This window comes from Malania oleifera, chromosome 1, assembly GCF_029873635.1.
Source record: "Malania oleifera isolate guangnan ecotype guangnan chromosome 1, ASM2987363v1, whole genome shotgun sequence".
Lineage (NCBI taxonomy): Eukaryota > Viridiplantae > Streptophyta > Magnoliopsida > Santalales > Ximeniaceae > Malania > Malania oleifera.
Genome location: NC_080417.1, coordinates 80,606,850 through 80,751,028, shown reverse-complemented (window position 1 = coordinate 80,751,028; position 144,179 = coordinate 80,606,850). Strand labels below are relative to the sequence as shown.

General features: G+C 37.1%; 1 protein-coding gene across 3 annotated transcripts; it reads left to right on the top strand.

The window, feature by feature from the left end:
• Positions 1-47,723: 47,723 nt before the first annotated feature.
• Positions 47,724-137,884, top strand: LOC131145019 (NADPH-dependent diflavin oxidoreductase 1). Of its 3 annotated transcripts, XM_058094056.1 has the most exons (13): positions 48,188-48,231; positions 55,266-55,420; positions 55,624-55,701; positions 55,790-55,894; positions 67,553-67,644; positions 99,161-99,345; positions 119,068-119,159; positions 123,622-123,696; positions 123,889-123,999; positions 127,098-127,229; positions 130,513-130,632; positions 136,365-136,587; positions 136,694-137,884. In XM_058094056.1, the coding sequence occupies exons 2-13, from the start codon at positions 55,418-55,420 to the stop codon at positions 137,218-137,220; spliced, it is 1,743 nt and encodes a 580-aa protein (XP_057950039.1). In that variant the 5' UTR covers positions 48,188-48,231; positions 55,266-55,417; the 3' UTR covers positions 137,221-137,884. The 3 variants fall into 3 exon arrangements, with proteins under 3 accessions (XP_057950033.1, XP_057950044.1, XP_057950039.1); XM_058094050.1 differs by lacking the exon at positions 55,266-55,420 and having other exon boundaries at positions 47,724-48,221; XM_058094061.1 differs by lacking the exon at positions 55,266-55,420 and having other exon boundaries at positions 48,128-48,221; positions 55,673-55,701.
• The last annotated feature ends 6,295 nt before the right edge of the window (positions 137,885-144,179 follow it).

Here is a 144,179-nt window from a genome sequence, read left to right as displayed (position 1 = left end):
GGGTTTTGCTCTCAAAATGACTTTTGCAAAATAAATAAGTAGGAGACTTTGATGTGAAGAGATGAATGCTCAAATGAATGCTTCTTCAACAAACCTCAAAAGCAAAAAATGATTTGCAAATAATGGGAGTGAATAAGAGTAAATGCTCTCTATCAAAAATATTTTTCAAAATGAATGAAAAGAAGATAGTGGATAAGCTCTTTGAGTTTTAGAGAATGAATGTAAAAATGCTTCAAATATGTTTGAGTATGAATATGTATAGACAAAAGTTGATTAATAACTTTTAAACTTGGTATTTATAGGCATTTTGGCATATGGCCATTGGAGAATTAGAAAATTAATATCTTTGAATTTTATGGTCGTTGGGGAATTGTTGCATCAATTCTGCCCATTAGACTCATCAACGGGTGGCTATCATTCGTCGATGAGTGAACTGCACTAGTTGACAAGGCATCTTCTTTCGTCGATGAGTCACCTGAGCTAAAAAATCATTTAAGCTACTGGATTTTCTCATTGACTAGTCAATAGCACTCATCGACGAGTCAGCCCCTTTCATCAACGTGTGACCTGGGCAAAAAACTCGTTAAGGCTACTAACCTTCATTAGTCAATGAATAGGTGCCATTAGTCGACAAGTCCCCTATTTTTCATACTTAGTGAGCCTTCTAATGAGCTAACCCAACCTAGGACCAAGTGCATATGAATTTTCATGAAAAGCTTGAGTCCCTAGGGCTAGTATATGGTCATTTTTTAGCTTTCCATCATATCAAGCAAACAATTGAAAATTTATGCGTCTTCATCCTTTTGCTCTTCTATCTTCTATGGAATGGGTTAAGCCATATGCGCTTTAAGTTCCTCATGGCCTCCATACTGCAATCACTATTTGTGCCTTCTGAGATATACATCTGCTCAAACACTCAATGCATAAATGAGATTCTTAAGATCTGTCATTATCAAAACATGGAACGAACTCAAAAAGTCAACAATCTTCCCCTTTTTGATGATGACCAATACGGGAGCAAAATAAGGTAAGCCTGACAAGGCTCCCCCTTACAATATGCATAATTTAAAAATTTATGGTGTAGTTTAGGAATATCTAAGAAAGAAGACATTTGCACATCAATATGTATTTAGTTTTGACAATGTAGCTCAGTCATACATTTCTGATACAATTAATGAGTATTAAATGGAGTAAGGCTATTACAAATACCATTGTTATTTTCTTATTCTACATTAACGCAATGAGTACCCATTGTGTCTATGCAGCCTCTTATTAATTTCAAGAACTATTGCCGCTGCTACCTAATCTGCCTTTATGATTATTTTTTGTTTTTCCTTCTCAAGATTGAGATGGGAGGATATAAGCAATGGATAAGTTAAAAGAATTTTGCTCCATAAATCTTCTCCCCCTTTTTTCATGAGCAAAAGGGCTAAGCATAAGCATGATATTATTAAAAATTCCTTTAGCTTGGAAAGCTCCTGCTCTCTTTAACAACCTAATCATTTGTATATTATGCTCTTTCTTAAATATTTTTAGGCAACTTCCCTAGAGTGCAATAAGCCTAATTCACGTCTAATTTGGATAAATATATCCTCTTGAAGTGGTTTTGTGAATACAGCGACCCATTGTTCATCGGTACTTATGAATTCAAGTACTACGTCTCCCTTTTGCACATGATCATGAATGAAGTGATGCCTAATCTCAATATGTTTGGTTCGTGAGTACGAAATGGGATTTTTAGATATGTTAATTATGCTAGTATTATGGCATTTTATTGGAATAGTGTCACAGTGCAATCTATAGTCCATTAGTTGTTGTTTCATATAAGCATTTGAGAACAATAACTCCCAACGATTATATATTCAGCCTCGGCTGTGGACAGAGCAACTGAATTATGTTTCTTGGAAAACCAAAAAACCAAAGATTGTCCTAGAAAATGACATATGCCGCTCATGCTCTTCCGATCAACTTTGCTACCAGCAAATTCTGTATCAGAATAGCTAACAATCTCAAATGATGAGTACTTAGGGTAACATAATCCCATCTCAGTGGTCCCAATAAGGTATCTAAGTATCCTTTTGACTTCTAATAGGTGTGACTATTTAGGTACTACCTGAAATCTTGCACACATACAGACATTAAACATGATATATGGTTTGTTAGCAGTTAGGTATAACAGGCTACCAATCATGCCTCAGTAGAGTTTAACATCTACGAGAATGCCTAGCTCATATTTATCTAATTTGGTGGAAGTGCTCATGGGTGTTCCTAAAATTTTGGCACCTTCCATATTGAATTTCTTGAGCAAGTCCCTTACATATTTTGATTGGCATACAAAAGTTCCATGTTTAGTCTATTTTATGTGAAGTCCTAAAAAGAAATTAAGTTCACCCATCATGCTCATTTCGAATTTAGCTTTTATGCATTTGGCAAACTCATTACACATATTTTGTTTGTTGCTCCAAATATGATGTCATCCACATATATTTGCGCCAGGAGCACGTGATCATTTTCAGATTTTATAAAGAGAGATGTGTCTATCTTTCCCTTAGTGAACCCCTAATTAAGTAGAAAACCACTTAACCTTTCATACTAAGCTCTAGGAACTTGCATTAATCCATACTAGGCTTTATAAATTTTAAATACATGATTTGGAAATTTGTGGTTTTTGAATCCTAGAGGTTGTTCTACATACACTTCCTCGGAATAGTTGTTGGATGGTTAGGTTACCCTATCTTTAGAGATAAAGAAAATGCTTTCATAAAAATTCTCGTAGAATTGAGAATGAAGTTTTCATTCTATACATGCTAGATCATGAATTAGTAATTGCATCTAATCTCCAAAAGAAAGAATCTCAATTGTTTCGAACTTTCTATTTTTGGAATGGAATATTTACGGAATTTCCATGAATAGGATCAAACCTTATTCTATGGTATTTACAATTTATATATCCATTCAAGAATGCACTCTTAACATCCATTTGATATAGTTTGAAGTCCTTAAAGGATGCATAGGCTAACAACATCTGAATGACTTCCATTCTAGCTACAAGAGAATAGGTTTCTTCAAAATCTATTCCTTCCTCTTGGTTATACCCTTGGGCAACTAATCTAGCTTTAGTTCTACTTACAACCCATTTTCAACTTTCTTGTTCCTATAGACCCATTTTGTTCCAATGATAGTATGATCATTAGGTCTAGGAACAAAGGTCCAAACTTTGTTTCTTTCAAATTGGTTTAGTTCATCCTGCATAGACAACATCCAAAACTCATCGTCAATTGCCTCATTCACATTCTTGGGCTCTTCTTGAGACAAGAATGCCATGCGGCTATACATGTTTCAAAGGGATAACCGGGTGGCTACAGCACGTAAGGGTTCACCGATGATTTGATCTTTTGGGTGATTTTTCAAAAATTTCCATTCTTTGGCCAGTTCTTTAACCTCACTATCTCCCTAATTATCCTCAATAGATGTTTCTTTAAGTTCAATGTTTTTTTCAGCATTATTTGCAATGGATGATGTTAGCCTTAGAGGCTACATGTTCTTAATTGTCTTGTTTTGATGATAACAATCCATTAGTGGTTCTAGGTGAACAAATCTTTGCATGTTAACCTATGGCAACTATAAACGTAAATGCAAAAATTAAGTAAAATAGTAATAGGTTAGACATAATCAAAAAAGGGGAGATTGTTAGACTTAGGAGCTACATAATCATGGTTTATATGTTTTGATTATATTAACCTATTTTGTTGTTCCTAGTATTTCCTATCTTTGCAAATCATATTTAGAACAGGTTCCAGTGACGAATACTGAAGTACTAAATCAAAGGCAAAGATTGAACCGAGTTAACGTTTGAATAGGGAGATCAAATGTACACGTACTCGGAAAGGACTCAAGCACACCAAAGGAAGTTTAATGTTGTATTTTATGTAATAGAGCGTGAGTGTGAAGTAGTTTATGTTGTAACACTTGCGTTTGTTTCTACATGATTTTTGAGCAAGAGTTAAGCAATTACACATGTATACTAGGACACATGAGCATTAGGATTTCACTTAATCACAAACTCAACATACATAGTTTTCAAATATAAAATCGAAGAGTTTGTCAAATAAATCCTAAACCCAAAATAAGTTTTCAAAGGGACAAGTTTTCAAACATTTTGGTTTAATAAATATTTTCATACTTGGTCCTGGTTTTATCAAAACGAGTCTTATGTCCAAAAGCTTCAAGAAGTCAAGCATATTTTCATTAAAGGACATATTGACATATAAGATATTTAAACAAGTTTCAAATGTATTTTTATAATCAAGATATCTTATATTCAAAGGAAAACTCACTTGGACAAGTTTTAATCTTCATTATACTTTATATATTTTATATATTTTGTCCAATAAATGTTTTAAGTCATTAAAAAGCTTTTTGACAAGCAGGGGAATGGTCAACCAGCTTAGCTAGTCCCTAATTTCTTCTCGCAGACTAGGTCACTAGTCAACCAATACAAGGGAATGGTCAACCAGTGGTCATGGGAAGCTGTAATAAATATGCAAGAAATGGCTAGTTTTTGTTTGGATTCACTCCCAACAATCCAATAATGGCTAGTTAGGTATTTTGGTTATAAATACAAGTCCATAGACTTGTTTAGTAAGGTTTTTTATCATCTTAGTCAATGATATCTTTGATTTACAAAACCTACCACTTTGCACTTTGCATCTTAGTCATTCATTCAAAAGTGCTCATTCTCTCTTGCTCACTAATTGTGTTTGATCAATCTTTGAGAGAATTGTGTGAGGATTGTGTTGTAATTCGTATTAGCTCATTTGAGGAGTAAACTCTTTGTATTCAACCATCTTCTTGTAAGGTTCTTTGTGAACCATTATGAAGGTTCTTGGTGAACCACTTGGTGAAGGCTCTTTGTGAGCGTGGTAGGGATTTGTTCCCGAGTGTAGGGTTTAGTACCCGAGTTGTAAGGCTTGCCCCACCAGTGAAGGAGTTTTATAGTGGATTATGGAATCCTTGGCTTGGTGCTAAGGTGAGGACATAGGCTTGGTGTTGAACCACGTTAAATCTCCAGTGTTAAGCTTTCTCTCCCTTCACTCTTTTATTTGTGTTTTGTGCTTGAATTTACTTTATATATTGTGATATAATCGCTTGCATTCTTGCCAAGTATTTTATTTTGTAGATAAAATTCAAATACATGAAAAGAGTCCATTCACCCACTCTCTTAGACTCTAGTGTATACTCCTGTCGCTAGGATGACTCAAGTGGCATTAGAGCGAGGCGCTTGAATTTATCAGAGTAAAATCCAGAGTGTAAATGATCAATGGAGTATTCAGTGAGCACCTCTTCACATGGACAATCTGTATATCAACCACTGATGTTCAACTGTTCCAACTACCCGGCATGGAAAAATTGTATGGCCATATTCATTCAAGCATGCAATTTGAAAATGTGGTAGGGTGTTTCAAAGGGAGACTATATCTTCAAAAATGAAGAAGGGGAACCAAAAGAAATAGAGGAACTATCACTAAGCAAAAAAAGGTTAGTAGAGTTTAATTTTCCCTCAGGTTTTAGTCTAGCCTTCGAGCAGCAAAACCCTGACCACAGGGGTTTATACATGTCGTTTATCTCCAAGGAGAGTCTTTTATGCATATCTATATATTTATGTAAATGAGGTAATTGTTTTTAGTACTGATTTATACCATAAGAAATGAGCAGTGAGTATACATACCATTTTTAGTTAAAAAAGAAATGTATGATTTTGTATACACGGAAATGCATGTTGACCATACACTGTTATTAACTTAATCTTCCTTACTAAGAGGTGTGTCACCCCGTTATACAACATATCTTTTCAGGGAATCCAAGAGATCGAGTTTAGCAGAACCAGGGGGTAGAGAATAGTATAGTTTTTGGGAGTGTCATCAAGAACTCAGGTGTGAGTAGTTTATGTTGTAAGCCTCTGGGCTTGTATTATGGTCGTAGGAACCGAGTTAGTTGACTTGTTAGTTTGAGATGTAATATGAGAATGGAAATACTGTGATGTGTATTGATGGCTAGACTCTGGTAATAGATTATGGATAATGTTTTTATTTATTCCATTGTATGTTGTATACAATGAGATGGTATGAGGTACTCAAACGTCACTAAAGTAGTACCCTAGGCCCGTGAGGGGGTTGGGGCACTACAGGTGGTATCAGAGCCTTGGTTTTCTAGGTTCTGCAGACTTTGATAGTTAAGGATTACCAGAGTAATACTACCAGAGTATAGGTTGAGATGAGATGAGGATAAGTGTTAGTAAGCTAGGCGGGTTTTAGTTTAAAGGCTTGGAGGCGAATTTTCCATCGACGGACTTCTGTGCTTTTCCTAGAATAACAATTTCAGGAAAACCATGGTGAATCCATCGATGGTTCCGTTTCGGGGTTGAGGGATTGAAACTCGGAATCTAAGTTGATATGCTAGAATGCACTGAGGAGCAGAAGGCTCAATTTGCCACCTTCAAACTAGTGGGGGAGGCAAAGAGGTGGTGGAGATCAACAAAGCTGGTGGAGGAGCAACGTCCAAGGTATGACTCCATTACCTGGAACTGTTTTAGGGAGATCTTCTTCGACATATACTTCCCCATTGCCACCCGGAAGGCGAAGTTTGAGGAGTTCTTACATCTGACCTAGGGGCTTATGACTATACTGCAGTATGCGGTCCAATTTGTGGAACTATCTCGATTCACTCCACACGTGGTCCCGGATGAGCCAAAAAAGGCTTGGGTGTTTGAGAGAGGGCCGAGGTGGGCAATACACATGCAAGTGGTGACGTTATTGCTCAGAGCTTTACTGAGCTAGTGGACAAAGCCATGGTAGTAGAGGTTAGTATTCAGGAGGGGGAAAGAGAGGAAAATTATAGCAAGAGACCGTTGCCTTAGAGTTTTCCATCCACACTAGACAGAGCTCATGGAAGCAACCTGGTATTTCGTCAGGCCAATGATAGGTGATGGGACCATGACCCCTTAGGGGAATTATCAGCACTTTACCTGTCCCAAATGCCATAGGAAGCATGCGGGCAAGTGCGAGATTGTTTTTATGAGCTGTGTCAGCTTTGGTGTATTCCCAATAGTGGGGGTGAATTGGAATTTTAGAATTTATCTCCTAGGTTAAATGAGATAGCCATATAATACAACCTAGGGTCCTTCTGTGCAATTCCAAATGCGCTGATAAATATAATATGCGAAAATTTAAATCATGCGCATTATTCACATTATAACATATATGTGCAGTAAATATAAAATGCGGAAATATAAACAGGCACGATATGTTATCGGGGTTCAGCCAACTGTGCCTACATCCCCGCCTCTTGCTCGTAAGCCCGAGAATCCACTAATGGCTCACTTAACGGGTGGAGCGGCATCGATTACAACTAGGTCAATTCAAGGGCTGGCCTTAACCAACACGCCTTACCAAGATGGCGCACCTAACTTTTGTAATACAATTTTTGAGTACAAGGAAATATGCTTCTCACACTAAGCAGATATGTACTACAATATGTGCAAGTAATAATCAATCCACACCAAACATGTAAGAACTGTAAGCTCAGTGGTGTATATGTGTAATTTGTACTCAATATAATGATTATATCCAGTCAAGCACAAGAGTGTTCAAGTAAACTAATCTTTGAAAGCAAAGTATATGAAATCTCAATATCATATTAGTGTTTCAAAGATGCTAACAATATTATTCAAATGAACTCAAAAATATTTTCTCAAATTGTATCAAGCACAAGAGTTGTTTGAAAACAAGCTTTGAAAAATATTTTGCACACAAAAATAATTACTAAAGGAATCTTGCAATGACAATGCAAAGATCCTCAAGCTAAAGAGTTTTCCCAACACAAGATTTATCAAGTTAAATCTATGGGAAGAACCCAAATCAAACTCTCAACAAAAATCAAATAATACAAATATCAATGAGAGTATTGGGCTATTTAGAATGGAGCACTAATAATCTAAACACTCTCCCTAGGCTTGGATGTTCAAAGAAAACGAAGTAGAGTATGAGGATTTTGGGCCAAAATATTTTCTAAGGATTTTTCTTAATCATAAATCCTAATCTCTTGTTAATCTTTGCAAATGATGGGCTATATATAGAAGTTGGAAAAATTATAGCCGTTAGGACATGTAGGGAATTATTATAAAAGTTTTAATACAAGTTAACCAAGTTAACTCTGTTTAAAAATATTAACTATGGTAAAAATAATGGGGCAACCCAAGAGCACCGGTCGACCGAAGGAAGTTCAGTTTACCGAGTTTGTGCAAATTCGATCGACCGGGCATCATTTGAACAACAAGTTCGATTAATTGGACATGGAGGTTCCAGGGTGATTTTTCTATTTAGCGCAGTTCGTTCGACTGAGAACCTTTTGAACTAACTAGTTCGGTCGACCAAACCGTTGAGTTCCACACGTGGGAACTTGATCGACTAGGGTGTTGGCATGCAATTTTGGCACGGTCAACCGTAAGGTCAATTTGTTGACTCCTAGGGAGTTCGGTTGATTGAGTGAGAATGAACTGGCAAGTTAGGTCGACCAGGTTGTGGTCAAAGTGTTGACCAGGCACCGGTTTAGTCAATTATGAGGAATTTGTACTTGAGAGTACGGTCAACCAAATGTGCAACTTAAGTGCATTTCAGTTCTATTCCCTATGCATATTAACCCTATTCATATGATGATTAAATTTAAGAAGATAGGGCATATTTTCATGTAGTATGGGGAGTCCTAAGGTCAATCTACGTCATTTGAGGACACCAAAAAAATTTGGTGCCGGTCGACCTTCCCTAAGGTCTTACAAAGGTCATGATTTTTTGTAGGGACCTAGAGTCGTTATAAGGTCTTTAAGCTTTGTAGTTCTACATGCATGATATGCACCAATTATTATAGACAATTCCTACTTAAATATTACAGACTCGAATTAAAATTAATATAAATTACAACAATGAATATTCAACTAGGATCTTCATTTTCCTCCGGGTCTCTGAGTTTCATCATATGATATTGCCAAGATAAACCTACACATCAACTTGGTAGACATTAAATACCTGAGTATTTTTCATAATCAAAACAGGGTATGACCCATAGGGTCAATAATCTCCCCCTTTTTGATGATGACCAATACTTGTCTACTTCTCCACCTTTTGGCAATAGCAAAAAGGGCCTAGATAAACGTTTAAGTATATGTAGGCAAATAAGAGGAAAATATCATTTATATATAAGATATGGTTTGGGAAAATTTTAAGAAAATTCGGCAGCATGCCGTTTGAAAAACATATAGTTTCCTAAAAATATTTGTATAGAAATGACCTGGCTGGGTTCAAATTTTCAACTATCCACAACAATAAACTCAAACGGTTCAGTATGATCAAAAACAGTAAATAGGAGTATAACTATCAACATGCAAGAGATATGATAGTCATGCATTTCAAAGCATAAACAAATTCACAAAGCATGAAATATAGCAATGAGGCACGCAACTTGTATAACTGGTCATTAAAAAGTTCAAATGACATAACAAACATGATTAGACTAGAAATATACACAAACCATTACAATTGAAACACATCACAAGACCCGTGAAAGATTTAAGTTAAAAAGCACACGGCATATGATACCAAATAGTAGGTTTGAGCATAAAAACGATCTAGTTAGTTCACATGCATTTTCATGTAAGATCCATGAACCAGTTATGCAACATCCTTTAGATTTTTTTTTAAACAAACAAAACAAAAAAAAAATTAACTTCATGACTTAAAATGTTAAAGCATAGATAGCACAAGTCATAAAAGCCTTTAGCACACAAGCAAGAACTAAAACATGTTTAATTTAAAAGCATTTCTTGCTATAATACAGTAAATATATATATATAGGTATTAAAAATATATCCCCTTTGATATTTGCAAAAAGTACTGGGAGTTGCTTGTTAGAAAAATAAGATTTTAATTGAAAGCAAGCAAGTATAAGTTTTTTGGTTTGTCCATTAAGCACATACTAAAATATAACCAAAAAATTACAACCATAATAATCCTAAAGATGTCAAACAATTTAAAGCAAGGATCACATGGCAAACACAAACAACATATGGCAAAGAAATATATATATCAACGTAAGGTTTTCACCAACATCATTTTAGTTAAGCACATGCCACACTCTTTTCAAAAACAAATCTAAGCTAAACATATTTGTGAGCAAAACAAAATAGGATTTTATGTTTAGATGCTCCCCCTATCAATTTGAGTATGTGCTTAGATTATTTAACTACTTATACTAACCAAAGATTAATTTCATTATGCTTAGTAGTATAAGCCATCAATCCAAATCTTTAAAATCAACTATACTAAGTATTTGTCAATTACATTTGTCACTTGATTAGTATAGTTGTCCCTATAGACCATAGATGCATCAGAGAGTATATATTAAGGCATGCAACAATGTTCATGACCCAAGAACATTCCATATCAAATCATAGAACCTCAAGTGCAGGATATAATGTTCAGGGATTTCATAAAAGCCTCAATAATTCAGTAGATGAAAGTGATGCATATGGATAATTTATGCGCTTCCTATAGTGATGGATCTGAGCCCTTCTAAACGATTGATGATTATGCTAGGATGAAGTTTAATTATCTATTTGGTTTCACTCATCCTTTCAAAAATGTTTTAACATTAATTTTATCATAATCATCTTTAGCACAAGGTTTTATTTTGGGAAAATTCCAATCAAAATTTTGGCAGCATTCCGTCTGTAAATCGGACATTTCCCTATGAAACCTGTACCTCATAGGTTCAACAAGCATATTATAATTCAGTTCAAGGCACACGAGAACCTATATCTGCTACCAGCATGCAATACAAAACATATGACATCAGCCATGCTGTTGGCATTCCATAAAAGCATGCAAGTAAATAAGTTTCTGCAACAGCCTTGCAGATGGCGTTCCATGCAATCCAGTATTATCAAACAACATATTCAATAATAGTTCTCAATACTTAGATAATCACAAATAACTATCCATCAAGATATAATGTGAACAATAAACAACAGTGGATAGTTATGAGTTTAGTATAGTATTGTTATTCATTAAGGCATATGGACATAAATGTTACGAGATAAGGAGAACATTATAATTTATATAGATATGAAGGATAAAAGCTCCCCCTGAGTTATGCACTCAACTCATTTTATGCCTTTTTCAATTTTTCAACTTCTTAAGCCAAGTACCTTAAGATTTTCAATGAATTAATCTTGGCATGAATGCTTTAGGCTTATTTGACCAAAAAGTCACAACATATATTAGTTTGAGTGTGATAAGCCTATGTTTGCCCCTTTTCTTATAATATTTCAATACGTGAGAGAGGCACAAGTTCGAATGGTTTCCAATTTAAAATGCTTATACATAGGTCTGCTTGAATTTTATATATTCATCTAGATTAAGACCTCGTGCAACCAACTTAGCCATTCAACTCATTTCAAAGGATATAAAGCTCTAAAGGATACGACTTAGCGTTTTGAGAGCTGGTGAAGATTATTTAAATACTCTTACCAATAAAATTATTATTGAGTTCATAAGAGTATGTATTTTGAGTGGACATTATTCAAAATATTTTCATGGAAGTGGATATGTCCAAACAGACTAGTCATAAAGCACTTAATATATATTAGTCATTTATGATCAATAGTGCTATAAGCCTAGAATGATGACTGCTACTTGTTCAAGGCTTTTAAGTTCAAGGATGGGTTTAGGATTAAATGATATATAGTGATATATGGGTTCCCTAAACCACAAGCTTGTGCAATGGACAATGTATGCTTAACTTAAGATGTTTACATTTAAGTATGAATTAAGCATTTTGAATTATTTACCACGCAAAAATGCTTTGTCCGTTTTGAAAGTGGATTTTATTCAATTTGTATATTGGCTTAGTTATCTTATGATTCTTAGTATGGCAATATTGTATAGTGACTACATATACTAAGATTTGGAATTTTAAGCATGCGCTACTTCCCAAGTCTATAGTCATCACTGCCCTTTAAACCTAGGAACTAAGGAAGATTGAAAATATTTATGCAAAGTTGATTTAGATCCATTTAACTTTAGGTCCTACGTGGTTTGATTTCAGGATGAGCCATGTCATTTTCTTATCCAAGCCATGGGCATCTCCAGATGAACAATTATGTTTAGTGTGCCCCTTTCTTTTGCAACGTAAGCAAGTTATGTATGTGTGTGACAGAGTATGCTTTCTGATTTTATGTTTGCACGAAGAAGCATAATTGTGGGATTTATAATATGAACCCTTTTTGAAAAACTTATTTCTTTTGAATCCTAAGGGTTTATTATGATTATTCTTTCCATATTTTACTTTAGGTGAAACTCTAGAATAATCACTTACTTCGTTCCTTAAGCAGATAATTTTCAATATCTTTTAATTTTTTCTCTTCTCAGTAGTAGCATAATAATCTTTTAATTCTCTCAAGTGTATAGCTATCCTTTTGTTTTGAATTTTTAGAAAAGTTTTATGATACAATATTCTAACTAGAGACTTATGAATTTTAAATGAATCCTTTTATAGTTGTCTATTCAATGATATGCTTTCATCATAAAACTCATTGCATGATTCAATACAAGATTTATCTCTATAACTATCATATGAATCCATACATACAGTATCATTATCAGAAATAATTGATGATTCATCATAAGATATATTACAATTATTACATGAATCATTGCATGCTATATCAATAGTAATATCACAACATTCAACACATGATTCATCAAGTGACACAACATAGCATTCAGCATAAGAATCATCACACGCATCATCAACAAAATTATCATTGTATTCAACAGATGATTCAGAACGTGTAGCAACACAGCATTCAATACATGAATCCTCAAATGACCTAGAGTGTGAATCATATACCTCATGTTCTATTGATGCACTATCCCTACACTTACCACTCCCTGATCATCCGAACATGACATCTCTAGAGTGATGTTTACCTTTTCCTGGGTCTCTCCATATCTCTTTTCCAGCTCAACTTAGATCTCCCTCACATTTGTACATGCCATAATCTCAAGAAAAATATTAACATCTAAAGCACAATATAGCATGTCCATGGCATGTGAATTTGCATGCAACAAATTAATATCATTTTCAACTGGCATACAAATTCCTTATCAATCACCTGCCAGGCCCTCCAATTCATAGATTTTACAAATATGCACATTCGAATTTTTCAGGCGGTGTAATCAACACCTCAAAATAACAGCGGAGTGGAAGGTGACTATCCCTCTCCGAATGGGGATACACCAAATTGAGCCATTGCTATCTTTTTCCAAAAATATTTAAGTCTAGTGCAACAAGGCTCTAATACCAATTGTTAGCTTTGGTGTATTCCCAAGAGGGGGTGAATTGAAATTTTAGAATTTATCTCCTAGGTTAAACGAGATAGTCATATAATACAACCTAGGGTCTTTCTATGCAATCCAAATGTGCCGATAAATATAATATGCGAAAATTTAAATCATGCGCATCATAACATACATATGCAGTAAATATAAAGTGTGAAAATATAAACAGACACACAATATGTTATCAGGGTTCAACCAACTGTGCCTACATCGCTGCCTCTAGCTTGCAAGCCCGAGGATTCTACTAATGGCTCACTTAACGGGTGGAGTGGCACCGATTACAACCAGGTCAATTCAAGGGGCTGACCTCAACCAACACGCCTTACCAGGATTACGCACCTAACTTTCTAAACTAGATCTAAGCTAGTCCAGGACTATTCAATAGGGCTAGTCTCCCTCTTTAAGCCCGTGCCTGGAATACAACAAATGTGTAATACAATTTTTGAGTACACAGAAATATGCTTCTCACACTAAGTAGATATGTACTACAATATGTGCAAGTAATAATCAATCCACACCAAACATGTAAGAATTGTAAGCTCAATGGTGTATATATGCAATTTACACTCAATATAATTATTATACTCAGTCAAGCACAAGAGTGTTCAAGCAAATTAATCTTTGAAAGCAAAGTATATGAAATCTCAATATCATATTAGTGTTTCAAAGACACTAGCAATATTATTCAAATGAACTCAAAAATATTTTCTCAAATTGTATCAAGCACAAGAGTTGTTTGAAAACAAACTTTGAAAAATATTTTGCACACAAAAATAATTACTTAAGGAATCTTGCAATGACAATGCAAAGATCCTCAAGTTAAAGAGTTTTCCCAGCACAAGATTTATCAAGTTAAATTTTTGGGAAGAACCCTAACCAAACTCTCAACAAAAATCAAACAATACAAATATCAATAAGATTATAGAGCTATTTAGAATGGAGCACTTATAATCTAAACACTCTCTCTAGGCTTGGATGTTCAAAGAAAACGAAGTAGAGGAGTATGAGGATTTTGGGCCAAAATATTTTCTAAGGATTTTTCTTAATCATAAATCCAAATCTCTTATTAATCTTTGCAAATGATGGGCTATATATAGAAATTGGAAAAATTATAGTCGTTAGGACATGTAGGGAATTATTATAAAAGTTTTAATACAATATAACAAATTTAATCGCGTTTAAAAATATTAACCACCGTAAAAATAATGGGGCAACCCGAGAGCACCAGTCAATCGAAGGAAGTTCGGTTGACCGAGTTTGTGCAAGTTCGGTCGACTGGGCATCATATGAACTACAAGTTCAATCGACCGGACATGGAGGTTCTAGGGCAAATTTTCTAAGAGCGCAGTTTGGTCGACCGGGAACCTTTTGAACTAACTAGTTTGGTCAACCAGACCATTGAGTTCCACACGTGGGAACTCAGTCAACCAGGGCGCTGGCATGCAATTTGGGCACAATCGATTGTAAGGTCAATTTGTTGACTCCTAGGGAGTTTGGTCGACCAAGTGAGAATGAACTAGCAAGTTCGGTTGATTGAGTTGTGGTCAAAGTGTTGACCCGGCACTAGTTCAGTCGATCGGGAGGAATTTGTACTTGAGAGTATGGTCGACCAAACATGCAACTTAAGTGCATTTTAGTTCTATTCCCTATGTATATTAACCATATTCATATGATGATTAAATTTAAGAAGATAAGGCATATTTTCATGTAGTATGGGGAGTCCTAAGGTCAGTCTAGGTCATTTGAGGACACCAAAAAAATCCGGTGTCGGTCAACCTTCCTTAAGGTCTCTCAAAGGTCATGATTTTGTGTAGAGACCTAGAAACGTTCTAAGTTATTTGAGCTTTGTAGTTCTACATGCATGATATGCCCCAATTATTACAAACCATTCCTACTTAAATATTACAGACCCAAATTAAAATTAATATAAATTACAACAATGAATATTCAACTAGGGTCTTCATTTTCCTCCGGGTTTCCAAGTGCCATCATATGATATTGCCAAGATAAACCTGCACATCAACTAGGTAGACATTAAATACCTGAGTATTTGTCATAATCAAAATAGGGTATGACCCACAGGGTCAACAAGCTGCTACCAATGCGGTAGTTCGAGACATCAGGTGTGGGATTGTCGCATGATATTAAACTATGTGCCTCCATAGCAACAATATAATGGTGGTAGTTAGGCAACCAGAGGTGGTCAATAGAGGGCACCGTATAGGCGTAGGTGTACTTTTTAAAACCGAGTGATGTAGAGAACACCGGCAATGTGGCGACAGGTACAATTTCAATTATGTCACATAATTTCATTGTGTTATTTAGCTCAGGTGTGACCCACTCGTTTGTATCTCAAGGGTTTTCTAGAGTGTGCGGAGTTGAGACTCAGTTTTTAGCGGTCAAGTTAGGTGTGGTCACGTCGACAAGGTCGGTAATTATATGCGGTAAGGTGGTTAGAGACCACCCAGTGGAGATTCAGGAGAGGAGGTTGTCTGCTAGTCTAATTGCTCTTGAGATGCAGGGATTTGATATTATTTTGGGGATAGATTGGTTAGCATCCAGCTATGCAAGCATAGATTACCGAAAGAAGGAAGTAGTGTTTAAACCTCTTAGGGAGCAGGAGTTTAAATTCGTCAGGTCGTGTGTGTGTGCTCTGCACTACAAATCCTCTCAGCAATGCAGGTAAGAAGGTTACTCCTGGATAGATGCCTGGGGTACTTGGCGTGTGTGAAAGTGGTACCAAAGGAAGCTAGAGAATATTCTAGTGATACGGGAGTTCTCGGACGTGTTTCCCAAGGACCTACCAGGATTGCCTCTAGATCATGGGGTGGAGTTCGCTATTGAGTTAGCACTAGGGATGACACCAATCTCCAAGGCACTTTACAGAATGGCTCCAGCAGAACTAAAGAGCTAAAGGAACAGTTGCATGAACTTCTTGATAAGGGGTTCATCAGACCGAGCGTATCACCCTGGGGAGCACCGATGTTGTTCATAAAGAAGAGAGATAAGTCGATGAGGATGTGCATCGACTACAGGGAGATTAAGAAGGTGACGATGAAGAATAAATACCCGTTACGCCATATTGATGACATGTTTGACCAACTGCAGGGCACCCAAGTTTTCTCTAAAATCGATCTGTGATCTGGGTATGATTAGCTAAAGGTGAAATCAGAGGATGTATCAAAGATAGCATTTCGAACCCGGTATGGCCATTACGAATTCTTGGTTATGCCATTTGGATTGACGAATGCACCTGCATCATTTATTGACCTGATGAACAGGGAGTTCCATGAGTTCTTAGATAGGTTCGTGGTGGTGTTCATTGATGACATCCTAATTTATTCGAGTAATTCTGCAGACCAGGAGACTCATTTGAGGCTGGTACTTTAGGTACTCAAAGAGAAGAGATTGTTTGCTAAATTCAAGAAATGCAAATTTTGGCTAGATCATGTTGCATTTCTAGGACATATAGTATCCAAAGAAAGAATATCAGTGGACCCGAGCAAGGTAAAGGCAATAGTTGATTGGGTGAGATCGAAGAACTTCTTGGGTCTGGCAGGGTATTATCGCTGATTCATTGAGGAATTTTCTAGGCAGTTAGGTCCTTTGACACAGCTTATGAAAAAGAATAGTAGGTTTGACTGGACTAGTGAGTGTGAGCAGAGCTTCCAGGAGTTGAAGCAATGTCTAATCACAGCCCCAGTGCTGACCATTCTGTCAAAGGATGGTGGTTTCGTGATCTACAGTGACGCATCCCAAAAAGGGATCAGGTGTGTTTTGATGTAACAAGGAAAGGTTATCGCTTATGCTTCTCGCCAACTCAAGGAGTACAAGAAGAACTACCCTATGCATGACTTGGAGCTAGTAGCGGTTGTTTTTGCATTAAAGATCTGGCGGCACTACCTATACGGTGAAAGGTGCAAGATCTTTACAGATCATAAGAGTGTCAAATACTTCTTCACCCAGAAGGAGTTGAATATGAGGCATCGCAGATGGCTTAAGCTGATTAAGGACTACGACTACACCATTAGTTGTCACCTAGGAAAACCTAATGTGGTAGTTGATGCATTGAGTCGGAAGTCAATGGGTGCATCGATTTCAGCAGTTGTTGTACAACATCAGATCATGATGGATCTAGAGAGGTTGGAAGTAGAGTTTGTGGACAAGGAGCCACAACCATTCATAGCCAGTTAAGTTATTCAGCCAACCTTACAGGAGAGAATCAAAGTTGCTCAAATAAGAGATGCAGAGTTAATGAAAATCGTGGAGAAGGTGCAAAGTGAGCCGCATACGGACTTTAATGTTTCTGAGGATGGACTTCTCAAATTTCACACTCGACTATGTGTGCCTGATGATGCAAAGATTAAAAGGACAATTTTGGAGGAAGCTCATAGCTCTCTCTGTACTGTTCATCCAGGGAGTACAAAGATGTATAAATATTTGCAAAAATCGCTCTGATGAGGTAACATCAAGAGGGAAATTGCTTGATTTGTGGACCAATGTCTAACATGTCAGCAGGACCACTTTAGCCACTTGACATCCCAAAGTAGAAATGGGAGCATATCTCGATGGACTTTGTGTCGAGATTGCCTTCGGCGGTACATGGGCAAAATGCTATCTAGGTTATAGTGGATCGACTGACGAAGACTACACACTTCGTTCCCATCAGAGTTAGTTATTCCATGAATAGGCTGGTAGAGCTATATGTGCAGGAGATTGTATGACTCCACAACATTTTGGTTTCTATCATTTCAAATTGAGACCCACAATTTACCTCTCGTTTCTAGAAAAGTTTGCAAGATCCCATGGTATCGTAGCTCACATTTTGTACCTTATTTCACCCGCAAACGAATGGGCAATCCGAGAGGACTATTCAGACTTTAGAAGATATGATGCGGGCGTGTGTGTTGGATTTTGGGAACAGCTGGATTCGGTATTTACCGCTCGTGGAGTTTGCATATAATAACAGTTACTAGACTAGTATAGAGATGGCACCATATGAGGCTTTATATGGTCGCCGGTGTCGATGTCCGTAGTACTGGGATGAGGTAGGTGAGCTGCAAATTTTAGGGCCAAAATTAATTCAGTAGACCTCTGCAAAGGTCAATCTTATAAGGGAGAGGATCAGAGCAGCACAGAATCAGCAGAAAAGTTATGGGGATACTCACCAACAGGAGTTAAAGTTTGAGGTTGGGGATATGATATTCCTGAAGGTCGCCCCAATGAAAGGGGTGATGAGGTTTGGGCAGAAAGGGAAGTTAAACCCTTGGTACATTGGGCCATGTGAGATCCTAGAAAGGATAGACCCTTTCATGACGTGTTTCACGTATTAGTGTTAAGGAAGTATGTGCTAGACCCTTCACACGTTCTAAATTATGAACCTCTAGAGATCGGGGATGCATCGGCATACAAGGAGGTACCGATTCAGATATGGATAATAAGTATAGAAGCTACATTCTAAGGAAATACCATTAGTGAAAGTGTTGAGGTGGAACCACGCAGTAGAGGAGGCTTCATGGGAGTTAAAGTCAGAGATACATCAGAAGTATACTCAATTATTCAGAGATGCTTAGAACTGAATCGGTAAGCAGAATGGTAAGTAAGTAGGTTATATGTATGTTTGGTAGAGTAGGTTTGTTCATGTTTAGAGTATGTATGGTCTCTGGGGGAGTTTGTATGGATATTATAATCTCCCGAGACATTATATGTAACCACAGTATTCCTCTACCATAAGTAAGGGTAGGTAATAAATTTGGGATGGGGCTGCTATGTGGGTGGCCGCCGGCTCTTTCTAGAGTCAAAGCGAGGATAGTTCCAATGACAGAATAGGAAACAGTTAGAAAATTTCGAGGACAAAACTTTTATAAGGAGGGGAGATTGTAGGACCCGAACCCAAAAATTTAATAAGAAAAAAGGAAAGAAAAATTTTAAAAGGAACAGCAGGCTTCATTGACGAAGTCCCAATTCTCGTCGACGAAGGCCCTTCTAAGGTTGTTGACGAAGAGATCCAGAACATCTAAAAATATCAAGTTTAGGGTTCGTCGACGAAGCCCTTCTTTCGTCGACGAATGGCGTATGTGGTTCGTCAATGAAGGTGCCATTTCATTGACGAATTTGACCGGGTCAAGGGGTCTATAAATAGATTTTAAATTGCTTCATTGTTAAGAAATCATAATATCTCTCTCTCTCTATAGAACTTGTGCCCACTCTCTCTCTCTTTTTCGATCTTTTGTTGATCGTTGCCCGTTTCGACGATCAGAAGTTACCACGAGGATCAAGGAGCGAATCTCTACAAGTCTAGTGGAGGGGATTCTTGAACTAGGGAAAAGGCTAGGGTTATGTTTTCGAGTTTTTCGTTCATTTTTGTTTCTATTTTGAAAATAGGTAAGGGGATTAAGTTGATGTAGCAGTTTAATGATTTTGAACCGTTTGGAATATGATTTGAGTATGTATATTATGTTTTTAGTTATCCTTTTGAAAATCGACCATTCAAAATGAGTTTTTCCAAACCTAGGATATATGATATGATATTTTGAGTAGAAATGAATGGTGGAAAGCTCAGTTTGATCCTACAGACCTTTTATACAGTGTTCTTCTTGTTTGCCTATGCACAATGTTTTAAATATGGAAAACTATGTAGCAGGTGAATACTATTTTGAGAGTTATGGTAATACCAGAAATGAGAAGTTTTGTGAAATACGGAACTATTTGAGAAATGTATTGGAATTTTTTTAGAAATGCAGGGATTTTTATGAGAGAGCCAAGGGCCGGAGTTTTATTCAGTGGTCGAGAGTTGATTTGTAACAGAGGGTTAAGGCCCGAATTTGTATTAAACAGCGCGAGGTCGGGGTTTATAAAACAACAAACTTTATGTGAAATGAGTTTAAAGTGCAATTTTTAATTACCCAAATTGCATGATATGCTCTAGGAACCTTGAGGATCCAGTTGTTATGAGCATGGTACCATTTCTAGAGAGAGTTTCACCAATTGTCCATGTGCGCCCACACTGTACTTGAGAGTAGTGTTCAGTGGTCCAGCCGATTGACCCAAGTAGATATGTTACCTTCCCTAGAAGTACGTACCAGGAAGTGGTAAGGCATTCGGACATGCAAGTGAGCTTGCATAAGCATGCAAACGTAGATAGCAGGGAGTGACTTGGTCTGGGTTGATCTCCTAGGTTTTAGTCCAGCCTTCGGGCAACACACCCTGGCCACGGGGGTTTATACATGGCGTTTAGTTCCAGGGAGAGTTTTTTATCATATATGTATATTTCTATAAATGAGGTACTTGTTTTCAGTACTGATTTGTACCATGAGAAAATGAGCAGTGAGTACACATACTATTTTCGGTTAATATAAAGATTTATGATTTTGTATATAGGGAAATGCATGTTGACGACACATTGTTATTAACTTAATCTTCCTTACTAAGAGGTCTCCCACCCTGTTATACAACATATCTTTTCAAGGAATCCAAGAGATCAAGTTTTGAAGAGCTAGAGGGTGGAGACTAGTATTGTTTTTAGGAGTGTCTTCAACAACTCAGATGTGAGTAGTTTATGTTGTAAGCCTTTGGGCTTGTATTATAGTCGTATGGACCGAGTTAGTTGACTTGTTAGTTTGAGATGTAATATAAGAATGGAAAAAGCTTGATGTATGTTGATGGTTAGACTCTAGTAATAGATTATGGAGAATGTTTTTATTTATCCACTACATGTTTTATACCATGAGATGGTATCAGGTACTCAAGCGTCACTATAGTAGCACCTCGGGCCCATGAGGGGTTCGAGGCGTTACATTACCCCACTTAAGTTTTTGGGCACCGTCAGCTCCAACATGTCCAAGCCAATGTGACAGACATGTCAAGACTGACCTCGTTCAGTTTGGACCTCGTATGCCCAAGTTGGACTCATGGGTGCTTAAAATGAACTAAGTTTACTAAGTTTTCCTCTAAGCGCATAATTTTCAATCGGGGAGAAGTTTTTGGGCACCATCAACTCCAGTGCGTGGCAGGCTCACCAAGGCTTGGGTCCTTAACTACCAAAAATAATATTTATGACCTAACTAATCCCAAGTTTAGTAGAACGAGGAGTGAGTCGGGTGTCGATCTTAAGGACTCTAATGTAGCAATGCACCAATTTTAATATAGTCAACTACACTTGAACAAGAATGAAAAGATGGAATGTTGGTTTGTTTACAAAACTACGAAAGCAATTAAAATGAATTAAGTACTTTATGGAAAGGCAATTCCTTGGTTATGAATCCACCCTAATATTTACTAAGTTATAACAAGGTTCGGTCAATTATCTCATAATAGGGTGTCAAATATAAGTCATTCACTTGTGTGGCATAGGGTAGCAAGGTTTGCATCAATCATCAGGAGCACGATCAGGAGAACAGAGTATACACTATCCAGCAAACATGAATTCCTTTTTAGTATAATCCACTCGAGTGGCATAGGGTAGTCGGGTCGTACCAATCATCCGGAGCACGATCGGGAGACGGGGTATACACTAGCCATCGAACATGGATTACTTTGTAACGCCAACCCTATTATGCACAACTTCCTGAATCCTAGCTATGTTGTTCTTAGCCTAGGGCTTCAGTACAACCAGAGAATCAAACTAAATTAGCTACTTATAGTGCATGAAAATAAAGACGATGTATTAAAAGATGGAATAGAAAACATGACTTTTATTGAAATTGCAATTGAGTGTAAACAAAGTAGTAAATTGACAAAGGTATTGAAATCTAATCTAATCACATCCAATGACACTCAAGGTCTCTCACTAACCAAAGATAAATCAAAGAAGAACCAATCTAATCTACAACTACTCTAGTAGCGACCCAGCAGCACTAGGGTTTGTCACGAACCAAAGAAGAATTACAAGTGACCACTATTGTAGATTACAACTTGAAATTGAATAAAGCAATAAAACTTTTCTAAATGACTCCAATCGGCACTCAAGGCCTGTCACTAACCAAGGAGTAGCCAAAAGAGAATTCAAATATCCTATTCGAAGTTTGATATTATACCCAAAAGGGTTTACAAGCGATTGAATTCAAGTCAAGAAAGTTTCGCCAAAAATATCGTGCAGCAACTTCTAAATTCGAGCTTAGTCGACTTGGTCGCACCCTGGATTTCTCCTGGCCATGCCCTAGTCAAGCTATTCTAGAAAATCTATTTAGTTGTTGGCTACCTCGACCTGGTTGCACCTTCAAGATCTCTTGGTCATGCTTTAGTTCAGATATTCTATGATTCTTCAATTAATCAACACTTTGGAGTCTTAATTTCGTGACTTGGTCGCCCCTTGTGATTTCTTGGTTGCACCACATGGTTGAATAGGGTCATGTTGCTTTGGATGGAACAAAGCCTTGGAGACCTAGTTGAGCACTTGGTTGAGTCTTGTGCTTCCCAATTGCTTCCTCGGCTTTTTGCATTGCTTAACTCCTCAGTTTAATCTCCAATTTATTGAAACATGAAACAAACCATATGTAACTCCAAACTAGGATAAAAAATAATAATTACCAAGAAAATGAGAACAAAGCATAGGCAAATGGGGTCTTAAAATAACAAATTTTAGAAACACATCACATGTCAATATGACAGACATGTCAGGATTGACCCCACTCAATCTGGACCTCATATGCTCGGATTGAACATCTTGGTGCTTAAAATGAACTAAGTTTACTAAGTTCGCCTTGAAACACATAATTTTTAATCAGGGAGGATTTTTTGGGCACTATCAGCTACGATAGGTCTAGGTCAATGTGACAGATGTGTCGAAACTGATCTCACTCAGTTTGGACCTCATATGCCCGAATTGGACATCTGGGTGCTTAAAATGAATTAAGTTTATTAAGTTTTCCTCAAAGCACATATTTTTTAATCCGGAAGGAGTTTTTGGGCACCGTCAGTTCTGGCATATCCAAGTCAATGTTACAGACATGTCAGAACTAACCCTACTTAGTTTGGACCTCGTATGCCTAAATTGGACTCCTAAGTGCTTAAAATGAACTAAGTTTACTAAGTTCACCTCTAAGTGCATGATTTTCAAATGGGGAGGAGTTTTTGGGCACCATCAACTTTGACACATCCAGCTCAATGTCACAGGTGTGTCTGAACAAACCCCACTCGGTTTGGACCTCATATGCATGAATTGGACACTTGAGTGCTAAAATACACTAAATTTGCTAAGTTTGTTTGTATTCCAACTTTGCATCTAAGTGGGTGAAAAATTCCAGAGGGGGAGTTTTCGCGCACCGTTAGCTCCAGCATGTCGAGCTTAAGGTCACAGACGTGTTAGGACTAACGTCACTCCATTTGGACCTCATCCAGGTGTTGACTCTGTGAGTCCGATCTTTGTTTTGATGCTGACGAAACACCAGGAACTTATGTCTGTATTAAGCATGTGCAGGTCTATGATTGAGATCACACATAACGGTCAGAGAGCACAGAGGCCAAGACAGATTATATACATTCACATAGCGTATCTTATTCAGTGAAGAGCATGAAGACTGAAGACTTTTCTATTTTTCATTGTAATTGCATTTTAGATTTCGGGTCTATAATAATGGATTGTGTCATTTGCATAACATGCATGATAGGGTTTAAGCTCAAAGGACTTAGACTGACCTTAGGACCCTCTTGTTTGCATAAAAATGTGCCCTATTACTTTAAAATTAATCATCATATGTATAGGGACAACATTATAAATGGAATAGAATCGAAATGCTCTAAAAGAGCATGTTCGGTTGACCAAACTATAATGAATAGGGACCTTTGGTTAACCGAACCTCCACCGGGTCAACATTTTGACCTTTCGATCGACCGACTAGAAATGTACTCCAATGTCATGGTCGATCAAACCTCCCTAGGGTCAATAAGTTGACTTTTCGGTCAACTAACTAGAAATGAGCTGCAATGCTCTGGTTGACCGAACCACCTCGAGGGATGTCCCAACGCTCTAGTCTACCGAACCTTCAAGTTCAAAGGACCTTGGTTGACCGAACCTCAGAGATCAAAAATCACCTCAAGTCTGGTCGGCCGAACTCGTAGTTCAAATTATCCGTGGTCGACCGAACTGGGCACCACGGTTGACCGAACCATCAAAATGGTCAACTGACCCTCTTGGGTTGCCCAATTTTTACTGAGTTTAATCTGGGTTAATTTTAATTAAACTCACTTAATCTTTTTCTAAAATACCCAGCGTGTCCCCAATGACTATAATTTTTCTCAATTCTATATATAGCCCTTCATTTGCAAAATTAAGAAATAATTACGGTTTGAGATTAGCAAAAATTCTCTGAAAATCTATTTGGCCAAAATCATCCATATTTTTCATATCTCTTCAATCCTATTGCAAAAGTCTACCTCCCATACTCATCTAGTCACTTATTTTGAAAGAAGGTAGTGTTTTCATATTCTTTGTATAAGCTAAACTCTCCCTTGGTCTTATTTGATTGTGTGTTGATTTTTAGGAGTTAGCTAAGGTTTTTCCCATAATATTTCATTAAATATTTGATTGGGAAAAACTCTTGTGTGGCTTAAGATCTTGCATCCTCATTGCAAGTTTCGTAAGCTTGATTTGTGTTTTGATGAAAACATCTTTAGCAAGCTTAAAACCTTATTATCTACTGTGCTTTATATTTGAGAAATATTTATGTGATATTTGTTTAGGGTTGTAGAGACTATTTGATTGTTTCCACAAGAAGCATATATGTTTAAGATCATAGGTCTTACTCTTACACATACATTGATATACATTTAGCTGAGAGTTAACACGTGAGTTAACAAAATCTTACTTGAAATTAATATCCTATCTTACATGGTGCATTATTCAGTTGAACTTATTGGTACATATCTGCTTAGGGTAAGAAGCATTTTACGTGTATGCAAATTATCGGTTAAATTTTTTGTATCCCTGGCATGGGCCTAAAGAGGGAGACTATTCCTATTGAAAAGTCCCGGATTGGCTTAGATCTGGTTAGGAAAGTTAGGTGCACCATCTTGGTAAGGTACGAATGTAGGTTGAGGTCAACCCTATGGAATGACTTGGTTGTATACGGTGCCGCTCCACCCATTAAGTGAGACCTTAGTGGAATCCTCTTACTTGTGAGCTTGAGGCAGGGACGTAGGCAAAATTGGCCGAACCCCGATAACATTTCTTGTGCATGCTTTTAATTTTCGCATTTTAAATTCCAAGTACTTGAATGTTTATGTTTTATTATTGAGATTAATTGGGTTTATGAATATATAGAAAGACCCTAGGTTTTTGTAATACTGGTTGTGATTTTTGGACCAAACCTAGGAGTAATTTTTAAATACCATATTCACCCCCCCCCCCTCTTGGGAATACACCAATTCCAACACCAGGTCACTAGTACATGAATATATTGATTTTTTTTCCCACGCAATATGCATGTACTTAGGTTTGGGTGAAAGTGAGTAAAGGTAACTCTCAAGTTGCATACTCTTGAAATAAATCTACTCGAGTCATTTGATGAGTCCTACTAGTTTGAGTTTTATAATACTCCTTACATACCTAATTGACCTTAAATGAGTTTCCATAATTTTTTTAGTTACTATATTATATATTTTATGCACATATTTAATGTATTATACATATATTTATTATTTTATAGTTACATCGAGGTTAATCAAGTTAAGTTTTAGTTTTAAGAACTTCTACCAAGATAACATGCTCAATCATATTTTCCATTTAATTGAACTTCAATTTATAGTGAAAAATATATAAAATCAAAATAAAAAATAAAAATAAGTGTCATTACCATTTACATGCATTCTAATGAGAGGAGGAGCCACCTGCAGCATCTCCACGAGTTTGGTGCAGCAATTGTTCCATCTCCGCTTTCCAGTTCAATATGGCTTCTAGTTTCGGTCCCTAGCTAGACACCTTTTGTTTTAACTCTTGGTTCTCTATTTCCACCATCTCTAGCCTGGTAATCATCTCCTCTGCTCGAGACTTGGTGGCTCGATGCTTTCGGTCAATATCAACATGAGAAATCGTAGTTGCACTTGAAGATGATGTTGGGGCTACGTATCCACTCCCAAGACCGTTCAAGTAACCCCCCACTCAATACCCAAACACTTGATCGCAAATCTCATCGTCTGTGGATGGCTAACTACCCTCGGGAATGGGTGCATCCCTCATCTGGACCATCTTCTCCTATTTTCAGTCATAAAAATTTAGAAAATGAATAAATAACAATACAACTTTGACGTTTTAAATTCAATAATGAACTCAATACTATAACTGACTTACATGTTTCCTCTGAGCCTCCTCGCACCACTCCCCCAATGGCCTTTGATGTGTTCTCTAATATAGGGAAGACCACAGCTCCACTTCTCTAGTGACGGGATCACACTACATTATCATATGAAACATCATATTAACAACTTCGAAAGTGTAAACATAAATAACACTTGTAATGTAATGCTCAGATAGTTTTATAGAAATTACCTTTCCGTGATTCACAAATAACTTGGACCCATCATAATGTGTCGCATCTTATTTGTTGTGGTTCTCAGCATTTTTTCAGCAAATAGCCTACAGAAAAGATGTAATGAGATAATAATATACATCGATACCAAAAAGTAGTTATAGTATGATGAACACATCACCTGATAGTGAGGGTCACAGAAATGGCGATATACCACCTCTCAATCCTCGTGGGAGATCTTATCATAGGGGTGTCCTTCGGCCTCATCTCCCATTGCCTTAAAATTCCCATCCATTTTGCTACAATAGCTCTTAAAAAGAGCGCATAACTGCACATTCACCGCCTTTTTGACATGATCTTCGGTGAAAATATCAATATCCATATGAAATACATATAGAATGTTAGACAATTAATAGTGTAGTATATTAAAATTATAAGAAATGGTTTAGGGTTAAGTACCAAGATGTGCTCGTAAAGAACCAAGCGCTGATCCTCAGTCACCTTTGGCCAAGCGAAGCACATGACTGGAGCAAATTGTCGGCATATAAAGTCGAGCTCCCATGTCCACACTGCGCACCAATCATCTGACGGTGTCATGTAGCCTGGAGGGATGTTGATTCTGATTCATTGTTGCATCCTCTTCAGGTGCTTGTGGAGCATCGTGTTCTTCACCGCACCACATCCTAACCTCGTCACCTATATCATTGAGGTCGATGTTGAAAGAAGAGTTAAAGTATTCATTATAAATACACGCGTAACACAATCAATATATTAATATCAATGAAATACTTATAATCTTATCAACATTGCTCATAATGGTGGGAAACTTACCCTAGGCCTTCCTAACTGATGGATGCATGTCGAGATGGATTCTCAAGGGCTTAGAGGTGACGCATCATCACCGATGTGCTTCGTATCTTTCGAGGGTGCTGCATCTTGGTGGGATGTTGTAGTGAAGAGCCTAGCCTGAACTAATCAACGACCTCCTGGTGCCATGTCTACAAAATAATACACAAGTAACTATAAGAAGATTGCATAGTAAATGGACGCATAGTAAATATATTTTCAGTTATTTACACATATCAAATACATGGTGACAGCATAACATGTTTACCCCCTATACATCCTCAATATCAGTATCATCCTCACTTTCTAGTATGTCTTCCTCCTTACTACAATACTCGACCATAGTTTCATCTTCCCCATTAGTTTCATCATTATCAATGAAGTGAACATGTACAAAAGGTTCAATTCCAATGTCAGCAGTCCTTACGTGTTCTTCCACAGCACCGATCCTATTCAATGGTATAGGATCGACTCCTTCCTCAGCAACATTGAAAGCAAATTGCATTGTTGCACTAACATATGGCTTATCTTCTTGGAAAGCATCCTTGTTGACATTCTTCTCCTCATCTACGACTTCTATAATATCATACAAACTTAGAAGAGGAATTTTTTGGGCCACATGTCATTCACCCTTCAATTTTGTATCGTTAAGGTAGAACACTTGTTCTGCCTACATCGCTAGCACAAAAGGGTCATTTTGATACCTTGGCATACTAAAATTGATACTGGTAAAGTAGGCATCTGTGCTTATCCCACTCTTTTTATTACTAATGTCCCACTAGACACACTTGAATAAGTGGACGAGTCTATTGGCTCTATAGTCAAGCTCAATAATGTCATCCAAGACACCAAAGTAGTCCATTTCCTCATCTCCTTCTATGCCTAGCACCACAACCCCACAATTTTGGATTCTTCTATGCTATTTTAGAGACTTCGTATGAAATCTTAAGTCGTTGACAATGCAACCACTATAGCAGTTAACTCATTGATCGAGGTCACATGCTAACGCGTACAAATCTTTACTTGTCGTTGGTTACATAACTTTAATCTATTAATTAAAAGAAGTTTAGATGAGTAAACTGTCAATATTGAAACTGTACATAGCTTCAAACTTACATCAAATTTATTACTTACATGGCTCCCAAACCAATTGACAAATTCCTTCTTATGTCTTTCATCAACATTTCTTTCATTTTAGGCTAGAAGTTCAACTCTATGTTCACTATATACGACAATAGTACATGTTAATGTCAACTAAGTATATAGTACACATTATGGAGCTCGAAACCACGTACTCAATATATGGAATAGTTTCATCACAATTATTAAGGACGTAAAAATGTGTCTTTCGTAGGTCTTTCATATCAATGAAATCATACACCCATCCACCGAATGACCGAACATTTTCTTGAAATATAGAGCTCATAGGTTCTTCATCTTTGAAATTACCATGAACGTCTACATTTCAATCCTCATAAGTGAACCTTGTGTCAATATCATGTAGATACATTGATAAAAAAATGTAAGACATTCACAATAAATGTATGTCTCGATGATTGAACCTTTCATATGTGTCTTATTGTGCACATAACCCTTCAAAGTTGGCAAGAACCAGTACATTTTACATAGCATTAGTGACTTCTACGTACAAATAAAGTGAGGAAATCACGTGAACATTGTAAAAAGACTTTATAATTTACCTCTCAATAGGATACATCCAATGATGTTGCACCGGTCTAGCAATTACGGCCTCCCTTGGTAAATGAACGACTAGGTGGACTATCACATCAAAGAATGTTGATGGAAATATTTTCTCTAGCTTGCATAGTATGATTACGATGTCCTCCTCTAACCGTTCAAGTATGTTTATGCTCAATTTCTTGGAGAACAATTGTCAAAAAAAGATCCCCAGCTCAATCACCATCAAGCGAACATCTTTAGTCAAGTTTCCACAAAGGACAACTAGTAGAACCCATTGCAGAAGGACGTGACAGTTATGATTTTCATTCCTAATATCTTCTATTCCTTCGTGCTTATGCATCGAGATATGTTGGATGCATATCCATCAAGGAACTTCACTAATTTCAGCCATTCGAAGAAATTATTCTTTTCATGATTTGAAAATGTGTAACATGCTGATGGCATAAGAAGCTTGTCCACATCACGAATCAAATGCAACTTAGGTCATATTCTCATATCTTCCATATCCCGGCGAACATTTGCATTGTCATTTGTCTTCTCATTTATATCCAGCAATGTGCAAATGACATTCTCACAAATGCTCTTCTCTATGTACATAACATCCAAGTTGTGGCATAGTGGAAGATCTTTCCAGTATGACAACTCGAAGAAGATGCTTCCCTTTGTCCAATTTAACTCATTCTCAGTGTCACACCCAGAACCCCAAAATGGGACCCGTAGGTGAGAATGTAACCTAACCTGTCCCTGTATCATACAAATCACCACAGATACAGTACAAAGGATAAGGGTCCGACCCCGTGGGGTTCCTAGGCACCCTAAACACATCCAAACACAATCATATATGTAACGAAAAAAGGTCATCTATATACATATGCAGTACCATACCAGAGTCTATACAAGAGCGAAACATGGCACTAACAAAACGTACAAACTCAGTACCCAAATACAACTCAAAATGACAACCTAACAAAACTACAATCCTAACACTTACCCAAGTGCTAACGCAGTATACCGGCCATTACGCTCCCTACACCAAGACGCTAGTTCCGGTTACTCGAAGGACCTGTAAAAATATACGTACAATAGGGGTGAGACACCTCTCAGTAAGGAAGAACACAAGTTATATCGGTGTGGCATTTGAGTGTTATCATGACAAAACATTCATGCAGTTAAATGCATTCCAGTACTAATTTACACAGTGCATATACGCACACACACGGTGGCCATTTATATGCAGCGCCATCACGATACATATACATGATCAGTAATCCTCAGTGTCATCACACTCTTCGGCCCGAAGCTGACTCGCGACATACGGCGTTGGCCCGTAGCCAACTCGTGAACACGGCGCCACCGGCACATGGCTAGTCCCCGACTCCCATGGCATCGTACCGGCGCTAAACAGGTGGATCCACACCCTTCGGCCTGATCTGCCGGAATAGGCTCACGCCCTCAGATATAGAGCTGGACACTCTTGCCTACATGGCAGGCGATAACACGCCCTCAGATATAGAGCCGCACACTCTTAGTACCTGGGACAATTTCGGAACTGCGTTCCTACTAGCATTTCAACATATCACACACACATGCATGCTCATATAACCAAACAAAGTACACTCATTTGGTAATCTAAATCATGGTTTTCCAAGAAAATACGATTTAAATAAAGTCAAGGTACGACCATCCTAATATCACAGTATAAATCACACATATACTCGGTTTTCAACAAAACCTAGGATTCAGCCCGTCGCCCCCTTTTTCCCAAAACTGTAATAATGAAAAACCCATAGTTTTCCCCGTTAGATCCCCCCAAATAAGTAACCAAAACATACACAGGACCGTGGACCACAGTTCCACCGAGTCCGATTTCAAAAATAACCAATATAAACATAGTTCCCCTTACCTTAACCCCGTAAGCAAATCCCAAACTCCAAGGTCCCTAAACAGCGAACCGAGCTCCAAAACCTATAAATAACAGTACAGAATATGTTCACAAAACAGTTACCTACAAATCTACCAAATCAGAATTGAACACCGAGCCTTACCTCGATTTTACGCCGAAACCCAAAAATCTCCGAAATGAGATTCCGATCCGTAGAAGTTATTGAGAATCCTTCCACGATCCTCGTGGTAGCTTCCGTTTTCTCATTCTATTAACAATCGGCAAAGAATTCTAGAAAGAAGGAGTAGGGAGAGGTTTAGAGAGAGAGAGAGAGAGAGAGAGAGAGAGAGAGAGAGAGAGAGATATTTGAGATTTCTTAATGAGGAAGCAAAGGAAATTTCTTTTTATAGCCCTTTGACCCAGAAATTTCCAATTTTGCCCCTCTCTTAATATTTAAACCCATTTTTCATATTTTGGGTTCTTACAATCTCCTCTCCTTACAAAAATTTCATCCTCGAATTTTGTCATCTCTCATTCCCAGACTCATACATACAATCAAATACATAGACACAACTCAATAGTGAACTGGCGATCATCACATCGTAGTCCCATCATACACATACACATAGACACAACTCAAGAGCAAACTAGCAATCACCACAGCACAGTCCCATCATACACATACACGTACACATACATACCCTCACTTATGGCAGAGGAATACCGTGGTTACATATACAACAGTCTCAGGAGTTCACAATATTCGCACTCCTGACGACTAACCACCTATCCCAACCCGTAATAAGATCATGTACAAGTGCTCAAAATAACTGTGGATACTTCCGACGTATTTCCGTTTCTAGTTCCCAAGAAGCTTCCTCAACCTCATGGTTTGCCACAATACCTTCACTAACGGTATCTCTCTGGTACGAAGCTTTTGAACTTTACGGTCCAGAACCTGAACACGTATCTCCTCATACGCTAAAGTATCCCCAATTTCCAACTCATCATAACTAATCACATGTGAAGCATCCAACATCTACCTCCTCAACATGGAGACATGAAACACATCATGGACCCTCGAAAGTGCTGGAGGTAATGCAACTCTGTAGGCTACTGGACCCACTCGCTGAAGTACCTCGAATGGTCTGATATACCTCGGGCTCAGCTTGCCCTTCCTGCCAAATCTCATCACTCCCTTCATCAGAGCAATACGCAGAAATACCTTACCTCCCACTTCAAACTCTAACTCACAGCGGCTAACATCTGCATAACTCTTCTGCCAGCTCTGAGCCGATTTAATCCTCTCCCAAATCAAACCTACCTTCTTAGACGCCTGCTGCACAAGTTCAGGTCCTAACACGTGACGTTCACCAACCTCGTCCCAACACAAAGGGAGATCGACATCTCCGACCATACAAAGCCTCGAACGGTGCCATCCAGATACTAGACTGGAAGCTGTTGTTATAAGTGAACTCCACAAGTGGCATAAATTGTATCAAACTACCACTAAAGTCTAACACACAAGCTCGCAACATATCCTCCAATATTTGTATCATCCTCTCCGACTGCCCATCAGTCTGGGGGTGGAACGCTGTACTAAAAGTAAGCTTCGTCCCCAATGCCTCTTGCAAACTCGTCTAGAATCGAGAAGTAAACCTCGGATCTCGATCTGACACAATGGACACCGGTACCCCGTGCATTCTCATAATCTCATGCACATACAAATTTGCTAGCCTACTCAAAGGATAGCTAGCTTTCATCGGTATGAAATGAGCAAATTTCGTCAATCTATCCTCAATCACCCAAATAGCATTCTGCCCATGAAGCGTTGGCGGCAATCCAGTAACAAAATCCATGGAAATATGCTCCCATTTCCACACCAGAATAGGCAAAGGCTGCAACAGCCCTGCCGGCTTCTGATGTTCAACTTTCACCTGCTGAGATGTCAGACACTGCTCCACGAACTGAGCAATCTGCCTCTTCATACTAGACCACTAGAAGGTCTCGTGCAAGTTCTCATATATCTTTGTACTACCAGGATGTACCGTATACATAGAATGATGCACCTCCTCTAAAATCGTCCTTCTGATCTCATTATCGTTCGGAACACACAGTCTAATCCCAAACCTCAACACACCTCCTTCAGAGATGTTAAACTCTGTAGCCAATCCCTGTTGTACCTTTTCCATAGCCTTTGCCAACTCTGCATCACTAGCTTGCGCGGCTTTTATACGCTCAAATAGGGTCGGTTGGACCACCAAACCAGCAACATAAGCTTGATGATCACCAACCACCAACTCTATACCTAAGCTCTCCAAATCCCGTCTGATGTGACACTGAGTTACAACTGCAGATATAGCTGTAGGTCCTGACTTCCGACTCAACGCATCAACCACCACATTTGCCTTTCCCGGGTGATAACTGATCGTGCAATCGTAGTCCTTAATCAACTCTAGCCACCGCCTCTGCCTCATATTCAACTCCTTCTGCGTGAAGAAATACTTGAGGCTCTTATGGTCAGTGAAGATCTCACGCTGCACCTCATACAAATAGTGTTGCCAGATCTTCAGTGCATACACAACAGCAGCCAACTCCAGATCATGTGTAGGGTAATTCTTATCATACCCTTTCAGTTGCCGAGAAGCATACGCCACAACCTTACCCTGCTGCATAAGCACACATCCTAAGCCCTTAAGAGACACGTTGCTATAAATCACAAATCCATCATCCCCCGAAGGAATGGTCAACACTGGAGCAGTAATCAGCCGATGCTTCAACTCCTGAAAGCACTGCTCGCAATCATTGGTCCACTCAAACTAGACTCCCTTCCTAGTCAATTGAGTCAGAGGTCCAGACAGTTTAGAGAAACCCTCTACAAACCGACGATAGTATCCCGCCAGTCCTAAAAAACTCCGAACCTCCTGCGCATTCTTTGGCCTTACCCAGTCGACCATAACTTCAATCTTACTAGGATCAACTGATATTCCATCCCCAGTAACCACATAGCCTAAGAACCCAATCTGATTCAACCAAAATTCACATTTCTTCAACTTAGCATACAGCTTCTTCTCTCGCAGAATCTGTAACACTAACCTCAAATGTTCCACATGTTCTTCTGTACTCCTCGAGTATACCAGAATGTCATCAATGAATATCACCATGAACCGATCTAGGTACTCATGGAAAACCCTGTTCATCAGATCGATGAACACCGTCGGAGCATTCGTCAACCCAAAGGGCATGACTAAAAACTCATAGTGGCCATATCTAGTTCAGAAAGTCGTCTTCGCTACATCCTCCGCTCTAACCCTCACATGATGATATATTGACCGCAAATCGATCTTTGAAAAGACCCGCGTCCCCTGCAACTGGTCAAAGAGATCATCTATACGAGGTAAAGGATAACGATTCTTCACAGTTACCTTGTTAATCTCACTGTAATCAATGCATATCCGCATCGACCCATCCTTCTTCTTCACAAATAGTACTGGAGCTCCCCAGGGCGAAACACTAGGTCGAATGAATCCGCTATCTAGTAATTCCTACAGCTACTCCTTCAAATCCCGAAGTTCTACTGGAGTTATCCGGTACAGAGCTTTAAAGATCGGCGCCTTACCAGGCAACAACTCTATCGCAAACTCCACCTCACGATCTGGACGTAAACCGGGTAAATCATCTGGGAACACATCCGAGAATTTGCTGACTACCCGAACATCCTCGAGTCTCAACTCATCCCGCGGCGGTTCCTGCACACAAGCTAAGTACCCCTGACATCCGTCCAAGAGTAGCCTCCTCGCTTGTAGTGCCGACAGAATCTATGGTGTTGAACGCACACACGATCCCACGAACTCATACTCCTGCTCCCCAGGAGGTCTGAAAACTACCACCTTTCTACGACAGTCGATCACGGCATAACTGGAGAACAACCAGTTCATCCCCAGAAAGACGTCGAACCCTGACATGTCGTATACCACAAGATTCACCGGTAACAGCTTTCCCTGAATTTCCACTGGGCAGTCTATCAACATCTTCTTACAGAAAGATACATTCCCAGATGGCATAGTAACAGCTAATACCTCATTTATGTCTCGAGTCTCAATCCCACACCGTCCCATAAAATTTACAGATACAAAAGAATGGGTTGCACCCGAATCAAACAGAACAGAAGCTTTATTCGAAAGACATAATAAGGTACCTGTCACCACATTACCTGCATGCTCAGCATCCGCTGGAGTAAGAGAGTATACTCTGGCCAGAGCTGTATTCGTCCGAGCGGTTCCCCGAGATATCTGATTACTCCCTCGGTCCCCACTAACTGCAGGCACGTCTCGCCTCGGTGCTCGACAATCACAAGACATGTGGCCTGGCTTGCCACAGTTGTAGCAACTACCCCCAAATGACCGGCACTCTCCCTCGTGCCACGTGTGACATCTGGTACAACGACCACCGGTCTGGCTCATCTGAAAGTCCTGGCGCTCGGTATTCTAGTGGTAACCCGAGCCCTTGCTCCTCTTCTTCCATGATCCCTGATGAGATCCTGTCTGAGAACCAGAAGGTACTGTCCTCTTCCTCGATTCCTGATCCGCCTCATCCTCCCGAATACCAGTCTCGATCACCGTGGCCTTATCCACCAATACCGAGAACTCGCGAAACTGAAGCATACCCACCAGTCTACGGATATCCTTCTTTAAACCCTTCTCGAATATCCGAGTCTTCTCATACTCACTTGAGATCATACATGGTGCAAAGCGGGATAGCTCTATGTACCGCGCCGCATATCCCTGCACCGTCATACTACCCTGAGTCAGCGCAGAAAACTCATCTGCCTTCGCATCACGTACGGAAGTCAGGAAGTATCTGTCAAAGGACACCACCTTGAAATGGCTCCACGTCATCTCCTCAAAATCGGTTCTCTGTTTCACCAACATTTTCACCACAGTCCACCATCAACCCGCTTCCCCAGATAGCTGGAAGGTAGCATAAAGAACTCGCTGACAATCCGTGCAGTGCAGGACCTCCAAGATCCTCTCAATCTTTTCCATCCATTCCTCTGCTATCATCGGGTTAGGTCCTTTAGAGAACGTTGGAGGATGCATGCGTGTGAACCTTTCAATGGTGCACCCCGCAGCAGTAGGAGAGCGCTCGCGTCTCCTCACACTCCGCCCGATCTCCCGCAATAACTGCCTCGTCAAACCCCGAGGCACAGAAGAAGACTCACCACTCGCAGTCTCCTCGAAGCCACTTCCCAGGTTATTATCCTTGGGCTCCATTCTGCAACACAATAGGAATCTATTAGTATCCTTACAACACATACAGTTAACACAATGATCTACACTAATCATGTTAACTACTTCCCGCAAGGTCTAGGTCTATCCTATCACAATGACACGAAAATCATAAATGATTAGCCCTACTTTTACTGGAATTGTCATCCCAGGAAAAACACAGAATACCATTGACAATTCTCGGTCTAGCAACCGAACAACCCTCAACCAACTCTACCCATATCCATATCCTATAATATGGTATGTACTCATAACTAAGCCTAACCAAGTCTACAAGACCTAGTAACCTGGTTAGCTCTGATACTAGGTTGTCAGGCCCCGAACCTCGAAATGGGACCCGAAGGTGAGAATGTAACCGAACCTGTCCCTGTATCATACAAATCACCACAGATACAGTACAAAGGATGAGGGTCTGACCCCGTGGGGTTCCTAGGCACCCTAAACACATCCAAACACAATCATATATGCAGCGGAAAAAGGTCATCTATATACATATGCAGTACCATACCAGAGTCTATACAAGAGCAGAACATGGCTCTAACAAAAGTAACCAATATAAACATAGTTCCCCTTACCTTAACCCCGTAAGCAAATCCCAAACTCCAAGGTCCCTAAACAGCGAACCGAGTTCCAAAACCTATAAATCACAGTACAGAATATGTTCACAAAACAGTTACCTACAAATCTACTGGATCAGAATTGAAAACCGAGCCTTACCTCAATTTTACGCCGAAATCCAAAAATCTCCGTAACGAGATTCTGATCCGTAGAAGTTGTAGAGAATCCTTCCACAATCCTCGTGGTAGCTTCCGTTTTCCGATTCCTTCAACAATCGGCAAAGAATTCTAGAGAGAAGGAGTAGGGAGAGGTTTAGAGAGAGAGAGAGAAAGAGAGAGAGAGATATTTGAGATTTCTTAATGAGGAAGCAAAGGAAATTTTCTTTTATAGCCCTTTGACTTGGAAATTTCCAATTTTTCCCCTCTCTTAATATTTAAACCCATTTTTCATATTTTGGGTTCTTACACTCAGCACGTTTCCTTTTTCTACTGCTTGGTACTTTCCCAAATTTCACATCTCTTACCAACTTTAGCTGATTTAATATCTCTTCCCCACTTAGTTAATTTGACTGCAACCTTTATTCAAGTTTTCCATTAAAGCTTATGACACCAAAATTCCTCCAAGGATATCCAAGTCATAGAAAACAACGATAACACATAAAGCATAACTTGCGTCCATGCTTCAAGGATAAGGACCCAACATCTTTATTACACACAGGACATGCTAAGTAACATTTTGTGCTCCAACTCAATAGATTGTCATAAGCAAGGAAGTCAATAATTGTCCACAACAGTGTAGCATGCATCCAAAATGTTATCTAGTTTCCACACCAATGTCGCCACTCCTTTTTCCCATAGTTCTTCAACTCATCAATTAACAGCCTCAGATAAACATCAATATCATTACCAGGTGCCCTCGGTCCAGGAATAAGAGGAGACATGTAAATGAAGGGTTCTTTCATACATTGTCATGGCAGCATATTGTATAACATCATCATAACTGGTCACATGCTATACGGGTTGTTTATGTTGTTAAAAGGATTGAAACCATCTAAAACAAGGCCAAGTTTGATGTTGCGAGGATCACTACCAAACCACAGATGCATTTTATCAAACTCAACCTAAGCTTCTGAGTCTACATGATGGTTAAGGGTGTTTTCCTCTTGAAGACGTTTCGCTTTATATCATCTCATATCTACAGCAGTATTTCTACACATGTATAATCTTTGCAACCACAGTATTAATGGATAATATCACAAAACTTTTTAGGGAATCCTTTTACCCTTCTTTTGTTTAGTTTTACACCTCGATTCACCACATTCAGGACACTAGTTTGCATTTTTGAGTTCACCATAAAAAAGTGCACAATCATATCTACACACATGTATTAGAGTGTAACTGAGACCCAATTCAAGCATGTATGTCTTCGTCTCATAAAAATATTTTGGAAGTGTTTCACCATCAGGCAGTGCCACCTTAATGAAGTTTAAATGCATATTGAATGCGCTCTGAGATAACCTATGCATTGTCATTGCATGAAGGAACTTTATCAAGAGCTCTAATTTTGAGAATTTTTTACAGTTTGAATATAGGGGCACTCGTGCATCCCTCGAAAGATTAGGAAATGGTTTACCAAGTTATTTAACTGACTAGGATTGCAAGGTATGGTACATACCGAAATAGATTCAGCACTAGTAGGTGACATAGTGACATCATCCGTGTCCACTGTAATCCCCTTTTGCAAGTCACCTAACGTTTTAATTAACCCTTCCGAACGAGTATTACTACCTACTATATTTGCCCCCTCATCGTCATATTCATCATCATCGCTCTAAAGTCAGTAATTTTCACTGTGGAACACCCATGTTGTGTAGTTTTTCTCCATTTCATAGTCTAATAAATGTCTTTCAACAAACCAATGTGTCAAAATGTTATATTTTGGAATTTCTTGCAAGGACACGTTATGCTACGAGATTTGTGTACACGAGGACGCACAAACTCTATGAAATCATGTACACCTTTCACATATTCTGGCAAAAACCTACCTCGAGCCTTCATCCAACTCTTATCCATGTTCATTAATTATCATATAACATGTTCAAGTAAATGGTGTTGATTATATTCTCATAATGTTCATGAGGCATGCATCGTGAATCCTAAAATCAACCACCTTTAGTCTAAAGGGTACAGATCCTGCCCCACTCAAGAATGTTGCATTTGCATTACAATCAATTATTCAAATTCCTTCATCATAGTCATTCTAAATTTTGGCAGCATCTCTCCATGGCTCTCCAAGTACATGAGATGGAGGAAGTGAACATGTTGCTAGTTTTTCATCACTAACAAATTATCACAACACTTCACTATGCACCCAGAAAACATAGGTAGAGATGCGCTCAAAATATGTAATGGCAATGAACAAAGAGTGAACGATGACAACAATGTAAATACAACATCCTAAATTATCCACATCGGACAATTTAAGAATGGTTGAAGTACGAACATCACTAATCATAAATGAAACAAACAATTAACATGTTCAATTGATTATTAGTCTAGATACAATGACTAATAATCAATTGAATATTAATTGATTTTTCTCACATGTACGATAAGACATGAATGTGTAGTAACCATTCTTGAATGGGTCTAACTTCAATGAACACATATACTTTCTCTCTCTCTCTCTCTCTCTCTCTCTCTCTCATCATGACAGTGCTGCAGTGAAATAATTATTTAGATTATGATCGCACACATTTATGTGGCTATACAACCATTGCTTCTTATCTAATTATGAAAATGGTTTCGGTCCTTGCTATCATATTTTAATGTGTTGTTAGTCTATGCATGGTAACTATCATAACATCTCAAAGGACTCAATAATTTCATGAATCGAGTGGTGATGAAGTTCAAATCAATGTAAAATGTGGAGGTGATAAATGGGTTTAAATATAGGTTAATGAATTAAGTTGCCACTAACCTATTATTTATCTGAGGTGAGGTTAGATAAATTAATTTAGTTACTACTATTTGGTCTCTAAGCTACCACTAAGAACAAGTAATCATGGTCTTCACAACCATGAATGTTACATTTTATTTAAATATAAACAAACTAATATAGTTGGTAAGTTCATAATGAATACTTATAATTGCAGTTATTGTATTGTCAAAAAATTAGTGCCTTTAATTCATAATGAAAGCTACACATAGTTTCTAATTTCTTTCCAATCAAGAGTGCTTAAGTGATTTTATTCTGTTTGTTTTAAGCATTAGATGTCATCTTGGAACATTTTATTTTTTGAGTGTTCCCTGATCTTAAGTTGATTTAGGTTTCCAAGGGTCATCGTGAGGGTATTTACCAAGTAGTACTTTTGTGCTTCTATCTTAAGGAATTGGAAACGAAATCGTAAGATTAAGATTATCAATGTGCAAGATTAATGCATCACTAGATCAGTTAAGTGATCTAATTTCAAATTGTACATTTATATATATCGCTAGTTTAATATGCAACTTAAGTTCCTCATTCTTAACTACAAAAAGGTGCTTTTTTTCCTTTTTTCTTTCGTAAAAGATAGAGTTAGTTAATAAATCAATATTTGGATTATGGTGTATGATTTATCATGAATATTTTTTTAGCTCCTAAAATTCACTTCACCGATCAACCAAATACGCAGATTTTACTTTTAATTGATTTAATTTTTCGTTTATATTTCAATTTGGGCAATAAAGTCGTGAAGAGGGAACTCGGGGAAGAGGATAAGCAGATTGGGTTGGGAATTGGGAAGAGGGGCTTAGGCAAAGCCACAAAGAGGCGATTCATGAAGAGGGAGAAGTGGAGAAGGACTAAAGGAGAACCCAAAGGCTGGGGCATAGAGGACATGAACAGTCGGAACAAAACAACTCTAGCCCTAGCTGGCCTATGCCTTTCCCCAATTCAGCCTTTAACATATAATATATATATATATATATATATATATATATATATATATCACTAATTTGTATCCACAGCTAATGGGTCTAAAAGTAGTCAACATCACTAGTGAGTTTTAGAAAAATTATTCTAAAGGAAAGTTGGGGAGTCTTGGTTTATTTGACTAAGTGAATTTAGCTCTATTTAGTGGTGAATGCTTGCGCCTGTAACTTGGAAAATTCAAGCGACAGATTATATGAATGTAATATTTCCAGGAGCACAAGGATGCTAAATTAATTAGCTGATGTGTAGCATATACAACAACCATAAGTCATGCAGACATTATTTTTTTTTTCTTTTTCATTGTCTTATTTTTTTAAAAGTTTTGCATTGTTCGGTGAAGGCTTCAAGGATTTACTGTAAATCCATCAGTCTATCAAATTTTCTTTCCCTCTCAGCGAAAACTAAATTGTAGTAAAATGATTGGACAGAACATCATTTTGAATGCTTGTAAACTTTCAAATGTACCATTCTATACATGATGTAAAGACCCGAAAAATTAAAATAATTAGAAAAAATAATAAATATAATTAATTAATTAATTAATTAAAATTATTAATCAATGAATTAGTTAAACATTATTAAATTGATGTATTAAATAAATAAATAAAAAGAAATAGTATAAGAGAAATAAAAAAAAAACTAATTGAAATAAGAGAAATATATATATATATATATATATATGTTTTAAGTTAATTTCTTCCTGAAGCAAAGAAGAAGGAAGAAGTTTGTTTTTTTTTAACAGAGAGCTATGCCCCCCCCCCCCCCAACACTCACCTTCATCTCCATCTCCGTCTCTCTCTCTCTCCCAATTTCTCGACAGATTTGCGGCGAATCGGGAAACAGAAGGTGCCGTTGGATTCCTAACTCTGCTACCGACATTTCTACTAGAACGGATTTGTCATGGGAGCGGCGTAGATACCATTCTTAGGGTAAGATAACTTTTTCCTAATTTTTCAATTTCTCTTTAAATCTATCGCTAAATTGACGAACGGGCACCACCACGTGGTCCTAGTCACGATTCTCGTCATTTTCGCGTGAGTAAATTTTCAATTTGGGTTTTCTAAGCCCCACTCCAAAGCGAGAGTGGGATTTGGGGAATTAGGTAAATTGGTTATATTTGCGAGTATAACTTTTTATTTGAAAATTATGGCCCTAGAAAATATTAAAATAATATTTTATCTAGGGTTAATTTAATGGAACTAGGGTTTTTGAATCAGGGTCTGAATGAGTGCCACAGACATCTATGTGGGATTCTTGTCGGTGTAGTTCAAGGATTCAGGTGAGGGGAAATTATATATTAAATCAAGTTTTCCTGAATTAAAATGGATTATGTTTTATTTAAGTTTTTATATATATATATATATATATATATATGTATATATATATGTTTCCATGTGGGTATAAAACGTCAACTATGTAAATTATGTTTTCTGAGCCTAGGACCATTTATTTAGCTATGTATATGTGAAAATGAACTGATGAAAGTGAAAGATATTTTCTAGGAAATTATGTAAGAAATGAAAAGTATTTTCAATTTATAAACGTTAAATGTTGGTTGGCTTATTTTACAAGCAATATATGAATTCTACTGCTAAATTGTGTAGCATGAGTAATGTAAGTTTTGTGCAAATATATGTTACATGTATGAGAAGCATGCTAAGTAAGAAAAGCATTAAGAATAAAATATTATATGAACCATGTTGCTTGTGTATGCTAAATGCAACCATGTAAATGTAAGACAGCTGAAAAGAGCCATGTTAGCAGATTCTAGCACATTTCTATGTAGACTAACTAACACTAGGAGGAAAAAAGAACGGTGGGGGGTGGCTGGAGACGACGCGTGCAAGGAGGAGGAGGAGGGAAGGAGGGAGGAGGAAATGAGGTAGAGGAGGAAGAGTTTAGGGGAAAATTGGGGTAAATTCGCGCGGGGTTAGGTATTTAACATTTTAGAGTATTAGTGACGGTTCTTATAAACTGTTACTAAAATTCTTGACCTTTTTAACCTAGTCAACAAATACATTATTCATGACGATTCTATAAACCATTAGTGATACAAGACTATTAGTGACAATTTTTCTAAACTGTCACTAATAATAGATTATTAGTGATGGTCTATAAGAATCATCACTAATATCGTTGACATTTTTTCTAGTCAAGAAATGCATTATTAGTGACAGTTCTATAAACCGCCACTAATACAAGGCTATTAGTGACAATTTTTGGGAACCATGACTAATAATAGACTATTAGTGACGGTTTATAAGAACCGTCACTATTATTTTTGACCTATTTTTGAGTCAACAAATGCATCATTAGCGAGAGTTTTCAGAAACCGTGACTAATAATAGACTATTAGTGATGGTTTATGAGAACCACCACTAATATTATTGACCTATTTCCTAGTCAACAAATGCGTTATTAGTGATGCTTCAAAGTCGTCACTAATACCCTAAGAAATGTCGCTAATATTTTCCCGTAACAGTTTGACCGTGAAAAGTAGTTTTCCACAGTAGGTTTGAGCGGGAAACTGATTTTTAGTGATGAAAGTATTAGCGATGCTTTCAATTTCGTCACAAAAAGTGCAGTATTAGTGACAGTTTGTACAAAATTTTTTTTTTTTTAGTGTGGGTTTGGAATAGGAGCTTCATTCTTCTTCACATGACTTAGTCTAGTCTTTGTATGGTTTTTCTCACATCTTGCATTCATTTTAGGCCTATGCATTACTTTGCCAAAAGTTTGAATTAGACCCAAATCACCCCACAGACAACTCAGTAGTGGTATACAATGAACAAGAAATAAAGGTTAATAATATTTTGGAGTCTAACAAAGTCATTAGAAAAATAGTTGAATTGAAGGAATTGGGGTGATTAAAGAAGGAACCGAGGAGCAATCTAGTGAAGTTGGCGCATCAATCAAATTAATCCTCACATATTTTCAACCATTGTGTCCTCAGGTAGTTCCCACTCTTTAGATAGGACTTTTAGTTGCCAAGTTTCACCTCAATTTCAGATAGGAATGGAAGTTCAAAGAAACAATATGACTATAGGAAAATGTAGGGTTGCATAAAAGATTTCTTAGCTAAGGAAAGATCTATCAGGAGCCGAATTGAATGCTCAGTAGATGCGATAATTCTTAGGAGTCAATAGAGGAAAGAAATGTATATGCAAGTCAAGGAGTATAGTTTAAATCTAAAACCGTATGATGTGCATCAAAAGCTAAGTTGGTTTGGGCATTTCATTAGGTGATAGAGGTTTTTAATAATTTTGGTAAAGTGATTGTTTTAGGTTGCATTGCATAAGCATTTATGTATTTCATGTATAGTCATATGTGCATAAGAATTGTCCATGGGTCCTTGCTCACGTTCCAATTGCCTACAAAATTAGTGTGCCATAATGGAAGAGCCAAAAATATAAAAAAAATTTGGGGTTCCAACATTAAGCAAAACTAGGCAATATCCTTGCATCCTTATAGCACTAGACGGAAGGTCAGAATCATGGGAGAGTAGTTGGGAAATCGCATAAGGGGACTTGAACACAGCCATAAGGAGATCAGTTTGGATGTTTGTGAGATTAAGGATCAAATGAATAAGTTGATGGAGATACTTTCTACTATGAGCAAGGGGAAAGCTATGCAATCTCAAGAACCTACAATTGAAGAGGATCCTTTATTCCCGCCAGGATTCACACCAGCTAATGGACATCCTTCATCATAATCGGCAAATGTAAGCTCAAGGCCAAGCTCATACATATTCATTCCAACAACATCAGCTCTCCGGGGTTCCAACCAATCAGAAATACTCAAGTCCCACCAATTATAATTCATGATGTCTAAGAAAGGGGAATAGCCAGGGAAATAATTAAAGAACAAACCCCTAGCTTAGAGGTGAACCGTAGGTATGAGGTATTGGAAGAGCGCTTATGAGCCGTGGAGGGTATGAACGTGTTTGGAATGGTAGATGTGTTTGACCTATGTTTAGTAATCTGATTCTACCCCCCCCCCGAAGTTCAAAGTCCTGGATTTTGAGAAGTTTAGCGGGTCCAAGTGTCTAGTAACTTATCTAAAGATTTATTGCTAGAAAATGGTTGTGTATTATAATAATGATAAGATGTTAATCCATTGTTTTCAAGATAGCTTGACTGAAGCAATCATGAGATGGTACATCCAACAAGATCGTACAAAGATCTGCACCTGAAAGGATCTAGCTCATGCTTTTTTAACTAGTATAGGCATGTGATTGAGATGGCTCCCGACAGGTTGACTTTGTAGAATATGGAGAAGAATATGAGTGAACCACTTAAATAATATGCACACCAATTGAAAGAAATGGCAACATAGGTTCATCTTCTGGTTGAGGATAAGGAAGCAATTTCTTTATTTGTCAACACCCTTAAAGATCTGTATTTTGATCATCTTATTAGAAGTACTCCCCAAAATTTTGTAGGTTTGGTAACCATCAAATAAATAATTGAATGAGCATTTACGATGGGAAGGATGAGCAACTCAAGTATTAGGAAAGGAACTGTGAAGGAAGAAATGGACTAAAACAAAGATGGGGAGGTGCAAGCAATACAAGGTCATCCTTATGGAGGAGGCAATGCCAAATAGGAAAGGATGTTTATTTAATAGAATTCCATACTGAGTTAGAAGATTGACTGTTGTCACCTTCGGTAGTGGATCAATCTGATAAAGAAGTGATTGTGGTAAACTAGAATAAATGAGCGACATGTGCTTAAGTACCCAATGGTGATGAAATCAATGAAATTCTATGGATGTTTATGAATTCCTTCACCCTTGTAAATAAAGAGGAATACACCCCATAAATTCTTTTTATTCATATTATTTTGAATTTAAATAATATAAAATGCATTTCAATCTCATCTCATTATATCATCCTTTGACTATCACTTTTGTACCAAATTTTATCTAGTTTTGCTTGTGTTTTATGTAGGGATATAGGACATGATTTTACCATTACGGAAGACTTAGAGTCAATAATTGGTTTTGAGAATCCATTCAATGAGACAGGAAAAAAAAGTAGAAAAAACCAATAACAATAAAAAAGGCAAAAAGAAAAAAAAAATGAAAAAAAAAACCCTCATGATTGATGCTTAGTAGAAATCCCACTCCAACAATGTGTCCTTGATAGTTTTAAAGAGATAAACTACTATGGAAAATAATGTTGACAATCCATAAGGATCCCTGTGGGAAATGAATTTCAAATTATAAAGGGTCTAATGAGGAGAAGCATTGATGTTAGTTAATATAGATGGAGACGACCTATCACACTCTATCATATTTCGTTTGGTGACATGTGCGCCTTTTTCATGAGATCGATGAGTAAGGTTCTTTCATATTTTATTCTAAATTGTAGTTAGTGTCATATGGGTGTAATGACTGTTTTCTTATCAAATGATGGGTAGTATACCTAAAAGAACCAAGCAATGTATTGACTTACCACTTGGTAATCCATACTAGGGAAAACCTAGAAGAAGATGCAACTTGAGGAGAAGCCTTGGCCAACTTAGTTAGGGCTACTAATGTGTTGAATCATAACAGGAGAAATTGATCATTGAGGGGGATGCCCTTAAAAATAATCATAGTACTCACAATATTAAGGAAGGCAAACTAGAAGGAGTCTTCAAGTATAGGGAATTCCCCCATGTGCTTTCTAAGATCCAAGATGTTTCCTTCTCAACAGTCCCAAGATTTGCGAATACTCTTGCCCATTCTATCGCATGAGAGACTCGTTTTTTAGGAATAGAAAAAAAAAAAAAAAACAACAACAACAACAATATGCGAAACCAAGATTAGATTAAACTCTTTAATAATGTCAAATTTCAGACAATTAATCAAATTTTTATGTCTTGAGTACTTTCTAACAATTTAATTAAAAAAATAACAATCACTTAAAAATTAATTCAAGGATATGCTCAATTATTTAAATAATAGCTATATTTGCTACAATACTGCTCGCCCAAGTGATAGCCTAAGAGGAGAGTAAGTTGGGTTTAATTAAAATTAAAGTGTCTGATACCAAAGTTAAAACAAAAAGCAAATTGAGCAAATGTACAAATATTAAGTAATTAAACTAAAATAGTAGAGAAAAGAAAAAAGTAAACTCCTTTATAGTGGTTTGACTGTCCTTGCCTGCATCTACTCATTCAAGGGCAATCGCCTCGAGGTTTCACTATTTCATTTACTTTACTAGCAAAAACAAGGACACCAATATACTCTTTGTTTTATATGGAGACAAGACAATCAATTACAACCCATTGCTTTAATAGAGTTAAGGAAACCAAAATACAAGTAATTTGAGTATAAAGAAATTTTTTTCACAAGGAATGATTTACAATTTGTAACACAATGATAACTCTTAAAAAATAAACTAGTGATGACACACGAGTTTTGTATGTAATCTCTCAAAATGAGTAGGTCAAGGCACAAAGAGATTAAATGAGAAAGCAGAGTCTGAGTACTTGGAAATTTAATATAGATACGTTCTCTAATGTATCTTAGACTTAAAGGGCGTATATATAGAGTTTGAAGTCTATTGGGTACTAGTAATTAGACTGCAAAATTGACAATTGGTGTGACTAAAAAGTAGGATCAATAGACCGCTTACTTGAGTTGGTCAATCGCTTGAACTTTCTACCTAAACCGATCAATTGCTCCTTCCGAGTTCTAGTTGCGCCGCCTGTTCAATCAATTTTATTTTCTCACCTCTGGGATTTTGCCCCCCTAAGCACAATTTGGGACTTCCCCACCTTCCGAGATCCCCTCTCTCCTCTTCTTCCTGTTTCTCCAGCAAGCCACCAACTCTAAAGCCGAGAGCTCTCTCTCTCTCTCTCTCTCTCTCTCTCTCTCTCTCTCTCTCTCTCTCTCTCTCTCTCTCTCTCTATTCAGTTCGAATTTCCTTTCAGTGATGGAGGAGAAGGACGAGCTTCTGATTCTGTATGCATCCCAAACCGGCAATGCCATGGATGCGGCAGAGCGTATTGGCCGTGAAGCTGAGCGCAGGGGCTGCGGCGCCATCGTTCTCTCCACGGATGAGTTCGATGTTGTAAGCCAACGTATTTGATTTGACAATCCATTTTTGTTTTCTTGTCAGTTAAATTTTGTTGGTAGTCTGCAGTAGCGGGACCAGGATAACGACTTTGCGGTGGTCGAACTAAGAGAAGAAAACTATAATGCTTAAACATTTTCGTTTTGTGCGTATATATATAGTTAAATGCTATCATAGTAAATGAGAAAATAATTTACCACAACTGAAAATATAAGAGCTAATTGTTTCATAACCAAAAGAATTGATAATGGTAAGTTTTAGAATTTGGCCCAAAATGCAAAAATATGGAGTTCTATATACACAAAGTTGTTGGGTTTTTCTTTTTGACAAGAAAAGGAAAGAATTATATTAACAACGAATAAAAGAGTACAGTACAATAAGGAGAGAACTAGGTGTCCCACGAACAAAGTTGCAATGCAAATAAGTTTGATAATCTTAGCAGCTTCTTTGCCTTAGTGCCAATTGATGCATCATTGCCAATGGGTTAAAGTTGTCCCAATTGATCCTTTTGTTTGCTTCTCATTGTTTCTTGAGCATAAATGAATTCTTATCATGTTCTATATGCTAACTACAAGGTCTTGTTTGAGAGTATGAGAGATATTTTGGGAGGGTGACTATGACGCTTTCATTAAAGAAAGACAAATTTTAGGCGCAGTATTGTTAGCTAATGGGGTGGCTTGAGGATGTGCAAAGGAGGGGTAGGGGGGGGGGGGTAGTACTAAAGTTGGATTTCGAGAAAGCTTACGACATGATGAGTTTGGGTTATTTTGGAAAAAAAATTTTGGCTATGAAAGGCTTTGGGTTTGAATGGAGGAAGTGAACAAGAGGTTGTTTAAGGTCAAAAAATATGTCTAAGATTGTAAATGGTCGACCAAGAGAGTGGTTTAGGGCATATTGAGGGTTAAGGTGAGGGGATCCTCTATCACCATTTTTGTTTACCCAAGTGGTTGATATTTTAAGTAGATTAATCTTGCATGCTTAAGGTTTCTGGGTGATTAAAGGAGGTGGACGTATTGTATCTTTAGTTTTTTTCCCCTTGAGGATAATGTTGGGAAATTTGAAAAGATCATTTCTTTGTTGAGAGTCTAGGAAAAGGTTTCCGGATTAAAGATCATTCTGTCCAAGGAGCAAGGTGGTTGGAATCAATCTAGGTTGTAGTGATTCATGAGGGGTTTAAGGCTTTAGCTAGTTGTGTTTCTTTAATATAGTTGTTGTCCCACTTAGGTCGTCGTCTAGGGGACAACCATACTTCTTAGTCTTTTTGGGATCTAGTGGTTGAGTGGGTGGTAAGAGGTTGGAGGGGTGGAAGAAGGCATGCTTATGTCTTGGGAGTTGTATATTAGTGCTTCCGTTTCTAATATGCCCATTTATATCTTATCTCTTTTTAGAGTTCCCACAAGTTGTAGTTAGGGTTCTAATAAGGTTGATGTGAGATTTTCTTTGGTCTGATACTAGGGAGAATAAAAAGACTATCTTGTTAGTCGGGATGTGGTTAGAAGACTTAAGTTTCAAGGTGACCGGGGCTTGGTAATGTGGTATCCAAAATTATCTATTAAATTGGAAAGCGGTTGTGGAGATTCCCCTTAGAGGTTAATTTCCTATGTCACAAGTTTATTAGAAGTATGGCATGGAGTTCACCAAAATGGGAGGGATACTAGACAAAGTGGTATGCTTCTCATTTGAGTCTTTGAAATTTTGTTTCTTAGGTTGCTTCCCCCCCCCCCCCCTCTTTTTGTTTTACCCAATTTGGAGTGGGCAATGGTAACAAGGTTTGATCTTGGGAGGATATCCAGGCGGAAGAGGTTTTGTTGGCGAGGTTGTTATGCCATCTTTTTAGGTTTTCTTTAGTTCTATTAAGTTCTTTCTTTTCATCCAAGTGGGGTTGTCTCTTGGGGTTTCCATTTCTTTAGGAATCTCAATAAAAGGGAGGTTGACGAGCTCACTACTTTATGAAGTGTTTTGGATTATTTTTCCCCTTACAATAGGAGTGATGTGGGTGTCTGGGTGGGGGATTCTTTAGGTTCTTTTTTTTCCAAGTCTTTTTTCTTCATTTGTTTTTTAAAATCCTAAAAAATCCTTTGGCCAATCATTTCCATTGCACCATATCATTTGGCTTTTAAGATTCAGAATTCTGTTTGGATTGCAACTCTAAATGGGATTAATGCACATTATTTGTTATAGTATATAAGGCCCTCAGCCTAGATATTTGCATGATGTACTTTTTTTTGTGCTATAATGAAGCATGGGTGGTGCCTCAGAATGCAATTATTTTTTTGTTTGAAAGATATCAAGGCTTTGGAAAGACTGAAAGAGTATAGAAGGAAAAGCTTTATAGGTAAATGCAGTCTTTGCTATATCGTGCACCTTTCAGTTTGAGAGGAATGCAAGAATTTTTGACACACGAACAACTTCTTATCCGTTTTGGGACTTGTTAGTTTTTTAGCTTCACTTTGTTTTGGGACTCAAGGTAAGGTTGCTCCTTTGTGACTAGTTGTTCATAGATTTGAGTCCACGTCTCTGCATAAAAAGCAGGGGTAAGGTTGCGTACACTATGATGACCCTCCCCCTACCCTCACAAAGCGGGGAGCCTTGTGGTCCAGGACATCTTTTTACTTTGGCCTCATTCTTTTATGTTTTCAAAGGGGTGTCGCTGGTCGACCTTTAAAGGGATTGAAGGCCAGCTCAATTGTAATTGTTTAATTGTGTTTTGGTGGATGTCTTGTCCTCCACATACTACGCTTTTGTCTCATCTTATTTAAGGAGTTTTTCTTATTTAAAAAAACAAATAAAAAATCATAAACATTGCTTTTTATCAAGATTGATTTGTATGCACGTGATCAAAATTTTGATGTATGAGAAAATTAAACAAAAAGTAGAATGTATTAAGTGAATAATAAAAATAATAAATGAATGTAAAATAGACAAAAACTTAGCCTTTGTCATCTCCATGCTCCATAAGCCCATATAGAAACGAGAGTTTGAACCTTCAAGAGAGAATGGGGTTTCAAGAGGATCTAGGATGGTTTCCATATAGGTGCTGTTGTGAAGGCCATGACACCTAAATTAGAATAATATAAATAAATAAATCAGTATACAAAATAATTACAATGCAAAGTAAATGGACACTTTCAATAGAAAAAAAAAAAAAAACTAAATTATGTGTTTAGAATAATTAAACTAAATTATGTTTTTGATAAAGTCCTTAAGAGGAAGAGCTTTGGTGAGCGTTGGTGTTGGTGGATTAGGGGTTGCTTGTTTAATGTGTGGTCCTCGGTGATCGTTAACAGTGAACTCTTGGTTTTGAGCTTCTAGGTGAATTAGACATGGTGACTCTGGATCTCCTTTTCTATTTGTCCTTGTAGTTGATGTGTTGAGCAGGAGGGTGGATAGGGATGTGGAGAGGGGGTTGGTTAAAGGTAGGGAAAGGGGAAATGGTGGTTTCTTATCTTTAGTTTGTTGATGACACCGTTTTCTTCCTTGATGATCATAGCCCGTCCTTTAGGAGAATCTTTGGCATTCTTCAAAATTTTAAGAGGGTGTCGGGCCTTAAAATTAATATGGGGAAGAGTGGATTAGCAGCTTTGAGTGTGCCCATGGGGTGAGTGAGGGAAAGGGCCACTGAAGTGGGGTGTGGCATTTTGGATTGGCCTATGACCTACTTAGGGATCCTCTAAGGGGGTAGCCCTAGAGCAATGGATTTTTGGAATTCGTGAGTTGAAAGGGTGACTAAGATGTTAGACTATTGGCAAGGGGCTCTTTTCTCTTTAGGGGATAGAATTACCTTGATCTAGGTTTATCTTTCCAGCGTTCTGTTATATTTCCTGTTTGTTTTTAGGATTCCGATGGGGATTGTTAGCAAGCTCGAGAGAATCATGAGGGATAGTCTGTGGTTTGGTGGGGAGGATCACATGGACCACTTAGTCAATTGGGATGAGGTTTGTAGGTCAAAAAAGGAGGGAGGGTTGTGTCTAAGGAAGTTGGCGTCTAAAAACATGGCTCTTTTAGCTAAAAATGGCTATGGCATTTCCTTCTAGAAGAATCATCCCTTTGGCATAGGGTAATAAGAAGTAAGCTTGGATTGGATGATAATGAGTGGAATACCAATGTTAGTTTAAGATGTTCTTTGAATAGTCCGTGGAGGTCCATTTCTTAGTTGTATCCTTCTTTCATTCCTCACCCTAAACTTGAGGTGTGGAGGGGCTCTCGGATCCGTTTTTCTAAAGACCCTTGGTTGGGTAATGCATTCTTATCCAATTCATTCCCTTGCCTTTTTCGATTAAGCTCTGAGAAAAATAGAGCTATATCTTTCTTTGTTGGGGGACTTGAGTAGTCAATTGGTTTCCTGGAATCTCCATTTAGGAGATCTCTTAATGATAGGGAGATGGTAAAGCTGCCTTTTTGTTATCTTTATTGAATGGCAGTAATCTTTCATCAGGGAGGGATGTTTGGTCCTAGTCTTATCAATCGGCTGTGTTTTCTTGTAAATTTTTTTTTTTTCAAAATCTTGATTCACTCCAAATCTTCTTTCCCACTCTATTGTTTCATTTGGAAGGCTAAGGCTTCTCCAAAAATTCAGGCTTTCACTTTGTTGGTTGTGCTCAATAAAATTAATACTAATAGCTTGCTGCAAAATAGGAGACCTCTGAAGGTTCTCTCTTTCAATGTATGTGTGCTCTGTTACAAAAATTCAGAGACGGCTTCTCATATTCTTTTGCATTGTGAATTTTCTTGGAGGATTTGGAGTATGCTTTTTGGTATTTCGGTGAGAGCTGGGTTTGCCCTTCTTCGGTTGGTGAATTGTTTGTTAGCTATTTCTTTTAGAGGCTTTGGTAGTTGAAAGGACAAGGCAGTCCTATGGATGTGTGTAATATTTGCAGTATTATGGGGGTTTTGGTTGGAGCATAATGCAAGTATATTCAATGAGAAGAAATTAAATGGAGTGCTGGTTTGGGAAAAAATTCAGTATTTGGCCTCACTGTGCTGCCCTGGTTTGGAATTTTTCAGAGGAATTAGTTTCCATGAGTTACATAGAGATTGGAGGAACATTTTGGAATGCTGATTTATTATTTTTTGGTATTTTTAGCTGTTTTCACTGGATAATTCCATGCCTTTTTTGGGGAGATGTCCCATTCTCCCTCATGTAAATTCTCATTGTTTGAATAAAATTTTCTTTTGCTATAAAAAAAAAAAACTCGTAAATGAATGGGTATATCGTGATAAGAATTTCTTTGATATCGAATTTATTTTATTGTATAGTGCGATATATAATAGGTGAAATTTAATAACTGACTAGGGAAAAAGACAATGGCCTCCCATGAGGTTTGACAAAAGGATGGAGACGAGGTTTCGAAAATTCCATGAATGTCTTGGACATTTGACTTCTGGGACACTTATTCCCCCTCCCTAAACTTGATGGTAAATTAATTATTATCTGAAAAGTCAAATGTCAAAGGAAGTACATGAGATTTTTAAAAAGAAAGTCTGTGTCTTTTTGCCAAGTCTTAGGGGAGATTTGTGGGATTTTTGGAATCCTAGAAGAGATCCACGTTTTTTTGCCAAACCTTATGAAGGCTAGTGTTTGTTGCTCCTAATTAGTATATATAAAATAAAAAGACAATCATTTTAGTCTATGGTAAAGTATTGTATATGAATCTCTTTAGCATGGGGAATCAAACTATTTGAAGACTATGAGTGTGGTAAGGGTTTATTTGGGATCAAATTACAAATTACATATGTTTTCCCGTAGGTTGGATGTATATTAGTATAATTCAAGGGTTGTTAGATCTATTATAGAAGTCACATTGTTTAGGATAAGTCATAGTCCTTCCATATGAAAAGATTTAATATTAATAATCCATTTGAAAATCTATTGATGTGAATTTAATATTAGAAATCAAATTAACCAACATTAGAAACATGATAAGAGTTTATTTATCATTAAATTACTTCAATTTTATCCTAGGTTGGGGGTGGATTAGATAAAAAATAAATTTTATTGAGTTTACTTATAAAACAAGGGATTTGCCATTTAGAATAAAATTAAGGGTACTGTGATCCAACAATGATTTGCACTTCTCATACTTTATACGTAGTATAGATAGATTTATTTGTTTTGGTTAGGTCCTTGGTTATAGGAGCCTTCTAAATTGATTATCTTGCATTGAAATCTCAATTCAGCGGTTTCCTTGATACTTGATAGAATTTGACCCCAAACACTCCCACCATGATGGAGTTTGATTCCCCATCATTATTGATCTTAAAGCACTTGGATTAAATATAGATGGAATTATAGTATAAAATTTGCAACTTTTTAGGCATTGTTATTTGAAAATACCGCCATTTACATAATTGCAAGTTTCTCTGTTAGACAGATCCGTGAAATAGAACGTGCTCATGCATTTTGTAGTTTTACACATGCTTCCACTATGACTCTATTTATGCTTTACCCATAAGTCATTTGCATTTTGTAGTTTTACACATGCTTCCACCATGACTCTATATATGCTTTACCCATAAGTTTTATGGATGGTTCTAATCTTTGACATATTTACATCTCCTCACTTCTTCACACCTTTTGTAACCACTCCTGCCACAGCTCCTACAGTCCTACTTGTTCAAATTTGGTTAGTTCTGCCAAATCAATCATCAGAACCAATCCAACATCCCAACCTGGAGTCAGGATAAGACTACAGAAAGGTAAAGTCAGGGTGCTGCAACTATAAGGTGTAATTGTGCAAATTGCAGTGTAGAAAGTAGAGTGCAGCTATTAGTCTCTGTTAGGTCTTTAGCTTTTCCCTGGATTCAAAGGGTTATTGGGGGCTGGGGCACATCAAACTGTGGTGTTATGGATGTTGGCTTGGAGTGTATTTGTATGCTATCCTTCCAGATGCCTTGTACTTACGATGGCCTACTATGTTTACTCTCATAGTCCTTCAGGTTTTATATTATTCATTTTGCCTAAAAATTTCAGCTACATGTGTGAGATTCCAAAAAAAGGCTGAATGTTCTTCTGCTTCCTCTCTTTTTTTTTTTTTTTCCTAGGGAGCTAAGGTTATCATAAGATGATTATTGCAATCATTTATGAGCATTGAGAATTATGGTCCTCCTTTACTGTAGAGGTTTTCTTGCAACATATGGGCTAGCATCTGGCATGCTGGGGTTGTCTTAAGCTTGGTCATTTCCATGACTAGTACATGGTAACCGCATATTATATTTATGTTCTTACATCTTGGAAGCAATTTTTCCCCTTACATTTTAATTTTGACTAGATTTATTTGAACTGTGTTACACAAAACACTTTTTAAGTAATACAAACTTACTGTAAGTAGACTAACAATGATGACTTATTTTGTGGTGGCTTGTACACTATGCTTATCCACTTGTTTGTTGATTGTTCCAGAATTCTTTACCTTACAAGAATATTGTCATTTTTGTTGTATCTACTACAGGACAGGGGGATACCCCAGATTCCATGAAGGTTTGTTGGCTCCATCATGAATTTCAGTTTTATGGGGAAACATGAATTTCTGTGTTATTTTTCTAATTCCCTGGCTTTATGTTTCTAGGAATTCTGGAGGTTTCTTTTGCAGAAAAATTTAGGTCAGCACTGGCTGGAAAGAGTTAACTATGCTATATTTGGATTGGGTGATTCTGGCTATCAGAAATATAATGTATGATTCAAACTTTATTTCATATGATTCAAACTTTATTTCAGTTTTTCCGCTTATTTGATATCAAATTTAAGATGTAATACATATGGTGCTTAATATTTTAAGGCTATGTACCTACTGCTGTCCCTTCTCACTTGTATGATGTGGTAATGATATGGATACTGCTCTGACTGAATCAAAGAACAAAAACATAAGGGTTCTAAATTCTCAAAATGGTATTCTATTCTACCCATTCCTAATATGCTGGAAATTTCTGATAATAATTTATGCCAAAGGGAGGATTCTAATAAGGGGGATATCTTGACCATTAACTTGTCGGGGAGGCAGAGCAACAACTATGACCTGTATGATTCAAACTTTATTTTAGTTTTTCTGCTTATTTGATATCAAATTTAAGATGAAATACATATGGTGCTTAATATTTTAAGGCCATGTACCTATTGCTGTCCCTTCTCACTTGTATGATGTGGTAAGATATGGATACTGTTCTGACTGAATCAAAGAATGAAAACATAAGGGTTCTAAATTCTCAAAATGGTATTCTATTCTACCCATTCCTAATATGCTGGAAATTTCTGATAATAATTTGTGCCAAAGGGAGGATTCTAATAAGGGGGATATCTTGACCATTAACTTGTCGGGGAGGCAGAGCAACAACTGTGACCTGTAAGAACTCCTTCTGGGGATGGGTGTTAAGGTAGTGGATCCTTTAGGAAGGAAGTGAAGGTGGTGGTTTCTCTTAGGACCCATCAGAGGCTGACCTAGCTCTACCAGTTATGGGGGAGATAAGGGTATTGTTGGTGGTGGTGGTTTTGGGGTGGGGTCTAGTTTTTTTTTTTTGATCGGTAAAGAGAAATTTATATTAGCGGTGCTTCATGGGGGTGCCACCCTGTGCTACAAAACATCAACCACTCTATAGAGTGTCACAAACATCAAGGATTACATGAAGATCATTAAAAATTTGCTCACTATGCCAGCTGGAAACAATAGAATCCATACTCTCTGCAAATCTGAAGTGGAGTGGCTGTATCTTTGAAGGCTCTCTTATTTCGTTTTTTCCAAGCACTCCAAAATGGTGAGAGGGAAGAGATTCAAAGCCATTTGATTCTCTTTGGTAAACTAGTTAAATCATGACAATAATTGGCTGGAATGTAAGTGGATTTGGGATGTTGTGAGAAAGAGAGGGCTTATTAAGGAAGTTTTGGTAGAAGTGCTCCTAGTATTGTTTTAATTCAGGAAACTAAACTTGGAAAGGTGGATGGGGGGATGATTAGGTTTATTTTCAAGGGGAGTTTTAAAGAGTGTGAGTTTCTTCTTCCCAAGGGGCTGTCTAGGGGATTTTGATTATTTGGGACACTCGTTCCATTTGTAAGCTTGATAGTCTAGTGGGTTTCTGTTCCTTGTTGAACTTGTTAGATATTAAGTGTAGGGGTCAGTGGTGGGTTTCATCTCTGTATGGTCCTTCTAGGCTAGGGCTTAGATAATTTTTTTTGGGAGTAACTTTATGTGGTTTTTGGGCTTTGTTTGCCTAGAAGGTTTGCAGGGGGGATTTTAACGTTGTTAGGTTCCTTTGGAAGAAGAAAAGAGGACGGATAAATACTCCTAGCATGAGTAATTTTAATAGGTTTATAAGGGAGTGTAGGTTAAGGGACTTTCAAATGGATAATGCTTTATTTTCTTGGTTAGTGAGGAGGGAGAGGGCTCTTGCTAGTTGTTTTAATAGATTCTTATTTTGTGGGGGTGGGAAGATGAATTCCCAAATCTTTTTGAATTGGTTTTGCTTAGCCCCGTGTTTCATCATTTTCCTATTGTATTAGAGTCTAGAAAGGTTAGGGGGGGTCCTACACCATTTAGTTTTGAAAATATGTGGTTGGATCATAGGTCTTTTGTCAATTTAGCTTGGGATTCCTGGAATTAGGAGGTTGATAGGGGCTGATAGGGTTTAGGTCTATTACAAAGTTTAAAAGGCTTCAGGTTGTGTTGAAGAGGTAGAATATGGAAAAATAATATTTTGAGGATATTGTATTTGTTGGATAGGAAAGAGGAGGAAGGGATGTTTTGGTGGATGAGGAGGTAAAGAGGATAGGTTTTATAAATGAGTTAGCGGAGGTTATTTTTAGGGAAGTGAGGAGTTGGAGGCAAAAGTCTGAGTGCAGATGGGTTAGGGATTGTCATTCTAAACTCTTTCATTATTTGGCTAATAATAAGAGAAGGACTTCCATTGGGGAGTTGTAGGTGAGGGAGGAAGAGGCTATTTTTGAACCTGGGGTTATAGCAAGTGAGCTTACATGTTCTTTTGTAGATCTTTTTTCTGAGGAGGATAGAGGAAGGCCAATGGTTGAGGGCTTGTAGTGGAATCCCATTTCTTTGGATCAGGAGTCTTGGTTGGAGAGACCTTTTGAGGAAAGTGATGTTAGGCAGGTTGTGTTTGAGAAGGAGAGGGATAGGCTCCATGTTCGGATGGGTTTAATATGTCTTTTTCAGCATTGTTGGGATGTGTCTAGAGTGGATTTAATGAAGATTGTCAAGGAGTTCTCCTTTAATGGTGTTTTGAGCAAGGTTAGTATTTCTACTTTCATCATTTTGGTGCCTAAGAAGAGTAAATCTATTCATGTTGCTGATTTTTGGACTATTAGTTTGGTTGCTAGTGTGTACAAGATTATTGCTAAGGTACATGTAAATCGGCTGAGTATAATAATAGGAAGTACGTCTCTCAGGTTCAGAGGGATTTTGTGGGGGATAGGCTGATTTTGGATGCTATTTTAGTGGCTAATGAGGTTGTGGAGGATGTGGAAGAATAAAGGAAGGATAGTTGTTTTTTAGTTGGATTTTGAAATGGCTTATGATAGAGTCAGTTGGAAATTCCTAGATAGGGTTTTGGAAAGGAAAGGTTTTTGGTGTTTTTTGGGGAAATTGGATAAGGGGTTGTTCATCTTATGCTTTCTTTTTATTTATTATCAATGGGGAGCCTAAATCATGGTTTATAGCTTTGAGGGGTGTTAGGCAAGAGACCATTTGTTCTTGTTTTTGTTTATCTTGGTTGTTGATTGTGTGAGTTGGTTTATAGATAGGGCAATTGATGGAGGGTCTGTTGGAGGTATTGGCCTGGGTGGTGAGAGGGTCATAGTGTCTCATCTTTAGCTTACCAATGACACTATCTTATTTGAAGATCCAGCTTTTGAACCTTTTAGTATAAAGGAGGGAAACCTTTCATTCATCTCATCACTGTCACCTGAAACACTTTGTATGGATTCCTTCCCTTTGCTTTTTGTTAAAGCTTGAGATTGCATTTGAATTTTTAGGAGTTTCTGTCGAACTCTAACCTTTTGCCATTTGAGACTTGTTAGAAAGTTCAATAGATTGCCTTTTGCTTCTTCGACAATCCTTCACCAAAAGATTTTCTTCTCAATCCATAGATTCCCCCCCCCCCTCCCCCCCCCCAACTTTTGGAGGCCTTTTAAACTCAAATTTGGAATAGAAGTTTCGAATGATTAGGGTTGGGAACGAGAAAGACATAATATGAGACTTCTTTAGGAAATAATTTCCTCGATAATTGCTTATAATCTCCTTTCTCAAATACATAATTCCTAAAAATTTCCTTGAATTAATGCATATTCCAACTTCCAAGATCCTTGTAGATTTTTGTAAATTTTTCTTCTTATAAAGCTTTAGTGAAAATATCAACCAACTGATTTTTAGTACTTACATATTCTAAAATGATATTTCCATTGGAAAGAAATTCACTCAAAAATGCTCAAATTCCCTGTGATAACTCTAGTGGTATTTGCTTATCCAAAAAATCCTAGTAATCATTCCAGAATGATGTCTAATATCAATATGCTTTATATTGGAATGACTACTAGGATTTTGGATAAGCAAACAACACTAGAGTTATCAAAGAGAATTGGAACATTTTTGATCTTAAGACCATAATCTTTTAATTGATTCATCATCCATAAAATCTGAGCACAACAACTTTCAACAACTACATGTTCAATATCTCTAGTGCTCAACGCTGCTAAATTTTGTTTTTACTTGTCCAACTAACTAAACCCAAACGAGGAATTGACATTTTCCACTTGTACTTTTTCTTTCAATCTTAGAGCCATCAAAATTTGCATTTGCATATCCTGGAAGTTTAATTTAGTATATTTTAGATAACAAGGCCCGAGATACTGTTCCTAGATATCTAAAGATCCTTTTTACAGTGCTCTAGGATTAGGTTGATATCTAGCATATAGACGCACACTGTATACAATGTGAGGTCTACTGGCAGTGAGATACAACAAGGATCCTATCATTCCTCTATATAAATTATGATCAGCCTCTTTTCCCTTTTCATTATGATCCATTTTCAAAATGTGCTCATTGGAGCACTATAAGTTTTACTTTTATCAATTCCATACTTATTCATTAGTTCCGTTGCATTTTAAGATTGGCTCATGAAAATTTTGTCATTACATTGCTTAATTTGCAATCCAAGAAAATAATTCAACTCTCCCATTAAGTTCATTTCAAATTCATTTTTCGTTAAAATAGAGAATTCTTCACACAACACAACATTTGTAGCACCAAATATTATATCATCAACATAGATTTGTACTACTAAGATATGAACATTTTTAGTTTGTACGCAATGTCCTATCAACATTTCCTCTAATTGATTTTTCATCAAGAAATTTTTGAATCTTTCATACCATGTTCTAGGAGCTTGTTTCAAAGCATTGTCTAATTTTTAAACATGATTAAGATAAATTTTCATTCAAATCCTGGGGTTTGCAAGACATATGCTTCATTTTCAATATAAATATTTAAAAAAATACTTTTCACATTTTCTAACCAAGCTATGGGTGCTAAAGTTTCATCAAAATTTATTACTTCTTGTGAATATCCTTAAGCAACCAGCCTAGCCTTATTTCTTATAATGTTTGCAGTATAATCTATTTTATTCTTAAATACCCATTTGGTTCCAAAAATAGAATGGTTCTATGGTCCAGCACGTTGATTCCATTCATTATTTCTTCTAAATTTGTTTAGCTCTTCTTGCGTAGGTAACACCCAAAATTTATCATGTTCGACTTTGAAAGTTCTTTGGTTCAATTTGAGATATAAAGCACAATTTGCACATACATTTCTCAATTTTGATCTAGTATTAACACCAAAATTTATATCGCCTAAAAATTGATTTAAAGAATGATGAGAATTAATTCTTACAGATTGATGTGTATGAACTTTTTATTAAAAGTCTGTTCCTAGTGTTTGCTTCTGCATCTTTTGTTGCTTTTACTCACGCTCCTGCTCATGATTCTGGTCATGCATTTGTTATTGCTTCTCCTCTTGCTTCTGCTCAATTCGCAATCTTCTTCATTTGTAATTTCTTTACATTCTATAGTATGAAGTTCATCAAATTTAACATTTTTGTTTTCCTCTACATCAAGAGTTCTTTTATTGAAAACTCTATATGCCTTACTTGAAGTAGACTAACCTAGTAAAATGCCTTCGTCACTCCTAGCATCAAATTTATGTTTCTATCCTTTTCATAATGAAACACCTACATCCAAATACCCAAAAATATGTAATATTGGATTTCTTTTCAAAGATAAGTTCATAATGAGTCTTTTCAGGACGGGGTCTCACAAGTATTCAATTAATAGTATAATTGCAGTATTCACAGCTTCAGCCTATAGATATTTTAGCAAATTTTTGTCATTCAACATAGTTCTAGCTATCTTAATTAGGGTTCTAATTCTTCCTTTCTAGAACACCATTTTGCTGTGCAATTCTAGGAGTAGAAAAATTGTGAGTTATGCCAAAAATGTTGCAAAAACATTTGAAGTTTTATTTTCAATTTTTTTTTATTATCACTTAAAGCTATTATATAAAAACTTAATTTGTTTTGGACCTTTTTGCCAAAGATATAGAATTTAGAAAATATTTCATCTTTTGATTTCAGAAAGATTGTCCAAGTATATCTTGAGAAGCCATCAACAGTTACCAAAGTGAATCTTTTTCCTCCTGTACTCATAATTTGCATTGGCCCAAATAAATCAAGTTGAAGTAGTTCAAGTGGCCTTTTAGTAGAAAGCATGTTCTTAGATTTGAAAGATTGCTTTGTTTGTTTCCCTCTTAAACATGCATCACACACAGTAGTCATATTTGAATTAAAGTAAGGTAATCCCTTAACGAGTCCATATTTAGAAGCATTGATTAGATCTAAAATTCAAGCTTCCTAATCTCTTATGCGAAAGATATAAGTCATTATGAATAGAAACTAAGCATTTATATTTGCATGATATTTTGACATTTACAATTTAAAAATTACCTTCTCTTGGGGCATCAAACATTATACTTCCATCAGAGTTTCTCACAACACATCTGGATTTTGTAAAAGAAATTGTCTTACCTTTGTCGCATAGCTGATTAATACTCGAGGGGTTATGTTTTAACCCTTCAACCAATAAATCATTTTCGATTAATGTGCTATAACTCTTACGAATAATACATTCTCCTAGTACTCTTACTATTATTGTTGTTACCAAATATTACAAATCCAAAATCTCTTGGTTGAATAGAGACAATTTGGATTAGTCACCAGTCATATGTTGTGCATATGTACTGTCCAAGCATCACTTTTGTTCCTTATTTCCATGTTCTTACAAAAATGTGATTGTTTTTTTTTATTTTTTTTGATTTTGGTACTAGAGGCAAACTGGTCCAGAAAACATTAGCAGTCTTTCTTAGGAATCCATTTTTGTTTCCCTTTTGCTACTATTATCTTCTATTTTTAAACACAATCTCTTTCATGATCTCCCATTTTCTTGCATAAATTGCACTGAAAAGTTGGAGGATTTATTTGAACTAATTTTTCAATTGTATTTTTATTTGAAGAAGATCCAACTTAATTCCTCTCTTGTCAAAGTACGTTTTCTGATTTCCCAGAAGTATTTTCAAACTTTCTTGTCCTATTGATCGCCAAGGGGATTTATCTTATGTGCCACCTCCTCCTTTAGAAGGCTTAGAGGGAATTAATATGTTTGATGATGAGGTTACTAAAGTTGAACATAAGGTTAAGGATGGAATTCTACCTACTGCTGTCCAAGAAATCTCTTGGAAAGACAATGAAACTCAGTGTTTGTTGGATGAATTGGGCCTTAAGTTGTCTGATCAAGGAGGAAATGAAGTTAGGCTTGATGGGGGGAGGGGGGGGGGGGGAATCAAAGGTGAAGAAGGGTCAAAGGGAACTAGTTAATTTGAAGTGTTAAGTGAACTATGATGGGAAGGGATTAAAAGGGGATTCCTGAGCTGATATTAGCAGTTTCTTTTGTTTTGCTTTTATTTCTTATTTTTCTTTTTCTGAGTTTTATTGTTGTTTTTTCTATTTTTTTTTTGAGGATTTAGTATCTTTGTTATGATTGTACATTCTCTTTCTTAATATTTTTTTCTTGCTATAAAAAAAAAACTTTCTTGTCCTATTGAAAATTTTCCAAAAAGCCTCATTTAAATCTATATGATTATGCAACCCATCATTTCCATCATCAAGAATCTCTATTTTCTTTTTCAAGGTTTCTCTTTCATTTTCAAATTCTTGCATCTGTAACTCAAATTCTTTTCTTAAAACATCCATCTTTTTCAAAAGCTTTTGTTTTTTTAAAAAATAAGTAGAGGGAACTTTATTGAAAAGGCATCAAGGGGATGCTAGCCCATGGTACAATAAATCAAGCGCCCTAAAGGTTGTCGCACAAATCAAAGATTATGTCATAATCATTAACAGCAGTCCCACTAAACACTCAACTATATACCTTTCTTTCCAAATGCATCAGAAAATTGAAAGGTGAATGTGGGACATAGCCTCTCTCTTTTCCTTTGTTTCCCGAAGCCCTTTCAAGGCCCAGAGTTCCCCTCCTACAGAGTTAACGATAGCCAACCTTTGTCCGATCAGAGTCAGTGCCATATTCCAGAGATTCCTTGTCCAAGTGCAGTGAAGGAGGATGTGCTCTGCAGATTCTGCATCAGCCATGCAAAGGGACATCTGTTGGCTACTGACGGACCCGTTCTTTGCAAATTATCTGTAGTCAAATTTGTTGGGGCTGCTGTTGTCCTAATCTGAGTCTAAGGGAAATTAAAGTTGTTTTGACTCCAACAGGAAGAGCTTCCTGTAGAAGGATCTAACAGCGAAGGCGCCTTTCTCATTGAAGGCCCAAATAGGAAGATCAGTACTATGATGGTGTTGAAGCTGTAAAAGAAAGCTGTAAAAGGAGCCGGTTGAGTTCCCAATCTTCCACATTTCCAAGAAACGGTTTGTTCCAAAAGAGCCCTATATGTGTTGATTGATGTAGGCATCTTTATCACATGCCAAGTTATGGATGGCTGGAAATAAGACACTAAATTTTTCTTGATCGTGCCACAAGTCATATGCCAAAAATAAATGTTGTCCCCCCTCCCCACTTGAAATCTTATTCAATAGGCAAAATCATTCCAGCCTTTCCTGATGAAATTCCACACCCCTACACCGTATGGTCCTCTTTTAGCCTGGGAGATCCAATTGTTATGTTCAAGCCCATATCTCACAGCAATGATTCCTTGTTTTTCAAAAGCATCTTGTTTTCATTTCCAAGCTAGTTCTTTAGAAGAACTTCCAACTTATTTTTCAAATCTTAATTTTCAGTTCCAAATACTGCTTTTTGATTTTCAAAATCCTCAAATTCTTCTTTAATTCAAGATTCTCTAAGTTCAATTCTTTAACTTTTTCTTTTAGTCTAGTAAATCTTACACGGACTTTCAATGTTGTCAAGTGTGTCATCAATTGACAAAAAGGACCATGCATTACTTCTAGATCTTCTTTAATATCTGCCGTTAGGTACAGGTTAGCAGTTTCCTGTCCATTAGGTTCACTATCAGCTTCTAATGAATCTAAGTTGCTCCAGGTTGCAACCGTTGCCTTTTTTCTTTCCCTTTTAGAATTTCTTTTCTTATACAAAGGGCAATCAGTCATAAAATGTCCTTGTTTCCTGCACTCAAAGCAAGTTATTTCATCTTTCATTTTCATATAATTTTTCTTTAAAGATTTTCTTTTAGTAAATCCCTTTTTCTTTAAAAATCTAGCTACATTAGCTACAATTTCATCATCATCTTCTTCTTTTGAACTATTCTTTTGTGTAGATTCTTCAGCTTTAAAATATTCTTTTTAGCCTGCATAGAGGAAGAATTAGTAGCATTCATGAGTAATAAGATGGCCTATTAACTCATCCTTTGATAATATCTTCAAATTCTTAGCTTCTGTAATGATTGGTATCTTAGCCTCCCATTTCTTGGGTAATGATTTCTAGATTTTCTTCACCAATTCACCAGTAGGAAAAGTCTTACCAAATACTTCCATGGGATGAACAATATTCGTGAAAAATGAGTATACATTTCAGTAATAGACTCGTCTTCCTTCATGTGAAACATGTCAAATTCACTCATCACTAGATTTATCTTCGATTCCTTAAATCGACCTGTTCCTTCATGCTTCACTTCAAATCTATTCGATATTTCCTTTGCTGATGCACAACCTGAGACTTTATTTGAATTCATTAGGAGTTAAAATACAATACTAAAAATTTACAGGCTTAACATTGAATTGAACATTTTATCAACTTCTTCAGTCCCCCCCTTTTTTTTTTTGATTATGTTTTTGGAACCTGTTCACCATTAATAGTTTTGAAAGGAATAAGAGGTCTATTCAGATTGTTTTTCCAAACACCAACATCAATAGATTGAATACTTGTTTTCAAGTGAGCCTTCTAATTGGTATAATTAGTTCCATCAAACAGGGGAGGTCTATTAGTGGATTGTCCTTCAACAAGACTCAAGCTTGCTATGGATGCCATGGATCCTACTCTATTGTACAGTAAAAAGAAGTACGAGAACACCTGTTTTGATACCAAATGTTGGTATGGTAATCGCGCCCAAGAGGGGGAGGACGGGTGGTCTTCATGCAGTACTTAAAACTTTTAAATTTTTTAGAAAATAAGATGATAATAATAATCAAAGAAAGCTTAAACACACCACAAGAGATAAAGATAATCAATCCACAACCAAGAGAGAGGCATGCACAATTTTTATAGTGGTCCAGTCGACCGTGACCTACATCCACTCCTTAGCCAATCTTGCTTGAGAATTTTCACTAAGCTTGAATAAACCAAATACATTTAGTATCTCTCAGTTAGGACACCTATCTTGTACAGATTTCTCTCCATCTCTCTCTTGCTAACCTACTAACAATAGTGCAAACCTGCAGTCAGGGTGACCTGCCCTTGAATTCACAAATACAGAGAAATCTCTTTGATCCTCAGGTTCTTTTCTACCTTGCCCAAAAATATTCTTGATTAGAATCAACTATGCTAGAGAGACTAATGAAAGTCTCAACCTATTGGATGATTTACAATGAGTTCAAGCAATCAGAAATACAATAAGATATGAAGTTCTTGCAGTATGTGATTCTTCAGATATTGATTTACACAAATGTATGTATAAACTCTTCATGCGGACAAGACCTTGTATTTATAAATGAAGCACAAACTCGATCAGGCATCCGGTTGCTTCTAATTAATGTGCAACCAGAAGAAATAATGGGAGAAAAAACCATCAACACAATCTGTTTTCGAGAATATTGAATATCCAAGAATATCTACGTTCCAAGACTAAATCAGTAGTCAAACACTTTGGTTGAGTTGTGTTCAGTTCTAATTCAAATATAACAAACTGTTTAATATTGCTTAAATTGCGTAAAAGATTTAATCTTTGAAAAAATCACGATTAACTATGATCATAAGTTCAACAATCATCTCTCAAATAGATAATGATAGCCAAGTCAGAAGAGATTCATTCAGATCATCATTCAAGATCACTTGATAGTATCATTCATATGACTTCTTATTGAGCTTCTTGTGAAGCTTCTTTTGTTTCTTCTTTTGAGTCTTCTTATACTGCTTCTTATTAAGATTTTTATCATGCTTCTTGCGAAGCTTCTTGTAAAGCTTCTCATGAAGCTTCTTACACTGCTTCTCATTAAGCTTCTTATGAATATTCTTATAAACACATCTTCAAAATATTTCATCATATGAAACAGTAATACATAAAATACTTGTTCTATCAATCATGAAAATCTATTTCCAACAGGTGCTTCTTAGTTTAAGACCATATTTTCTGCAATTGGAAATGAGGCTGTTGTCCTTCGATTGCAAAAGACCTCACAAAAATGCATTGCTTTGGAGTGTTTAATGTTTGTAGTGCTTGGCAATTGTCTGAAATCTTCTATTTTCTTTCTTTGCTAGTTACCTATTGTATTATTAAGAAGGAAAGAATGTGGCATTTTTTGGCCTAAAGATTGCCTCAGCTTTTGTTATATATTGCCTGCTTATTGTAATATTGTAACTAAGCCTTCCTTGCTAACATAAGTAACTTCTTTTAAGACTTTTTAATGCTGCCAATATGAATAACTGAAAAGGTCTTGCATTAGTTTAAGCTCTCTAATACAACATGTGGGTGCAAGAAATATGGCTACTTAGTTATTATTATTATTATAAGTTTCACCTGCCTCATGTTATATATTTATACAATTTTGTCTTCCTATGCCTTCACATGGAATAACTTAATTTCTCATTTACATGGCTGTAGTTTGTTGCAAAGAAACTTGACAATAGGCTTTCTGGTCTTGGGGCAACAGCAATAATTGAGAGAGGTCTGGGAGATGATCAGCACCCTTCAGGGTACGATTGAATCTTAAATTACTAGATGACTAATGTTGCATGATCTATCAGAAGGATCTACAACTGTGGCTGTTCAAGTTTTACTTGCTTTCGGTATTGTTAATAATGGTTTGTGGTGTCTATGGATTTAATGTATAATAGCAAGCACCCACTTAAACTGATGATCACTGTGTAAAAACATAATTGTGTGGTTGTGTCATTGACTATTCAACTGAAAACAATCAAGCAAAACTTTAGGCATTGGATCCCAAATTTTTTGGGTTGGCAGCTCCAGTTCCTTGCCATTTTTGCATATCAGAAGTTAGATGCTGAAGCATATTGATGCAAGACAAGCATCCAACACAATTTGTGGTTAAGAAAAGGAAATAGGGTAGAATGTTTTTTCATAGATTACGGCTTATGCTCACAGAAGACACATTTTTTTCTTCTAACAAGGTTGTTTGAAGAGACAGGAGAGATGAGGAATGCTATTTGTAACTACTATAGAAAGCATTACACAGAACCGGATAGATGTAAACCTCTGGTCTTGGATATGGGGTTTGATACCCTAGATGCCAAGTGGCCCTCCTGGCTTTAGAAGACTGTTTAGTGAGGAGGAGGTGGTGATAGCTCTCACTGTGTCAAGCAGAATGGATCAGTCAATATAAATGATTCCCCCCTATTACCCATGTGAGGAGTGTGCTCAAAATTATCCCAAAAGTGTTGGCTTCTGGATTTAAAAAAAAAAAAAAAAAGATACTTGAGAGAGTGGCAGGGCCGTTGCAAAATCCTTTTGTGGAAGGAAGATAGATCCTAGATGCAAGATGATAATCAACTAAAAACTGGGAGTTGGTGTGAGGTGTAAGGTTGGTATGGAAATGGCATATGATAATGTTTGTTGGAACTTCCTATATGTGATGAAGAAGATGGGTTTTGTACTTAGTGGAGCTAATTGATTAAGAAATGTATTTTGATTCCAAGCTTCTCTTATTCTTATTAATTCTCTCTGGCTTTTTTTTGGTTTTCATTCTTTAGGGGTTTAAGACGAGTTGATCTGCCATTACTTTTGCTTTTCCTTTTAGCCATGGAGGCATTTAGTAACTTGTCTTGAATGCAAATGGGACTAGCTATTAAAAGTTTTGACAGTTGGTGGGGTGATGGAGGTGTTTCATTTTGTTTTTCGCAGATGACACTTGTGTTTTATGGGGACTGAAGAAGAGCAAATTCTCTCTCTGTTTTTTTTTTTTTTGATAGCAAAATAAAATATCATTGATAAGAGAAGAATTTACAATGGGGAGAATGAGACATTTCCGGAAGAAAATCTGGAACAATTAGAGAGAACAACTAAAAACTACAAAAAAGAGGAAAAAAAAGAATTTACAATGGGGAGATGAGACATTTCCGGAAGAAAATCTGGAACAATTAGAGAGAACAACTAAAAACTACAAAAAGAGGAAAAAAAAAACAAGGCAGCACATTCCTCCAGTCTCCTTGAATTTCCTGGAAACTATTCCCTTTGAAAATATCCAAAACCAACGCACCACAGTAATTTTTTCCAAAAGAATATTCATGCATTATGCTCAACGCATATTCCCCATAAAGCTGCAAATATGCTGCACCTTCTTAAAACTGCCCTGCCCTTCCTTCTACCAAAACCTGTGATAGAAATGGATAATAAGTCTTCCATCGATGAAGGGCATACAAGCTCTCTTCCACAATGCCAAAAAGCTTATTCCAAATCCTCAAAGCAAAATCACAGTGTAAAAGGAGATGAGAAGCTATCTCGAAGTTCTTGAAACAGAGCACACATACATAAGAAGAGAGCTTTCAAAGGTCTTCTGATTTGCAGCAAGTTATTAGTGTTTATGATGTAGGACGGGAAAAGGTGGCCTAGTCCTACGGTTTCAACCATCACACAAGCACATACACTCAATACACTTTAAATTAAGAATTCAATTATCCGAACATAAACATCATAAATCATGCTATAGCTCACATGTTGTTGAATTTTTAAATGGTGTAATGATGCTGTCCAGAAAATAAGTCCCATGAGTTCTTTCACAAAGGAATCAAGTTAAATGCAGAAAGATGCTATTTCAATATTTCAAGAATAAAAGTCCTATGATTAGTACAACAATATTCCCAGAATTGATTTAAAACTAGCAAGTATCAATATTGCAATCTATGGATTCAAAGAGCTTATCAAATATGGAACTTCAGATTTCCAGCAATGGCTTACAATATAAAATAAGGGTTCAAATAAGTGCTGATATTACCAAGAGAGTTGTTTGGATGATTTGACGTTGTTCAACACAAGTCTTAGACCACACTAGAAAATTCCTTTAAACAAGCTTTGAAACACCGAGACGAACGCAGCAATGTAATGGAGGGGAAGTGACCGTGTGGGGGGGTATTTTGGTGTGGCCATGTGGATGCGTTGGAGGATAGTTAGAATTCGTTTGAAGTTCTTTGTGCACACTCTGAAATATGGATATGTATGCAGCAAATGAAATGATGGATTGGTGGCCTTGGGGTGTAACTTGGTGATGACCATGTGGGTGATGGATGGAAGTAGTGAAGGTGGGATAGGGATGGAGTCGCTGGATAGAATAGTAGTTTCTCACCACCTGATCTCCGAGGAGAACAACGTAGCCTCTCACTACACAATCACAAGGATTGGACAGAGCTTAACAAGCTTCAACAAAGGAATTTCCTTTCAATATCAATACTTTTCTCTCTACATAGTTCTTACAATGAAGGGGTATATATATAGCTAGCATGGGGGAACAAAGCATTAATAAACTTAGCTAGCATGGGGGGACAAAGACATTAAACAACTAACAATTCCCACACAAGCATGGGAGACACAAATAATAAAAACACCAACTTGCTAGACACATTAATTACTCTTACAAGTTACTAACAAAATAAATGCTCCAACTTTCTAGACACAATTAATATACTAATACAACTTACTAAGACACAACTTACTAAGGACAAGCACGTGCAAGCAAGTTATCTTGCATGTTTACAAATTAAATACAAAACAAAAGTCAAAAGGAGGCCCAAATTCCAAGTGGGGCCCAATGGAGCCATGTGTGGGGCCCATAAGACCGTGTGGGGCCTTTATTGGTCTTGAACTCAAACTTGCTTCGGCATCTCTACTTGGTCTTTCTCACACTGAAAAGTCTTCAAAACAAGTATTCAAATAATCCATTCAAAATCTACAAACAATTATGAACCAATGTGGATATCGGGAGATTGTCCACTTGTTATCATGTTGGCAAAGGAAATGTGGACATCAGGGGGTCGTCCATGTGTTAGCATATCAACAAAGGAAATGTGGACATTGGGAGGCTGTCAACGTGTCACAACATCTGATAATGACGTAGGTAGGGCATGCTGATCCCCATCAGTTTATTTTATTAAGCACAACCAACCAAGTTAAAGCCTTAATTTTTGGAGGAGCCTTGGCCTTCCATATGATAGGATGGAGTGGAAATGAAGAATTAGAATGGATCAAGAATTCAAAAGAAGATTTGCTAGAATACACTCCTGACTGATCCAAGGACCAAGACTGAATATCACCCCCACCCCCCTCCTCTGATGAAAGATTACTTTCGTTCAATAAAGATAATAAAGAAGACAACTCCATCTCCCTATCGTTAAGCAGTCTCCTAAAATGGAGATTCCAGGAAACCAAAGGACTGCTCAGATCTTCAACAAAGAAAGAAATGACTCTATTTTGCTCAGCACTTAATGAAAGAAACAAGGGAAAGAGGTGGAAAAAAATAACGTCCCTAGCCAAGGGTCTTTGCATAATCGGACATGTGAACCCCTCACTAGTACAAGTTTAGTGTGAGGGGTGAAGGAAATATAAATATGAGAAATGGACCTCCACAAACTGCCCACCATATTGGGAATATTTTTCAAATGACGACAGAGATGACATTAGTTAGTTGCTATGATGGTGGTTTTCTGTTGGATGAGATTCATGAACAATATGGATATGTTTCTGACTCCTTTGATGTTCTCGAGGGCCTATGACATGCACATCCTGCCTTGTTGGTAGGATTGGAGGGGCTTCCTATTCTTGAGAACAATGGGTTGGATAATAAATTGCAGTGCAATGATGGAATTTTACCTACACCAGTGGAGGTGAATTCTAGGATGGACTTAAAAGGCCAAGATATAATTTGAAAATGTGTGATGCTGGTGGATTTCAATGCACGTTGATGGTGGTGAGCACAAAGTGAAGAAGGGTCAGAGGGAGCTAGCAAATTTAAAGTGCTTCATGAATTATGACGAAAAGGGATTGAAAAGGGGTTTTCTTGGTAAGATATATATATATATATATATATATATATTTTTTTTTTTTAAATTTTATTTAATTTTTGTTTATTATTATTTTTTGTTTGTTTGTTTTTTTTAAAATATTTTTGAGTGGACCTCTTGTCTCCTTAGGTTGTAACTTCTCTTTCTCAATCTAATATACCTTCTTTTATTATCTAAAAATATTGGTATTCCACCCATTCTCATCCGACCCAAAGTTACTTCCTATTACTTTATGCCAAAGGGAAGAATCTTCACCAGAAAATCTCTCATGACTCTCTTAAGGTAACTAGTAATCCTAGTTGGAATATTAAAAACAGACAAAAAATAAAGCACAGTGCTAGAAAGACAAGCCTGAATCAGGGTAATTCATCACCCAAAAGAGAAGAGGGCCCCTTTCCACCCATCTAACATCTTCGTTACCCTTTCTGCAATTGGATTCCAAAACTATGTTGCTCTAGGGTTGCCACCCAAATGAACCCCTAAGCAAGCCAAAGGCCAATCTAGAATGCTACACCCAACTTCATTGGCCCACTACCTGACAAGCTCCTCGAGTACATTCAAAGCTGCTAAATCGCGTTTCCCCATACTAATTTTGAGACCAAAAGCCCTCTTAAAGATTTGGAGAATGCCAAAAATTCTCCTAAAAGAGTGGCTATGATCATCAAGGAAGAAAATAGTATCATTAGCAAACTAGAAGTGGGATACCACCATTCTCCCTACTTCTAAGCCTTTAACAAGCCCCCTCTACAGAGCCTGATCCACCATTATACTTAATACATCAACTACAAGGGCGAATAAAAGTGGGGATAAATGGTTTTTTTGTTTAATGGCCCTAGAAGCACTAAACTAGGATTTGGATTCACCATTTATGATCATCGAGAACCACGGGTTAGAAAGGAAACCCCCAACGATGTTTACAATCACCAATACCTTTTCTTGCAAAGACTTGATCCAAGATGCTCCAATTAACTCCATTGTTGGCTTTCTAAAAATCTAATTTAAAAACAAACCTCTTTTTATTTCTATGACTATCCTCTACCACCTCATTGGCCACAAGAATGGCATCCACTATTTGCCTCCCCCCTACAAATGTAGTTTGGGCACTAGAAATAGTGTTAGTAAGCACCACACTTAACCTATTAGCTAAGGCTTTAGTAATAATCTTGTACACAAACAAGGCTAATAGGTCTAAATTCCTCAACCTTAATAGATCTAGATTTTTTAGGCACCAAGGCTCTAAAAGAGGAGTTGATACTTTTGGTTAAAGTCCCATTCCCCAAGGATTTAGTAAAACTTTCAACAAATCGCCTTTTACAACCTCCCAACAATCTGGGAAGAAAAGCAGTATTGAAACCGTCTGGACTTGAGGCCTTATCCTTTTCCATCCCAAATACCACTTCTACCACTTCCTCATCCTCAAATGGTCTCTCTAATCAACTCTTTTGATCAATGGTTATAGGATTCCAAACTAGCCCCTCTAGCATTAATCTACGAGGGTTGTCCTCAGAGTACAAATTCTTAAAAAAGTTAGTAATAATGGAAGCGATTTGATGTTGGTCATTAGTGACTCTCCTGTTTGCCCACGTTTAACTCCCTAATCAAATTCTTACTCCTCTTACCATTGGCTAGCTTATGAAAGAAAGAAGAGTTACAATCATTGTCTTTTACCCATTTAAATTTGGTCTTTTGCCTCCAACTCCTCAATTCTTAGAAGATGACCTCTTTTTTCACATTCTTTAGTTAGATTTTCCTTCTCTCTTCACTGACCAAGAGACTAATTTCTCCTTCCTTCTTGTCCAAAGAAGCTATCTCATCCATAAGTTTAGATTTTCTAATTTTAACACCCTCGAAATCCTCCTTATTCCAAACTTTCAACTTCTTCTTCAAGCATTTCAATTTTTTTCATGAACTTAAAACATTCCTAGGTTCTTTGCATTTCCTTTCCCAAGACTCCCTCACTAGATGTTTGAAATTTGCAAGCTCGAAAGGAGTAGGGCTCCATGCTACCGTACTAGATTCCAACAAAATAGGAAAATGGTCAGATGTGGTCCTAGGGAGAGCACTTTGACTAAGGTTTAGAAACTTGTCCTTTCTTACCTGCAAAATACGAATCTATACAATCTACCAGCCACCGCCCTAGCCCACCCAACCCAAACCCCCCCCCCCCGCAAAACAAAAAAACCCAACATGGACCAAGTTAGAGAGGCATTCCCTAAGGGGATGTCTTAAACCACAATTCCTAATCAAAGAGTCAAACTTCTGCATACTAGTGGAAGCTTTACCCCCCCCCCCTTTCTTTTCCCTAGGAAATCTCACCACATTAAATCCACCTCCCACTATCCACCTAGGAGACCATAAACCATGAATAGAGTACAATTCTTCCTAAAAAGAGCTTCTACGAGTTGATCAAGAAGGTCTATATATTGAGGAAACCGACCATTGTCCTCTCCCTCGCTTCAAAAAGCATAGAAAGGGAAAAAAGCCCCCCCATCGTGTCCACTCTAGATACATATTGAGAGTTACACATGACTAGGATGCCACTAGAGGCACCATGCAAGGGCTAAAACTCCTAACCCCTATTATGGTGCCCCCAAATGCTTCTTGCAACCCCCTCATCTACCAATTCCATTTTATTTTCTTGAATAACGACTATGTGCAGGGAGAACTTAACCAATGCATCCTTAATCAAGTTCCTTCTCCTAGCCCCCCCCTAAACCTCTAACATTCCAACTTACTATTCCCCCCCCCCCTTTTTTCCCTACCCCTTTATAACCCTCGTAATTTATTAATGACACCAAATTTTAAGCTATTTTTAAACTTTCCTTTTTTTTCCTCTTCTATGTCATGGGGGTTAATCCCACGCGCACGAGATCCTTGGTAGGGTCTAATAATTTTAGGACTAGGTACCTAAGAAGTTTTTGTGGGTCTATGTTGTCTTTCTCACCACCCTTAAAGCTAAATCCACAACCCTCCTTTCTATTAGAGCCTTCCCCTTGCATACAATTTTCGATGAAAAAATGTGTTGAGTAGGAAGGAAAGAATGCCTTCACTAATGAAAGTTGGATAAGGATCCTTTGAGAAAATCACCCTTCCTAGATTCACCCCCCCAACACCAAAAGTAGGAATATCTAGATTACTCACTGGAGAGATATTAAGCCCAAGGCTATGGTCGGCTCTAATTTGATCAACTAATAATTCCTTTTCAAATTCAAGTGTGTTGCCCATATCTTCTTCAAGTCATAATCCAAACAATCTTCTTCGTCCCCCTCTTGTCCCATGATCATCTCCCCTCATGGCATTGAGAACAAGGAGAGAATTGGTTGCTAATTTCAATTTGATCCCTACTGTTGGTGGGGATATCAAGTCCATTGCATATACCTTCTAGACCTTCGCTAGCTATACTATCTCCTGAACTCTACCCAATTGAACTACCCGAGCTTGCAAATTTTATTGTTCCTCTTCCCACATCATTTTCTGGCTCATCATGCCGAGATCTTTGGGTTGAACTCTTTTTGGCAGTCTTGATTGGGCTAGTGCTTTGTTTTTTGATTACCCATATTGACTTTGTTTTTTGTTTTTTTTGTTTTTTAAGCCCATCTGCATTGGGTCTTTGAATGACTGGCCAAACCTTGTCCAGTTTAAAATATTTCCTTGCTTCCCTACCACCTTCTCTCATGGGATTGGAATTCCTATAAGGAAAAAAACCTCCCTAATTCTTGTGATTATGTGCGGTTACCTTTTCTGTTTTCATCCTCATTGCCAAAGATCTTCTAGTAACATTGGCAAAGGAGATATCTGGTGTAACTCTCTGAAAAACACTTATCCTCTCTCTATTCTCCTTTTACCAAACATTCAAAGAGTCACAGTTGGAGCATCTCCAGCTGCCAAGGTTAGTTTTACATGGTTTGTTCACGGGTGACAAAAGTTCCAACAAAGTAGTGAGAAAGGCCCACCACCCATTTTTTTGAGCTCCTTTGGGAATTCTTGCTTGGATTTTGCCTTTGTTCTCCTTTCTTAAACAAAATAATCTGCCTTTGACGTTTCCTAAAATCTTGAGACAAACTGTGTCAGTTGTTTTTTTGAAATTAAGTCTACTACGACGTTAATTAGTCCCATCGTGGCTTCATAAATTACCCCCATTACACTTAAAGCCCACAAAGTTCCTCTTTCTCCATCTCTACAAAAAATCATGTTTCCTTGCAAATTCCGCGATGCGGTATGTTAAGGAGTCCAATTGTTTATAGAGATTACTTTCCTTTCAACTTTAAATGTCACAAGCCTCCCCCTTCTTGCTGTGAGAGTGAGTCAGGCAGCCAATGTTTCAACTAGGAGTGAACTCAAGGAAGAAAGAGGTGGCAAGTGTTATGAGAGCCTAAACTAGAGACATTGGTGTTGCACAACACCCTTCATAGGGACAAAGGTGTAAAGAACTTAGGCTACGAGGCATAATTCTTGGAGTACGACGAGGTTATGGTGATTTGCAAGGGTTCCAAAGGTTCTTGATGTATGAGGTGGTGTATGATAGTTGACAACATGGTTTATGAGGCTTCGAAGGTTAGAATTGGAAGGATGATGAAATTCTTATGTTTGACGAAGGATATGATAGTTGAAGAGTATTTTATGAGGCTCCAAAGGCCAGAATTAGAAGAACGATGAAGTTTTAATAGTCGATAAATGATTCCCGATGGAGAGTGATGGACGACATGGTGTGCGATGGTAGACGATAGTAGAAAGGTTATTGCGAGATTGTTCAATCAGTTTCTAAAGATGTGTTGTGACAGGGAGGCTTCTGAAGGGGATGGTTTAGAAGAAGGGGAGAGGGTGGAGTCATCATGCTTGCAAACTCGCAGAGGGGAGGCAGCGGAGAGAGCTCATCAACCTCTTATATGAATGTTCTTCTTGGAAAAAGTTACAAATTCAAGGTGCTTAATTTTATGATTTGAGGTTTCCTCCCGTTTTAAGCCCAATCTTTGTAAAAGTGAGCTTGTCCCCTTAGGGAAAGAGATTGATGGAGGGCTTTTGCTAGTGGTCTTGGGATGCAAATTGACTCTATTCCATTGACTTACTTGGAACCCAATTGGACAACTGTGGAGAATGTTAGGTAGAAACTTGTGGAGTGGAAGAGCAAGCTCCTTTCCAAAGGACAGAGGTTTACCTTATTTAAAAATGTCTTTTTTTTTTTATAGAAAAAGAAATTCATTAGATAAAGAAAGAATGTACAATTAGGAGAGAAGACATCTCCTTAACTAAATATGGGAGTCCCCAGAAAAATAAAAAAATAAAAAAGAAAACACAAATAAAATACAGCAAACTCAAATCAGCATGCCCTTCGAAGGGACTTCCAATCCCACTGAACATTTGTCAAACGCATCCTTTCCATTGCTTACACACCACAAGGAAGCCACCAAAGTCATCTTTTCCCACACCAACCAATATGGAATCTTCTTCCCTAAAAGAATACACAAGTTACGGTCCTTCCACAAGCCCCTACAAAATAAATCCCAATTCCATAAAGCAATACCTTCCTTCCTCCTCCCATTCCCCACAAAAGATATTACCAAGAACTCCTCCACTGTTCTTGGAGGAGCCCAACTTTCTCCAAAATTGAATAGCTTATTCTTAACCTTCCATGCAAAATCACAATGCAAGAAAAGAAGTGAAATTGATTTTGAACAATCAAAACAAAGCATACATATGTTAGGGGATAGAGCCTTTAAGGTCTCCGGCAGGTCATTAGTATTTATCCTATTAAGCACAACCAACCAAAGAAACACTTTGATTTTATGGGGGATTTTGACCTTCTAGATTGCTTTGTAGAGAGGAAAGGAGTGATTTGTACCAACCAAGAAATCAAAGAAAGATTTACAAGAAAAAAACACACGAAGAATCCAACAACCATGACCGACTATCATCCTCGAAAGGCACCCTACAATTATTCAACATAACCAACAAAGTAGATAATTCAATAGTTTCCCTATCATTCAAGGGTCTCCTAAAATGAAAATCCCAAGGTAGAGGACTGCTTGAACCTAAAACAAAAGAAGAAATGGGATCATTTTGCCCTAAGCTAAAATGAAATAAACAAGGAAAAGAGGTGGCCAAAACAACATTCCCCAGCCAAATATCTTTTAGAAAACAAATGTTGCAACCATTACCCATCACAAATTTAGTATGGGGAATAAAAAGAGGATAAATTTGGGAAATAGCTTTGCACGGGCTTTCCGAAGAACATCTAGAACCCAAATTAGTATCCCACCCATTCCCATCAAATCCAAATTTACTTTGGATAACTTTATGCCACAAGGAGGAAACCTCTAGTGGGAACTGCCAAAACCATTTAACCAAAAGAGCCGTGTTCTTGGGCACCAAATTTCCAAGACCCAAAACCACCCTCTCTCTTAATCCTACACACCACTTCCCAATTCACTAAGTGATCCTTAAAACTCCCTACCCCTGACCACAAAAGATCTCTCATAATTCTCTCAATCTTACTAGAAAATACCATTGGAATTTTAAAAATAAACAGAAAATACAATGGAATAGTAGAAAGACAAGCCTGAATTAAAGTAATCCTCCTTCCCAAAGAAAAATGGGCTCCCTTCCACCCATCTAAACTTTTGGACGCTCTCTTTACCACTGGATCCCAAAAACTAGCTACTCGAGGATTGCAAATCTACTTTATATCTCTTGTCCCCATTCTGTGCTCAAAGATTGGACGATTTGCATGAAGATTTCTTTGGGGAAATATGGGGGAAGGGTTCTAGTATCATTTGGTTAAATGGTGAGCGATGACAGTATTCGTGGAGACGGGATTTTTTGTGTTGATTTTATAGTAGTGGAGAAAGATAATATATGGAGGAGAGTTGTGGAGACCAAATATGGGCTGGATGGAAATGAATGGACTGCTAAAGAAGGAAAGGAAATCTATGGTGTGGGAGTTTGGGAATGATTAGACAATGGTTTTATGTTAATTTTATTGTAGGAAATAGGGAGTTGGTCGCTTTTTGTTATGATAACAGGGCTGGGAATGGCCTTTCTTTAGACTGCCTGGGCATAAAGATGCTCTGTTTAGTTCTTGCATTACGAACCCTGATGATGATTCAGTGAGGAAAGTGTACGCATTTTCAAACTTCTTTCAGTTTTTGTGTGAAAGATAGTGAATATTCCAAGGGAGGATGGGTTAGGTGGAGGCTTAAATCAGGAGGAATATTTAAGTTGAATTTTTACCATCCAGAGATTAGAAGTAAGGATGCAGGGCCAAAGACGTCTAATTCAAGTAGAAACTGTTTGGAAAGCTGCAAGCCCGTAACATTAATTTTTTCACTTGGGAAGTACCTTGGGGAAGTATTTAACTATGGACTGTCTCCAAAAGGGAGAAGATCGTGGTAAACAGGTGCTACCTTTGTAAGAAAGAGGCAGAGTCACTTCACCATATTCTACTTAACGGTGTAATGAGATGTGGCTTTTGTGATGATGCTTTTGTCTTGGGCAGTCATAGATTAAATTATTCATGATTTGTGGGTGTGGACAAGGGTGCTTGTCCACATTGGAAGGAGGATATTAGATTCATTTGTTGGACAATTTTTTTGGATGGTATGGAGGAAAAAATATAGAAGAGCCTATGAAGAAATAGAAGCTTTGCTCATCACAGTCAAATGTAGATGGTTAATGTGCCTTTTGTTTTGGTGTGCACACAGCATGAGATATCATTGTATACCGCTAACCTGTTTCAGATTTTGTCAATTTTTTGGCTTGTAATCAATTTTTTTTACTTGGGTTGGCAACCCCCTGATACCCTTGAACTAGTTGAAAAAGTTATTCTTGTTGGATGACATTCATGCTCATTATGGTTGTAATTTGGACTCTTCCTTGAATGTTGACTCCCATGGCTTCTAAAGTTGATTTGGAAGTGTACATATTTTGAAGGATGAAGCGAATAATTTATATGTGGATGATGGTCAAGAACAGAAGGAATGTCAGCGTTTTCTCAAAGGGGATTGTATTGTACTCACACCTATATCTCATGAGGAGGAGGTGAATGAGAAGAATAATGGAGATCAATTTCTTTTTGGTAAGCTGGACTGGTCCTAACGGACAGGAAATTAGGTTGGACTGTCGACAAACTGATGACAAAAAGGTTCAAAGAGAGTTTGAAATCTTAGGATCATGTTCCCTTGTGGTAAGCTATTTTATTTTCCAAAAAAAATTACAAAGATGGCACATTGTTTTCCAGTTTTCTAACATTTTTATAGAAAGGCTGGAAAATAAAAAATGTTGGAAAACTGGAAAATAAGATGGCTTTTTTGTAATTTTTGTAAAGCTGAAACTGGAAAATCAAAACTATTTTCACTACTGAAGGTTTCGAAGAAAAGGCTTTTTGAATAAGTTATTTTATTTTTCTCCTTTTTTTTTTGTTTTGTTTTTTTTTTATTCTTCTTAAGTCTTGAGGATGCTTTTTTTTTTTTCTTTTTACCATGTATTTTTATTCCTTTATAAATTTTCTTTTGATATCCAGAAACGTCATAATGAAATTTGACCTTCAGTGAGAATTTACAGCTCTTGGAAAAACCTTGATGCAAACTTTTGCCACCAAGAAATTAACAATCTCCCCAGTTCTCCTTTGAGACTATCCTGAAGATTATTCTCCCCAAAAGGAATGCTGGCATCTGCTTTTAAGTTCTGCTTCTCCATTGAGACTGTCAAACTCTTTTAACAAATTTGAATTTTTTTTCTAGACTGCACGCTGCACCTAGGATAACCCTCCACACATAGCTATTCCACCAATTGTTAATAAGCTTCTTCAAACCCCCTTCTTCAAGCCACATGTTTTCAAACCAAAAGGGCACTTAATTCTAGTCGCACTGCCCAAATCAGGTAACAGAGGCAAATGATCAGACACTGTTTTTGGAATACGTTGCAAAATGTGGGGGAAAATTTCCTTCCGTTTTGCAGAGACCAGAAATCTATCAGTTCTGTAAAGAGATGCTTTTTTCTTGTCATCAGACTATGTGAAGTATCAGCAGCATGTTATCAATATATAACTTCAGACAATTCTTTCATGGCTGCTGTAACCCTGATACAGCCCCTTCTCTCTTCCTGAAACCTTATCTCATTGGTATCACCTTCAATGCATCACGGGTCTTCATTTATTTCTACTCCCATAACTTCCCTCTGGTTCTGTCATCAATAGGGCCACAGGCACCCATAAATGCCCACCTAGAACTTTCTTTGGGCGGCTCTAGCAGGCAGGAAACAGAATGCTTACTTCCCAGACTTCCAATCTGTTAATGCATCTGTGTCCCACAACAATAGTACCACCTGCTTTGTCCACAGCCTGCAGAGATACCAAACCAACTTTTCTGTCACTCCATTAGGATTGAGCAGCTTAGGAACGTTTTCCACAAACCATCTCTGGTTTCCATCTCTTCATAAATCCTTTCACTACCTTCATTTTATCAGGGCCATTCAGGCTGAAACATTCCATAAATAATTCAGCACGTCATCCAATGTTTCGAATTTAAATTTTCCCTCACCATTTTCAATCCCTTCCTCCTGTGAATTTCTCCATTCATAATGAAGATACCAAATGAGGCTCCTAATCACCGTATCCCTGTGCTCCTATTATCACTGCTACTTCCTCTGCATCTCCTTTCAAGGTGGTAATAACTACATAATTTCATCTTCATAGCCAGCAATTAATAGAAGGGGTGCCTTGTATACATGGGAGCTTTGTGCATTGGGCTGCCCTTTAGCCAGAAATTGATACACCCAAACTCTTACCAGAACCCTCCAAACTGTTCCAGGCCCGTCTAGATGCCTCTTCTTGTTGCTTCTCACCAGCCCTCACCCCATTCCCCTCCATCAAAGCCTTACATCCACATCGGGCAGTGTTGTACAAAGATCTCCTTCCACTCTATTTGATTCAACAATTGAATTCAAGATTGTGGTGTTTAACACTTCAACATGGCAACGTTGGAATGTGGAAAACATTGAAAAATATAAGGGTCCATTTAGTTGTGTTAATATTTTTTTTTCCAAACAATTACAAAAATTTTAGCTTATTTTTATATTTTCAAGATTTGTATTAAAAAGACAAAAAATAAAGAGTTTGTTTAAATGCATAATTTTTCTTTTCATTTTTTATTTGTAGATTTCAAAATAATCACAAAAAAGTCAACTTGTTTTCTAGTTTTCCAAAATTTATATAAGGTGATATTTGGAATCATTGATTTTGGGTTTTGGATTTGAATTTATGTGAATTTTGAAGAAACTCTGTATATAATCCACACAAATTAAAGTCTAAGATCCAAATTTCATACTTCCATACATAAAGTAAGAGTTAGAAGTCTAGAAAAATAACGAAAGGATGTTTTTCAACTTTTTTTTTTTTATAAATTTGGAAAATTGGAAAATAGGGTGGTATTTTTGTAATTATTTAGAAAATTAGAAACGAAAAATAAAACTATTTCCATAAGCAAATTGTGTCAAAACTGTTTATTGTTGTTCATTCATTTTATAAAAATATTGTGAAAATGAAAAATTAGCTTACTTTTTTTTTTGTTATTTTTTGAAAAACTAAAAAGGAAAATGAAAACTGTTTCACAACTAAACGGGCCCAAGGGTTTTTGACATAATTGCTCCTTGCACTTTGGACTTTGCCTCAATTTGCATCATATACATTTAGTTGCATCAATTTCATTTTGTACATTGTTCAGTTTTTGTGTCTCAATTTAGTAGGAGGACTTCTAATGCAGGTTTTGATTCTTAACTTAGGAGAAACTCTCACAAGATCATCTCACACTGGCTGCAACTTCTGGTTCCATGCTATTCACCCCATAATCATATTATTCTCCTTCATCCATTCCTCATAATCTTCAATCAAGAGGTGTGTGAACCAAATATTTAGTGTTTCTGTTTGCACAAGTATACACCTTCCTAGAAACCGTAGAGCCTAATTGGCGGAACCAGCCAATGTTGTGGCTGTAATCTGCACGACACATTAATAGTATCAGTTGAACCTGAAACTGGAGAAGTTGTAAAACAGCCTTCTAGATGGCATAGAGCACAAGGAATATGGTTTAGTGAGAAAAAAGTTAACGTAGGTGGTGTGCGATGCTCTCCTCTCAATGATCCTGCCCCTCAACTCCTTGAGCATGTCGCCACTCTCCCCGACACACTTCCCTCTCCCTAATAAGGCCATGGTAATGCGGCTCCTGTTCTTGAAGCCTAACCCTAGCCAACTAACCTCTTCTCGAAGCCGAACCTTCCTTGACATCCATACTTCTTCCAATTCTCCTTTCTTGAAGCTGAAACCTAGTCGACTGACCTTTTCTCGAAGCCGACTCTTCCTTGACAGTCATCCTTCTTCAAATTCTTTTGCTTGACCATAGGGAGAGTCTTTCTCCTAAAAATCGATCATAGAGGCTTCTACTACAGTTGTTGCATGCGAGAATCCACTTAACCCTTAGAATTTACAGCATCATGATCCCTCCTTAGACTCGATTTCCTTCCCTTTTAACTAGAGAGGCTGCAAGCTTTTCTATTGCTTTTCTTTTTGCCTCAACTTCTTAATCCAATGCTCTTTCGAATTTTTGGCTAGACACATCTGTCTTGCTCACACTTGATACAAGGATGCAAGAGTTTTCTATTTTCTAACCTAAAAGAAAAGTAATCTTAGTCATATGTTTGGACTCAATGACTCAATGACCGACCGCACCACGAAATATGCAGGAAGACACGTCTCATACATTGTTTTCAATAAGGAGGAACTTGTGTGGGTCTTGAAGATTCTAGGTGTGTTCTGTAAGGCTAACGAAGGGATTGCTGCTAGTTGCTGTGGCGCTAGATTTAGAAAGGAAGGAAACAAGTTGAGTTTGATGATTTTTGAAAATGGCAAAGGCAAGTTTATTTGCATACAGAAGGACAACAAGAAGTGCCTCCTTGATATTCGTATTCTTGAGGGTGATTAAAAAACAAGGGTGGAGGGCCTCACTTACTGGGCTATTATAATTTTCATTGCCAACGAACAAGTCCTCCAAAGCCTACAATGGAAGTTTGAGATGCTTACACTGTGGCTCTTTGAATGTTAGGCCAGAGAAGAGCAAGAGTGTGTTTTAGAGACTTTCCCTGCTACCAAAGGAGTTTCAGTGACAAGGTCTGATTCGAAAATGGCAATCATTTGTAGCCAAAGAGATTGGGGGGGGGGGGGGGGGATTTCCTAATATGAATCCCATCACCAGACGAGAAACTAGTTGGGTCGTAGGGGAAGCTTCTAAATTTAGCAGGAGGTTCTTCATGAGGAAGAAAGGATTTGATAATGTTGAGCTGGACATTCGAAAGCCCAATACATTTGGGAATAAGAAATCAAAGTTAGTGTGGTTATCAAAGACAAAACCAACCAACAAGGGATGGCGAAAAGAGTCTAGTCCAAGAGACAACAATCTAGAATTGTGGAAGAAATGGGATGGGGTAGAGCAAATTGCATAGGTTCGACATGTGGGCGGAGTGTGGAAGTTTCTAGGGAAGGTGAACATCCAAAGACTGTATGCAGTGGAGTAGTGATCCTCATGATTAGTAGGGAGCAAGCGGAAACCAACAATATTTTCCCTCTTTATCAGTTCCAAGGGAGGAAAATGAAGAAGAAGAGCTGTACTATTATTTGGAAGAAGAGATGGGCAGCATAGCTGAGTCTAAAAGGGAATTATTGGTCGATCACATGAGAGCTTATCTCAATCGCGCAGAAGAGGAGTGGTTAAGTCAGATTTTTGCTGAAAACAGTGGAGATTTTAAAGGAGAGGAGATTCTTAATAGTAAAAGTACAGTTACAACCCCACAGAAATTGGAGAGAGATTGTCTTCAACTAAAACCCAAGAGCGCTCAAGCAAGTATTAATTTTTTTAATCATAATTCTGATAACTTGTTAGCTTTAAATAATGAGGAGCCTTTATCTTCCGATTCTAGCCTTGGGCCCAATATTTCTCTTGTGGTTAAGTTGGTTATTCCTTCTAGTGGTGTTTGGGGGCTGAGTTTAGGAAGGATGAACTTCTTATGGAGGATCTTGGTCCATATAGAATATAAAGTTATCCTCCCTCTTCCTACTCAACACTTTATTTCTTTAAATGCTTTATGCCAAAGGGAGGTTGTGGGGTTTGCTTTGAGGGCGGTGAGAGAAACAACCTAGGCCCACAAAAACTCCTCCGGGACTTCAGTTTGGAACTATTAGACCATTTTATTGAGGGTGATTTAAGCCCTAGGATTTATGGGAGGAGGGAAAAGAAAGTCCATAAAGAGCTGAAAAACCTTGTTTCTTCGATTAATTGTGAGGGAGGTAAAAGGATAGGGAAAGGAAGGGGGGGGGGGGGGGTAATCGTGTTAAGTTAGGACGATTATTAGTTGGAATGTTAGAGGGCTAGCGGGGGATTGAAAATTTTTTTTTTATGAGGGATTGTAGAGAATGAGAATGAATCAATTGTATATTCAATTGTTTATTCTTTACATACTTGGGTCTCTATTTAACATGTACACAAAGAGTAAAATATGGAAAAACAGAAGAGGACACAACTTGCAATTGATATGTGTAGTTTAGCTTCGGTTGGGGGGGGGGGGGGGGTCTCAATTTATAGCCTCTGGCTTGTGGCAAGATCTCATGATAGGTGGTGGTGGCTCACCAACCATGGTAGGTGGCCATCATTCACCCATCGTGGCCGTCGTTCACACTGCTGGCCGTCATTCCACACTTCCCTTCAAGTTGGATCATAGATATTGATCATTTCAAACTTGCAAATAAACTCTTCAAAGCTAGATCTCTGTAATCCCTTAGTGAAAATGTCTGCTAATTGTTCTCTTGTAGGGATATAGGTCATGCAATTTGTCCCCTTCTCAATTTTCTCCTTTATAAAATGCCTGTCCACTTTTATATGTTTAGTTCTATTGTGTTGAACAAGATTATGAGAAATACTAATGGCGGATTTGTTGTCGCAATAGAGTTTGATGGGGAGCTCTATTGTGATGTGTAGTTCTTCCAAAAGTTTTTGTAGCCATAGCCCTTCACACATCCCTTGTGCAACAGCTCTGAATTCAGCCTTGGCACTGCATCTGGCTACCACACTCTGCCTCTTACTCCATGTTACTAGATTTCTCCAAAAATAGGTATAGTAGCAGGTAGTAGACCTTTTGTCTTTTGCTGATCTTGCTTAATCCGCATCTGTGTAGATCTTTACCTTCTTACCGTCACCTTTCTTGAAGAATAGTCCTTGCCCTGGAGAGCCTCTTAAATATCTGAGAATCTTTTATACTGCTTCTAGGCGACTCTCCTTTGGTGAGTTCATGTGCTGACTGACCACACTTATAGCGAAAGCAATGTCAGGTCTAGTGTGAGAGAGGTAGATCAATCTACCTACTAGTCTCTGATATCTCTCTCTATCCACAGGCTTTCCTACATCTTTCGTTTTTTTTCCTGCCTCGGTAGGAGTATCACTTGGTTTACAACCAAGCATGCCAGTCTCGGTCAAAAAGTCAAGTAAATACTTTCTCTGGGAGACACTAATTCCCTTTCTTGATTTGGCGACCTCCATTCCCAAGAAATATCGCATTTGACCCAGGTCTTTTACCTCAAACTTTGCGGCTAAGACCTTCTTCAATCTCTCCACCTCTCCTGTGTCATCTCTAGTGAGAATGATGTCATTGATGTACACAATCAAGATGATCCTTCTTTCCTCATTGGACTGTTTGAAGAACATAGTGTGATCTGACTACCCTTGTCGGTATCCTCGATTCTTTATTACCTTTTCAAATCTATCAAACCACGCTCTCGGTGATTGCTTGAGTCCATATAGGTATTTCTTCAATTTACACACTCTGGTTTCTTCTCCCTCCTTGCAAAATCCTGGTGGTAGCGTCATGAACACTTCTTCTTCTAACTTACCATTTAGAAAAAGCATTCTTAATGTCAAATTGATAGAGTGGCTAGTCCAGGTTTGCTGGTAGGGACAAGAGACCCCGTATAGTGTTCAGCTTTGCTACTTGTGCAAACGTCTCGGTGTAGTCAATGCTGTATGTCTGAGTGAACCCCTTTGCCACAAGGCGAGCTTTGTATTGTTCTACTATGCCATCAGCCTTGTACTTTACTATGAACACCCACTTATAGCCCACTGGTTTTTTCCCCCTTGGCAAATTCATCACCTCCCAAGTTCCATTCTTTTCTAGTGCCCTTATCTCTGCCATGACTGCCTCTCTCCACTTTGGAATCTCCAAGGCTTCTTGAATGTTTTTAGGAATCTGGATTTTGTTCTAGATTCTATCAAGGTTAGAAGTAAAAATACGACACTTGGCAAAAAGAGCATTGTAAGATACAAATTTTGAGATAGGGTGGAGAGTACATGAACGAGGTTGTTTTCTCAGAGCAATGGGTAAGTCATCTTTTACTTGGTCAGGATTGGAGTTGGACTCATGAGGAGTTGGAACTATCACCGGTTTTGACTTTTTGGTGCTTCGGAAGTGAGTGTCTCATTGGACTTCGATTTTGGCCTCCTTGAGTAGACAAGTGTTTCCCTATTTGTTTGTATTCCCACATCTCCCCTTGAGTTCAAGTTTCTTTCTGTACTAGGCAAAGGAGCTAATATAGGGTATGGAGTGGTATCGAAAATAGCAATATTGAAGTAGTCTGAGTTTGAGGGTCGACCTTTACTCAAGGACTCCCCTTGAAGCGAGTAGTGGGGGGTATGTTCGAAGAAGGTGACATCCAGGCTAACATAGAGTTTCTGGGAGATCGGGTCATAGCATTTGTAACCTTTCTGTGTGGGAGAGTAACCAAGAAAACACATATAAGTGCTTTGGGATCCAATTTGTTTCGCTTGGGTGCGTGAGTGTGGACAAATACAGTGCGCCCAAAGACACGAAGCGGAAGATGTGAGTTGAGCCTAGATATGGGAAAAGTCTCTTAAAGTTTTTGGAGCGGAGTTGCAAATGATAGGACTCTACTAGGCATTCGGTTAATGAGGTATGTGCTGTCAAAATTGAGCCACCCCCAAATTTTGTTGGCATGTGAGGGGTGAACAACAGGGCACGAGCAACTTCAAGGATATGTCGATTTTTTCGTTCAGCAACCCCATTTGTTGAGGGTTGTCAATGCAAGAGCTTTGATGGATACTACCATTCTCTTGAAGATACGTGCCCAAGGAGTGATTGAAATATTTAGTACCATTGTTAGTACGAATGATTTGGATTTTGGTGTGAAACTAGGTTTGTATCATAGAGTGAAAATTCATGAAGACTGATCGAACCTTAGCTTTATCAGTCAATAAATATACCCAACATAGACGAGTGTGATCATCAATAAAAGTAAAACCATTTTGTATGGGTCCTATTAGGAGTACGAGAAGGACCCCATAGATCACTGTGAATCAAACTAAATGGCATGGATGATTTATACTGAGATCTAGGAAAAGTGGTATGATGGTGTTTGGCAAGTTCACACACTTGACACTGAAAATCCAAGGCAGTTTTATTCGAACATATTGAAGGAAATAAGTGCTCTAAATACTGAAAACTAGGATGTCCCATCCTTTTGTGCCATAGCAAAAGTTCACTTTCCCTAGGACTAGATGTAGAATCGCAAATAGTTGGAGGACACGGTCCATTCACATTAGCTTTGTCGAAGTAGTAGAGCCCGTCACATTCCTTAGCACTGCCAATCGTCTTCCCCAATTATGGGTCTTGAAGGACACATTGAGAGGGTAGGAATTTAGCTGAGCAATTATACTGTTTGGTTAATTGACTAATAGATAGAAAATTGCACGATAAATTAGGAACGTGGAGGATAGATTCAATAGTAATAGATTCAGAAATACGAATAATCCCTTTGCCAACGACAAGGGATAGAGTCACATCTGCAATTTTGACTTCTAAACTACCGGCACAAGGTGACTATGTTGAAAATAAATGATAGGCATCGGTCATATGGTTAGATGCATCAGAGTCAATTATCCAAGGGGTAAAATGCGGACTGGTACTATGGGCTGTCAAAAAAGTACCTTTGTGGGCTAAAGAGCCAGATGACATATTATTAGTGGACTGGCTTGAGGCTTGGAAATTGGAAAATAGCTCATATATTTTCGCAAGTTGGTCGGAATTAAATCCCCCACTAGAAGTTGTCGGTCCATGGGCTTTTGTGGGTATTTTTTTTGCCTGGGTTTCGGTGGAGGACTGATGACCATGGGCTTTCTCAGACCACCATTTCTGGGATGCCATTGCATCGGTAGGAGGTGGTCGCCGAGTCTCGCTGGTAAGAAAGTTGAGCTTTCCCTTACCGTCGATAACGAGCTTGATTGACTGTGCCCATTCTCTGTAATTCGTACCATTGAATTTTTCAACAGTAAGATGGAGTGGGGAATTCTCGAATACGCCGGTTGAGCCCATGGAGGAGGTTATCTCCGGCTCTCCTTCTTGGGTTGCCAACTAGTTGGACTCATGGCTGTCTCCTTTTTGGACAGCCATGGATTGCTTAGGGTTTTAGAGTGACCCGAGCTTTGATACCATATAGAGAATGAGAATGAATCAATTGTATATTCAATTGTGTATTCTTTACATACTTGGGTCCCTATTTAACATGTACACAGAGAATAAAATATGGAAAAACAGAAGAGGACACAACTTGCAGTTGAGATGTGTAGTTTAGCTTCGGTGGGGGGTCTCAATTTATTGCCTCTGGCTTGTGGCAAGATCTCATGGTAGGTGGTCGTCATTCACCAACTGTGGCCGTCATTCACACTGCTGGCCGTTATTCACCAACCGTGGCCGTCGTTCACACTGCTGGCTGTCATTCCACAGGGACATATTGGTCGAGTACTCCCCGGAGATTGCCCTCAACCAGGAAACCGATTTGGAAACTATAAATTGTGGGGGGGGGGGGTAGTTAGAAGTATCTAGGGTGGTCGTTGTAGGGATTAGGATATCTACCCTTGCTTGGTGCCTCCGGTGGTATCCTTGTTATGTGGGATTCTAGGAAGGTATTCAGAGTGGGCAAATTAGTTGGGTTTTTTTTTTTTCCATTTCGGTGCTGTTTGAAGTAAGAGAGAGGGGTTAGTTTTGGGTTTCATTAGTGTATGGGCCTTCTAGACCAATTCTTAGGAGTGCTTTTTGGGATGAACTTTACTTTGTTTATGGTTTTTGCGCTCCTAGGTGGATAGTGGGAGGGTACTTTAATATGGCACAATTTCCCTTGGAGAAGAAGTGGTGGGGCAAGGTTTTTGTAAGTATGTAGAATTTTGATTCTTTGATTAAGGATTGTGCTTTGAGAGATCTCCCCTTGGGAAATGCTTCTTTTATATGGTCAATTAGGGGGTTAGAGTAGTTGCTAGTAGATTGGATAGATTCCTATTTAGCAGGGAAGGGGAGGACGAGTTTCAAAATTTCACTCAACATACTCTCCCTAGGATCACTCAACATACTCTCCAGTAGGGTGGCACGTCCTTTTAGGTTTGAGAACAAGTGGCTGGACCATATGACATTCAAGCCTTTGGTTAGGGAGTCTTGGGGGCAGGATATGGAAAGGGGAAGGGAAGGGTTTAGATTCATGAAAAAATTGAAATGTTTGAAGGAGAAGTTAAAAATTTGGAATACGGAGGTCTTTGGTGACGTTAGAATTAGAAAATCTAGACTTTTGGGAGAGTTGGCTTTCTTGCATAGGAATGAGGAGACTATTGTCTTGAATAGCGAGGAAACTAAAAGAGTTTCTTTGAAGAATGAGTTGGAAGAGGTGATATTTTAGGAATTGAGGAGTTGGAGGCAAAAGACTAAACTCAAATGGGTTAAAGAAGGTGACTGTAACTCTTCTTTCTTTCATTGGTTAGCTAATGGCAAAACGAGTAAAAAATTTGATTAAGGAGTTAGATTTTTTTTTTTTTTTAGGGGGGGGGGGGTGGGTGGTGGGTGGTTGGGTGTGGGTAAGCCAATAGTGATCAAGGTCAGATTGTCTCCGTTATTATCAACTTATTTTCAAACTTGTATTTTGGAGGAGGAACATTGTAGATTGAAGTTAGAGGTTTGGATTGGAACCCTATTTCTGTTGATCAAAAGAGTTGGTCAGAGAGGCCCTTTGAAGAGAAGGAAGTGAGGGGGTGGTTTTTGGTATGGAAAGGGATAAGGCGCGAGGCACAAATGGGTTTAACATAGCTTTTCTCCAAGATTGTTGGGAGATTGTAAAGAGCTATATGCTGAAAGATTTTATTGAATTCTTTGCCAATGGAATTTTGAGTGAAAAAATCAACTCCTCTTTTATTGCCCTGGTGCTTAAAAAGTTTAGTTCTATTAAGGTTGAGGATTTTAGACCTATTAGCCTTGTTTATAGTGTATTAAATTATTACTGAAGTCTTTGCTAGTAGGATGAGTGAGGTGCTTGTTGATACCATTTCTATTGCCCATAGTGCGTTTTGGGGGGTGGGGGAGGCAAAGAGTGGATGTCGTACTAGTGGCTAATAAGGTGGTGGAAGACGTTCATAGCAATAAGAAGTGGGGTTTTGTATTTAAATTAGATTTCAAGAAGGCCTATGATAGAGTGAGTTGGAGCTTCTTGGATAAAGTCCTTGAGAAATAGGGTTTTGGCAAGCATCGGCACCAGTGGATTGGGGGCTGCTTGTCTAATGTGTGGTTCTCAGTGATTATTAATGGTGAGCCAAAATCTTGGTTTAGTGCTTCTAGGGGCATTAGACAAGGTGACCCTTTATCCCTCTTTTTATTTGTCCTTGCAGCTAATGTGTTGAGTAGGATGGTGGATAAGGCTATGGAGAGGGGGTTGGTTAAAGGTCTAGAAATATGGAGAAAGGGAGTGGTGATTTCCCATCTTCTGTTTGCTAATGATACGATTTTCTTCCTTGACTATAATAGCCCTTCTTTTAAAAGAATTTGGGTCTTTTTCAAATTTTTGAGTGGATTTATAGCCTTAAAATTAATATTGGGAAGAGTGGTTAGCCACTTTGAGTGTGCTTGTGGAGCAACAAATGGAAAGGGCTACTAAAGTGTGGTGTGGCATTTTGGATTGGCCTATGACTTACTTAGGGGTTCCTTTGTGGAGTAATCCTAGAGGAACGAATTTTTGGAATCTAGTAGTGGAAAGGGTGACAAAGAGGTTAGACGGCTGGAAGGAGGCTCTTTTCTCTTTAGAGGGTAGAATAACCCTGATTTAAGCTTGTCTTTCTAGCATTCCGTTATATTTCCTATTTGTTTTTAGGATTCCAATGGGGGTTGCTAGCAAGCTTCAGAGAATTATGAGAGACTTTCTATGTTTGGTAGGGGTGACTATAGGGATCACTTAGTTAGTTGGGGTGAGGTTTGTAGGTCAGAAAAGGAGGGAGGGTTGGTTCTAGGGAAGTTGGTCTCTGAAAGCACGACTCTTTTAGCTAAATGGATATGACACTTCCCTCTAGATTAATTGTCCCTTTGGCATAGAGTAATAAGAGGCAAGTTCAAGTTGGATGAGAATGGGTGGGATACCAATGTTAGGAGGCATTTGACAAAATTAAGCATTAAGCACTGATCAATGAATTAACCTTTGAATTTTATGAGCCGATTTAAAGGTTTATTGAACCCTTAAATGCTGAAAAAGCAAAATTTGTTTGGTGAAAGTTTGAATGTAATTATTTTTTAAAAATAAAATAATAAAAAATGCATGAGCAAAAATACCCAAATTGAATAGTAAATTGATTGCTTTCTTCAAATTAAAGAAAATTTTTAATAAGAATAATCAAATCTCAACACACAACAATTCAACTTCTAGAAAAGGTAAAAATAAAACAATATCAAACACAAATTTGATACTTGAAATGAAAATAAGCTGAAAATGTTCAAGAAAAATAAAACGAGAAGTCAAATTGACGGGATCATTTGCAGCTCCATCAATTTCATCATCAAGCAACAGCAGCAAGGCATGTGATATTTATTGCTGTCAAAGCATTGTGTGAATGGCTGAACTGATTGGTCTTGAGTTCTGTATATTATATATAGACTTTACAAGAATTCTATACATGGAAAGGAAATAAGTTCCCGCATGATTCTAGCCCTATACATGTAAACTATAATCTGTCAATGGAAAGCAAATAATGTATGCTTACTGTACAGAATAATGAATGGAGAAATAAGGAAATAATTGTGGGCTGAAATAAGGAAAGAAGTGTGGACAGCAAAGCTTTTGCTGTCCGTTGATAGTCCCTCTAAAATTGATGCGGGTTGAGCAACAAGCATCAATTTGCTACTTAGGAAGTAATGCCGATGACGAGTGAGAGCCTTGGTGAAGATATCAACCATTTGTAATTCAGTGGAAATATGTGGAAGAGTGATAACAGGAGCTTCAAATGCTTCACGGATAGAGTGACAATCGACTTCAATATGCTTCATGCGCTCATGATAGACAGGATTGGCCGTGATCTGAATAACACTTGTATTATCGGCATGTAGAGGTGTAGGATCGGTCTCAGAATAATCTAGCTCATCATGCAAACCTCGAAGCCAAATAATTTTAGAACAAGCAAGAGACATTGCCTGGTATTTAGATTCCGTAGATGACTTAGAAACTCTGTCTTGCTTCTCACTCTTCCAAGAGATCAATGCATCACCTAAGAACACACACCAACCAGGGATGGAGCGATGTGTATGCACACAACCTGCCCAATCAACATCGCTATAAGCAATAGGGTGAGTAGAATTTCCAGCAAGGAAGAATAAACCACGGGTAGAAGTGCCCTGCACATAGAGTATGATCCTATGGACAACAGCCAAATGAAGATGATGAGGAGTCTGAAGAAATTGGCTGACTTGCTGTACAAAAAAATAAATGTTTGCTCTAGTAGTGATGAGATAGACAAGACTACCCACCGACTTTTAGTATAAATTGGGATCAGCAAGTAAATCACCCTCCTTTTTGCGAAGCTTGACATTTAATTCCATGAGAGTATCAACAAAAGTACCCTTCTAAAGGCTAGCTATGGCCACCAAGTCACTAGCATACTTATGTTGATTGAGTGAAATATCCGAGGGACTACGATTCACCTCAAGACCAAGAAAATATATGAGAGACCCAAGATCTTTCATATGAAAGGACTGAGAGATGAGTCTTGAGCTGAGCAAGTAAAGCAGAATCGGAACCAGTAATCACAATATCATCAACATAAACCAAAAGAACAACAATACCCATGTATGATTTCTGAAGAAACAATGAAGTGTCATACTTGCTCTGCTTGAATGAAAACTGTAATAAAGTGGTGCGGAATTTATCAAACCAGGCCCTCGAAGCTTGTTTGAGACCATAAAGAGAACGACGAAGCTTACACACATATGAAGTTGGAGAGGGAAACAAGCCCGGAGGTGGCTTCATATAAATATACTCTTTAAGATCCTCGTGAAGAAAAGCATTCTTAACATCCATCTGATGTAGTGGCCACTCACTGGAAGCAGCAATGGCCAGAATTGTACAAACAGTAGTCATCTTAGCCACAGAAGCAAAGGTCTCTTCATAATTGACACCATATTCCTGATTATTCCCAAGTGCAACAAGGTGAGCTTCGTAACGATCCAAACTTTCATCAGATTGGACCTTGACTGAGTAAACCCATTTGCAACCCAAAGGAACAATGGTGGGAAGACAAGGCTCAATGTCCTATGTGTGATTGGCCTCTAGAGCGGCAATTGCTTCCTGCATAGCTTGTCGCCAACAATCATCTTTGGCAGTATGTGAGTAGGATGTGGGAATATCAAAATTAGACAGTGCAGCAGTAAGAGCTGAAATAGAATTGCCAGAACTGGAAGAGGGAAACCCATTCCTATCCGTGGGTACAGACACTCGAGGAGAGCAATGTACCAAAGGCTCTGGAGGTGTTGCAACTAACTAAATCTGGAGCGTGGTAGGATCAGATATCGGGTGAGCCTCTAGAAGAGACTGTGGGCCGGAGCGTCTCGTATACACAATACCTGGTTTAAAGCGAGAACTGACTTGATGAGGATCCAAGAACTGCTGCTCAAAGGAGGGGAGAACCACAGTAGAAGAGGAGGGCGCAGAGGACACAGAAAGGAAATGTTGATTTTCAGAGAAAATAACATTCCTAGAATTGCGTGTACGATGTAATGTAGGATCATAGCACACAAATCCCTTTTGACACACATTATATCATAAGAATGCACATCGAACATATTGAGCAAATAATTTATGTTGCTCATGAGGTGGTAAATGAACAAGACATACACAACCAAAGGTACGGAGGTTATCGTAACTAGGTACCTTAGCAAATAAGCAGAAATAGGGAGACTCCATGAGTAGGACTTGAGAAGGTAAACGATTAATCAAGTAAGTAGCAGTTTTTAGAGCCTCAACCCATAACATGGATGGAACAAAAGATTCTAGCAAAAGAGTACGTACCACATCTAGGAGATGACGATTTTTTTGTTCGGCTACTCCATTCTGTTGGGGAGTAGCGGGACATGAATGTTGATGAATAATACCTTTAGAAGTCAAAAATTCCTGAAACTTAGTAGACAAATATTCACACTGGAATATGTGCATAATGTTTTAATAGAAGCAGGAAATTGATTGTCAGCATACACTAAAAACTCGGTGAAAGTACGAAAAACCTCAGATTTAGAGTGAAGAAAGTAGACCCAAGTAAATCTTCTATGATCATTCAATGAAAGTCACGTAGTATTTAAATTTTTCATGTGAACTAACTGGGGAAGGTCCCCAAACATCACTATGGATCAAAGCACTGAGAGACTCTACTAGCATGCAAAGGGAAGGGAAGAGTTTTGCTTTTACCAAGTTTGCAAGAAGCACACTCAAGAGATAAAGAAGAATGTTCTTTATGACCAAGTAAACCAATTTAAGTATTGGGATGGCCTAAATGACGATGTCACACCATACTAAGATTTGAAACATTATTACAAGCAAAAGACTTAATAGAAGAAACTGAAAAAGGTGCTGGAACAGGAAAAAGTAGTGGAAACAGAAACAAACTATGCCGAAAGACAAACAGTACTAGAAAATTGAGAAGCCCAAAAATAAATCAACACAGGTGCAAAGAAAACCGAGATCGACCTGCCTGCGCTAAAAAAATAAATTGTGAACCAAGAAAAATGCAGAGGGACGTCGCACAACACCTCCAATACCCTCAGACTATTGTTTTGAGAATCACAAGGACAGAGTCACTAGAAACAACAACAGAAGGCTGTTCCGACAGCCACTTAGTCACAGACTTGCCGAGAAATCAAGATTAAGGCTGTGCCGACAGCCACCGAGCCTTAGAAATACCAAAAATCAGAGATCCAAAAAAAAAAAAAAAATCCTAGAAGAGAACAGACCCATGACAGCCACAGAATTACTGAAAAATAATTGTTGGGTGCAGCACTGATCAACACAGACCTGACCAAAAGGCACGAGAGACACTTCCAAAACCGAGAAGACAAAAAAATTTGTGGGAAAAGGAAAAAATTAGCAGTTGGCTCTGATACCATGTCAAAGTATTGCGTTAATGGCTAAATTGTCTGGCCTTGAGTTCTGTATATTATATATAGACTTTACAAGAATTCTATACATGGAAAGCAAATAAGTTCCTGCATGATTCTAGCCCTATACATGTAAACTATAATCTGTCAATGGAAAGCAAATAATGTATGCTAACCGTACAGAATAACGAACGGAGAAATAAGGAAATAATTGTGGGCTGAAATAAGGAAAGAAGTGTGGACAGCAAAGCTTTTGCTGTCTGTTGACAATTGCCAGTTTGTTTTTCTTTTCCTGGGTGTTCTGGTCTGGCTGTTCTCCCTTGGAGGTGATCTTGTTGCTGGTTTGTGTTTTTCATTGGAGTCTTCTTGCCTAGCCCAAAAAGTAAAAAAAAAAAAAAATCTGCAGCTGGTCACGGAGATATGCTGGAAATACATACTCAATAACAGCAGCAACAGCAGGGACCCAACCCCAAATTTTGACACCCTAACTGATTTCTTCATCAATTTTGTTACTCTTCATTGATTTTGCATCAATTTTGGGGGAGACTTCAATTAGCTAGAAACTCGGAGGCCAGCATGAGGAAGAAGAGGGCCACCATGATTCTGGTTTTCCTGCACTCTTTCACGCTTCCAAGGAGTATAACCGCCTCGATTCTGGATTTATCCAGAATCGGTGCTTGCCAAGAGAACGCTGATCTGTCGCTGGGAGAGGAGAGGGAGAGGGACATGACCACACGAGCATCGGAATGACGTTCAACAATGATTTTGTTGCTAACCGAATTAGAGGTGTTCAAAGGATATTCAGAGAAGTAAACAAACAGCACCGGTCTTTTAATTTGGACTCCATTCAGTGAACCGGATCTACATAGATCCTGTTAAGTGTAAACAAACGCACCCTTAGTTTAAGATGTTCTTTGGACTGTCCGTGGAGGTTCATATCTTAGATTTATCCTTCTTTCATACCTCAAACTAAACTTGAGAAGGGGAGGGGCTCTCGGATCTGTTTTTGGAAAGACCCTTGGCTGGGTAATGCATGCTTATCCACTTCATTCTCGCATCTATTTCTACTGAGCTCTGAGAAAAATAGAGCCATATCCTTCTTTGTTGGGGATTTGAGTAGCCCATTGGTTTCCTGGAATCTCCATTTTAGGAGACCTCTTAATGATAGGGAGTTGGTAGAGTTGTTTTCTTTGTTATCTCTAATGAATGGGAGTAATGTTTCTTTGGGGAGGGATGTTCAGTTATGGTGTTTGGATCAGTCGGGACTGTTTCTTGTAAATCTACTTTTGAATTCTATACTCCAATTCTTTCCCACTTTATCATTCCATCTAGAAGGCCAAGGCTTTTCAAAAATTAAGGCTTTCGCTTGGTGTTGTGCTCAACTGCAAGTTAGGAGACCTTTGAAGGGTCTTTCTCCCGATGTATCTGTGCTCTGTTACAAAAATTCTGAGACGGATTCTCATCTTCTTTTGCACTGAATTTCACAGGCTTTGGTAGGAGGAGGGATAAGGCAGTCCTATGGAAGTGTATGCTTGCAGTTTTATGGGGGTTATGGTTGGATCATAATAAAAAGTTATTCAATGGGAAGAAATTAAATTGGGCGCAGGTTTGGGATTTTTCTGAGGAATTAGTTTCCATGAGTTGCAAAGAGATTTGAGGAACCTATTGGCATGTAGCTCTTTTTTTATTTTGGTATTTACTAATTGCTTTTTTTCTGAATTGTTCTGGATCTGTTTTCAGGATATGTCTCATTCTCCCTTGTGTAAATTCTCTTCCTATGAATGAAATCTTCTTTTGCTATAGAAAAAGAAAAAAATATGGTGCAGTGAGAGAAAACTACACTACACAATAGGGAAGGCTAACCAAAAATAAAGAAGACACAAACCAGCACAATCCTGCAACAAAACAGTGTAGTGGCAACTGACAACAGCATTCAGAAAACCAGCACCAGCACATGCCAGTATCCTGGGATAAATTGCAGCCTGGAGACATATTTGGGCTTCACAGTCAGTCAATTCCCGGACATCATCAACACACTGCAGAATTCTTCCAGATGGAAAAACTGGGTTGAACACCCTCTCAGCAAGCTGCCAGCAACATGCCACAGGCACTCTAAATCTTCATGAGATCAGCCCACAGCAACCACAAATCAAACACACATCATGACACAGGTGCAGTCTACTGATAACACTTAATGACTGCCTTCAAATCACAGGAAAATCAAAAAAGCACCCGCAAGGGTTGCACATGTCTGAAGAGAGGGGTAAGAAATGCTCGATGACTCTCAACGATAATGAAATTGGAAAAGGGACTTAATCAAATCAATCAGGCTGGAAGACTTTTATTACTTTGACCCTATGATAGGAAAACTAGGGGTAGAGAGCAAATTTGAAGAAAAAAAAAAGCTGGTGAGAAGTGCTGGCCAGAAAAGAAATACCTCTCATACACTAGCCACATGTTTAATAAGTATTTTCTGATGACAAAAATACACCCAAATCCAACAAAGCACAAATACCCTAAGCAGAGACCTGCCACCACCCTAACAAGTTGTGCAGAAATGTTGTATCCCTGTTGAGCAAAGTCTGCACATTTGGTGTCCATTTGTTAAACAATGCCACGTTTTGAATTTGTGTTATTTTATTGTTTTTACAATTGTTTGGGTGAAAGGCCCATTGTCAAAATTTAAACATGATTTTGAGTTTGATTTTACTTTCTATCTTAGGTATGAAGGTGCTCTAGATCCTTGGATGTCTTCTTTATGGAATATGTTGAATAAATTGAATCCGCAGTTCTTCCCACATGGTGTGGATATTGTGATTTCAGATAAGAAATTGATTGATCAACCCAAGGTTCGAATCATATATCATGATGCTGAAAATTTGCATTCGCAATTGTTGACTTCTTCAGGTAACTTAGTTGTTTAGAATTTCTTTGTGAGATTGCAATAAATTCTTGCAAGTTAATTCTCTTACTTCATTCACATGCATATATTTTAAGAACTTGGTTTCTGTGCCCCATCCATGAAATTATGAATTGGAACACATTTTATGGAAATATAAGCAGGCATTCCATAATTTCCTATTTAGTTATTTAATTGATTGTTGTGTAGAATCTGTGTATAGGGCATAGTATTTATAGTAAAACTGAAAACAACTTGTCCTTTTGGTGGCATAAGTTTGACATTTCATTTGTTTATTTTGTGCCCTAACCATGAAATTATGAATTGCCAGAATTTTGATGGAGATATAAGCTGGCAAGCAATAGTTTTATATTTAGTTATTTGATTGATTGGTGTGGAGAATATGTGTTTTCAGGCATAGTGTTTATTTTACAACTGAATACTTGTCCTTTCTGCAGCTTAGGTGTCGTATTTTTTTTTTGTTTTTGTTAAAGGGGCATATGGTATTTATTTGTTTTTTTATGGGCGTGGGGGAGGTTTTTACTTTTGTCATATCATATTTTTAAAATCGATTGGCCTCTCCTGCAGACGGTTCTTTGTTCCTGCTCTTTCCCTCCCTTCTTCCTTCGTCTTTATTTCCCTCACTTTGACGTCATTATTCTTTTGCTAATTAACTTGATCTCTCAGGCTTCTAACATCTCACCAGAGCAATAAACTCTCCCAAACCTGATTGATTTGCTTTCTTCAGTTTTCTCTGTTGCTCCTCGTGATGGCTAAAATTCCCAATCCCTGCAACACCCACCCTGAATAGTCTTCACTAAGCTCCCATCTATCGATTCCAATTTAGTTTCCTGTATGAGTACAATATCTGGGGAGTTCCTATCCGGTACCTTCTTAATCAAACTCCTCTACATCAAACTACCTAATCCTATGACATTCCAACTGACTATCTTCATAATCTAACGCTTTTACGACCCTTCCTGACTCCTTTTCACCCCCATAATTGATCAACGACACCAAGTTTTGAACTCCTTCAGGACTTTCTTCTTTCTTCTCTCATACGTTCTAGGGCTCAAACTCAACCTATCTACTTTACCAACCGGGTGGACCAACTCAAAAACCATGTCTTCGAGTTGTTGCAGATCAAGGCAGTCTCTCTCACCTCCCTCCTCCCCTCTAGAAAAATCATCCCTACGACAAGAAGTTACTAGAGGAGGCGTAGGTTTGATAGGGATGCCTTTACAACTCTTTGATATACCAGAGTTCCCAGAAAGAAGATCCAGTAAGATTCCCCACCGGCATCACAAAAAAGAACAACCAACTCAGAAACAAGGTAGGGACTGAGCCCATGGTCAGGGTCAAAAGGAAAGTTTCCTGCAATATTTAAGGCATTCACCTGGTGACAATTGTGATTTTGCATGGGGGATTTGGAATTCTGAAACAGCCTCTGACCTCTTTTTGCATTGTGATTTTGCATGGAGGATTTGGAATAAATTGTTCAGTTTTATGGATGAGAGTTGGGTCTGCCCCTATTCAGTGGAAGATTTGTTAATCGCTTCTTTTGCGGGCTTTGGTAGAAGCAAGGATAGGGGCAGCTCTATGGAAGTATAGTTAGTATGCAGTTTTTATGGGGTCTTTGGTTGGAAAATAACATGCGGATTTTTTCAGGGAAGAAGTTGAATTCGTATTTGGTGTGGGAAATGATTCAATTCTTGACTTCTTTATGGTGTATTGGGTTTGGAATTTTCAGAGAAGCTAGCTTTCAGGATTTAAATAGGGATTGGAAGAATTGGTTGGATTGATTTCTGTTTTTTAATGTTTTTATTTTTTTTCTGTTTTGTTCCATATTTTTTTGGGAGATGCCTTTTCTCCCTCCTTGTAAATTCTCTTCCTATTAATGAGTTTCTTTGCCATAAAAAAAAGAAAAAAAACTTTCTTTTCCCCCTGCTGCACAGTGTGCACTCTTATACTCGTATGCATCCTGTGTTGGATGTATTGTATGGTTGTAATGTGATTGTACTATGAGGCAGCTTTCTTTTATCTTTAGAAGACAGTGCTTACTGTCTATGATGTGCTTCTATTTTTTGTGTTGGCTGTGATTGTGGTTATTTGTTTGGTTTTCTGGTGTGTTCTCTTCAAGCTTGTGGTCTCTTTCAAACTTCTGTAGCTTCTGGTGTGTGACAGATGGAGTAATTTGTGATCATGGCAACTTCTTGTGCTCCAGAGGAATATTTTTCCTGTCTGCGACTTCTCCTAGAATGCGCATGGGTTGTTTCATGTCTGCAAGTTCTCTTAAGATTCTTAGTTGCTGATTGGTGATGATTACAGCTTTTTGTTGTGATCTTCCTCATGTATGTGTTTCATGCCAGATTGCTATATGTACTGGTTTGCCTGTATCTGGTCTGTTTTCTGCTCTGGACTGTGTTGTTCCTATTTGGTTGATATTGATTTCCTTTCAGCTAGTTTGCCTTTTGCAAAATAGTGGATTTCAGTTGTTTTTTTTCAGCATCTTCTGTTTGGTTTTGAGGGCTGTTCCTATGGCTTCTGTAGAGACAACCTCTGATGATAATGTTAATGTGCAGATCATAGCCATTAAAGTTGTATGGATCTTCAAATTTGAAAACTAAGTTGTATTCCCAAGAGAGGGGGGGGGGGGGGGGGGGGGTGAATTGGGTTTATAAAATTCTTCTAAGTCTTTTTACAAATTCACAACCTATTGTATACTCAGCAAACGCACAAGAATGTTTTGATTTTAAATGCTCAATTAAATCAACCACAATCCACACTCAATATCAACACAAGCCAAATAACTTTAACAATAACAATCAACCAATTATTCAAACACACGATACTTACCCAATTGTAAGAGCTGCAGCACTTCCTTGATTTAGCGTTTGCAAAAACTCAGCTTAGAGTTTTGAATAAAGCCCTGTATGAATGAATATTGGTGCACTTATTTTAACCAAGATTTCTGCAAATGATTAATCAACATACTCCCTTTAAGGTTTCCGCAAAAGATTAATCAATGTACTTTCTTAAATTAAAAGTTTTTCTCAATCTCAACTTTCAGCTACCTGCACTTAGAAACACAATTTATATATGCTGAAAACTTAAAGAGTAAAGGTTAAGAGTGAGACCGAGTTTTTTACGAGGTTCGGCTTATACCCAGCCTACGTCCTCGCCTTAGGCAAGACCACCTAAGGATTTCACTATAACGTTCCTTTGCGAGTTGAACAAACCGTTTACAATCCCTCCTTTATGGTGGAGCCCCCTCTCCAAGCAATACCCCATGCTCGGTACAACAATCCAATAAACCTGAACCATCAAAGAAACAAGGAAACAAGAAAAATTTCTTTTGTACAAGAGATGCTCTCATATAGAGCTGGTTAGTACAAATATGACTCAGCTAATATACTTCAAAACAAATATCAAAGAAAGTGATTTGAAGCTCAAGAATGTATCACCAGAATTCTTCTCTTGATATGAATCAGTAACTCAGAGGTTTGAGCTCAGAGATGAGTGATCAGAGACTTAGTATATCTCAGCAATTTCAGTATGAATGTGTAAGCAAGAGAGCTTTGAGAGAGAAAGAGCAATATGACTTGAAAGCAGATTTTTCAATTCTTGGTACTGATTTGATTTGAGAAATCATGTATTTAAAGACTCAAAAAATGTTAAATTTGTGTTGCCCAAGTTACTTGGAGTGTTTCCCAAGTTTATACGAAGTTTGGGGTACAAGCAATGTAAATTTGAATTTTAAAAACTTTAAAAATTATAGCCGTTAACAAGGTTCAGGCGCCTGAGGCTTCGGGGTTAGTCGCCTGAGCCTTCTGAACACAGTGTATATTTTCAACTTGAAACAGGGTTAGGTGCCCACCTACACTGCCTGTTAAAAATTTGTTCAGGAAAATCTTCAGACACTTGAGGTCAAAAGTTCAGTCGCCTGAACAGTTATAAAATATCTATATATTTTTTTAAAATTTTTTTAGTTTAGAATCAAAACTCTTAGCCATCTTGCTTTGTTACTCTAAAAAGCCTTTTCCGGAGTTTTCAAAATAAGGTCTCTAAATCCATATCAACCCCTAATGAGCTTCAAAGCATTTCAAAATGATATTTGTAATAAAGTACTTACATAAGTCATCCTAAAAACTTAAACACTCTAAGCTTGAAGTCTTCATATATGTCTTTGCTTTGAATCCTCTTAGAATTAAGCTTGAGTCTTCTTTAAGCTTCCACATGTTTTGAACTTCTTGGTCCTCTTGAGCTTTCTTTTGATCACTTTGTTGATGAAGTATGACTTTATGGTACTTGTGATCTTGACTTTTCATTTCTTTGATCCTTTTGACCTTTGTCATACAAGGTTTCCTGAAATATCATTACTTAGCCAACAACTTGTAAAATTAACCTTTATTTTTTGTCAGCAAAACAAGATTCGAACGCCATATTAGGCTAACAATCTCCCCCTTTTTGATGATGACAAATAAGGAGTAAAGATGAGAGAACCTTGATAAGGCTCCCCCTTACGATAAGCATGCCTTTTAACAATTATGAAAAATGATGATTTCAAATATAAGTAAGGTAAAAAACTCAATAAGACACAATTAAGTATATCATGTTTTAATGCATTATAGCTCATGTCAATATATATGCTTATGGTCTCATTCTTCTTATGTTCTCATTTTTCTTATTATGCTCATTTTTGCTTTTACTCCCCCATGCTATATCTCATGCCAAGATTATGTGTTTTACATATTTGCTATGTTCTCATTTTTCATGGTTGCTCTCTAAGATACTTTCTTCTCATGTTTGCTCTCCAAAATATCTCTTCCCCTTTGACATCAATCAAAAAGAAATGAGGAGCATAGTCATAAAGAGTCTTAGGATAACACATAAAAAGCATAGTCATATAGTTATTAACAATTACACAAAGTCATAAGCAAGGGAGTTACAAGCCAAACTAAAAGAAAAGAACAAGTAAACAAAGCAACACAAAGACTAAGCCAATACATAGATAAGACTTTCATACAACACAAAATAAATCAAGCATCAACAGCATCATCATCATCATCATCAGCTTCAGCTTCCTCTTCATCACCTTTCTCACTTCCTTCCTCAGATTCTTCATCAGATGAAGCATCACTTCGAGGGGCAGAACTAGTATCCATAGGATCAATACTACTAGATGAGCTAGCCCTATACTGCTCTATGCGAGTAAGGCGCTGGTCAAGTGAAGAGCAGGTAATATGGAGTGAGGATACTTTCTCTTGAAATGATTGAAGTCCTAAACGCATATCTTTGTCGAACGTAGAGAATTCATGATGGAAGGGGATAAACCAAGAGGGAGTGTCAGCTGGAGGACCTTGTTCCTAATCTTGAGGTGGAGGAGGTACAACTGCTGGCCTTTGAGGTTGTCCTCCTTTCAAAAATCAACCCTGATCATGCTTTTCATATCCCATTTGCTTGAGGGTTGTGGATGTGAAAAGGTCATACCTAGTACGCTTGATGAACAATTCAGTAGGGGTAGTGACGTTGAGTTGAGCAAAGATAAGGTTTAAAACACCTCCATAAGGAAGAGCTACTCTAGTAGCTTCCAATTTAGCCCACATCCATTTCAAAATTAGGCTAGAGAGATCAAGTTTCTTCCCTTTTAGCAGAAACCATAACACAAAGCAATCTACATAGGAGAGGTGATCATATGAACTAGCCTTTGGTAGGATGTTGTTTGTGATGATTTTCTGAAGTATTTGAGCCTGAAGATTCAGCTGTTTGTACATAGGAGGATGGCCAAAGTAAACAAGTTCCTCTACCATAATCAGTGGCAAAAATTCTTCGGGTGTGAAACCTTGTTCTAGAATCTATGTTTGAGCAAAAGCTGGACATTCAAATTCACCCGGGGTAATATGCAAAATAGGAGCCAAGGTTTGTGGAGTTAAGACGATCTTCTTTCCTCTAACCTCAATGGTTAGGACATTTTCTCCGTGGATCATATTTGCATAAAATTTTTTTACTAAGTTGGGATACAATCCTTTGGATTGATAAACTACAAAATTCTTCCAACTGATATTCCTAAACATAGGTAGGATTTCTGGAAATTCTGAATCAAAGAAGGTGGTATCTATGACCTTACCAAAAATTGGTTCCGTAGAATGGAGATGAGATCGATATCGAAGCTTCGATTGAGGAGTGACAAGCCATTGTTCGATGTTATTATCATCTCTTTCGGAAGAAGATCCTTGATTTTCTATAGTTTTGGTGCGAGGCATCTTTGATTTTTGGAGGATGAAACAAATCAGCCAAGTGAAACCCTTGAATCCGTGGGAAAAGGTGTAGGAGAGTGATTGGGAGGCTTTGATTTGAGGGATTTCGAGCTAAGAATCGAGGGAAATCAAGAGTAGGAGCCTCGGGTGAGTGATGGAGCAAGGTTCAGTAGCCTGGAGTCTGAAGAGTTAGGGTTTTTGCGCTTAAAAGTATGTAGAACTTGCGAGTTTAGGCGCCTGAAGATTTGGCTCAGTCGCCTGATGATTTATGAAATTAAATTCTCAGCAGGCAGTAGCACCTCAGTCGCCTAAGGTCTGATGGCTCAGGCGCCTGAACCTCCAAAATACACTGCTCAGTCGCCTGACCCCCTTAATTTTTAAATTTCTCTTTTTACTCAACATGGAATCGTCCTAAATCACTTCCCTACTATGTAACAACCCAAGTTCTCTTCTAATTGATATAAATCTTTCTTCGGGAAGAGGTTTTGTGAAGATATCTGTCCATTGGTCATTTGTATTTATAAATTTAAGTAATATATCTTCTTTTTGAATGTGATATCTTAGAAAATGATGACTTATGTCAATGTGTTTTTCTTGAGTGTGATATTGAATTTTTGGAGATGTTTATAGCACTTGTGTTATCACACTTAATTGGTGTGACTGAATATTCTAGATTACAGTCCTTTAATTGTTGTTTCATATACAAGGTTTGTGCACAACAATTCCCAGCTGCTACATACTCAACTTTAGTGGTGGATAAGGCTACGGAGTTTTGTTTCTTAGAAAACCAAGATACTAAGGATCGTCCTAGAAAGTGACAAGTTCTGCTTGTACTTTTTCTATCAATCTTACACCATGCATAATCGGCATCCGAATAACTAATCATTTTGAATCCGGTGTCCTTAGGATACCAAAGTCCTAAATCAATTGTGCCTATCAAGTACCTTAGGATTCTTTTCACAGCTATTTGATGTGATTCTTTGGGTGCAGATTGAAATCGTGCACACATGTACACACTAACATTATATCCGGCTTACTAGCTGTTAGGTATAACAAACTTCCAATCATACATTTATAATATTTCATATCTACTAGTTTTCCTTTTTCATCTTTATCGAGGCTTATGGAAGTACTCATGGGGGTGCCTATGGGGGTACCTATGGGCTTACTACTTTTCATATCGAATTTCTTAAGCATATCTTTAATATATTTGGATTGATTTATAAAAGTTCCATTCTTTGCTTGTTTGATTTGTAATCCTAAGAAGTAGTTCAATTCTTCCATCATACTCATTTCAAATTTCTCTTGCATACATTTAGTAAATTCCCTTACATAAATCATCATTAGTTGCACCAAATATGATATCATCTACATAAATTTATATTATAAGCATGTCATCCTTCTTAGTTTTGATAAATAAGGTATTATCAACCTTTCCTCTAGAAAACCCCTTTTCTAGTAAGAATCCACTAAGTCCTAGGAGCTTGTTTCAAACCATATAAAGCCTTAGTTAACTTGTACACATAATCAGGTTTTTGAATGTCCTCAAAACCCAGTGGTTGTGCTACATATACCTCTTCATTTATAAAACCACTTAAAAAGGCAGTTTTTATATCCATTTGATACAATTTGAATTCCTTATGAGATGCATAAGCTAAAAGCATTCTTATTGCATCCATTCTAGTTACGGAAGAAAATGTCTCATCATAATCTATTCCTTCTTCTTGGTTGTATCCTTGAGCTACAAGTCTAGTTTTATTTCTTACCACAATTCCATTCTCATCCTTTTTATTTCTAAATACCCACTTAGTTCCAATGATTGAATGGTTATCCAGTTTGGGAACTAATTTCCATACTTTATTTCTTTCAAATTGATTTAATTCTTCTTGCATGACTATTATTCAGGAGTCATCACTTAGAGCTTCTTCAACATTCTTTGGTTCATCTTGAGATAAGAAAGCATGATGATTGCATAGATTTTTCAAGGAAGATCTTCTAGCTATACCTCGTGATGGTTCTCCTATTATTTGGTCTTTCGGATGATTTCTTAAATATTTCCATTCTTTTGGTAATTCAGTATTTTCAAAAGCATCAAATATTTTGCTTCATTTTCTTCTTCTTTTGCTTCTGCTATGTCTAAGTCTTCTGGTTTTTGAGTAGTTTGAACTTCTTCACCTTTTATTGATTTATTGAATGGATTTTCTTCATCAAATGTTACATGAATAGATTCCAAGATAGTAAGAGTTCTTTTATTGTATATTCTAAAAGCTTTGCTCTTTAATGCATACCCTAAGAATGTACTTTCATCAGTTTTTGCATCAAATTTACCTAAATCATCTTTATCATTTAATACAAAACATTTGCATTCAAAAACATGGAAGCAAGAAATTTTAGGCCTTCTACCTTTCCAAAGTTCATAGGGAGTTTTATTTAAACTTGATCTTATTGTAACTCTATTTATCACATAGCATGCGGTATTTACCGCTTCAGCCCAAAAGTATTTTAGTAGATTATGTTCATTTAGCATCGTTCTTGCCATTTCTTAAAGAGTTCTATTCTTTCTTTTAACAACTTCATTTTGTTGTGGAGTTCTAGGTGTTGAAAAATTATGATTAATTTCATATTCATTACAAAATTTTTCAACTTCTTTGTTGTTGAATTTTCTTCCTTGATCACTCCTTATATTTGAAACACTATATCCTTTTTCATTTTGAAGTTTCTTGCATGAATTTATTAACATGTTACATGCTTCATCCTTGGATGTTAAAGATAATACCCAAGTAAACCTAAAGTATTCATCAACTATGACAAAGGCATATTGCTTACCTCCTATGCTTTGAGTTCTAGTAGGACCAAACAAATCTAAATGAATAAGTTCTAAGGGTCTAATAGTAGAAATATGTTTTTTTTTTTTTTTTTTTTAAAACTTGTTTTACTTTGCTTTCAAAGTTGGGAAGCATCGCAAATTTTATCTTTTATGAATTTTGTATTTGGTAAACCTTTGACTAACTTCTTTCTAAATAAGTTTGATAATAGATCTATAGTTGCATGTCCTAGTCTTCTATGCCAAAGCCAACTGGCTTCATTCATGGCAGCTAAGCATGTTATATCTTGAGAGATTAGATTTTCAAGGTTTATACAATATACATTATTTACTCTATAAGCTGTGAATAGAATTTCATGTTTTCTTGGATTTTGAACTATGCACTTATCTTGCTTAAAGATTATGTCAAACCCTTTGTCACTAAGTTGACTTATGCTTAAAAGGTTATGCTTTATTTCATCAACTAACAAAACATCATCAATTGTAAGGGAGGGTTTTTTACCTATTTTACCAATCCCAACGATTTTACCTTTAGCGTTGTCACCGATGGTCACATACCCTCCATCTTTTTGAACTAGGGTGGTGAACTCTGTTCTATCTCCTGTCATATGTCTTGAACACCCACTGTCCAAGTACTATTTTTCCTTTGATGGAGTGGTCCTAAAGCATACCTACAAGAAAGGATTTACGGTGTTATTTTTGCAACCCAAACCTTCTTAATTCTTTTTAAGTCATATCTATTTTTAGTGTTCACTTTCCATTCATTTTTGATTTTGACATACTTCTTTTTAAGTGGACAATTAAACTTCATGTGTCCCTTATTCCTACACAAGTGGCAAGTAGTGTTTTCATGTATATTTGTAGAGGATGTACTTACATAGTATTTTTCTTCTTTTACAAAGTATCCCATGAATAAGTTTTTCTTCTTTTTGTTTTCAATTCCATTGTAACCAATTCCTTCTTTGTTACTAATCATCCTTTGTTGTCCAACCACCTTTTCAAAATTCTTTTTTCCTCTAGTAAAGTTGTAAATGATTTTATCTTTATCTTCAATTTTACTTTTAAGATCACTTATCTGTAAGTCTTTCTTGCTTTCACCATTTACTTTTAGTTTCACTAACTATTGAGACATGTTAATTTTCTTCATTAGATCATCAATATGGGCTTCTTTTTCTTTTTCAGTTGTTTTAGAATTTTCTAGTTGATTCTTAAGATTTCATTTTGTTCTTTCAAGGCTATGTTCCTTTTAGACACTTTAATGAACCTATTGTGTAAGGTGAATAATTTAGTTTGGATTTCCTTGTATGAAGGCATACTATCACATGAATCATTACAAGACTCTCCACTAGATTCTTCCGATGAACAGTAAGAGTTTACCTCAGCATTGTGTGCCATAAAGCACATGTTGCCAACTTCTTGTTCACTTGATTCATCCTCCGATTCGTTTGAGCTTGTATCGTCCCATGTAGCTTTCATTGCCTTCTTTTTCTTCTTCATGTCTTTCTTCAACTATGGACAATCAGGTTTAATGTGTCCGACCTTCTTGCAGTTATAACATGTAGGTGGTTCATTCTTAGTTTCCTTTGCGTTTGTTTCTCATTTGTTAGTTTTGATCCTTTAAGCTTCCGAGGGAATTCCCTATTCTTTCTAAAAAATTTTCCAAGTCTTTTAGTAATAACGACTAGTTCTTCATCATCTAATTCGTTGTCTTCATCTTCATCATTAGAACTTTCTTTGCCGGCCTTAAGGGCTATTGATTTCTTATTTTTATTATTGTTCTCTGAATTTCTTTCGTTCATTGTCATCTCATATGTGAGAAGGGATCTGATTAACTCATCAAGGAGGTATTTTTCAGGTTTCTTCCTTCTGTGATTGTTGTGGCTTTAGGTTCCCATATCGGAGGAAGTCCTCTAAGGATTTTTCGAATCATTTCATATGTTGAATAATTTTTCCCTAAAGCATTTAAGGAATTTATTATGTGAGTAAACCTAGTCTTCATGCTAGTGATAGTTTCATTAGGATTCATCTTAAAGGCTTCATAGTCACTAGTGAGCATGTCGATTCTACTATCTCTAACATCTATAGTTCCCTCATAGGTTACCTCTAACTTGTCCCAAATTTCTTTGGCTGACTTACATGCAATGACCCTATTAAACTCATTTACGTCCAAGGCACAATACAATGCGTTCATGGCACTTGAATTTACTTGCATCATTTTATAGTCATTATCGGTCGAGTCTCGTTCTTCTTTAGGAACTTTTTTACCATCTACTAATTTAGTAGGAATGTAGTCACCATGTGTGGCAACTTTCCATGCTTTCCAATCCAAAGTTGAATATATATTCTCATTCTTTGTTTCCAAAACGTATAGTTTAGACCACATAAAATAGGCGGTCTAGTTGAGGTTTGACCTTCTGCAAAAGGGGATACACCTAGATGTGCCATTTAGACCTTTATATAACTTCTAATTAAGAGTTGCTATAACTTAGCTTTGATACCAATTGAAAACTAAGGTTTCCCAAGAGAAAAGGGGGGGGGGGGTGAAATGGGTTTATAAAATTCTTTTAAGTCTTTTTACAAATTCACAATCTTTTGTATACTCAGCAAACACACAACAATGTTTTGATTTTAAATGCTCAATTAAACCAACTACAATCCACACTCAATATCAACACAAGCCAAATAACTTTAACAATAACAATCAACTAATCAACAAATTATTCGAACACACGATACTTAACCAATTGTAAGAGCTGCAGCACTTCCTTGATTTAGCATTTGCAAAAACTCATCTTAGAGTTTTAAATAAAGCCCTGTATGAATGAATATTGGTGCACTTCTTTTAACCAAGATTTCCGCAAACGATTAATCAACGTACTCCCTTAAGGTTTCCGCAAAAGATTAATCAACGTACTTTCTTAAATTAAAAGTTTTTCTCAATCTCAATTTTCAGCTACCTGCACTTAGAAACACAATTTATATATGCTGAAAACTTAAAGAGTAAAGGTTAAGTGTGAGACCGAGTTTTTTACGAGGTTCGGCTAATACCCAACCTACGTCCTCGCCTTAGGCAAAACCACCTAAGGATTCCACTATAATGTTCCTTTGCGGGCGGAACAAACTATTTACAATCCCTCCTTTAGGGTGGAGCCCCCTCTCCAAGTGATACCCCACGCTCAGTATGACGATCTAATAAACCTGAACCATCAAAGAAACAAGGAAACAAGAAAAGTTTATTTTGTACAAGAGATGCTCTCAGATGGAGCTGGTTAGTACAAATATAGCTCAGCTGATATGCTTCAAAACAAATATCAATGAAACTGAATTGAAGCTCAAGAATGTATCATCGGAATTCTTCTCTTGATATGAATCAGTAACTCAGAGGTTTGAGCTCAGAGAAGAGTGATCAAAGACTCAGTATATCTCAGCAATTCTCAATACGAATGTGTAAGCAAGAGAGCTTTGAGAGAGAAAGAGCAATATGGCTTGAAAGTAGATTTTTCAATTCTTGGTACTGATTTGATTTGAGAAATCATGTATTTATAGGCTCAAAAAGTGTTTTATTTATGTTGCCCAAGTTACTTGGAGTGTTTCTCAAGTTTATACGAAGTTTGGGACACAAGCAATATAAATTTGAATTTTAAAAACTTTAAAAATTATAGCCGTTAACAAGGGTCAAGCGCTTGAGGCTTCGGGGTCAATCGCTTGAGCCTTCTGAACACAGTGTATATTTTCAACTTGAAATAGGGTCAGGCGCCTGAGGTTTCAAGGGCATGAACAGTTACAAAATCTTTTTTGTTTTTTTGTTTTTAAGTTTAGAATCAAAAAACTTTTTCCCGGGTTTTCAAAATAAGGTTCTAAATCCATATGAACCCTAATGAGCTTCAAAGCATTTCAAAATGATATTTGTAATAAAGTACTTACATAAGTCATCCTAAAGACTTAAACACTCTAAGCTTGAAGTCTTCATATATATCTTTGCTTTGAATCCTCTTAGATTTGAACTTGAGTCTTCTTTAAGCTTCCATATGTTTTGAACATCTTGGTCCTCTTGAGCTTTCTTTTGATCACTTTGTTGATGGAGTATGGCTTTATGGTACTTGTGATCTTGAACTTTCATTTCTTTGATCCTTTTGACCTTTGTCATACAAGGTTTCCTGAAATATCATCACTTAGCCAACAACTTGTTAAATTAACCTTTATTTGTTATCATCAAAACAAGATTCGAAAGCCATGTTCGGCCAACAAAATTGTTTTATGGTCTCAAGCAGTTATGGTGTACATCACTGCAAAAGGCAAGTCATAATATCTGCTTCATTCTCTACCATCTTCCAAGTCCAAAGATTATGATGACTGAATAAGGAGAATGTTATGCTGCTTGTATTGTTGTTCATGGAACTGAGGATTGTTGCCAACGTGATGTTTTACAGGACAACCAAGGCGATTTGGGAGAAACTTCTTGAAAGTGTAGTATTCTGAAGGAGTGAGGGTTATGTGGGAGTTAAATCTCTGAACGAATAAGTGCTGATGTTTTTAGAAGCAGCGAGCAGAATTCTTAGCTTCCAAGTTCTTTGAATTCTATCCTTTATATGATCTGTGATTAGATTTCTTATATCTTGTATGAATGATGCTTATTCCAGAATTCGACGGATTACTAAAATGGCTCTAATTCTTTCTCCCAAGATTTTTCTAGAGAGAGTTAAGTTACCACTAATGTTGATGAAATTGGTTTCTTGTAGTGGTTGCTGCTTTTGTGGGGGGTGGGTGGGTTGGATTGCCAATGTTTAAAAAGTGGACAAAGAAGAAGTGGTGGTTCAAGGCAAGGTGTTCTTGTGACAATACCTGTGTTTGTTCTCATCATGGGAAGGAAACCATACCATTGATTGGTGTTCAGAACTTTGTGGGAATCCAAGTTGGGCTACCAAGTCCTTTGCTGATGCAGATTGGAGCCTTATGGTCTTTACATGCAAATAAGTTAAAATTTGAATGAGCAACTGATATTGGAGTCTTATGGCATGTCTTTTGTCATACATACAAGTCATCCTAGGATTGCGATTAAATGATGCACAACTAATAAGGAGTACACATCATCATGCCTTTTATGCGCTTGCCACCTGGCTTTGGTGGCTAGAAATGCATATAGCGTAGGTTTCCTTGCCTTAAGCTGCCTTAGGCACAAGCTGTCATGCTTGGATGTGCCTTGCACATACCACTGCAGGAGCAGCTGTAAGGATGAATATTATAAAAGTATAAGTACTGCCCTGGGCAAAATAGGGAGAGAAGTAGAGGAAAGGGGAGGGGAAGAAGAAGAATGAAGGAAAAGAGAAGAGGAAGAAGAACACACAGGTGGGGAAAACCACACACAAACACTTTTTTTTCAAATTCAACAATAACCAATTCTTACATGGCTTTCACACCCTTATGTATAACTATTAGATTACCACTTTACTTAAAAGCTTAAGCTGCTAGGCTGTGGACCAACAATGTATATGAAACCTTAACGCTCCCCTTCACGTGCAGCCTGACATCATGTGGAGAGATAAACTAATGATAAATAACACCCATTATAGTGAATGCAATAATGTTTAAATAGCATACAATAAATGCGGGCAACAAGACTAGAACCTTGGACCTCTTGGCAACTATGGCTTTAATACCATGTTAGATTACCACTTTACCTAAAAGCTTAAGCTGTTAGGTTGTGAGCCAACAATGTATATCAATCCTTAACAATAGAAAGCTTAAAATAGAAAAAATTACACGCATACCCCTAAAGACACATGAAATTACAAAGAAACCCATAAAACATTCATTCATTACAATCAAACCCGAAAATTACTCAAAAGCTTACTACAAGCAAACTAAACACACATAATAAAACAGTAATTAACTAAACATGTTTAGGTTTAGGCCTGCAATCCCTTGATCCTATTCTTTGTAATTGGTCTCTAAATTGGGTCCAAATGATACATCCAAGCATCGCTTCTTGTTCTACATCAATTCTCTCCGCCCGAAAGAACTTGACTTTGTCGAGTTGGGAAAGCAACAAGAAGTCCATCACCATGAATAGAATAATCTTGCTGCTTAAGAAAGGAACCTGGTGAGTGGAAGAACTTGAGATGGCATCAGTTTATATTTCATCTTGTCAATAGAATTTTCATAGGCATCATGCTTAAAATTCCTGTCAAATAACCATGGATGGCCCACAAGGATATGAAAAATCTTGAGAGGATGGATATCATGTTGCGTTGTATCCAAAATTGAACCAATCTTGAGGGTAAGCAAGAAATGATCATGGTCCTTCAAGTCGATATTGTTCACCCAAGCAATGTTGTATGGATCGGGATGAGGGTCAACATCCACTAACTTTTTCATAGCTTCTTTAGAAATCACATTTGTAGACATGCCATGATCAAGAACCAAAGTACAAGGCTTCTGTCTGAAAGATGCTGCATGCTAGTTCATCTCTAATATATTTTTTCTTCAACCTTGTGGAAGAGTACATTTCACATTGCTACCATCATCCTCACTAGGGACATCTTTTTCAACTTCAATTATTCGGATGCCATCATCATCGTCCCCCTTTATTTTTTTGGTGCTAGCCAAGACTTAGGACATTGTGCAGCTTGTTGCCCAAAACCCTAACATTTGAAGCACTTGATTGATGGTTGGACCTTATAAGTTGTTCCAGAATGCTTAAGAGTCTTCCAAAGGGTAGTCTGAACTCATTTACTCAATTGCTCACTGAACTCTGTGAGTACTCTTCTCAAACCGAAACATTGATGTAGTTCTAGGAGGATTATGCTACATGTCCTCCTCAATCTGACTAGCAGCCTTTGCTACTGTAATGAAATGACAAGCAGCAAGCTTGGAGGAAATAGCTGGCTTGAACCCTTTCCTGTACAAAGCTATCATCTCATCCTCTTTCCTTTCTACGTCTGCACGAGTAGCCAAATGATAAAACCTGCTAGTGTACTCTTGCTGTCTTTTCTTCTTGTTTCAAATCAAAGAGTTGCTGATGAACACACTCCTGGTAATTGTAAGGTACAAAGTGCTCTTGCATGGCACACTTCCTCTCATCCCATGTTGTAATCTCACCAAATCTTGTACCATAAAAAATACAACTTTCGAGCCTCATTTATCTCATACCATCTGATATAGTACTCCAAATAATACATTCAATCATCAAATTCATTAGTAGAATCATCACACCATTAAAATCTGGAGCTTCTAGTTTAATTCCTTTATTAAAATGGTCATTTTGACCTTCACACAACTCTAAAGTTGGAGGAGAAACAGCAGCTATACCACTTTTCTGTTTGGTAGGAAGATCAATGGGCCCTTTACCCCTTCAACTTAAGTTGTTAGTCTATTCAAGGCATTAGCAATAGTTTCCAATGCATTTGCCATGTTCTGTACCCTACTAGGCAACAACTCCACCTTGCAGACAACTCAACATTAGTCACCATGCTGCTGGTTTTTTTTTACATGCGCACACTGCAACTACATATATTACCGAAAGCCCTTAACACAATTTGCCGACAATTCTCAATCTACCCTTGCAAAACCACAAGCTTGACTCTCAAATGGTTGTAAGTTTCCATGAAATTGTCAAACGCTTTCAGCCACCCTAGAAATTGAAATGGCAGTCGATTTTTTCCTTACAAAATTTATATAGAAATCTTGGAATTTTGGAAAAACTTGTGAAAATTTTAACTATAGAATGAAATTCAAATGGAATTCAAGTACAATAACAAACAAAAACAACAAGCTTTAAGTCCTACTAAGTGGAGTCGGCTACATAAATCCTTCGCTTGGAATTCAAGTGATGTATTTAAATGCAAGGGGAAATTTCTCTCTTAATTATCTCTCCTTTTTTTTTGTTGTGACCAAAGATTATTACAAGTTGTTTTGAAATTATATGAAAAATTAGACTTAGATATTAGTAACAACTTTTTATTTAACCATTCATGTATAAATTATCTTTATTTCTATGAGAAATTATATTTAACTGACTTTATAAATTTCATATATTAACTGAATATGTTTAATACCAATATATATATATATATGTGTGTGTTAAGAGTGAGTACTGAATGGGAAGGAGAAAAAACAAAACCCGGAAGGAGAAACAGAAGGAAAGAAACTAAAAGAAAAAGACAAAAAAAGGGGAACGGGAGAAAAAGGGAACTTCAAACCTGAAGGACCTCTGTGGGGATCTCACTTGGAGAAAAGATAAGGTTCCTGGATCTGTTCAGGGTAGCGACCCAGGCAGCTAAAGCATGTGCCAATTTGTTCTCATGGAGATCTGGGCAGCAGCCTTCTTGATTTTCTGGATTAATCTCCTGATCTTCCAGGCTAAGAGATTTGCCTCCTACGTAATAACTTCAATCACTACCTTTGCATCCCCTCCAATGATTGTTCCTTGGTATTTCCTTCAATAGCTAATTTCACTGCAAGGAGGCAGGCCTGAGCATCACTTGCCATAGGATCATTTGGTAGACAAGAAGAAATTCTCACTTCCAGCACTTCCCCTTCAACATTCCTGGCAACTGCAGCAATGAAGGCCATTGACAAGTTTGGATGTCAGCTGCATCGAAATTGATCTTGGTCTGCCAGTCTTGAATTTGAATGTGGGTATATCCCCGAGTATGGTCAAGTCTGGAATCAACCTCCTTCAAATCTGTTAGTAGAGATTTATGCTCTGAGAATGACTCTCATATCTGCTTATTTATAAGGATGTGGTCTTCCTATTAGTCCTTGAAAACTCTTTTGTTCCTCATATTCTATATTTTATCAAATAAGATTGCTGTGAACAGGGGGAGGTGAATGCAAATCCAGGTGATTCCAACCTGTCATCAAGTCCCAATCAAGCATCACTTTGAGTTAATGAGCCAGGTAATTGATTTGTAAAACCATTGCATTTTAGCCAGGTTACATAGGAACAAGTTGTTAATTCAATTCCACAGAAAGGGCAACATGTATTACAGATTCAAATCTCCTTGCTAGAAAATCTTTTGTGGGAATAGAGTCAGTGACCACTCTCCAAATCCACAGCTTTAACCTTTCATTTATTTTTAATTTCCACATTTTCTTCCATGGAAAGTCAGCATTGTGACGGCTGAATCTATTCTATTGGTTGGCACCTCAAACACAACATAGCTATCATTGAGATATTTAATTTTTATAATGTATTGGTTTTAATACTTTCATTATTATGTCTATTAATCATTTCTAAAGTTTCATAGAGGAATTCCATGCTTCACTACTCATTTCCATCAATTTTTAAAATTGAAATCAAAATTGACCTTGAAATTGAAATTTCCATGCTTCTAAATCTTCGAAATTTAGTCAAAATTGAAATTAAAGACCTAGCTCCTCAACTATCGCTTTTAATCTTGAGTGCAGAAATTAAACAAATTCTCATAGAAAACTAGCAAAATGCAGTAATGGGATTTGATTCTTATTGTTGGCAGAGTGACAAATTGATGCTCCAATGTGATGCTGACTTTCATATCAAAATATCGTGCTTGCTTGCAAAGCATCATGTTTGGAGTCATAATGTCATTGTGCAGATAAAATCTGAGTGAAAAAACCCAAAGTCCCATGGCTGGAACCTATTTATTGTGAGTTTGGAAGTTGCAGGGAGCTTCTGGCAGTTTTTCACATGTGCATCATCGGCACATGGGGTGCGTGTGCTGCCAACAGGGTTCGTCTAGCAATGTTATTTTAGCTGGTAGTAGATTGAGGACTGGTAGAGCCGATTAGTGGTGCTGGTGGTTTGTCAAAGTAACACTGGCAAAAGTGGGATTTTGAAGGGGGGTTGGCCAGAAAAGCTTCAGTTGGCACGTGGTGGGTGGTGGCGAATCTTGAAGGATGGGCCTTTTGGTTGGTTCTGCTTTTAATGGCAATGGAGGTGCTGTGAAATGATGCCTGGAAATTAGGGTTTGAAGTTGAGGGGCACAACTGCATTTTTTGGGAGAAGTTGCACTTGATGAACAATCTCTGCGTGGCAGTCATGGTTTGCTCTGATACCAAATGATGCAGGAGCAGCAGTAAGAATGAAGAACAGAACAGTGTAGTGCTGGCAAGGGTAAAATAGGGAGAGAAATAGAGGAAGTGGGAGGGGAAGAAGAAGGATGAAGAAGAAACAGGCAGTGGAAAAACTCATAGACAATCACTTCAATTTCAAATTCAACAATAACCAATTCTTACATGGCTTTGACACCTTATTATAAGATAGACTAAAATACAGGAAATTGAACATGTACTCCTAATGATACATGAAATTACAAATCAACCCCTCATACACATATCACAAGCAAACCCTCAAAATACATAAAAGCCTCTATAAGAAAACTAAGCACGCATAATAAAATGCTATTTAACTGAACAAATTTGGGTTTAGGACAAAAAAAATCCTTTCACTCTATTGTTTGGAATTGGTCAAAAATTGAGTCAAAATGAGCCATCCAAACCCCATCTTACACCAACCACCTTTTGATAAACTGTGATTTTTTTTTTTCTTTGTTTTTGGGCAAGTCACTTTTGAAAATTATGCATATTAAACAAATTATATATGTACAACTCTTAAGTTTTTGATTTTAGCATCCCTACTGACACAAAAATGCTCATTATGGTTGTCTCAGATTTAAAGTATATTGAGATGCAGATTGAGAGGGCTCGCTGGATGTCCCCAGGAAAATTTAACAAGAATAGGCCTGACTGCTTCTTGAGAATGGTAGTGATAACATGGCCCACTAAGTTTTATTGGTCTATGCTAACCCTATTCTACCAACTTTTACTACAGCTATCAATTACTGAGTGATGCATTGTTGTTAGTTTTTTATCGTCTTTCTTGCACATATAGATCCTTTTTTTAAATAAGTTTTATGCCCCCTGTTCTAAGATATTTAAGTAGCATTGCAGGATTGGTGTTTCGGTTATATTACCTCTCTGTTTTTGGAATAATTTATGTTTTTATTTGTCTTTGGGTGAGGGGGGTTGCAATCGTAAATTCTATTCATTAAGCAGCAAGGAATTTCAACTTTCAGTCCGAATACTGTAGGTATATACTACCAAAATAAAAACATTTACAATTTCAGCAAGGTTAGGACTTTACAAAGCAACTCAAAAATATCAACCTAATGTCCTGCAGAAGGATTTCACTCCCTTATAGAAAAACACACCCTTGGGCTTGGAGGTGGGATTTTTTTAACTCCATTGAAGGCCCTTCTACTTCTTCCTTCCATATTTGCCACAATAAGCAACAGGGTACAACACTACAATGGTCAAAGAATCCTTCACCTTTCTTTTCCCTCTTTTCTGACCCCTAAACCCCAAAAAACCTCATATTGTGGTATAACCCAATCTACACCAAAAGCCATCCAAACATGGTTTTAAATTGCGGTAGCGGGTAGCGTAACGTAACGGTAACAGGTGTAACGGGAAGCAGGAGTAGCGGATGTTACATAACGGGAAGCGGGTGTAACGGCCGTGAATTTTTTTGAAGCACACACAACCTTGTGCATATTAGCGTACTTGCATGTTTTAAGCTTTTGGCCATTCTTAGAAAGGGTTTTAGTGTATTTTGGACCCTTTAGTTCGAGTAACTAAGTTGTTTGGTAAGGGCAACAAGTTTACATTTGTTTTAAACCATCATTGATAGAAAATTACGTGTGTGCGCGTATTTATACTTCTCATTGTTCTTATCTGTGATAAATTCTTATGTGTGCTAAATGAATTAATAAAATAAAATACATTATACACTCCATTAGTCTATTAGACACATAAGATATATGAATAATATAAATATAAAATAGCTAGAAAAGAAAGAAGGTTGAAGTTGAAAAATAAAGAACATAAATATCACATTACTAATATTATTAAAAAAAAATTCCTAACAAGTTAGTATTTTGAAATTGTTAATTAATGCATCTATTGTGAGTATTTAAAGAAAAAGTAAATTTTGTATCATTGTCATCCTCATTATAATCTTTTCCCCCTCTTGCCACTTGGTATATTGAGAATGATATATGAAAGAGAGAGAAAAAGTAAAAAATAAAATATTTTTTTGGTGTAACAGTCCTGTAGCGGTTACGTAACAGCCGTAGCGGCCTTTACGTAACGGTCGCGGTGGCCGTGATTTTTCTTCCCACCGATTTCGCGGTGTGTAACGGTATCGGTAACCCAAAAAACCTTTACGTAACGGCGTTACGTAACGGTTGCAGCCTTTATTTAAAACCATGCATCCAAAGCAACTCCCAGATTTCTCTAGCCACCTCACAGCACAGAAACAAATTACTAGAACTTTTATACTTATTTCGCAAAAAGAATCAACTTAGTAAGTTGGTACCTATATAGTTGTTAAAAGGCAAAAGATGTACTAAGGTTCAAAGAGTACCTAGGGCCAAGGAGCTAAGTGCAAAACTAAAGCATGCACCTCACATAGATGAGCTGACATTTATTAGGATTGGCCTATGTAATGGGCTTCAATTGTAAACAGATCAACATTAGTATTTGAATGCAAAAATACTAACAGATTCAATACTAGAACATGAGTTCAAAGAAAACACCAATTTTCAAGCAGTCAAGCACAGCTCAACATAATAACACAAGGACAACATAACAGTACCCATCACTGAGTACTGTTCAACAGAAGACCCCTACATGAGGATGTGTGACTGGGAATTCTCATTGCAGACTTTTGCAAGTTGGAATTGAAGATCCATTTGACCTCCATTCTTAACCTTTTTCGGCATCTCTTTATTCTGTGCTGTTGAATGCTATATTCAGAGTTATGTGATGAATTGCTAAAGATTTCTGGTCTCTATCTGAATCACTAAACAAATACCAGATAATGGATCAACCCTCACCAATGGCTAAAACTGATTGGGGTTGGAAAATGTGTCAAACACAGAGAATGTGATTGTCTATATTCGGATTGTAAATTGTACAATTTATGATGTGAAACACTTCCTTCTCCAATTGGTTTAAAAATTGGTCATAGGTGAAATCAGCCTGAAATTGCTAGTCATCTTGCTAAACTCACTGAAATCAGAAGGGAATTTTTTTTTTTCTTTTTTTCAGTAAGAAAAAAAGATTTATATTAAAATCAATCTGAAAAGTACAATAAGGGAGAGCAAGATGTCCTCCAAAGAACATAATGAAACTATCAGAAAAAAATTGCAATAGTGCTGACTGCCAATCCCTAACAAGATTAAGCAGTGGTAAACCCCTAAAGAACCAAGAGGAATGGGCCAAGAGAGAGGCCAAAAGCACTGTTTTATCCCACAACAAACCCAGGGAGGTTGTGCCATCATTGAGGGTTCTTGCATTCGTTATGATCCACAAGGTCCACGAAATAGAGAAAACCACATTATGCCATAACACTTCTCCTTTCCTGCTTATGCCAAAACCCCAGTAGCTTCACAAGCAAAAACTTGCCCACCGCGTGAGGTGGGACCCAAGCTTCGCCAAAACAAGAAAAGAGGCACTCCGGAGATGGGTAGCAGCACTGCAATGGAAGAAAAGTGAGCCTTTTTCTATTGGACCCATGGCACATTATGCCCGTCAGAATTGAGAGTCTTGTAAGGAATTTTATTCTGAAGCAAATTGTGCGTGTTAAAACAATCGCCCCACAGGGATCCTAGACACACCTTTGGTATTGGGGACCCTAGAAACTGATAGCAGATAGGGATGTTAGAAAAGCAGCACTAATGAGGATGGCATGGCGGAAAAGTACTCCTGTTTCCACCTGTCCAGCCTCTAACCAACCCTCTTGATCACAGGATCCCAAAAGCCACGAAATTTGGGTTTCCTCCTTGAGGGAGGTCTAGATGGGCCATTCCACAATAGTGCAATCTGCCAAGGCATTAAACCCCGCAAGATCCCTGCCTCCCACATTAATTCTTGCCACCCCACTCTTGGACAAGTTGACCTTTATTCCCAAATCTTTTCTCTCTCTTTTTTTTTTTTTTGAAGATTTTTAACAAAATAATTGCCTTTTGGAATTTACGTACATTGTCCTCAGGAAACAGCGGGATATCATCAACAAACTGGAGATGAGACACCTCTACCTCCTCTCTGCTAGCAGGTAGTCCCCTGATCACCGTCAAGTCCTGCACATGTGAGAGCATCCTACTCAGGACATCTGCTCCCAGGGTAAAGAAATGGAGATGGTGTCTGCTTACCTAAGCCTTTGATAAGCTCTAAACCACTCTCTGGGCTGCTCATTGACAATAACCGTAATGTTGGTCAAGCTTTTGTACCCTTAATTCATCTTCACATGACCCCAAAGCCTTTCCTACACATAACATTAATTATAATTGTAGGATGGGTTCTCCGTGTTAGGTATTATTAGGTATTTTGTTTTGTTTTCTCATATCTCCTTTATCTTTTTTTTTTTTGTTGTTTTTTTTGTTTTTTGAGTTTCTTTTCCTATCTTTTTCTTGTGAGGACTACTCGTTTTTCTCTATTTTGTAATTCATTTTTTTCAAATTCTATCTTAATATATTTCTTTTGTTATCTAGGGGAAATAAATAAATAAATTATTCAGTACTTTTTTTCCTGATAGCAAAGAAGAGATTTTATTAATAGGAGAAGAATTTACAACCAGGAGAAGACATCTCCCAAAAAATTTCTGGAGCAAACCGGAGGGGAAAAACTAAAAAATAACAAAGAAAAAGAAATAATCAAGCCAAAATATTGCTCCAACCTCGCTGGAAAGCTAGAAAGCTTACTCCCCTTAAAAATCCAAACCCAACACATGACAAAGAGGCCATATAATGAATCTTTCCCAAATCAGCTGCCAATTCAACTTTTTATCCAAAAAGATCCATGCATTACGCTCTGGCTATAACCCCCACAATACTGCAAATTCAGTACATTTGAGAATAATGCAAGAACTGGAATGGCACAAATTCACAATATGAACAAACATGTTGTTAACAGTACCTCAAGAAGAATTCAATTCTGTTGGATTATATTTTGAACCTTTCATCATTGCTGCTCTCTCTCTCTCTCTCTCTCTGAGTCTGTGTGTGTGTGTATGTTGTGTTTATGCATTGGTGTGCCCACACATGCACTTGCATACATGTGCATGCCTGCAGCTGTGACTGACTCATGTAGTACAAATGCTAATTATTGGATACCTGGTTAGCTTGTTCCTGTGTGTTAATTTATTTTCAAATCTGTTCTTACAGACAAAAAATCAGCCATTAACTAGAGCAGGCTGTGGAAAAGATGTGCGGCACTTTGAATTTGAAGCCATTTCATCAGTAAGTGATAACTTGTTATTTGGTGGGTTCTAAAATCAGAAGAGGTCGCCTTCTATGTCTTTTTTTCAATATATATATTGTGCACTGGGTGCTACATTTTTCAATGTTACGTATGTAATCATGCAATCAAAATTTGGTAATCTGGGCTGAGTTTCTTCTATACCTCTTAAACATCATAACTGATTTTTCCAGGCTATTGAATATGAAGTTGGTGATGTTCTTGAGATTCTTCCAGAGCAGAATCCTACTGCTGTAGATGCTTTCATAAAGCGTTGTAATTTAAACCCAGATTCACTCATATCAGTACGTACTTCTGTTTTATCTCCATTTATTGCGGACTTTTAAGAGTTATGATCAACTACACTACTGCTAAGCTTGCTTGTTTCTGATCATTTATTAACATTTTTATGGGACCCACACTTTATTGTGCCATCCAGATTTTGTGTCTCTCATATTATCATGCCAGAAATTAAGATAGTTGAAGATCAAGAAGCATCCTACTGATATTGCTGTCTCAATTGATGTTCTATTTATTTTTTTACAAAAAAAATGTGAGTGTATGGATTAGAATATCAATATTCGATTACCTTGGGTTTTTCAGTGTTAAACTTGCAATGGAAGGTCAAAATTCCCCCTAAAATCAAAGTGTTTCTTTGGTTGGTTGTGCTTAATAGGATAAATACTAATGACTTGTTGCATATGAGGAGACTTTTAAAGGCCCTCTTTCCTGATATTTGTATGCTTTGCTTCAATTGGTGAGAGTCTGTTTCACGCCTCTTTCTTTGCATGGAAGGTTTGGAACAAGTTATTCAATTACTTTGAAGAGAGTCGGGTTTGTCTTAGAACAGTGGAGGAGTTCTTGGCAATTTCTTTTGTAGGGTTTGGGAGGAAGAAGGAAGGAATTGCATTATGGAATTGTGCTATATTTGCAGTGTTTTGGGGCTTGTTGAAGGAACATAATGGGCGTGTATTTGCAGGGAAGAAGTTACCATATGGGTTGGTGTGGGAAAAGATTCTTTTTATGGCTTCTTTATGGTGTATGGGCTATGGAAATTTCAAGGGAATGTGTGTTTCAGAAGTTCAGCGCAATTGGAAGTCTCTTCTTAGGGGGTCTTGAGTTTCTTTTGTCATTTTTTATTTTTTCAATTTTCTCTTTTGGTTTTCGTGAGGATTATCAGACTTTGTTAGAGAGATTTCCTCTCTCCTGCTTGTAAATTCTATTTCTCTAATGAATTTATTTTTCCATAAAAAAAAACTTGCAACTCTATATTCTTGTCATTATGCAGAGACTATTCCATTTGTATAAATGCATGCTTTAGACAATGGAATCAATTATATTGCTTAATTTGCTTTAGACTATTCACAAATAAAGGTACTTGATTTTTTACATTGGTAAAGAAAAGCATCCATTAGTGAAAGAAATGGTTTAAGGCAATTTGGGGTTATTAGTGTTTAATTAAACAAAAATTCAACTTTCCTACTGCCTTCATCTTGACTATAAGGTTTGTTTCACTATTTTGCATTAGTAAAGATCACACTTCCTATGATGTTTATCTGTTTTCCAATCCATGCATAGTTTGGTCTCCCCTATTCTTGAGAGCCTTCAATCTTAACCATGCCATTCATTTTAACTGGTGTACTAAATGATTTTACAATTCAGAAAGAAAACAATTCTAGTTCTGGATAAACTCGGAATTTAGACCAAAAGCTATTACGGCCCCAAACTGGTCCTTGGCATGTTTTTGGTAGCTATACATTTTTGTATCTTCAGAGTTCATGCTTATTAGTTTTTTTTATTTTTCTAAATAGCAAAAGAAATTCAGTAGATAGAATAATAATGTACAATTAGGAGAACAGACACCTCCTTTAGAAATTTTAGGAGACCCCAAGGAAAACCAAAAAAGAAAACCAAAAGATGTAAACAACAGCCCAAAGAAATCAGCACATCCAAAGAAGTCGACAGAGAAAGCCAATCCTGCATAATATCTGAGAAGCATATCCCCTTGAAATTACCATTACCCATGCACCACAGAGAAGCCAGAAAATGAATGTTCTCCCACACCAACAAAAAATGTTAATCTCTTTCCTGAAAATATATGCGAGTTATGTTCCTTCAATAAACCCCAAAATGCTGAAAATAAAGCACTAATCCATAGCGCTTTTCCTTCCTTCTTCCTCCCAAACCCAACAAAAGATATTGTCAAAAACTCCTCCACTGTCCCAGCTTCCTCCAAACCCAGCTTCCTCCAGACCCAACTTCCTTCAAAATAGCTGAATAACTTGTTCCAAACTTTCCATGCAAAATTACAATGCAAGAAAAGATGCGGAGCAGATTCTAAGCAGTTAAAACAAAGCACACATATATATGGAGAGAGAGCCTTTAAAGGCCGCCTAATCTGCGGCAAGTTATTAGTAGTTATCCTATTAAGTACAACCTACCAAAGTAAAGCTCTTATTTAAGGGGGATTTTTGCCTTCCAAATAGTTTTGTAGAGAGGGAAGGAAAAGTTATTGCTGACCTAGATTTCACAGAAAGATTTGCAAGAATAGACCCCTGAGGGATCCAAGAACCAAGATTGGCTTTCAGCTTTTGAAGATACCCGAAAATTATTCAGTAGGATGAACAATGAAGATAACTCATTTTTTCCCTATCATTCAAAGATCTCCTAAATGAGAATTCCAAGAAGGCAAAGGACTATTTGGATCAACAAAGAGGAAATGGAATCATTTTGTCTTGAGCTGAATCGAAATAGGTGAGGGAAAGAGGTGGACAAGACAATATTCCCCAACCAAAGGTCTTTCCAAAAATGAATATTACACTCTTTTCCGAACACAAATTTAGTATGGGGAATAAAGAGAGGGTAAATCTGAGAAATAGCTTCCCAGGGACTTTCTGAAAAGCATCTAGAACCCAAATTGGTATCCCACCGATTCCCGTCAAGTTCAAGAATTAAATGACGGCATTAGAATTAAATTCTTTTATGAAAAGTTAAAGGTATATCATGAAATGTCTGCAGTGATTGTAAAATTGTAGGCATATAAAATAAGAGCTTGACTGCAACATCTACATTGGAGAGATGTGTGCAAATTAAGTTGTTTGGAAGAATACGAATCAATAAAGCTTTCTATGATATTACAAAGAAGGTGTTCTGCAGAAAGTAAATGGACTATGGTTTGATTTAGCCAGTCTCAAATAGGTTGGAAGATAATTTGTTTAATGCAGTTAAGTTCTAAGTGTACAACATAACTCTTGCTTTTATATTTTCCATTGCTTTTTATTTGCTCACTTCTTAAGCTTATGACATGTTTTCTGTCTTTTTTACGAAGATGCCACTAATCTATATCCATTTTTATTTGAGTGTCTTTTTTTTTCGGTGTTTAATACAAATAACATGTTTTCAGGTTCATTCCAGAGAGGGAGATTATTGCCCTGACACTACTATAAATGCCCCAGATGTGCCCCTCAAATTAAGAACATATGTGGAATTAACTATGGATGTTGCATCGGCTTCCCCTAGGCGCTATTTTTTTGAGGCAAGAAACCTGTCTGTTCATCTCATTTTCTTTTCATGTTACGAAATTCATTTTAGTGAAATCTTAGATACATGGCAACATTTTTTAAGATCAGTAAGGTGCCAGCCGAAGTACATGAATCACTTGCATGTCAAAGAGTCTACAAGGGATGAAGTGGCCCACTTATTGAATTCTGCAGAGTGCTTCACAGGTTGAAGAGGCTGAATTTTGTTACCCCTTGTAGATACCTTATATTTTGTTCATATTATTATTATTATTATTATTATTATTATTTAAATTCATTTTCATTTTGGTTAATTTTTTTGTTTTTAAGAAAACCTACCTCATTTGTTTGCAATATCTCAAATCTCAAATCCTAGAATTCAATAAAATTAATTTAATTTGTAAATTAGGGCAATCTTGACATTTAATTTGCATAAGATGGCAATATTGGTGTTTAATTTGCATAAGAGGGTAATAATGGTATTTAAATTTGAGTGGAACGCTAAGTTTGATATTTAATTTTTATGCAAGTTGATCTAATCTGGGTGTTTAATTTGCTTTAGAACACGATTGGGTCATATTATATGTTGAAGAATTTCATTTAGATATACTTTCTACTACAAGAATCATATAATATAAGAAGAAAGGAATTCAGCAAAGATGTTAAGAAGTCTGAAATGCATGAATTCTGAGTACTGTTACGTTGCTGTGCAGTACTGCACAAGACAGGCAAAGATGAGGTGAGCAAGTACATTGATCGTCAAGCCAGGTGGCTGCCGCGGAGAAGATTGAAAAGTGTAAAGGAAGTAGTCGAGATGATCAAACATGGAGGAAGGGTGTGATGACAGTGAAGGATCAGTTATCCACCTTGTATGATGGTATATTGCAATTGAAGGAAGTTGGGCATTCTCTGCCAGAAAGTTTGAGTTCTGTTCATAGGTTAAGGTTCCAACAGTCAAGGTGGCTAGGGTTATGGAAGGGACTGTGATATTAGAGGCGGCTTCAGTTTCTTTTGGGAAGGACGAAGAGATCTTGCTGTTTGAATTGGACCTGGGCTAGATTTTTGAAAAAAGGATGGAGGCTCTTTCTTATTTAGGTTGGGCCAGCCACTCCAACAGGTCCATTCTTGTGATAAAAATGGGTCGGATATGAAGCATTCTTTGGAAAATAAAGAGGGCTCCTTTTGTTCCCAGTTGGGCCAAGAAAAGCCCAGCATAGAATCAGTTGCTGACAGGGCCCAGGAGGTAGGTGTAATATCCCATAGAGTTGATAAATTTTCTAATAAGGATCAAGGGATTTCCTTTTGACAGGCTTCTTGTAGCATAGGCCCAAGGGTTGTTTGTCTAGGTGGGAAAGAGCATTGGGGGGTAAATCGCTGGAGGAACTGGAGCTGCAATCTGTTGGAGACCAGAATCTCCTGCAATCAGCTGGAGGCCTGAATCTCTTGCAGCCAGTTGGAGGTCAGATTGAGGAATGCTTTGGTGATGGTTTCTGTTCACAGGAGATGAGTGTTTCAGGTTAAAGAAATGACGTAAATGAGTGAACAATGGCTGAGGATATAAAGGTGTATATGCATCAACCAGTGGGGAAGAGAAAAGTAAGTAAAGTTTAATTGTTAATAATTGAATGAATTCAAACATGCAGGGGGGGTGGGGGTCAGTTTTTGAAAATAAATTCAAACATTATGTTGAGGAATCTCAGAACTGTTCTAAGTCTGATTTTGTTAAAGGAGAAAACCATTTTCCTAAGGAAAGAAATGGGAGGATTTCTTTAGGACAAAGAGTGATCTTTCTTGTGTGCCTTCTCCTTTGTTGGAAGTTTTGTAGGATATTACAATTTTTGAGGAGTGGGGCTTGGGTTATTTGGCTGTGAATAATCAGTGTAGGGATGGGTTATTACCTACTCCTGTGGAGGAGGTTAGTACACAGGATGTAGGTGATCAAAAACTTCTGGATGAAATGGGTGTGTGGCTGGGGATCATGGAGGAATAATGTTTAGTTCAATGGGGCTAGGAAAAAGCAAGTAGAGGTCAGCAGGAAGTGGCAAGATTTCACAGCTCTATTAATTATGAAGGGAAGGGTTAAAAGGGGTTTTCCTATTTAGCGTTGGCTATTTTTTAATTTCTTTTTCCTTTCTTGATATTTCTCTTGTTGACCCAGACTCTTCTGTGAATCTCATCTCTTAGCGAATAACTCATCATTTTCAACTACCTCTGGTACAGTCCCAGGAATCCGTGTATGTAGGTCTGATTTTATAATTATCACTCATCGCAGTGTTTTGGTTAATTTAAAAATTTTGCAAGTTGATCTTCCCAGTTTGCTGCTGCTAAAAAAAAGTTGATCTTCCTAATTTGTTATCATGTTTGTGACTTTCATGTGATTTATTCTTGGGCTACCTTGGTAGTTCCAGAATCACATGACTTATGATGGTAGGAAGAATTTGTTGATTTTTATCGTTGATTCTATGGGACAATTTGTTGATTTTTATCGCTGATTCTATGGGACATGATTTGCAATTACAGTTGGTCACAAATACGTCTCCAGTTCTTTGCGCTATAGAATTCCATCTTCACCTTCTGGATCCTCTTCTAGATCTAGGTCAAACTCTACTGAAGTGGGGGAGAATGATGCATCATGGTCCTACATCCAGCCTCATAGGTGTTGCTCAAGCTGGATTTGGAGAGAGGCGCATGTCCATATTGGTTACACTTCATTCATGAAGAAGGCATTTTAATCAATTTTTTTGACTCTTTTTAATTTGAATTTCTTTTTTATTTCTATTTTAGATTAATATCTTAATATTGAAGTGTGTTTCCAGGTAGTAGGATTCTTTATTCTCATGCAAGTAGCCCCTATTTAAATATTTCCAAGTATAGTTGAACAATTAGTGTTGGAATTGGATTGATTTTGTGTGAGGACATGTTGGTCCTTCATGAATTCATTGTTGAGTAAACTATTGAGTCATTATGAATAGTTTATATTCTTTATTCTGATTAGTATAATTCTATGAAGACAATTTTTCTTTCAGGGGAATGGGGAGGTTTCCTAAGAGTCAAAATGCAAGGTGCTAAGAATGTAATTTTTAGCAATTCTTGATTGTCTTATGTAATGAATGATCAGTTTATAATTTCTCAAAGACTTTTGCTTTGTTTAAAGGGAAATTGAGGAAATCATGTGTTTAATTCATATATATGTGTGTGTGCATATGTTTTCTTCTCATCATGCTTCTACTCGAGAGCATATAATGTAACTTATTATTATTATTATTAGTTCTGTCTGATATAACCATTTTTTCTTTTCAGGTTATGAGTTTTTTTGCAACTGCTCAGCATGAGAAGGAGAGGCTTCAATATTTTGCCTCACCAGAGGGAAGAGATGATCTATACCAATACAACCAGAAGGATCGGAGAACTGTATTGGAGGTGGCTAAGCTATTGATTTGCATTCAGATATTCTTTCATGGATTAATAATGTGATTATTATGCTGTGTGACTGCCCTGAAACTGAGCCTGAGATTCACTTGTGTATGAAAATTGTTATGCTTACACCTCAACAATTTAATGTCCACCCATATTTTGACAATTCAACTGTTTATTAGATACACTAATTATCGACCTCATGTTTTCCAAAAATCAAGTTGATCAGATGTTGGCCATTCTAGTTTGAGCCATTGTTCAGGCATTTATTGGCAGCTATGGAGCAAGTTTATACAGATGAAATAGCTGCTAATATCAGGTCACCTTGATATTTGGCATGCATGGTGAGAGTAAGATGATAATATGGTCCAAGAGCTGAATTGTGAAAATGTGATCTTCTGCCCCAAAAAAATTGTTGAGAAGTGAAAGCAGAGATAGTTGTACACATGGTCTTTAATTTCTGTTGAAGCTTTCCATCACCCCTATAATCGAGATGGCAGTCAATTTCTGTCTTGCAAAACTTCCATAGAAATTTCTACAAATCCTCCAAAATTTATCGAAATCTCAAAATTGGGCAAAAATTTAACTTGAAATTAAATTCCTCATAAATAAAATTTGAGATCTGAAACCCAAATAGAAATTTCTCTCTTAATTAATATATATATTTTTTTAATTGAAACTAAAGATTCTTGCAAGAAGGATATGGATGACAACTTTCATACTTTCACAATTGTATGGAAAATTAAAATTATATACTAGCTAGAACATTTTATTTGGTCAATAATATTTAAATTGTTGGTATATGTATAGTAAATAATATTTAACTAATTTATGAATTTCATTAACTTTGATTGAATATATTTAGTAAGATCACTATATTACAGTTATTGCACCCTGTTCACCACGTCATTGATGCATTCTATATATTATATTTTAGTTCTAAATCTTGCATTATTATGTTTATTGACAATATCCAAAGTTTGTTAAAAGAATTCCATGCTTTACTAGTAATTTTTGTCATTTTTAAAAATCGAAATCAAAATTGAAATCCGTAGCCTCAAAATATTTGTTGCCAAAAGTTTAAGACCTTGGTTGTACACTAGCTGTCTGTGGGTGCCCTTTTAAATGCATAGCTGCTTGCATATAACCCCACTTTCTCTGCTGGGGGTTTTTGTGGGGTGGGGGTGCTTCTTGGGGCTGGGTTTGATTTTGCCCGACATTTGGGACTAGAATATTCTGTTCTGACTGATAGGAATGATCCTACAAATGTTCTCTTTGGTGGTTCCTTGTGCACCCATAAATGGGGAAGTGCTTGTTGAGGCATCTTTTCGTTAAAAGTGATTTTGTAGTGCCGTAATTGCTCTTTTGGGCTGACTAGAAGGCGTTTGGTTGTTGGCTCTCTCCAGACAGGTTTGTAGAAGAAAGATAATTCTAGATGCTGCCTTAATTGCTTAATTAAACGGTGGATGCTCAAATTAAAAGCAAGTGATGAGGAGTGCCATGCAGGCTTTATACAGAAAGGGTGTATAATCATATTTTCTGGGTCTTCTTTATGTGTGGGAAACAAAGGGTTATGAACCTTTTTAGTGTTGGTGGATTAAAAAGTGCATTTCATTTCCAAGATTTTAAACAATGGAAACCCTTCAGGTTTTCTTTAATCTTTTAGAAGGTGGACTCATTTGCTGTTTGTTGATGATATCAATATTGCATTACTTTTTGTTGGATGACTGTTAAGAGAATTTTGAATTTAAGTTGTTTGCTTGTGTTTCGTTGACTTCCCCTAGGCTGTAAGTTGGTTCCTTATAATTGGTTTACATGGGACTGCCCCTTCAAGCTAAATTTGAAGTGAGGAATGTGTTGGAACCTGTTGTGGAGAAGTTCTAGAACAAACTGGCAAGGTAGAAAATTTTACTGGCAAGGTAGAAAATTTTATTTTATCTGACAAGGGGAAACCCAATCTCATAAAAGGATATGCAAAAGAGGTTTCTTTGGGGATGCTGTAGGGGAGTTCTAATATAATTTGATCAAGTCAGGGGTGGTCAAACAGCATTTGAAAACATTAACAAGATCGAGTGTCAAGAGCTCTCTAAATTTCAGTTTCAAGGCCCTCTGCTATCATTGGGAGTTCTCTCATGATCTACAGTAAACAATCCCAGGGGAAGTGTTATCTTGTCCTAATTTTGATGGATTTGGTCCAATGGATTGTGTCTATTGCAAAGTGAAGTCTTAGGGACAATAAATATTTATATTTGGTCCCAAGTGAGATTGTGGTCCTAACTATCCTGCTGTGATCCTATGGTGATTCGACGTGATCCTATCCTGAACTGGCATACAATCTGGTGCATAGGATCATACCCGAAGTTGAATTGCAGTCGTATGATCCTCCTGATCCTGCTGTAATCTTATGGCGATTCTACATGATACCAAGCTTGCATAAAATCTGGATGTATTGGGTAAATCTGGTTTGTAGAATTGCACTATCCTATAATTGGATTGCAACTTTGATAACCCTGGGAAAGATTGGAAAAGTTTGATAGCATTTCGAGTTTGAGGTGGGTAATAGGGGCTCTGTACCCTTGGCTGGAGAGGAGGTGTGCAAAAAGCATTTGAAAATGCAATTCCTGTTCTGTTATTGTTGGTTAGGGAGAGAGCCACAGAGGTGCCTTGAGGGACAAGCTCAAGATTAGGAAGTGGCAGCTTTTTCTAGTTTCATTAATGTACTATGCTAGAAGTTGGTTGGCATCAGGAGTGCTGCTGTGACAGCATAAGATTGTATAGATTGTATAGAGGCTTGCTAAGGGAGAACATATACAAGGTGGCAAGGCACAATCCAAAGAGAGCAAAGAAAGGGGAGATCGACTTCTACCAATTGGACTGCCAAACATGGGTAGATGACCACAGAGCCAGTTTAGTGTCTCTTGTTGTGGATAACTTGCCAGATCTGATTGATTTTTTTCTGCTGGCTGAAAAACATCTTCTCATGGCATAGTAAACTCAAGGACATCTTTGTCGAGCTTCGTCCAGGCTTTGAAAGAGAGAGCAGAGGGTTCGCCGAGCTTCGTCCAGGGTTCGATAGAGAGAGCATAGGGTTCTCCGAGCTTTTGTCGAGCTTCGTCGAGTCTTCGAAAGAGAACAGAGGCTTCGAGAGAGAGCAGAGGCTTCGTCAAGCTTCATCTAGGCTTTGTTAGGCTTCGGCGACAGAGCAGAGGAGAGAGAGCTTCACGGGAGAGAGAGGGAGGATAGGGTTTAAGTGTGTTTTGGGTTCTGGACTTATAAAATTGTGTTTTAACCCAGGAATACCGAAAGGCGTACGACTTGCTTATGAGGCGTAAAAAAGCGTGGTTTTTTGGCTGAGGTGTACGCTTTGTTGGATTTACGCCTTTACACATACGCCTTGAGGCATTTTGTCCCAAAACGCACCGAGAGGTGCACCTAAAAAAACGCCTTTCAAAACACTAGGTTAACTATTCTATTTAACACTCTTATAAAAATCAAGAAAATGCTAGAAGAATGGAGGAAAAGTACGTTAGTACCTTTATACAAAAACAAAGGTGATATTCAAAACTATAATATTGTGGAACTAAGATTACGAATCATACGATGAAATTATGGAGTTATGGGGAAAGGGTAATTGAACATTAAATAAGACTAGAAACGAAGATGTCTAAAAATCATTTTGGTTTTATGCCTGGGAGATCAACAACAGAAGCTATTATCTTTTAAGAATATAATGGAAAAGCTTAGGAAAAAGAAAGAGACTTGCATATTATTTTTATTGACCTAGGGAAAGCATATGATAGAGTACCGAGGGAAGTTATTTGGTGGGTCTTAGAAAAAAAGGGGGTTTGCAATAGATATACTGAGGTTATTAGGGATATGTATGATAGATTAGTGACTAGCATTAGGACTGTAGGAGGGAAATCTAGAGATTTTCCAGTCACAATAAGTATACATCAAGGTTATACTTTAAGTCCTTATCGTTTTACTTTAGTAATTGATGAACTTAGTGGGAATATCTAAAATGAGATCTCTTGGTGTATGTTGTTTGCATATGATATCATGTTGATTGATGATAGTAGGAGCGGAGTGGAATATAAGTTAGAACTTTGGAGAGTCACATTAGAGTCTAAAGGGTTTAGGATAAGTAGGAATAAGACATGATATATGAAATGTAATTTCAGTAATATAAGGAGTAGCAATGGAGAGAAAATTAAACTTGATAATCAAGAGATTAATTATTTTAATAGATTTAGATATTTTCGATCTATTATACAAGCTGAAGGGGAAATTGAAGATGTAATGCATAGAATTAAAATAGGTTGGGTAAAATAGAAGAGTATGTCAGGTGTGTTGTGTGATCATAGAATAACCTTAAAATAAAAGGGAAAGTTTAATGAAACGACTATGAGGCCAGCTATATTTTATGTTTCAAAATGTTGGGCAAATAAGAAACAACATGACAAAAAGTAAAAGTTGCTGAAATTCAAACTTTAAGGTGGATGGGTGGTTTAACGTTAAAATGTAAGTAAGAAACGAGCATACATGTAACAATTTAGGCATTGCACTAGTTGAAAACAAGATAAGGGAGGGGCAGCTTAGATGGTTTGAACATTTGAAATGCAAGCCTAGTAGAGCACCTATGAGGAGTGAGTTATTGCTTTTGACATAAAAAGGGGTAAGGGTAGGCCCAAAATAACTTGGAATGAGGTAATGAGGAAGGTTTTAATAACCCTTAATCTAATAGAGGAAAACGATCTCAATTGAGTGGATTGGTGGAAAAGGATTCATGTAGCCAAGCCCACCTAATGGGACTTGAAGGCTTGGTCTTGTTGTTGTAGCTTTATTTTTCCTCTTAAAAGATCATTTTTCTTGCTGATAAAAAAAGGGACTCACCTCAAATTGAACTCTTATTACAAGGGCATTGGAAATGAGAATAGGGAATGATTGTTGCACAAATTTTCCTTGGAAGTCTATCTGTAAGTGTGAATGTGGTAGCCCTACCAAACTTGCTTGGTAGCCCTCCAAACTTGCTTTTCTTGTTGTGGGGAGAATTGGGAGAGGATTTTGTCAATTAATCATCTTCCAAAGATGGTGTAAATCTTGGTTAAGATATATGATTTTTGTGGGAAAAAAAAATAAAAATAAAAAAGTTTGGACAGTGAGCTTCCTGCTCCTTTATGGTACATTGACTAGAGATCTTCATGATGTTTCTTTGATGATTTCAATTATCTGTTTGGTAGTAGCAGGTAATTGTAAGAGTTATCTTATTACCTCTTTGCTGTTTCTTGGGTTGTGTGGGGGGAGAGAAATAGAAGTGTTTGACGAGAAGCGTTATCCCTTGTAAGACTTAAAACATAGGGTATTGTTTTCGTATACTGGGAATGATTAGTGGATGCAGAATCCATCTTAGATTTGGTTCATTCTCTCTCTTGTAGATTCCTTGGTATTTTTCTTTAATAATAGGAGAACCTATTCAATCTACAGTTCTGTTACACACTGAATGCGTAAATGAATTATTTCCAGGAAAGCACAGATAAGAAAATGGCTCAATTTTGTATGAGGGCGTATATGTTTCTTCTGTTTCTCCTCCAATATGCAACTATTTTTTTCCTTGCATGAGTGATCCAACTGATCTAAAGTGTTCACTGGTTTTGTCTGGCACCAGTTTCTCTGGTCTTGGCCAATTGATTTATTTTTTCTATTTCTCTATTTCTATTTTTAAATTTTTCATGTCATAGGTATTGGAAGATTTCCCTTCTGTGCAAATTCCATTTGAATGGCTGGTGCAACTGGTACCTCCACTAAAAACAAGGGCTTTCTCCATTACTTCTTCTCATTCAGCTCATCCCAATCAAGTGCACTTAACTGTGAACGTTGTATCATGGACAACTGCTTTCAAGAGGAAACGAACAGGTTTATGCTCAATGTGGCTGGCTGGACTTGATCCACAACAAAGCATGGGTACCTGTGACAAACAAAACTCATACAGCTTTGTTTTCTTGAAACTAAACATGTATGGCCTTTTAATATTCCTTTTCCTCTGTAACTTATTTGTTGATATGAACAGGACTCTGTATTCCTGCTTGGTTTCGTAAAGGTTCCCTTCCCTGCCCACCAGCATCAGATCCCCTCATTCTCATTGGACCTGGAACAGGTTGTGCCCCTTTCCGTGGATTTGTGGAGGAGAGAGCCATACAAAGTTTGTCTGGTTCAACAGGCCCAGTTCTTTTTTTCTTTGGATGCCGAAATGAGAATGACTATTTGTACAAAGACTTTTGGTTGTGCCATTCAAAGAATGACGGGGTTCTTTCAGGAGAAAAGGGTGGAGGCTTTTATGTTGCCTTCTCAAGGGATCAGCCACAGAAAATCTATGTGCAGCATAAGATGAAGGAACATAGCCAACATGTTTGGGATTTGATTAGTAAGGGGGCTTCCATCTACGTAGCAGGTTCTTCAACCAAAATGCCCGTAGATGTTCTTTCAATGCTAGAGGAAATTATATCTAAAGAGGGTGGGGTTTCGAAGGAATATGCTGTACGGTGGCTTAGGACACTGGAAAAGGCTGGAAAATACCATGTTGAAGCATGGTCTTGACCTTAACTGGATTCTGAATAAGGAAAATCACAAAAAGGAAAAAATGCTGCTCCGTGTGCGTGTACTGAAATTTTAATTTTTTCGGGTGAATGGAAGTTTAGATTGTGCAAGAGTGATTCAATGTACAGGATGAAATAAGCAGGGAAATTGAAATTTAGCCACAAATGTTTTCTATTAGTAGTCAGAATATTTGTTGGATGGCAGCCTGAATTTTCGAATGTTTTGAGCTTCCTCCAATGGGCTTGTATCAACAAAAAAGCTCAACATCTTGCAAGGGGGAGTCAATAGAGAGGCATCTTGTTATGTCGGTCTGCTGTTGGGCGGGTGTGCATTGTATCGCATGATTGACGAGAGGAAGCAGATCATAGCCAAAGCGATGCCTTCCTCCTAATTTTGTTGAGGGAGCTTCGTGCACTGGATGCGGTATTTTGCATTTGCATCTTCTCATCTTCCTGGCCCTTTTGGTTTGCCATGGAGGCTTGGTGAGGCTTTGCGTGACATCTTCCCTCGACTTAAAATTTCTTGTCACGGAGGTGACAAATCCCATATTTTTTTACTGCAGGAGAAGCTTAGAAATGTCAATGAGATTTTTTAAATCAGTGTTTCAATGAAAGCAACAATGTACGTGTCAATAACGTTAATAATTAAAAATATGTTATTGAAATCTTTGGTTTATTTTCTTAGGATTTTAGTAGGATACTTTGCATCCTCCTGTTTTAAAATTTAGTCTCTATCTGAATTGAGGATTTAAGTGGAGAAGGGAAAGGAATAGAAGATGAAATTTCTGTAGCATCTTTTTCTTTCTTAAATAACATTGGAAATTAAAATTATTGAAATCTGAGTATCAAGATTTAAGGACAAGGAAAGGCCTTTAATTATTGGCATATAAAAGATATATTATACATCCATTTATTTACCATACATTATATATTTTTAATTTTTTATTATTAAAACAAAGAGTGATAAATTTTCTATATTTTCATTTTCCTTTTGATTTTCAAGTCCTAAAGAATATTAATTTCTATTTCATGTCCCCAAGAATGAAATTTTGAAAAAATAATTAAATAAAAGAAAAAGAATTGTTGATAAAATTATTATTATTATTATTATTATTATTATTATTTTTCATGAACCCACGATATCTATTCCTTTGGCTGATAATCAAACAAGGAAAAAATGATTTTTTATATATTTTTCTTTTTTATTTTTAGGTCATGTCAGATCATTTGAGAGAAAAAGAAATGAAAAATAAAATAAAGAAAAAATCAATTTATAATTTGCTTTTCTATCTCAATTTATTAAGGATTAAAATATATTCAAAATGATTGGTAATTAATAAATTTGAAGGCTAATGATATATTATTTAAAAAAAAAAAAAATCATTTATAGGGTTATTATACATTGTATTTTCTTATCTATTATCTTAGTAACAAAGATTCAAAGTTTAAAGAGGGATATGCCAGATGCACTGTCCCTTCCTGTATAGTTTAGACTTAACATCAGGATGTAATGGATAAAATAAAAAAATGAATAATATTTGATGTACTAGTAGTCGTTTATTTTTCAATTGATCCATTTACTATTTACTATCTATTATTTCATCAATGAATGCTTTATCTGAGAAGTCAAATATTTTGGGCAAATGAATCAAGATACTTTTGAATCAAAGTTTTATTAATTTTAATTCATTCTACTTTTTGTTTCATTGTGCTTCAAATCATCAATGATTTCCAGCTTCAAAGAGCACCCACAATTTATGACTAGTTGAGTTTTTCAAACTTTAAAAATAAAGATGCTGTAACCAATCATTTTGTTAAAATTAATAAGAACAATATTTAAGCTTGAAATTGAGAAAATTGAATGTGCACTCTATGACTAAAAGTAAATAAGGATATTCCCCATTCTAGACGTGACTTTATTTTATTGAATTATCAAAATACTTTTTTAAAAAATTTACTTTATGGCTTGAAGACTTATTTAAAATTTTTTTTTTGAAATGCCTCTATCACTTCTTTATATTTAAAATAAGCAATAATAATTATTTTCTAAATTAAAAATAATAAATTAAGTGTTTCATTAAATAATTTTTGATATTATATATCATATTTTCCTTGGAGGCACTGCAGTAGTTGAAATGGTGTTTTACATTGAATAATTGGGGCCCACCAATCAATCCAGAAAAAAAAAAAAAAAAGAATTCTATTACAATATTTTATTGTCACTCTCCAACATTATGATTTATGGCATATAATTTATCTTGTTTAAAAATAAAATATATATTGGTTTATTATCCAATATCGTTTTTTGTTTAAATTAAATAACAATTATTTCCAAATGAGAAAGGATTAAAATGGAAAAGTATAGTTTCTTTGTTATTTTTCTCCATGAACAATTTGTAGTCTATAATATAGAAAGCTGTGATCTAGATCGCTAGTGACAGTTCCCTATTATTATTATTATTATTATTATTATTATTATTATTATAAATTTGTATTATACTAGTTGAATTGCACTTGTGCTGTACATGCACAATCGAATTGCAACAAAAAAAAAAATTGAAATGCACAATTATTATACACAACGTGTAATCATAGTTAAAGTTATTTAAATACATTTTGCTCAAATTCTATCAAATGATACAAGTAATTAATATGGGCAAAATACTAAAATAGTTTAGCTCTGTCATGCAGGAAATGTTAGCAATTCAACCCTGTGAATTGATTTAACTAAAAAAAAAAAATGTTGCTTGATTGGTATCGAAATTAAATATTGTCGAAACTTAATCATAGTTATGGTTACTATTTATAATCTTAGGATATATTGTATATTATTACATAATATATATATATATATATATATAGACACACACAAACACACACATATATAATATATATTGTAAGTAAACACATATATTAGTTTGGTCAAGCTTTAAAAACTAAAATCAAGCCAATATTCAAAATCTATGAATAAAAAAAGAAGATGAACTGCAATGGAACCTTAAAAACTAGTTAACTGAATTTTCAGTTTGGCTTCAAATATTTTTCAATAGCTTTAGTTTGAAGCCTCCTCGGGCTTGACTATTTTATATTTTGTATGTGTTGTGTGTGTAAGCATATAAGCACAAATAATTTAAATCATTTTGTAGACAAGAGTGCCCTTATCTTTTAAAAGGAAAAAAACAAACATTTCCAAAACAAAATATCCTAAATATTTAAGTATGAATATTATAAATCAATAATGTAAACAAAAATATCCTTATCTTATAGAAGTAACACTAGAGATTTAAATGAGGAGGATTCAGGGCAAGACGGGCACAACCAAAATCTACCCCATCAAGAATGATTAGCCCTACTTGTCGCCCTAAATCGTCATTGGAACATTATTTTTGTCCCTATCCCCATCTCTTGCCATAGATCTAAATTCATCCTGCTAAGCATAAAAATAACTATAATTTTTTAAAATAAAAAATTAATTGAGCTCAAGTTAAGACATACTCAACTCGCTAATTAGGGGTGGCAAAATGGGTTAGCGGGTCGGGTTTGGGTGGGTTGTAAACTGATAGGGGTTAAATGGGTTTAGGTTGACCCATTTACTAACGTGTGACTAACATATAAACCCAAACCCGTCCGTTTAATAAACGAATCATAAACGGGTACCCATTAAGATTTTGTTTTAAAATATTTCATATAAAGTGACATATATATTTAAAAAAACAACACTCTTTTATTTTATTTATTAATATCTTAACAAAAAACGTAAAATGTAAAAAATAGTACATCTCTTTAATATATATATATATATATATATATATTAATGTAATACATATAAAATTAAATGGGTCACCTGGCGGGTGTCCAATCCAAACCCGCCTAACTCGTTTATTAAACAGGTCGGGTTCGGATTGGCCCGTTTATAAATGGGTCACCTTTTACTAACCTTGAACCCGATTTAAACACGTGGGTCACTAGTCACTCGTTGGGTTTCGACCCATTTTGCCACCTTTATCGCTAATATAGCAACCAAACCTTCTTCTAAGGAACTGGAAATGTATATTTTTGGGGTTGTCTCTAAGTCAACTGCTTCATCACATACAAGCTCAGAAAAGTGTTTTAAGTGTCAAGGGTATGGACATATTGCCTATAATTGTCCAAATCACAAAATTTTCTCTTTTATGGATGAGGAAATAGAAAATGGAGATGGCTTGTTGATTTGCTTAGATAGAGAAGAAGAATTAAAGTGTGTTGTCCAAAGAGATATGCTTGTCATTCAAAGGAGTTTGAGTGTTGTTCCACACTAGATGCAATACTAATGGAAGGTTTGCAATGTTATTACTAATAGTAGAGATCGTGCTAACATTATGTTCACAAAAATGGTAGAAAAGTCACAACTTGAAACAATGGGGCCTCCTCATACTTTCAAATTTAGGTGGTTGGTATTAAGGACATAAACTAAAGGTAAACAAATGGTGTCTTGTTTCATTTCCTATTGGTAAGAAGTACAATGATTAAATTTTGTGTGATGTTATATCGATGGATGCATATCATGTGTTGTTCAACCATCCTTTTCCAAAACTTTTCAAGGGATGGAACTTAATTTGATTACTTGCTTTGAACTAGAACAAATTTTGGGCAATTTAGAGATGGCGTACAATCTTGTTGTTTTTGAAGAAAAAAATTTAGAAGTGAGTGATTTGCCATCTAATGTGCAACCTTTACTTGATGAGTTTAATGATGTTATCCCTGAAGATATACCTCCAAGTATTCCTCCAATACGAAACATTCAATTTTGCATTGATTTCATTCCTGGTTCTATGCTTCCCAACAAGGAAACCTATGAAATAAGTCCAAAGGAGCATGAATCATTGTTGAGGCAAGTAGATAAGCTTATGAAAAATGATTCGGTGAAAGGAAGTAAGAGCCTATGTGTTGTACTAGCTCTTCTTGTGCCCTAAAACAATTGATCGTGGTGAATGTGCATAGATAGTAGGGGCAATGAACAATATATCTATTGGTTATCACTTTCCTACTCCTCGCCTTGATGATTTATTAGATCAAATACATGGTGCTACTACTTTTTCAAATATGAAGAACATAAGACAACTTTCAAGACAAAGGGTGGTCTTTTTGATTGAATGGTTATGCAATTTGGCCTTTTTACTGGTCCTAGTACTTTCATGCAATTGATCAATGATGTATTTAAACCATTTATTGGCATATTTGGTTTTTATTTTGATCACATTCTTATGTACAACAAAGGTGAGAAGCAATGTATTAATCATTTGTGAGTTGTATTTCAGGCCTTGAGAGATCAAATGTTGTATGCCAATTTAAAGAAATATCAATTCTTCACTAACAGCTTGGTTTTCTTTGGCCATTTTTTTTTTTTTTAGCAAAGGAGCGGAAATGAATCCTAGGAAGAATGAAGCAATTATGAGTTGGCCTATTCCACAATCCTTGTATGACATTCAGAGTTTTCATGGACTTGCATCTTTTTATTGCAAGTTTATCAAGGATTTTAGTACCATTATTACTCCTATCACTGAATTTTTGAAAGGAGGCAATTTTAAGTGGACAAATGAAGCTGAGAAGAGTTTTGAACTTATTAATAAAGAGGACAAATGAACTTATTCTTTCTCCTCCTTATTTTAATAAAGTCTTTGTAGTTGAATGTGAGGCTTCCAACAAAGTAATTTGGTGCAACCCTTAGCCAAGGAGGCAAACCTATTTCTTTTATAGTGAAAATCTTAGTGATTGTTAGAGAAAATATCTAATTTATGAAAAAAAACTTTATGTCATTGTTTATGCTTTATATCATTGGAGTCCATTTGTTCTTTATTTTGATCATGAAGCATTGAAATTTCTCAATGGCCAATAGAAAACTTAGTAGGTGTCATACACCATAAGCTGAATTTCTTCAAATTTTTAGCTTTTCTATTAAGCATAAATCTTGAATTTAGAAAGTTATTGATTCTTTAAGTCAGGCATTCTTCGCTAACTACTATGCTGGTGAAAGTTATGAGTTTTGAAGTATGGAAGATTGTACAAGTTAGATGGTGATTTCGTCAAGATATGTGCAAAATGTGCTAATGGGTCATCTACACATTTTCTAATGTGAATGGTGTAATCCCAAGAGGGGGGGGGGGTGAATTGGAAATTCAAAACTTCATAGGTAAATTTATCTCTATTTTAAGATCCAAAAGCAGTATTTCACAAACTAGGTTCTTTCTAAGCAATTACCAATTTCACTTATAAAAGATATGCAATTATTTAACTTATGCACAACAGATTAAATATATCATTCAAGTGCGAAAATTAAAGAGCATAGGGAAGAGAAAATGGACACAGTATTTTTATCGAGATTCGGCCAAACCAGCCTATGTCCTTGCCTTAGTTCAACAACCCAAGGATTATACTAAGTGCTCACTTAAACGGGCGGAGTGACGCCAGTTACAATACTCCTTATGAGGCAAAGTCTCCTCAGCTCAATTATGGGGCTGAGCCACAACCAGTTCTCCTTACGAGGCGGAGTCACCTTAGCTCAACTCACCAGGTTGAGCCAAACTGAATTCTCCTTACGAGACAGAGTCTCCTCAGCTCAATTACGAGGTTGATCCACAACCAATTCTCCTTATGAGGCGGAGTCCCCTCAGCTCACCTAACTGGGCTAGAACCAAACCGGTACACCTTATAGGACAATGTATTCCTCTTCAGGCCACGCCTAGAGTACAAAGATATGAAATGAAATTTGCATACAAAGATATGCATCTACAAAAGTAGAGATGTACAATATGAAGTTCTAAAATGTACTCTCAAATGACATGAAATAAGAGCTCAGTAGAGTAGGTGTTTTTCTCTCATGAGTATTTTTCAATTGAAAACGAGAGTGAAAAATAATTTTTTCAATATCAAAATATAAGATACCTTTCAAGCAAAGATATTATGGATGAATATATGCTCAAG

Coding starts and splice junctions, on each gene's coding strand:
- LOC131145019 (XM_058094050.1), top strand. CDS start 48,084: ATGGAGGAGAAGGACGAGCTTCTGATTCTGTATGCATCCCAAACCGGC. Junction 55,702..55,789: donor ATACCCCAGATTCCATGAAG/GTTTGTTGGCTC, acceptor TTATGTTTCTAG/GAATTCTGGAGGTTTCTTTT. Junction 99,346..119,067: donor GCAATTGTTGACTTCTTCAG/GTAACTTAGTTG, acceptor TGGTTGTCTCAG/ATTTAAAGTATATTGAGATG.